Source organism: Oncorhynchus kisutch, linkage group LG21, assembly GCF_002021735.2.
Source record: "Oncorhynchus kisutch isolate 150728-3 linkage group LG21, Okis_V2, whole genome shotgun sequence".
Classification (NCBI taxonomy): Eukaryota; Metazoa; Chordata; class Actinopteri; order Salmoniformes; family Salmonidae; genus Oncorhynchus; species Oncorhynchus kisutch.
Genome location: NC_034194.2, coordinates 771,960 through 916,138, shown reverse-complemented (window position 1 = coordinate 916,138; position 144,179 = coordinate 771,960). Strand labels below are relative to the sequence as shown.

The following is a 144,179-nucleotide window of genomic DNA, read 5'->3' as shown; positions in this document are numbered from 1 at the left end:
TTCCAGATCAGATATTGAACACAGGGGAGTAGTTGGAAGACTTCCTAAACACACATAACTTCTAGTCTGGGGTCAGATTGAAACCACAGGGGGTAGATCGACAGCATTTCTAAACTAATATCAAACTGGTATTGGGTTAGATATTAAACACTGGGGAGAAGACCTGGGAAACATTACTGAGCAACTTTTCAGTATGATGGTTCACTAGTGTTTCGCACACCGTCTTGTCTTTACCTACAGTTCAGCGAAGTGTCTCACACACACACACACACACACACACACACACACACACACGCTGGTAATAGCCAGCTTTTGTCCAATAAAGAAAATAGAAAAGGCAATGAATACAATTGGAGGCAGCCAAGGGTCCAGGAGAAGAAGAAGAAACAATCCCATTGTGAAATCCTGTTTTTAGCCTATTTATTGATGGAAATACCATTAATACATTTGACTGGTTATGCTTATCAGTCTAATTCATTAGCACGTGTGAACAGTATATTTGTTATGTATCTTATTTATCACGCGCGTACATCATACAGATACAGAGCCTTTGAGTGGAACATCTGTCAGACAAGAGCTGCTGCTGCAGCTTGCACCTACTCTCTCTCTCACTCCATCTACTCTCCCACCTCCTTCTCTCTCCTCTCTCTCTCTTTGGCCATCTGGCTGGACAAATGGACGGTGGTCGGTAAAGGTCAGGACAGTGTTGGCCCATAATGACCTCATCAATATCAGGGCAGCTCTTATCTGACAGACGAGACACTGTGTGTGTGTGATAGTTGGCTGGGGGATCGTGTGTGTGTGTGTGTGTGTGTGTGTGTGTGTGTGTGTGTGTGTGTGTGTGTGTGTGTGTGTGTGGCTGAGATAAATGTACGTTGGTCTGGGGTTTCTTTGTGAGCGTGCATGTATGGCATGACTCATAAACCAAAGCTGGGTTCAATGGGCGTCATAGCCAGGATCTGCCTTCTGACTCACATACCAGATCACCAGACATGTTTGTGTGTGGCTATGGCAAGGGAGGAAACAGTGTGTGTTTGTGTTACAGCCACAGAAGTGGCAAGTGGGTGTATGTAGGCTATTTTCCGTAGCATCTGGTTCTTGACATACTGGGTGAAAATATCAGCAAACCACAACTGGAGACCCAAAAGAGACAGCGCCAAGTCAGCAGCTCGCAGTGCTTCCTCCCGCTGCCGTCGTTCAGATGTCGGGTCTGTGTGTTGTCTCGATGTTTATTTATAGCGTAGGTAGTACCAGGTTATATAGGTGTTCACGGTCCTTGCAGGCCGTGTAGTAGCCCATGTAGCCATGGAACGTGACATGTGATAGCCAGCTAATTTGGTCAGCTTGATAAATAACCATGGATCATGATGATGGATAACCTATAGCTAGCTACGGCACTAGCAAGTTAGCTTTTGCAAGTAGACAAGTAGGGTCATTATCTTTGCTAATGTTAACGTTAACCACATTTCTACAGTGCCTTCAGAAAGTATTCACACCCCTTGACTTTTACCACACTTTTCCCACTATTATTGCACACAGAGTGAGTCCATGCAACTAATTATGTGACTTGTTAAGGAAATGTTTACTCCTGAACTTATTTAGGCTTGCTATATCAAAGGGGTTGAATACATTTTGATATTTCAGCTTTCATTTTTAATACAATATGTAAAAATGTCTAAAATCATAATACCACTTTGACATTAGTATTAGTAGTAAACATTTCCTTAACAAGTCACATAATAAGTTGCATGGAATCACTCTGTGTGCAATAATAGTGTTTAACATGATTTTTGAATGACTGCCTTATCTCTGTACCCCACACATACAATTATCTGTAAGGGCCCTCAGTCGAGCAGTGAATTTCAAACACAGATTCAACCACAAAGACCAGGTAGGTTATCCAGTGTCTCATAAAGAAGGGCACCTATTGGTAGATGGGTAAAAAACAGCTGACATTGAATAACCCTTTGAGCCTGGTGAAGTTATTAATTACACTTTGGATGGTGTATCAATACACCCAGTCAGTACAAAGAGTATCCTGCCTTGGCAAATCGCGCTGTTAAGACACTGATGCCCTTTGCAAAAGCACAGCCCCCACACCACTAGAGGGATATCTTCAACCACCAACTTACCATCCTGAGACAAGGCCGAGTATAGCCCACAAAGATCTCCGCCACGGCACAACCCAAGGGGGGGCGCCAACCCAGACAGGAAGATCACGTCAGTGACTCAACCCACTCAAGTGACGCACCCCTCCTAGGGACGGCATGGAAGAGCACCAGTAAGCCAGCCCCTGACTCAGCCCCTGTAAAAGGGTTAGAGGCAGAGAATCTCAGTGGAGAGAGGGGAACCGCCCAGGCAGAGACAGCAAGGGCGGTTCGTTGCTCCAGAGCCTTTCCGTTCACCTTCACACTCCTGGGCCAGACTACACTCAATCATATGACCTACTGAAGAGATGAGTCCTCAGTAAAGACTTAAAGGTTGAGACCGAGTCTGCATATCTCACATGGGTAGGCAAATCATTCCATAAAAATGGAGCTCTATTGGAGAAAGCCCTGCCTTCAGCTGTTTGCTTAGACATTCTAGGGACAGTTAGGAGGCCTGCGTCTTGTGACCGAAGCGTACATGTAGGTACGGTATGTACGGCAGGACCAAATCGGAGAGATAGGTAGGAGCAAGCCCGTGTAATGCTTTGTAGGTTAGCAGTAAAACCTTGAAATCAGCGCTTGCCTTAACTGGAAGCCAGTGTAGGGAGGCTAGCACTGGAGTAATATGATTTTAAAAAATGGTTCTAGTCAGGATTCTAGCAGCCGTATTTAGCACTAACTGAAGTTAATTTTGTGCTTTACCCGGGAAGCCGGAAAGTAGAGCATTGCAGTAGTCTAACCTAGAAGTAACAAAAGCATGAATTAATTTTTGGACAGAAAGTTTCTGATTTTTGCAATGTTACGTAGATGGAAAAAAGCTATCGTTGAAACAGTCTTGATATGTTCGTCAAAAGATGGATCAGGGTCCAGAGTAACGCCGAGGTCCTTCACAGTTTTATTTGAGATGACTGTACAACCATCAAGATTAAATGTCAGATTCAACAGAATAACTCTTTGTTTTGTAGGACCTAGAACAAGCATCTCTGTTTTGTCCGAGTTTAAAAGTAGAACGTTTGCAGCCATGCACTTCCTTATGTCTGAAACACAAGCTTCTAGCGAGGGCAATTTTGGGGCTTCACCATGTTTCATTGAAATGTACAGCTGTGTGTCATCCGCAAAGCAGTGAAAGTTAACATTATGTTTCGAATGACATCCCCAAGAGGTAAAATATATAGTGAAAACAATAGTGGTCCTAAAACGGAACATTGAGGAACACCGAAATTTACAGTTGATTTGTCAGAGGACAAACCATCCACGGAGACAAACTGATATCTTTCCGACAGATAAGATCTAAACCTGGCCAGAACTTGTCCGTGTAGACCAATTTGGGTTTCCAATCTCTCCAAAAGAATGTGGTGAACGATGGTATCAAAAGCAGCACTAAGGTCTAGGAGCATGAGGACAGATGCAGAGCCTCGGTCTGACGCCATTAAAAGGTCATTTACCACCTTCACAAGTGCTGACTCAGTGCTATGATGGGGTCTAAAACCAGACTGAAGCATTTCATATACGTTGTTTGTCTTCAGGTAGGCAGTGAGTTGCTGCGCAACAGCCTTTTCGAAAGTTTTGAGAGGAATGGAAGATTTGATATAGGCCGATCGTTTTTTATATTTTCTGGGTCAAGGTTTGGCTTTTTCAACAGTGGCTTTATTACTGCCACTTTTAGTTAGTTTGGTACACATCTGGTGGATAGAGAGCCATTTATTATGTTCAACATAGGAGGGCCAAGCACAGGAAGCAGGTCTTTCAGTAGTTTAGCTGGAATAGGGTCCAGTATGCAGCTTGAAGGTGTAGAGGCCATGATTATTTTCATCATTGTGTCAAGAGATATAGTACTAAAACACTTGAGTGTCTCCATTGATCCTAGGTCCTGGCAGTTCTGTGCAGACTCAGGACAACTGAGCTTTGGAAAAATAAGCAGATACAAAGAGGAGTCCGTAATTTGCTTTCTAATGATTGTGATCTTTTCCTCAATGAAGTTCATGAATTACTGCTTATTATTACTGCTGAAATGAAAGCCATCCTCACATGGGGAATGCTGCTTTTTAGTTAGCTTTGCGACAGTATCAAATATAAATTTTGGGTTGTTCTTATTTTCCTCAATTAAGTTGGAAAAATAGGATGATCGAGCAGCAGTAAGGGCTCTTCGATACTGCACGGTACTGTCTTTCCAAGCTAGTCCGAAGACTTCCAGTTTGGTGTGGCGCCATTTCAGTTCCAATTTTCTGGAAGCTTCCTTCAGAGGGTATTTTCTGTGTACCCGGGAGCTAGTTTCTTATTGCAAATGTTTTTAGTTTTTAGGGGTGCAACTGGAAGGGCATAAATGAATCTTTGTGTTGTCTAAGAATTTAGACTTGTGATGCTCCTTGGTTGGGGTCTGAGCAGATTATTCGTTGCGATTGGAAACGTAATAAAATGGTGGTCCGATAGTCTAGGATTATGAGGAAAAACATTCAGATCCACAACATTTATTCCATGGGACAAAACTAGGTCCAGAGTATGACTGTGACAGTGAGTAGGTCCAGAGTATGACTGTGACAGTGAGTAGGTCCAGAGACATGTTGGACAAAACCCACTGAGTCGATGCTGGCTCTGAAAGCCTTTTGGAGTGGGTCTGTGTACTTTTCCAAGTGAATATTAAAATCACAAAAAATTTGAATATTTTCTGCTATGACTACAAGGTCCGATAGGAATTCAGGGAACTCAGTGAGGAACGCTGCATATGGCCCAGGAGGCCTGTAAACAGTAGCTATAAAAAGTGATTGAGTAGGCTGCATAGATTTCACGACTAGAAGTTCAAAAGACCAAAACGTCTTTTTTTTGTGTAAATTGAAATTTGCTATCGTAAATGTTAGCAACACCTTCGCCTTTGCGGGATGCACGGGGGATATGGTCATGAAAACGAAATACAGGCACAGACTGTGTATGGGAAATTATTTAAGACTGTGACTCTCCAATACAACCCAACATTGCAGAGTTTTGTGCAAACACACCCTTCTCATTAACCTGGTGAGTTAATCACTATTTTTGATGAACAAATAATGTTTTAAGATGTATTATTATTATATTATTATTTGTGTCCTATAAGAGTCTTTGTCAATTCCCAGGTTGTGACAAAAACTCACTCATTCTTATATTTAATAAATGTATCGTATAGGATTATTTGACTCTTTGCAAACTGGAATCCATTTATCCGGAGGCTGCATTCATTGTAGCTGGGGATTTTAACAAGGCTAATCTGAAAACAAGACTCCCTAAATTTGATCAGCATATCGATTGCGCAACCAGGGGTGGAAAAACCTTGGATCATTGTTACTCTAACTTCCGTGACGCATATAAGGCCCTGCCCCGCCCTCCTTTCGGAAAAGCTGACCACGACTCCATTTTGTTGATCCCTGCCTACAGACAGAAACTAAAACAAGAGGCTCCCATGCTGAGGTCTGTCCAACGCTGGTCTAACCAAGCTGACTCCACACTCCAAGACTGCTTCCATCATGTGGACTGGGAGATGTTTCGTATTGCATCAGATAACAACATTGACGAATACGCTGATTCGGTGTGCGATTTCATTAGAACGTGCGTTGAAGATGTCGTTCCCATAGCAACGATTAAAACATTCCCTAACCAGAAACCGTGGATTGATGGCAGCATTCGCGTGAAACTGAAAGCCCGAACCACTGCTTTTAATCAGGGCAAGGTGACTGGTAACATGACCGAATACAAACAGTGCAGCTATTCCCTCCGCAAGGCTATCAAACAAGCTAAGCGCCAGTACAGAGACAAAGTAGAATCTCAATTCAACGGCTCAGACACAAGAGGTATGTGGCAGGGTCTACAGTCAATCACGGACTACAAGAAGAAAACCAGCCCAGTCACGGACCAGGATGTCTTGCTCCCAGGCAGACTAAATAACTTTTTTGCCCGCTTTGAGGACAATACAGTGCCACTGACACGGCCTGCAACGAAAACATGCGGACTCTCCTTCACTGCAGCCGAGGTGAGTAAGACATTTAAACGTGTTAACCCTCGCAAGGCTGCAGGCCCAGACGGCATCCCCAGCCGCGCCCTTAGAGCATGCGCAGACCAGCTGGCTGGTGTGTTTACGGACATATTCAATCAATCCCTATACCAGTCTGCTGTTCCCACATGCTTCAAGAGGGCCACCATTGTTCCTGTTCCCAAGAAAGCTATGGTAACTGAGCTAAACGACTACCGCCCCGTAGCACTCACTTCCGTCATCATGAAGTGCTTTCAGAGACTATTCAAGGACCATATCACCTCCACCCTACCTGACACCCTAGACCCACTCCAATTTGCTTACCGCCCAAATAGGTCCCCAGACGATGCAATCTCAACCACACTGCCCTAACCCATCTGGACAAGAGGAATACCTATGTCAGAATGCTGTTCATCGACTACAGCTCGTTATTCAACACCATAGTACCCTCGACCCCGCCCTGTGCAACTGGGTACTGGACTTCCTGACGGGCCGCCCCCAGGTGGTGAGGGTAGGCAACAACATCTCCACCCCGCTGATCCTCAACACTGGGGCCCCACAAGGGTGCGTTCTGAGCCCTCTCCTGTACTCCCTGTTCACCCACGACTACGTGGCCACGCACGCCTCCAACTCAATCATCAAGTTTGCGGACGACACAACAGTGGTAGGCTTGATTACCAACAACGACGAGACGGCCTACAGGGAGGAGGTGAGGGCCCTCGGAGTGTGGTGTCAGGAAAATAACCTCACACTCAACGTCAACAAAACTAAGGAGATGATTGTGGACTTCAGGAAACAGCAGAGGGAACACCCCCCTATCCACATCGATGGAACAGTAGTGGAGAGGGTAGCAAGTTTTAAGTTCCTCGGCATCACAGACAAACTGAATTGGTCCACTCACACAGACAGCATCGTGAAGAAGGCGCAGCAGCGCCTCTTCAACCTCAGGAGGCTGAAGAAATTCGGCTTGTCACCAAAAGCACTCACAAACTTCTACAGATGCACAATCGAGAGCATCCTGGCGGGCTGCATCACCGCCTGGTAACGGAACCGTAAGGCTCTCCAGAGGGTAGTGAGGTCTGCACAACACATCACCGGGGGCAAACTACCTGCCCTCCAGGACACCTACACCACCCGATGTTACAGGAAGGCCATAAAGATCATAAAGATCATCAAGGACAACAACCACCCGAGCCACTGCCTGTTCACCCCGCTATCATCCAGAAGACAAGGTCAGTACAGGTGCATCAAAGCTGGGACCGAGAGACTGAAAAACAGCTTCTATCTCAAGGCCATCAGACTATTAAACAGCCACCACTAACATTGAGTGGTGACACTGACTCAACTCCAGCCACTTTAATAATGGGAATTGATGGGAAATGATGTAAAATATATCACTAGCCACTTTAAACAATGCTACCTAATATAATGTTACATACCCTACATTATTCATCTCATATGTATACGTATATACTGTACTCTATATCATCTACTGCATCCTTATGTAATACATGTATCACTAGCCACTTCAACTATGCCACTTTGTTTACATACTCATCTCATATGTATATACTGTACTCGATACCATCTACTGTATCTTGCCTATGCTGCTCTGTACCATCACTCATTCATATATCTTTATGTACATATTCTTTATCCCCTTACACTCTGTATAAGACAGTAGTTTTGAAATTGTTAGTTAGATTACTTGTTGGTTATTACTGCATTGTCGGAACTAGAAGCACAAGCATTTCGCTACACTCGCATTAACATCTGCTAACCATGTGGATGTGACAAATAAAATTTGATTTGATTTGGATTAAAATGAGGGCAAAGAATCTACATTTGAGAGTGCGCTGACTCTGGTGCGCAGCTGGAGGCTGAATGTTTGAAGGGGTACGGGAATATAAAAAGGTTGGGAACCACTGTTATAGTGGATTTAACCATTTCTAATAAAAAACGAATTTACTATAATAAAAATAATAATCTATAATCTCCATATTTACACCATCAGAATAAATTATCCTCCATTTTAGTATCAAAAGATATCAAATGAACCTGAAAAATGACTCAATGTCACTCTTGTGGTGAAGAAATATAATACACCTAGAACATACCACATATTTTCCTGTCAAAACCAGGCTACTACGCTGCTAGCTGGTGCTCATAAATGTATAAAACATATACTTCTGTTTACCTGCAATCATGGGACACAGTATGAATGATGTGTAGTAGACAGGATATAAAACAGCACTCCTAAAGAAGATGCATTCTCGAGTTAGCTACTAACTTCAAAGAGGGAATTTTAGCTAGCATAAAACCCACATGGCAAAATGAACTTTGGCTAATAACATAAGGAGTGGCTTATTTGACGCCCAACCAACATGGGTATGTTTGTAATAGTTAAGGACTGGGGAGTTTTTCAGGATAAAAAATTTACTGAATGTAACTAAGCACAGGCAAAATCCTAGAGGAAAACCTGGTTCAGTCTGCTTTCCACCAGACACTGGGAGATTAATGCACCTTTCAGCAGGATAAAACGCAAGGCCAAATCTAGACTGGAGTTGTTTACCAAGAAGACAGTGAACGAGTGGCTGAGTTACAGTTTTGACTTAAATCTACTTTAATTTATGGCAAGACTAGAAAATGTTTGTCTAGCAATAATCAACATCCAATTTGACAGAGCATGAAGAAGTTATGAAAATAATAATGGGCAAATGTTGCACAATCGTGTGTGTGTGTGTGTGTGTCTGTGTCTGAGAGAGAGAGCCAGTGGAGGCAATCGTTAGCTGCTATTCTTAGCCCTCTTTTCCACACACACACACACACACACAAACACACACAAACACACACCTTGGCACTGAGTCTGAACTGTAACCTAACTGGCCTGCCAAAGAAACCAAGGCAATCAGGAAATCAAAGCGCCCCCAGTGTGTGTGTGGGCAGGGAAAGGAGGCTGGTGGAAATCACTCGCCCAGAAAGAGGGGTGTGTGCCTCTGCCCTCTGATGTATAGCGGACGTCCCGAGTGAGTGAGCGAGGAAGAATACTTATTTTCATTCAGATGTGTCTCGTTCTCTCATCCCTTTGTCTTCCCCCCCTCTCTATCCTGGAGAGCATTTGAAGTCCATTCTCTTCATCACACACAAGTACAGTACAGTATATAAAATCTCTCTCCGACAGACAGACCAAGAAAATGCTGCTCTTTGTTCTTGCAATTGTGCCCAAACAAATGAGAGAGGGAGGAGAGAAGAGGGGTTAGGTCAGGAAGGCGATAAGTGGGGAAAGGAAGGTCGAGAGAGAGAAGGTAGGAAGAGAGGAAATGGTGGGGAAATGAAAGGGAGAGAGGAGAGGGTTGGGAGTGGGGTGGAGAAGTGAGAGAGGAGTCCAAACAGGAGAGCTGAAAGGAAGAAATTAAAGATGGGTTTGTTCACAACCACCGGCTGACACACTTCTCTTATCTCTTGCCCAAGTAAATCACATGCCCCTAGGCCACAGAGAGGGTGGGAGGGAGCGGTGTGTGTGTGTGGCATGTGTGTGTGCATGTGTACGAGAGCGGGCACATGCCAGATGGACAGGGAAAAGAGAGTAGGAGCGGTCGAATAGGATGAATGGAGAAAGTGAGAGAATGAGAGAGAAAATATAGCAATGGCGAGGAATGGAGAGAGATTGATAGTGCGAGAGAAAAAAAAGAGAGCGAGCAACAGACAGACAGATGGGGAAAGGATGAGTTAAGCTAGCAGGGGCTTGGCTTTGACCTGGTTCTATTCTCTCCCCCATGGCCACCCAGTTCCCCGATGACCACAGACACAGCAGGCCAGGCGCAGTGCAACTGGCAGGGTACAGACGCCATCGCCCCATGACAAAGAGCCGCCGCCACAATCCTCCAGACACCTCAGCGGGCCACCATGTTGGCTTGATGGCCCTGATTCGACATCTTTGGAGCTGATAGTCCGCCGTATCCAAAAAAATGACCATTCTGTCTGTGGAAAATTTGGAAGGGAAGTGTGAATGTCAAACAATGTTTTGACCACTACTGTGTGTATAACACAAGTTATATTTGGTTCATTTTATATTACAAGCAAAACCTGGCAGGTGCCAAGAAATGAACATAGCGGCTACCGTTTTTTGATTTGTTGAGTTACATGTTGAGTTAAATGTGAGTCGAACATACACAGACTATCACAGTGTAAATCCTGTTACCGGTGACTCGCTCCCCATGTTCAAACTCCAGTTGAACGTTGAGGGCCTTGACGTCTAATTCCCCTGTTTATTTAGTCGGCTTGAAACACTAAGTGAATGAAGTGAATTCAATAGCTGCATCACGGTTGGTTGTTGGCCATTCACTTCTATGCCCCGAGGGATTTTACATGGCTGTGAATGAGGTTAGCTTGGCCCCTGGTCGCATTCATTAGGTACCAAACGGGAGAAAACGGAACTACATTGAACTTCCCAATGCGAAACGCTCATGTTCATATCCCGTTGCAATACATTTTTCTACGGCATGCCCTAATGAATACAACCCCTGTCAGGATGTCTGTCTCTCCCTGCCTTTGGCCTGCATTCAGAAGAGCCGTTGTGTTCCTGAACGTTCCCCAGTGCGGTCTCATTCCTCAATAACACCTCCTGAATAGTCTGCTATACTATGAAAGCCTTGGGGGCTGTTTTAACTCTGCGTTCCATTCAGTGTGTTTTATATGTCTTAATGGGGGGAGGAATTGGAGGTGGAGGTTTTATCTATAGTCAATGTGTGACTTCAAATAGTAACAGCGGTGAAAAACAGAATCCTTAGAGATTGTTGTATTACTGCGAATGAGACCTGCGGTCACAGTAAAATAAAGAGAGAGATTGTGTGTGTGTAAGCCATAGAGGTTTATTTTGGACTGATCGTCTGCTCATGATGAGCCCCCCCGAGTGTACACTTCCTACTCACACATGATCCCTCCCTCTCTTTCTCTCTCTCACACACACACACACACACACACACACATTCCCGGTGCAGAGGTGCACTCTTTGTCACTGTGACAGTTTGATTTATAAGCAAATCAGTCAATTGAAAGTAATTCAGTAGGCCATAATCTATGGATTTCACATGACTGAGAATGCAGATATGCATCTGTTGGTCAAAGATACCTGTGGAACAGAACACCAGTCAGTATTTGGTGAGACCACCATTTGCCTCATACAGTGCAGCATCTCCTTTGCATAGAGTTAATCAGGCTGTTGATTGTGGCCGGGGGAATGTTGTCCCACTCCTCTTCAATGTATGTGCGAAGTTGATGGATATTTGCAGGAACTGGAACAGGCTGTCGTACACGTCGATCCAGAGCATCCCAAACATGCGCAACGGGTGACATGTCTGGTGAGTATGCAGGCCATGGAAGAACTGGGACATTCTCAGCTTTCAGGACTTGTGTATGACATGTGGCATGTGCATTATCATGCTGAAACATGAGGTGATGGCAGCAGATGAATGGCACAACAACGGGCCCCAGGATCTCGTCACGGTATCTCTGTGCATTGAAATTGCCATCGCTAAAATGCGTTCATTGTCCGTAGCTTATGCCTGGCCACACCATAACCCCACCGCCACTAGGGGGCACTCTGTTCACAACGCTCACCTACATGATGTCATACATGCTGTCTGCTATCTGCCTGGTACAGTTGAAACCAGAATTCATCTGTGAAGAGCACACTTTTCCAGCGAGCCATGTAACGCCGAACTGTAGTCATAGCAAGACCCTGGTGAGGACGACGAGATTCCCTGAGACTGTTTCTGACAGTTTGTGCAGAAATTCTTCAGTTGTGCAAACCCACAGTTTCATCTGCTGTCCGGGTGGCTGGTCTCAGACAATCCCACAGGTGAAGAAGTTGGATGTGGAGGTCCTGGGCTGGCGTGGTTACACGTGGTCTGTAGTTGTGAGGCCGGTTGAACTTATTGCCAAATTATCTAGAACAACATTGGATGCGGCTTATGGCTGAGAAATGAACATTCAATTCTCTTGCAACAGCTCTGGTGGACAATCCTGCAGTCAGCATCTGTGGCATTGTGTACTGTGACAAAAACTGCACATTTTAGAGTGGCCTTTTATTGTCCCCAGGACAAGGTGCACCTGTGTAATGATCAGGGCGTTTAATCAACTTCTTGATATGCCACACCTATCAGGTGGATAGATTATTTTTGGCAAAGGAGAAATGCTCACTAAGAGGGATTTTTTATATTTGGGCCTTTTGTAAGTATGGAACATTTCTGGGATGTTTTATTTAAGCTCATGAAACTTAGGACCAACACTTTACATGTTGCGTTTTTATTTTTGTTCAGTGTACTAGTGTCTGGTCATCTGGGATCATAAAGTTTTAGACTGATCCAATGAACCATTGCATAGCTGTTCAAAATGTTGCATCAAGTCTGCCCAAATGTACCTAATTGGTTTATTAAATACATTTTAAGTTCATAATTGTGCACTCTCCTCAAACAATAGCATGGTATTCTTTCACTGTAGTAGCTACTGAAAATTGGACAGTGCGGATAGATTAATAAGAATTTAAGCTTTCTGCCCATATCAGATATGTCTATGTTCTGGGAAATGTTTTTGTTACTTACAACTTCATGCTAATCATATGAGCCTACGTTAGCTCAACCGTCTCGGGACACACACACACACACACACACACACACACACACACACACACACACTGATCCCGTAGAAGTTAAGTAGTGTTGCACATGAAATCACAGATGCAAAACACATGGACAATTGTTTTACAGTGGATGAGATAAGGGTTAAAAGTGATATGAGCATGCATGCAGGCAGGCAAGTGAGCAACACACGCATGTGCACACGCACACATATGCACACTGTAGGCCTACATAATGGATAATGCTTGGCACAATTCAAAATACAGAGTAGGCTACTGCAAAGGGTAAAACTACACATTTTATATGCAATAACAAGGGGAATTCATCCAGTAGGTCTATATCTGACCTTTACAGTGTGTGTGAACCAAGTTATCACGAGGGAGTCTGTAACGTGTCTAAAAACTAAAAATCAAACTCTAAGGCTGGCAGAAACCCAGCAGTGCTACGATGAGGCCTCTCCTCTCCCGGCCGCAGCATTAATCTAAAACACATGGTCAAAACGGATGACTTTTCTCCTGGTCTTGAAGAATGCATGCGGACTGAGTTGCTGTGTCCTCGCACATGGTTCTAACAGCGTCTCAAAGCGACCGGCGGTCCCTGACTGTTCGGAGCCCCGCGCCACTCTCACACCCCTGTAGGACACACAGCACACCAGACCTGGCTGTTTTTGATGAATCATACCCGCCTGGACATGCTGTGCCGAGTGGCCAAATCACATCTATTAGAGCCGGGGAGCCACCACAGACACAGAGGGAGAGAGGACACTTTGTGCACGAGTACACAGGTCATTGTCCGTCTGTAGCGGCCACGACGCCTGGCTCTATTTTGCGGACATTAAAGTGCACATTGTGAGGGGCTTGTTACGACAACCTCTCCTTTGCAAGGCCATGGATTTTCCTCCCCGTAGAGGCTACGTTTCCTATTTTGCAGCTAGATATGGGGAGCAAGAAGGGTGGCCCTTAGTACTCAAAACAGATCATCAAAAAGGCAGTTGTTTCAAAACTCTAAGCACATTTTCAATTGACTAAGTACAACACACAAAATCAGTCACTTTCTCACCAAACTTAATCAGTGTTTCATCTAGAAATGCGTTTCACATGGCAATACATGTTCATATAAAGTAATTGCCTTTCACAATGCAGTGCTTTTGATATGATTCTCTTCTCTTTTGTTATGAGACATTTTATTATTACTTAATCCGACCGCTCTTAATTGATGATGATAACTTAAACATTTGGTAAACCTATGGATTTGACATGTAAACTGTTGTGTCTAGTACACACTTTGAGAAGTACATCATGAAAATGTATGTCTGTAAAGTAGAAACATATAAAGTATGATATATACTTCATTATAAATGCTGATTGGCTGACAACCGCGGTATATCAGACCTTATACCCCGGGTAAGGCAAAATACTTATTTTTACTGCTCTAATTAAGTTGGTAATCAGTTCATAATAGCAATAAAGCACCTCTGGGTTTTGTGGTATACAGCCAATATACCATGGCTAAGGGCTATATCCAGGCACTCCGCATGGCGTTGTGCATAAGAACAACCCTTAGGCGTGGTATATTGGCCATATACAACACCTCCTCCGGCCGTATTGCTTAAATATACTACTATGATGATGACTTATGATATTAGTAAGTTTACACCAAATCTGATATTCACAGGATCAGAGATGTACTGTATGTAACAAATCAAATCAAAGTGTATTGTACACAGACTAGCAGATGTTACAGCAGTGGCAATACAGTACTATAATACCAGAACATATGCTATTTACGTAGCAGACACTTATCCAAAATGACAACAATGCTGCCACCACCACCATGCTTCACTGTGGGGATGTTGTTCTCGGGGGTGATGAGAGGTGTTGGGTTTGCACCAGACATAGAGTTTTCCTTGATGGCCAAAAAGCTCAATTTTTAGTCTCATCTGACCAGAGCACCTTCTTCCATGTGTTTGGGGAGTCTCCCACATGCCTTTTTGTCGAACACCAAATGTGTTTGCTTATTTTTTTCTTTAAGCAATGGCTTTTTCTGGACACTCTTCCATAAAGTCCAGCTCTGAAAATGTATGTGTGTACATTTGTACGGCTTAAAGTGGTCCTATGGACAGATACTCCAATCTCCTCTGTGGAGCTTCGCAGCTCCTTCAGGGTTATCTCTTTGTTGCTTCTCTGATTAATGCCCTCCTTGCCTGTTTTTTTTGTTGTGGTGCCATATTCTTTACATTTTTTAATAATGTATTTAATGGTGCTCCGTGGTATAGTCAAAGTTTCACATATTTTTATAACCCAACCACAACTTTGTCCCTGACCTGTTTGGAGAGATCCTTGTTATTCATGGTGCTGCTTGCGTAATGGTGTTGCAGATTCTGGGGCCTTTCAGAATAGGTGTATATATACTGAGATCATGTGACACTTAAATAATGTCCACCTGTGTGCAATCTAACCAATTATGTGACTTCTGAAGGTAATTGGTTGCACCAGATCTTATTTAGGGGCTTCATAGCAAAGGGGTGAATACATATACACACCACTTTTTTTCATAATTTTTTGAAACAAGTTACTTTCTTCATGTCACTTCACCAATTTGGACTATTTTGTGCATGTTCATTACATGAAATCCAAATAAAAACCAATTTAAATTAGAAGTTGTATTGCAACAAACCAGGAAAAACACCAAGGGGGATGAAACATTTCAATGCCTTGAAATGACCTAGTCAAAGCCCAGATCTCAATTCAATTGAGAATCTGTGGTATGACTTAAAATTGCTGTACATCAGCAGAACCCATCCAACTTGAAGGAGCTGGAGCAGTTTTGCCTTGAAGAATTGGCAAAAATCCCACTGGCAAGATGTGCCAAGCTTATAGAGACTATAACCTTGGCACATTTCTGCAGCTGTAATTGCTGCAAAAGGTGGCTCTACAAAGTATTGACTTTGGGGGGGGGGGGGGGGGGGTGAATAGTTATGCACGCTGAAGTTTTCCATTTTCTAAACAATATTTAGCATTTAAGGTGGTAGGCATGTTGTGTAAATCAAATGATACAACCCACCCAAAAAATCCATTTTAATTCCAGGTTGTAAGGAAACAAAATAGAATGTAATACTTTCGCAAGCCGCTGTACGTGTCCATTTAGATCCTCTCCAAAATGGCATATCAACTTGAAACTTTTTTGGGGACATAAAAAATATCACCATGTGGAACCATGTTAAGTTTGGAATTGATGTCTTAAATAAGGAAATGATTAGCAATTCACTTTAAGTAATGACTTTAAGACTGGTTAACTGCTGCATTCAAAGACATCCAACCTACAGCACTAGCCTGAACTTCACTTGCATCATCCTTCCAGAATTGAGATATAAACATGGCAAGGGTTTCATTCGCGGTTAATTTTGTCCTATAAAAAAATAGAAAAGCAGATGAATAAAATTGGCACCCTCCAATTGTCTTTGAGAAGAAAAGAAAATTCTGAAATAATGCTTTTAGCTAAGCTTTCCCTAAGTAAATTTAATTTAATTGCTGAAAATTATATAGCCTAATTACGCTTCTCCTGTCTATACATAAATAGGTAAAGTAATTCAAAATGGGCTACTAAAGCATGATTTGGCAACAAAGAATCATTAGCCTCCCCTAGCCTTAAAAGTATAATTGTTGATTGTTTTAAATCGCATTGCCTTCAGTCGGAAGGAAAAGGAGCAAGCAGAATTTGGGAAGCACGCACGTGGACATTTCCCAAATAGATGATTGTTAAGTTCCAACGGTCAGTGAAAAGATGCATATTGCAATATTAAAACATTTGATCACAGGAAAACATTGTTTGGAAAGCAAATGGCTATTGCTGTAAAGAGAAGACAATGAAAATACTAATACATTTTTGTTATAAAAACTCTGTTTAATTGAGGCAACAACAGTAGGCCTATAGCCTATTTAATTTGCACCAGCAGAGACCATTGGCCATATCCCCGGTGAGTGCGCACTGCGCATATCCACTTTGTCATTCTTGGGTCAGTGCCACTTAAAAGTTTGTTTTTGGACAATAATGTACTCCAGTTTAGATGGGCATCATATTATCTTTGTCGCTCTCCTTCTCGTAGGCTTACTATATGGACAACATTGTTTTTATTGATCTATTTGTCAGTGTCGGCAGAGCATGCTACCATGTAATTTGTTGTACAGAAAAAATGGTCTGCTAATGTCTGCATGTAGTAGAATTGAATATAATATGTTCATTAAAGGCATCATCTTTCCCTTGCAAAGAAAGAAGTGTATCTGATATAGCCTATAGCCCAGGCCTCAACGCTATAAGCACTCAGCCATGCATTGAGCAGTCAATTTTGCGATCAGTGATTGAGTTATATTATTAGCCTATACAATCAATCTTCTCAAAGCAATACAAATAGTAGTAGCAAATGTGATGAATGCTTTATTAGAACGGTGTATTTTATGGTAAAATAGGCTTGTGATTTTGCACTTGTTACTCAAAATCAAATGTATTTATATTGTCCTTCTTACATCAGCTGATATATCAAAGTGCTGTACAGAAACACAGGCTAAAACCCCAAACAGCAAGCAATGCAGGTGTAGAAGCATGGTGGCTAGGAAAAACTCCCTAGAAAGGCAAAAACCTAAGAACAAACCTAGAGAGGAACCAGGCTATGAGGGGTGGCCAGTCCTCTTCTGGCTGTGCTGGGTGGAGATTATAACAGAACATGGCCAAGATGTTCAAATGTTCACAAATGACCAGCAGGGTCAAATAATAGTAATCACAGTGAACAGGTTCCATAGCCGCAGGCAGAACAGTTGAAACTGAAGCAGCAGCATGGTTAGGTGGACTGACCACAACAAGGAGTTATCATGCCAGGTAGTCCTGAGGCATGAGAAAAAAAAGAGATAAAATTAGAGAGCGAATTAGAGCGCATACTTAAATTCACACAGGACACAGGATAAGACAGGAGAAATACTCCAGATATAGCACTCCGACACAAACGACTGCAGCATAAATACTCTAGGCTGAGACAGGAGGGGTCAGGAGACACTGTGGCCCCGTCCGATGATACCCCAGACAGGGCCAAACAGGCAGGATATAAGCCCACCCACTTTGCCAAAGCACAGCTCCCACACCACTAGAGGGATATCTTCAACCACCAACTAACCATCCTGACACAAGACCGAGTATAGCCCACAAAGATCTCCGCCAGGGCACAACCCAAGGGGGGCGCCAACCCAGACAGGAAGACCACGTCAGCGACTCAACCCACTCAAGTGACGCACCCCTGCTAGGGACAGCATGGAAGAGCACCAGTAAGTCAGTGACTCAGCCCCTGTAAAAGGGTTAGAGGCAGAGAATCTCAGTGGAGAGAGGGGAACCGGCCAGGCAGAGACAGCAAGGGCGGTTTGTTGCTCCAGTGCCTTTCCGTTCACCTTCACACCCCTGGGCCAGACTACACTCAATCATATGACCCACTGAAGAGATGAGTCTTCAGTAAAGACTTAAAGGTTGAGACCGAGTCTGCGTCTCTCACATGGGTAGGCAGACCATTCCATAAAAAATGTTGCTCTATAGGAGAAAGCCCTGCCTCCAGCTGTTTGCTTAGAAATTCTAGGGACAATTAGGAGGCCTGCGTCTTGTGACCGCAGCGTACTTGTAGGTATGTACGCAGGACCAAATCGGAAAGATAGGTAGGAGCAAGCCCATGTAATGCTTTGTAGGTTAGCAGTAAAACCTTGAAATCAGCCCTTGCCTTAACAGGAAGCCAGTGTTGAGAGGCTAGCACTGAAGTAATATGATCAAATTGTGGGGTTCTAGTTAGGATTCTAGCAGCCGTATTTAGCACTAACTGAAGTTTATTTAGTGCTTTAGCCTGAAAGTAGAGCATTGCAGTAGTCTAACCTAGAAGTAACAAAAGCATGGATTCATTTTTCTGCATCATTTTTGGACAGAAAGTTTATGATTTTTGCAATGTTACGTAGATGGAAAAAAAGCTGTCCTTGAAATGGTCTTGATATGTTCTTCAAAAGAGAGATCAGGGTCCAGAGTAAAACAGAGGTCCTTCACAGTTTTATTTGAGACGACTGTACAACCATCAAGATAAAATTGTCAGATTCAACAGAAGATTGTGTCTTCTTTGTGTCTTGGGACCTAGAACAAGCATCTCTGTTTTGTCCGAGTTTAAAAGTAGAACGTTTGCAGCCATCCACTTCCTTATGCCTGAAACACAGGCTTCAAGTGAGGGCAATTTTGGGGCTTCATTGAAATGTTCAACTGTGTGTCATCCGCATAGCATTGAAAGTTAACAATTATGTTTTCGAATGACATCCCCAAGAGGTAAAATATATAGTGAAAACAATAGTGGTACTAAAACGGAACCTTGAGGAACACCTAAATTTACAGTTGATTTGTCAGAGGACAAACCATCCACAGAGACAAACTGATATCTTTCCGACAGATAAGATCTAAACCAGGCCAGAACTTGCAGACCAATATGGGTTTCCAATCTCTCCAAAAGAATGTGGTGATCGACGGTATCAAAAACAGCACTAAGGTCTAGGAGCACGAGGACAGATGCAGAGCCTCGGTCTGACGCCATTAAAAGGTCATTTACCACCTTCACAAGTACAGTCTAAGTGCTATGATGGGGTCTAAAACCAGACTGAAGCATTTCTTATACATTGTTTGTCTTCAGGAAGGCAGTGAGTTGCTGCACAACAGCTTGTTCTAAAATTTTTGAGAGGAATTGGAGATTCGATATATGCAGATAGTTTTTTATATTTTCTGGGTCAAGGTTTGACTTTTTCTAGAGAGGCTTTATTACTGCCACTTTTAGTGAGTTTGGTACACATCCGGTGGATAGAGAGACGTTTATTATGTTCAACATAGGTGGGCCAAGCACAGGAAGCAGCTATTTCAGTAGTTTAGTTGGAATAGGATCCAGTATGCAGCTTGAAGGTGTAGAGGCCATAATTATTGTGTCAAGAGATATAGTACTAAAACACTTGAGTGTCTCCCTTGATCCTTGGTCCTGGCAGAGTTGTGCAGACTCAGGACAACTGAGCTTTGGAGGAATACGCAGATACATAGAGTCCGTAATTTGCTTTTTAATAAACATGACCTTTTCCTCAAAGTTGTTCATGAATTTATTACTGCTGAAGTGAAAGCCATCCTCTCTTGGGGAATGCTGCCTTTTAGTTAGCTTTGCAGCAGTGAGGGCTCTTCGATCCTGCAAGACTTCCACAGTTTGGTGCCATTTACGTTCCTTTTTTCTGGAACTTCAGAGCTCGGGTATTTTCTGTAAACCAGGGAGCTAGTTTCTTATGACAAATGTTTTCAGTTTTTAGGAGTGCAACTGCATCTAGGGTATTGCGCAAGGTTAAATGGAGTTCTTCAGTTAGGCGGTTAACTGATTTTTGTCCTCTGACATCCTTTGGTAGGCTGAGGGATTCTGGAAGGGCATCAAGGAATCTTTGTGTTGTCTACAAGGTCCGATAGGAATTCAGGGAACTCAGTGAGGAACGCTGTATATGGCCCAGGAGGCCTGTAAACAGTAGCTATAAAAAGTGATTGAGTAGGCTGCATAGATTTCATGACTAGAAGCTCAAAAGACAACATTTTCTTTGTAAATTGAAATTTGCTATCGTAAATGTTAGCAACACCTCCGCCTTTGCGGGATGCATCTAACATCTCCAAGTGCTCTTTAACTTCATGACGCTACCCATCCCTTAAGCGGGATAATTTTCATCAGCAACCGCTGAATAGCATAGCGCCACAGTCAAATAATATTTCAAAAAAATATTCATATTCATGAAATCACAAGTGCAATATTAAAAAACACAGCTTAGCCTTTTGTTAATCCACCTGTCGTCTCAGATTTTGAAATTATGCTTTACAGCGAAAGAAATCCAAGCGTTTAAGTTTATCGATACCACAACAAAACATTATGTACACTAAGCATTAAGTAGCTAGGTCACGAAAATCAGAAAAGCAATCAAATTAATCAATTACCTTTGATGATCTTCGGATGTTTTCACTCACGAGACTCCCAGTTACACAACAAATATTCCTTTTGTTCCATAAAGATTATTTTTTATATCCAAATACCTCTGTTTGTCACGTTATGTTCAGAAATTCACAGGAAAGAGCGGTCATGATCTTTCTCGCTAATTCGTCAAAATAAAAGCCTGAAACTATGTCTAAGGCCTGTTGACACCTTAGGGAAGCCATAGAAAAAGGAATCTGGTTGATATCCCTTTAAATGGAGGATAGGCATGCATAGCAACAGAGAGGTTTCAAAATAAGAGGCACTTCCTGATTGGATTTTCCTCAGGTTTTCGCTTGCAATATCAGTTCTGAAATACTCAGACAATATTTTGACAGTTTTGGAAACTTGAGTGCTTTCTAACCTAATCGGACAATTATATGCATATTCTAGTTTCTGGGGCTGAGAAATAGGCCGTTTCAAATGGGTACGTTTTTTTGCCAAAAATGAAAATACTGCCCTCTACACGCAAAAGGTTAAGAAGGACACACACGTCATTAAATCCTCAACTTGCATGTTCTGTTACTCCTTACGATCACATATTTGTGATCATTGTGGAGTGCTCCCTGCAGCATACCATCGCAAGTATGTGATTGGAACAGTAGCAACAGAACGTACGATGCAACAAACATGTCTAAACCGCGTTGTCTGAAAAGCATCTAAACAATGTTTTGTACTGATGGGTATTGAAGGTCTTCACAACTTTATTCCTCAAGTTCACCTTTTATTGTAAAAGACAAATGTGTCCTTTATCATCCAAACATGCCACGGAACACAACCAGTCAAACACTTTTCCATAAACCAGTCTAAATAACAGAATGCACTGACAGGTCACTAACTTATGTTTAGTTTTTCTAACAGCTAGACTTGTTTACAATGTTTGTTTACGTTTGAAAAGTGAAAACTCCCTAATCCCAGAATGCCTTTTACTATAAAACGTAAATAAACAAAATCAAAATGAAAGTTGGCTGTGCCCATCGCCTGAAAAATAAGAACTTATTCTGAAAAGTGGCCAAACTATTACAAATCTTTGATGTACTTGTTACAGTGTATACAACATTTACATTTTAGTCATTTAGCAGATAATCTTATCCAGAGGGATTTACAGTAGTGAGTGCATACATTTTCCTTATTTATTTTCTCCCCCCTTGGGAATCGAACCTACAACCCTGCCGTTGCAAGCGCCATGCTCTACCAACTGAGCAACACAGGACTTGACCAGAGCGAGCACATGACTTGTCAAAAATGACAAAATAAAATGCTTTCACCTCAAAGATCATCACCATAGCGCGAAAGCTAAACAGGGATGACACCATTTTAGGAGGGTTTGTGGAGCGTTTAATTTCATTTCTGGAAAGGGGGGTCTGAGCTTGCAACCCTCGGGGTATCATAGTTACAATCTGACGCCACATTAAAACAACTGGAACGCAGAAAGAAATGAGCTCTGACTTGAGAAAAATAGTTTTGAATCGCCATCCAACTCGGGAACTCGGGTCACTTTCTAGAGCGCCGACCTTCCCACCAGAAAGATCACTAAGGTCATGATTTGACATAATATTTATCAGAAAAAGGCACATGACAGCCTGCTTGGAGTTTGCCAAAAGGCAACTAAAGACTCTGAAACCATGAGAAACAAGATTCTCTGGTCTGATATTACCAAGATTGGTCCCACAATTGACAGTGCATGTCAGAGCAACAAACCAAGCCATGAGGTAGAAGGAATTGGCCTTAGAGCTCTGAGAGAGCATTATGTTGAGGCACAGATCTAGGGAAGGGTAATACTGTTGGGATATTTTTCAACAGCAGGGATTGGGAGACTAGTCAAGATCGAGGGAAAGATGAATGGAGCAAAGTACAGAGAGATCCTAATTGAAAACCTGCTCCAGAGAGCTCAGGACCTCAAACTGGGCCAAAGGTTCACCATCCAACAGAACAATGACCCTAAGCACACAGCCAAGACAATGCAGGAGTGGCTTTGGGACAAGTCTCTGAATGTCATTGAGCGGCCCAGCCAGAGCCCGGACTTGAACCCAATCGAACATCCCTAGATGGACCTGAAAATAGTTGTGTAGCAACGCTCCCCATCCAACCCGACAGAGCTTGAGAAGATCTGCAGAGAAGATTGAGAGAACTCCCCAAATAAGTGGGTCAAGCTTGTAGCGTCGTACCCAATAAGTCTCGAGGCTGTAATCACTGCCAAAGGTATTCCAACAAATTACTGAATAAACGGTCTGAATACTTACAGTATGTAAATGTGATTTACAAACATTTCTAAAAAACAGTTTTTGCTGTGTCATTATGGGGTATTATGCCTAGATTGATGAGGGGGAAAAAACATTTTAATCAACTTTAGAATAAGGCTGTAATGTAACAAAGTCTGAAAAAGTCAAGGGGTCTGAATACCTTCTGAATGCACTGCAAGTCAGTCGAGTGAACTATATCTTGTTACAACGTCTGACAGAAACTTACGTGACAACCAGAATGCTTTGTATGATGTCAACAAACATCATACAAATTTACAGCTGGCAAATAGCTTAGAATTAGCTCATCATAATCAGTCTTCAAAAGAGTATTTTACACACATGTACATTACAGTCTATGAAATAATCAGAATGCATGATTTGTCACCAGAACTTGAAACGTGAATGAAACAGTAAATACATTATGCTCCATTCATACAGTGTGCTAATGTAGAACGCACACGTTTTACACACACTCTCTAATCAGGTTACAGATTCAATTCATAAGCCAACCAAAAGTTTCTCGCCAAACCAATTACCGGCATTCGACCAAACTTTAATATGTTTCCCTCTCTCTCACAGGTGAACAACAAAACGTACAATCACTTGAGAACAAACTGGACAAGCTCCATTCAAGACTATCCTATCAACGGGACATGAAGGACTGTAATATCTTATGTTTCTTGGAGTCGTGGCTGAACAAGGACAATATTCAACAAGCTGTTTTTTCTATGCATCAGCAGGACAGAATGGCCTATTCGGGTAAGCTCAAGGGGGGAGTGTATTTTTGTCAACTGGTGCACAATCTCTAATATTAAAGAAGTCTCAAGGTTCTGCTCGACTGAGTTAAAATACTTCATGATAAGTTGTAGACCATACTAGTTATCAAGAGATTATATTTTTCATAGCTGTCCATTTACCACCACAAACCAATGCTGGCACTAAGACCACACTCAACCAGCTGAATAAGGCCATAAATGAGAAAATGCTCATCCAGAAGGTGCACTCCTAGTGGCCAGTGATTTTAATGCAGGAAAACTGAAATCTGTCTTACTAGCATGTCACCTGTGCAACTAGAGGCGGGGAAGAAAAAAAAGCAACCAAAAAAAAAACTCTAGATGTCATTTACTCACACAGAAACACATACAAAGCTCTCCCTCACACTCCATTTGGCAAATCTGACCATAACTTTATCCTCCTGATTACTGCTTACAAGCAAAAAGTCAAGTTTTGCTAGCATGGACTGGAATATGTTCTGGGATTCATCCGGTGCCATTGAGGACTATACCACATCAGCCACCGGCTTCATCAATAAGTGCTTTGACGACATCGTGACCATACCAGAACCACATCAGACAATGTGTTAAAAATATGCACATTTTATTTATTGTGTTTGTGTGGCTATCAATGTTATCCTGTTGTATCCCAACCAAAAGCCATGGATTATAGGCAACATCCGCACTGATCTAAAGGCTAGAGCTGCCGTTTTCAAGGTGAGGGACACTAATCCAGGTGCTTATAAGTAATTCCACTACGCCCTCCAAAAAACAGGCAAAGCTTCAACACAGGACTAAGATCCAATCCTACTACACTGGCTCTGATGCTTGTCGGATGTGGCAGGACTTGCAAACGAAGACAGATTGTAAAGTGAAACCCAGTCGCAAGCTGTCCAGTGAAGCAAACCTACCAGACTAGCTAAATGCCTTCTATAATCACTGAGTGAAACACTGAACCATACATGAGAGCACTAACTGTTCCGGACTACTATGTGATCACTCTCCCCGAAGCCGATATGAGTAAGACCTTTAAAATAGGTCAAGATTCAGAAGGCCGCGGGGCCAGGTGGATTACCAGGCCATGTACTCCAACTCCAACGACCAACTGGCAATTGTCCTCAATACATGTAATACCTACATGTTTCAAGCAAACCACCATAGTCCCTGTGCCCAAGAAAGCAAAGGTAACCAGCCTAAATGACTCGATAGCCATGAAGTGCTTTGAAAGGCTGATCATGGGTCACAACACTATCATCCCGGAAACCCTAGACCCACTCCAATTCACATACCACTCCAACAGATCCACAGATGATGCAATCTCAACCGCACTCCACACTGTCCTTTCCCACCTGGGCAAAAGGAACATCTACGTGAGAATACTGTTCATTGACTACACCATTCAACACCATAGTGATGAGCTTTGTAGGCACTAAGCTAAGGACCCTGGGATTAAACACTTCCCTCTGCAACTGGATCCTGGACTTCCTGACGGGCTACCTCCAGGTGGTAAGGGTAGCCAATAACACATCTGCTATGCTGATCCTCATGACGGGGGCCCCTCACGTGTGCATTCTTAGTCCCCTCCTGTACTCAGTCTGCCCATGACTGCGTGTCCAAGCACAACTCCAACACCATCAATAACTTTGAAGACAACAAAAGTAGTGGGCCTGATCACTGAGAACGAGGAGACCACCTCTCTATAGGTCGTTCTCAACCTATAGAGAGGTCGTTCTCAGAGTCCTGGCAGTGTGGTGCCAGGATAACAACCTCTTCCTCAAAGTGAGCAAGACAAAGGAGCTGATCGTGGACTACAGGAAAAAGGCGGCCAAACACGCCCCCATTCACATCGACAGGGCTGTAGTAGAGCGGGTCGACAGTGTCCACATCACTAACAAACTACAATGGTCCAAACACACCAAGACAGCCATGAAGAGGACAGGACAACACCTTTTCCCCCTCAGCAGACTGAATAGATTTGGCATGGGTCTCCAGATCCTCAAAAAGTTCTACTGCTGCACCATCGAGTACATCCTGACCGGTTGCATCACTGCCTTGTATGGCAACTGCCCATCCATAACATCTGGGGCTCTCATGCATGCATTAGTGTTGCTTACTTCGAAGCAAGCATAAGAAGCATTTAGCCTGTCTGGTAGGCTCGAGTCACTGGACAACTTCTGGCTCTGACAAGCGTCAGAGCCAGTGTAGTAAAATTCAGTCTTAATCCTGTATTGACGCCTTGCCTTTTTGCTGGTTCATCTGAAGGGATAGCGGGATTTCATATAAACTTCGGGATTAGTGTTCTACTTCTTGAAAGCGGCAGCTCTAGCCTTTAAGCTCAGTGCGGATGTTTCCTGTAATCCATGGCTTCTGGTTGGGATATGTACGTACAGTCACTGTGGGGATAACATAGTCAATGAACTTATTGATGAAGGCGGGGACTGAGGTGGTATACTCCTCAACGACATTGGATGAATCCCAGAACATATCTGTATTGAGCAAGTCACTGGTACTTCCTGCTGGACTTTTTGCTTGTAAGCAGGAATCAGGAGGATAAAATTATGGTCAGATTTGCCAAATGGAGGGCGAGGGAGAGCTTTGTAAAGGTGGTCCAGAGGTTTTTTTCCCCCATGTGACATGCTGGAATAAATGAGGTAATACGGATTTAAGTTTGCCTGCATCAAAGTCCCCGGCCACTAGGAGTGCCGCTTCTGGATGAGCATTTTTCTTGTTTGCTTAAGGCCTTATACAGCTCCTTGAGTGCAGTCACTGCCAGCATCGGTTTGTGGTGGTAAATAGCCGGCTACGAAAAGTATAGATAAACTCTCCTGGTAGTGTGGTCTACAGCTTGTCATGAGGTACTCTACCTCAGGCGAGCAATACCTAGAGACTTCCTTAATATTAGGCATCGCGCACCAACTGTTATTGACGAAGACACACACACCCCCGCCCCTCGTCTTACCTTGTTATGACCAAGTACTAGGGAGTTTATGATAAAAAATAAAACAGAATAGAGCTAAGCACAGGCTAAATCCGAGAGGAAAACCTGGTTCAGTCTGCTTTCCAACAGACACTGGGAGATTAATTCAGGACAATAATCTAAAACACAAGACCAAATATACACTGGAGTTGCTTACCAAGACAATTTTGAATGTTCCTGAGTGGACTAACAGCTTTTACTTAAATCTGCTTGAAAATGGCTGTCTAGCAATGATCAACAACCACATTGACAGACCTTGAAGAAATGTACCCAGAAAGACTCAGTAATCGCTGCCAAAGGTATTATGTATTGACTCGGATTTCACTGTTAGTCTACACCGGTTGTTTACAAAGCATGTGACTAATATTTTACATTTATATTTGAATGTCTGGTTATTCAGTCTTTAGATTAAGTGAAGGGGGGCATAGGGCACACGCCCTCTGCAGGCATACATGATTATAAAGAAGACCAGGCCTATAGGTTTATGCTAAAACAGATTAAGATTAACAACTCAATTACCTGAGCAGCAGAAATGGCATTTGGTGTGGCCTCCGCAGCAATAATTGGTGCGTAATAGTTGTTTTGCACATTGATACTGTAAACCTAACTTCTTGACTTAATTATCCATCACCTTCTCTGAACGGCTCATGGGTTTGATGATAAAAGTTGGGTTACAATGAAGGTCATTTCTTTAGGCCAGGTTTAATCCAAGTAGCAGCAGCAAACTTTAGTGGCACAACTCTAAATCACTCTGTCACACACATCTCTCACGTAAATATCCTCATGCACAGGTGAACACGTATTGCCAAAATAAAAGTTCCTAACAAAAAGTCTCAATGGCAATGCCATAATAAAAGTCTCACATGAAATATTTCTGACTCAAAAAAAAATGTCTCCTTCCACAATCATGGCTACTTTCTTCTTGTGTGTCTCTGCTTCCAACACCACGTTAGAGGACTAGGTAGGCCTACCTCAGCGTTTCCCAAACTCCGTCCTTGTAACCCCAAGGGGTTTTTGGTTTTGCCCTAACACTACAGTTTGATGATTAGTTGACTATTTGAATCAGCTGAAGTGTCCAATTCAGGACCGTATGTAGGCATCCAGGCTGTCATCCAGAAAGGAAAAGTCCTTGGGATATCCAACTCTGATGTCAACCCATTGAAGTTGAAAATAGTTAAGGTAGGGGTTATGGTTAAGTTTAGGGTAAGGGTTAAGTTCAGGGTTAGCGTTTAGGGTAGGGTCATCTTAAGGAGCATCTACCCATACAAAAGGGCCAGCTCATCCTCCACCTCCTGAGAAGGGGCCACAAGGTTTGAGTTCATAACCTACCAGAGGTCATCTCAGTGTTCATAATAAATAAATATACACACACACACACACACACACACACACACACACACACACAGTTGAAGTCAGAAGTTACTCTTAGGTTGGAGTCATTTAAAATAATTTTTCAACCACAAATTTCTTGTTAACAACCTATAGCTTTGGCAAGTCGGTTAGGACATCTAACAAATTGTTTACAGACAGATTATTTCACTTCACAATTTACTGTATCACAATTCCAGTTGACCGTGCATTTAAACAGCTTGGAAAATTTAAAAAAAATTATGTCATGGCTTTAGAAGCTCCTGGTAGGCTAAATGACATAATTTGAGTCAATTGGAGGTGTACCTGTGGATGTATTTCAAGGCCTACCTTCAAACTCTGCTTGACATCATTGGAAAATCAAAATTGTAGACCTCCACAAGTCTGGTTCATTCTTGGGAGAAATTTACAAACACAAGAAGGTACCACGTTCATTTGTACAAACAATAATACGCAAGTATAAATTCCATGGGACCATGCAGCCGTCATACCGCTCAGGAGGAGACGCGTTCTGTCTCCAAGAGGTGAACGTACTTTGGTGTGAGAAGTGCAAATCAATCCCAGAACAACAGCAAAGGACCTTGTGAAGATGTTGGAGGAAACAGGTACAAAAGTATCTATATCCACAGTAGAACGAGTCCTATATCGTCATGACCTGAAAGGCCGCTCAGCAAGGAAGTAGCCACTGCTCCAAAACCGCCATAAAAAAATCCAGACTACGGTTTGCAACTGCACATGAGGACAAAGATCGTACTTTTTGGAGAAATGTCCTCTGGTCTGAGGAAACAAAAATAGAACTGTTTGGCCATAATGACCATCGTTATGTTTGGAGGAAAAAGGGTGAGGCTTGCAAGCCAAAGACCACCATCCCAACCGTGAAGCACGGGGTGGCAGCATCATGTTGTGGGGGTGCTTTGCTGCAGGAGTGACTGATGCGCTTCACATAATAGATGGCTTCACGAGAAAGGAAAATTATGTGGATATATTGAAGCAACATCAAGACATCAGTCAGGAAGTTAAAGATTATTCGCAAATGGGTCTTCCAAATGGACAATGACCCCAAGCATACTTACAAAGTTGTGGCAAAATGGCTTAAGGACAACAAAGTCAAGGTAATGGTGTGGCCATCACAAAGCTCTGACCTCAATCCCATAGAAAATTTGTGGGCAGAACTGAAAAAGCATGTGCGAGCAAGGAAGCCTACAAACCTGACTCAGTTACAGCTCTGTCAGGAGGAATGCTCCAAAATTCACCCAACTTATTGTGGAAAGCTTGTGGAAGGCTGCCTGAAACGTTTGACCCAAGTTAAACAATTTAAAAGGCAATGCTACCAAATACTAATTGAATGTATGAAAACTGCTGACCCACTGGGAATGTGATGAAAGAAATAAAAGCTGAAATAAATCACTCTATTATTCTGACATTTCACATTCTTAAAATAAAGTAGAGATCCTAACTGACCTAATACAGGGAATTTTTAAGAGGATTAAATGTCAGGAATTGTGAAAAACTGAGTTTAAATGTATTTGGCTAAGGTGTATGTAAACGTCAACTGTATGCATGTTATTTATTTAACCAGGTAGGCCAGTTGAGAACAAGTTCTCATTTACAACTGCGACCTGGCCAAGATAAAGCAAAGCAGTGCGACAAAAACAGAGTTACACAAACAAACTTACTGTCAATGACACAATAGAAAGTCTATATACAGTGTGTGCAAATGTAGAAGAGCAGGGAGGTAAGGCAATAAATAGGCCATAGTGGCGAAAATTACAATTTAGAATGAACACTGGCGTGTGCAGATGTGCAGATGATGGTGTGCAAGTAGAGATACTGGTGTGCAAAGGAGCAAGATAAATAGATAAATACTGTATGGGGATGAGGTATGTAGATAGATGGGCTGTTATTGATGGGCTATGTACAGGTGCAGTGATCTGTGAGCTGCTCTGACAGCTGGTGCTTAAAGCTAGTGAGGGAGATTTTTGCAGTTCGTTCCAGTCATTGGCAGCAGAGAACTGGAAGGAAAGACAACCAAAGGAGGAATTGGCTTTGGGGGTGACCAGTGAGATATACCTGCTGCGTGCTACGAGTGGGTGCTGCTATGGTGACCAGTGAGCTGAGATAAGGCGGGGCTTTACCTAGCAGAGACTTGTAGATAACCTGTAGCCAGTGGGTTTGGCGACGAATATGTAGCGAGGGCCAGCCAACGAGAGCATACAGGTCGCAGTGGTGGGTAGAATATGGGGTTTTGGTGACGAAACGGATGGCACTGTGATAGACTACATCCAGTCTGCTGAGTAGAGTGTTGGAGGCTATTTTGTAAACGACATCGCCGAAGTCAAGGATCGGTAGGATAGTCAATTTTATTAGGGTATGTTTGGTAGCATGAGTGAAGGAGGCTTTGTTGCGAAATAGGAAGACTTAACTTTGGATTGGAGAAGCTTAATGTGAGTCTGGATGGGAAGTTCACAGTCTAACCAGACACCTAGGTATTTGTAGTTGTCCACATATTCTAGGTCAGAACCGTCCAGAGTAGTGATGATAGTCCGGCGGGAGGGTGCGGGCAGCAAGAGTTGAAGAGCATTTAGTTTTACTAACATTTAAAAGTAGTTGGAGGCCACAGAAGGAGAGTTGTATGGCATTGAAGCTCATTTGGAGGTTTGTTAACAGTCCAAAGGGCCATATGTATACAAAATGGTGTCAACTGCATGGAGGTGGATCAGAGAATCACCAGCAGCAAGAGTGACATCATTGATATATAGAGAGAAAAGAGTCAGCCTGAGAATTGAACCCTGTGGCACCCCCATAGAGACTGCCAGAGGTCCGGACAACAGGCCCTCCGATTTGACACACTGAACTCTATCCGAGAAGTGAACCATGCGAGGCAGTAATTTGAGAAACCAAGGCTATTGAGTCTGCCGATAAGAATTCAGTGAATTCAGTCAAAAGCCTTGGCCAGGTCGATGAAGACGGCGCACATTACTGTCTTTTATCGATGGCGGTTATGATATCGTTTAGGACCTTGAGCGTGGCTGAGGTGCACCCATAACCAGCTCGGAAACCAGATTGCATAGTGGAGAAGGTACGGTGGGATTCAAAATGGTTGGTGATCTGTTAACTTGGCTTTTGATGACTTTCGAAAAGCAGGGCAGGATGGATATAGGTCTATAACGGTTTGGGTCTAGTGTCGCCCCCTTTGAATCTTTGGGGATCTCAGACTATATGAAAGAGGTTGAACAGTCTAGTAATAGGGGTTGCAACAATTTTGGCAGATCATTTTTAGAAAGAGAGGGTCCAGATTGTCAAGCCCAGCTGATTTGTAGGGATCCAGATTTTGCAGCTCTTTCAGAACATCAGCTATCTGGATTTGGGTGAAGGAGAAGCAGGGGGGGCTTGGGCAAGTTGCTGCAGTGGGTGCAGAGCTGTTGGCCGGGATTGGGGTAGCCAGGTGGAAAGCATGGCCAGTCGTAGAAAAATGCTTATTGAAATTATCGATTATCGTAGATTTATCAGTGGTGACAGTTTTGTAGCCTCAGTGCAGTGGGCAGCTGGGAGGTGCTGATCTTATTCTCCATGGACTTTACAGTGTCACAAAACATTTTGGAATTAGTGCTCCAGGATGCAAATTTCCATTTGAAAAAGCTAGCCTTAGCTTTCCTAACTGACTGTGTATATTGGTTCCTGACTTCCCTGAAAAGTTGCATATCGCGGGGGCTATTCGATGCTAACGCACAACGACACAGGACGTTTTTGTGCTGGTCAAGGTCAGTCAGGTCTGAAGAGAACCAAGGGCTATATCTGTTCTTAGTTCAATTTTTTTTTGAATGGGGCATGCTTATTTAAGATGGTGAGGAAAGCACTTTTAAAGAGCAACCATGCATCCTCTACTGACAGAATGAGGTCAATATCCTTCCAGGATACCCGGGCCAGGTCGATTAGAAAGGCCTGCTCGCTGAAGTGTTTTAGGGAGCGTTTGACTGTGGTGAGGGGTGGTCGTTTAACCGTGGACCCATTACGCACAAATGCTACGATCGCTGAGATCCTGGTTGAAGACAGCAGAGGTGTATTTAGAGGGCAAGGGGGTCAGGATGATATCTAAGAGGGTAGTTACAGATTTAGGGTTGTACCTGGTAGGTTCCTTGATCATTTGTGTGAGATTGAGGGCATCTAGCTTAGATTGAAGCAAGGCCAGGGTGTTAAGCATATCCCAGTTTAGGTCACCTAACAGTAAGAATTCTGAAGATAGATGGGGAGGTTAATCAATTCACATATGGTGTCCAGGGCACAGCTGGGGGCTGGGGGTGGGTCTATAACAAGTGGCAACGTTGAGACTTGTTTCTGGAAAGGTGGATTTAAAAAAAGAAGAAGCTCAAATCATTTGGGCACAGACCCCGATTGCATGACAGAACTCTGCAGGCTCTCGCTGTAGTAGAATGCCAGTCCGCCCCCTTTGGCAGTTCCATCTTGTCGGTAAGCCAGGATTCAGACATGGCGAGTTGGAGACACGGCGATTCAGACAGCTAGCGGGCCGGGGCTAGCAGATGTGCCTTCGGCGACGTCACAACGGAAGAGCCTGTTGAAACCCCCTCGGATGATTACGTCAACAAACCAGTCATGATTGATCGGCAGTAAAGGGTCCAGGCCAATAGGCAAAAGAGGTATTGTAGCCCAAGAATTAGCTGGTGGACCTCTTCGGCTAGCTGGGAGATAGGCCTAGCTCGAGGCTAGCTGGTTCTTGCTTTGGGACAGAGACGTCAGTAGCCACTCGGATTGCAGCTAGCTAGCTGCAATGATCCAGTGTAAAGGTTCATAATAACATTTTGTATGTTCATCTAGTTTCACCTCAACCAAATGACAGTAACATTTGCTTACATTTCCCTCAGCAGGAACCCTTGAGACCACGTTTTCAAACCTATTGGCAAGGGAATGATGAGGATACGCTACATTACCAAAAATGTATGGACCCCTGCTCGGGTAGTTTGGATACAGGATGATGATCTGACAATAAGTGTACACCGGTTTTCCCCTGCCTGAAAGACGTCTGGCATCACAATTATCAATTGTAGCCAACGAGGGCCTGGATGTTGCTTTGGGGGCCCACCTGGAAATGAGAGGAAAAGCACTGGTCTAAAGGGCCTAGGAGACAGTGTACAAGTGAACCAGGTATGTTGTGTTGTGGGTTACATGCATTCCTGTTCTTGTTCATCCTTGACACGTCAAACTATCGAACAGCTCCTGATCAGTCAGATTATCCCAGTCTGCGAAACTGGAGGCAGGAGAAGATGGGTGTCGTGCCAATCAAAAGAGCTGTCAAAGAGGGTATTCAGTGCCACGCCAGGAAGTCCACGGCACGCTAGCAGTTCCGCCAGTGGGGATGCCTTCAGGCTGGCAGACACACAGGCGGGCAACGCAAGGTTTTTGCCAAGACTCTTGCCCCCTTGCGTTGCCCGCCTGTGTGTCTGCCAGCCTGAAGGCATCCCCACTGGGATGGCATGCCTTTCGGACGAGTAGACCTGGCATCTCCTGGCTACTACCAGACTGCCCCTCTCGCTCCAGTCCGGTAGGGAGTTGAGGGAGAACACACAGTCACTCACAAACACTGACACCATCATGCTGGGGAATAGACATAGCATTGGTGGTGGGGGTGGGGGGTAATTTTGAAAAGTCCATTCACTCCAAAGTCTGTAAAAGGCTTTGTAGTGAATGGAGTTTTAAATAGGCAGCGTGAATAAGTGAATAGGGGCCCACTGAGCCTCTGGGGATCAGATGGGTTTAAATCAGATGGTTTTAATTAATAGCAGAGGTTTGATAGCCGACTGCTAAAGAAGTGATGAGGTGGGATAATACGACCTGCGCTAAGGTGACCCCATGTCGCTGTTTGCTTTTGAGAATTCTTCCAGCACCTGCCGAGGCACAGATAGAAATGGGGAAGGAGACATGACTAGTCGATGTTTAGCATAAATATAAATGGTCAGTCACACGTCTATCCTTGGTTTTACCATTTAAATAAAAACATTTAAAAAAAGTGTAGATACCATCAATTATTTCCCCTTGGGGATGAATAGAATTTATAGCATTAAACTCACCCATAGACTCCCTGCAAAATTATTTCCCCTTGGGGATGAATAGAATTTATAGCATTAAACTCACCGATAGACTCCCTGCAAAATTGAAAATATAAAAAATGTTGAGCTTTGGTATAACTTTAGTGATGACAAACTTTGGTAGAATTCTGAACCTTAAGATAAATTATAAAGAAAGAAAACCGGTGCAGAAAGAAAACGGAACGGACAAAACGGTGCACCTCAAGTTGACCTTACAGGACTATATAGCCACATTTCTTCTCTTTTCCATGTATTGTGATACGAGAGCACCACCTGGTGGAGACAGTGCAGACATACAACAACTGAGGTTCACCCTTGTAAAAAGATAACTGACCTCATTATCAAGTCAAACCATTACAAAATTGCTAAAAATGGGTTTATGAATTATAAAAACTTCACATTCACAATAAAATATTCTACTACACCTTTCAACATCCCAAAAAATTAAAAGTGTAAAGTGAAAAGTCTTGCCGATTCTGATGGTCATGGTCACGCCACCATAGGAGTTGACAAGACAACACAAACAGATCTGGGACTAGGCTACTGCAACATAGCAATGCAGAGAACACAATCTCAGTCTCACAAAAGGTAGTTGGATATCATACAGCAAAGATCATTTTTAATGGTCCCAAATATTTCTGAACAATGGAAAACAAAACTTTAAAAAAAAAGTGAAGATATGATAAAATTGATCACATCTAATTCCACTCAATCTTTAATCAAGATAGGATTACAAATGATTTTGTCCAAAAAAATCTGCAGTTTCAAAAGGGCAAAAAAAGGGTCAAACTAGCTCAACCTACTGCGGTCTTTAAAAACCTGTTCAAGTGAGACAGAAGTTCCTGAACATGTAAAAGGCAGGTCTCTTTGTTGTCATTTACAAAAACAGAAGAGAGAGAGAGTGATTAAAAAGGAGAAAAGAAATTAACAGCTGGCTTCTCCCTACTGAGAGGAAGAGCTTCCGCTGAGCAACGACGACAGCACTGATGACATCATCAAAAGGAAAAACAACGACAGCGATTTCGCCGTTGGTCTGCAGTCGCCTGTCTGGTCCTAGAAACTAACATCTTTTAAAAAAAAACAACTTAAAAACAAACCAAAAAATGAGAAGGGGGGAGTAGTGGAGGGAGAAGAGAGAAATGAACAGAAGTGGGTGGAGAAGTCAGCGTAGGGGGTGAGTGGTTCTGCATCTTGATTGGTCGGCCCCATTGGGGGAGGGGGGGGGGGGGGGGGGGGTCGCTGTGATGTCCTTCCCTGAGTGGGGGGGGGGGGGTTTGGGGGTCATGGTCCGAGCAAGCAAGCTCTTTGGGGTTTAAGTCTGTGTGTGTTTATGTGGTCATTTCCTGCTGTATTTTAGCTGTTGGATTACAAATCGTCAGTCTGCCCCTTTTATCTGACGCCGTTATCGGTAATAGTCGTCCATCTCCGCCTTTCTCTTTTCCGTTCATTCGTTCCTAGCTCTGCGGCCTCCCGATTGGCACTTGTATATTGGGATTAGTTGGAGGAGACGCGTTTCCATCCATAGTCCGCTCCTTAACAGAAGCACCCATTGAAAACCAAGGGGGTGGGGGGTTTGTGTATTCGTTTTAACAGTTTGAGCAGAGTTTGTTCCATCCTGTGTTGGGTCTATCGTGGGATCGGTGGAAAGCAGTCATTAACAATGTATTTTTATTAGGAGCTAAGCTTGGACTTCTTGGACAAGGGCGGAGTCTCTTCTTTACTCTCGCCACCCACCTCCTCTTCGTCTTCTTCGTCGTCATCGGGGTAGTCCACCAGCCCCACCTGAGAAAGAGCAAGAGAAATTGGGGGCGGGGTCATTCGTGTATTCAGATCTGATCTTGATTATATTTCTTACAGAAAATAACTACTTAACTCTTTACCATAACAGAGGTCTAAAACTTAAGGCCTGAAAGCTACTATCTTGGAGCCTCCAAACTGATGTCTGATTCCCAACAGAATCAGCCCCTTAAGAGGACTTCAAGGACTTTTCAGCTATTGAAATCCTTGAGTGAAAAACCTATACACACACACACGTTCTGAAGTTTGGGTTCACTTAGAAATGTCCTTGTACGCTAAAGTAAAGCAATTTTTTTGTCCATTAAAATAATGTCAAATTGATCAGAATAGTAATTTATAACATTAACAATGTCTACACTGTATTTATGATCAATGTTGTTTTTAATTGACTTTTTTGTTCTTTGAAAGAAAAGCACACAAAGGCATTTCTAGGTGACCCAAAACGTTGTACGGTAGTGTAACACACACCCACCCACATACATATAACTCAGCAAACAAAGAAACGTCCTCTCACTGTCAACTGCATTTATTTTCAGCAAACTTAACATGTGTAAATATTTGTATGAACATAACAAGATTCAACAACAGACAAACTGAATACGTTCCACAGACATGTGACTAACAGAAATGGAATAATGTGTCCCTGAACAAAGGGGGGGTCTAAATCAAAGGTAACAGTCAGTATCTGGTGTGGCCACCAGCTGCATTAAGTACTGCAGTGCATCTCCTCCTCATGGACTACATAAGATATGTCAGTTCTTGCTGTGAGATGTTACCCCACTCTTCTACCGAGACACCTGCAAGTTCACGGACATTTCTGGGGGGAATGGCCTTAGCCCTCGCCTTCCGATCCAACAGGTCCCAGACGTGCTCAATGGGATTGAGATCAGGGCTACTCGCTGGCCATGGCAGAACACTGACATTCCATTGCAGAAAATGACGCACAGAACGAGCAGTATGGCTGGTGGCATTGTCGTGCTAGAGGGTCATGTCAGGATGAGCCTACAGGAAGGGTACGACATGAGGGAGGAGATTTCTTCCCTTTAACGCACAGCGTTGAGATTGCCTGAAATGACAACAAGCTTAGTCCAATGATGCTGTGACACACCGCCCCAGACCATGACAGACCCTTCACCTCCAAAATCGATGCCGCTCCAGAGTACAGGCCTTGGTGTAACGCTCATTCCTTCGACGATAAACGCTGGTGAGACAAAACCGCGACTCGTCAGTGAAGACCACCTTCTGCCAGTCCTGTCTGGTCCAGCGATGGTGGGTTTGTGCCCATAGGCAACATTGTTGCCGGTGATGTCTGGTGAGGACCTGCCTTACAACAAGTCTACAAGCCCTCAGTCCAGCCCCTCTCAGCCTATTGAGGACAGTCTGAGCACTGATGGAGGGATTGTGTGTTCCTGGTGTAACTCGGGCAGTTGTTGCCATCCTGTACCTGTACCTCAGGTGTGATGTTCGGATGTACCGATCCTTTGCAGGTGTTGTTACATGTGGTCTGCCACTGCGAGGGCGATCAGCTGTCCATCCTGTCTCCCTGTAGCACTGTCTTAGGCGTCTCAGTACAGACATTACAATTTATTGCCCTGGCCACATCTGCAGTTCTCATGCCTCCTTGCAGCATGCCTAAGGCACGTTCACGCAGATGAGCAGGAACCCTGGGCATCTTCTTTTGGTGTTTTTCAGTCAGTAGAAAGGCCTCTTTAGTGTCCTAAGTTTTAATAAATGTGACCTTAATTGCCTACCGTCTGCAAGCTGTTAGTCTCTTGACAACCGTTCCACAGGTGCATGTTGATTAATTGTTTATGGTTCATTGAACAAGCAGCATGGGAAACAGTGTTTAAACCCCTTAACAATGAAGATCTTTAAAGTTATTTGACATTTTTACAAATTATCTTTGATTGACAGGGTCCTGAAAAGGGGACATTTCTATTTTTGCTGAGTTAAAATATACACACACACACACACAGTATATACACACAGGGCCTTCAGAAAGTATTCATACCCATTTACTTATTCCACATTTTTTTGTGTTACTGCCTGAATTGAAATTGTTGAAGTCTTAAATCGTCTTGAAAAGTCAAAACTGTAACTAGGCCACTAGGAACATTTGATGTCATCTTGGTAAGCAACTCGTGTATATTTGGCCTTGTGTTTTAGGTTATTGTCCTGCTGAAAGGTGAATTTGTCTTCCAGTGTCTGTTGGAAAGCAGACAACCAGGTGTTCTTGAGTACGACGCTACAATATTGGCACACTTGTATTTGGGGAGTTTCTTCCATTCTTCTCTGCAGATCCTCTCAAGCTCTGTCGGGTTGGATGGGGAGCGTCGCTGCACAGCTATTTTCAGGTCTCTCGAAATATCTTCAATTGGATTCAAGTCCGGGCTCTGGCTGGGCCACTCAACGATATTCAGAGATTTTTCCCAAAGTCTCTCCAGAGATGTTCGGTCAGGTTCAAGTCCGGGCCATTCAAGAGCGTTCAGAGACTTGCCCCGAAGCCGGTCATGAGTTATCTTGGCTGTGTGCTTAGGGTTGTTGTCCTGTTGGAAGGTGAACCTTCGCCCCAGTCGGAGGTCCTGAGTGCTCAGGAGCAGGTTTCCATCAAGGATCTCTATTCTTCACTCTGTATTTTTCTCCGTTCATCTATCCCTCGATCCTAACTACTCTCCCAGTCCCTGCCGCTGAAAAACATCCCCACAGCATGATCCTGCCACCACCATGCTTCACCGTAGAGATGGTGCCAGGTTTCCTCCAGTCGTGACGCTTGGCATTCAGACCAAAGAGTTCAATCTTGGTTTCATCAGACTAGAGAATCTAATTTCTCATTGTCTTAGAGTCTTTAGTTGCCTTTTGGCAAACTCCAAGCGGGCTGTCATGTGCCTTTTACTGACTGGCTTCCGTCTGGCCACTCTACCATAAAGGCCTGATTGGTGGAGTGCTGCAGTGCTTTGACATGGACTGTCAACAGGGGGACCTTATATAGGCAGGTGTGTGCCTTTCCAAATCATGTCCAATCAATTGATCATCTCAAGGATGATCAATGGAAACAGGATTCACCTGAGCTCAATTTTAAGTCTGAATTTTAAGGGTCTGAATAATTATGTAAATACATTTTTTTTTAAAGCAAAACTGTTTTTGCTTTGTCATTATGGGGTAGTAGGTAAATTGATGATACATTTGTTTTAATCCATTTTAGAATAAGGCTGTAACGTAACAAAATGTTTAAAAGTCAAGGGGTCTGAATACTTTCCGAATGCACTGTCCACATACATGTGGACATCCCTTCAAATTAGCAGATTTGGCTATTTCAGCCACAACTGTTGCTGGCAGATGTATAAAATCGAGCACACAGCCATGCAATCTCCATAGACAAACATTGGCAGTAGAATTGTTACATAACACAATGTCACAGATGTCTCAAGTTCAGAGGGAGCGTGCGATTGGGGTAAATTGACTTCTAATGGTTTTTCATTTGCAGATGTTAAAAGTGAATTGTTGTTAGCAGTGGTTCGGCAAACAAACCCGAAGTGTGGATTGCAGTCTGTCCTTCTCCGGACTGATTTCAAGGTAAGGAAACAAAATGTGTCAATTTTATACTTTGGGTAAACGATCCCTGTGTTTTTGTAAGAACTAAACTCCGACCCCCAAACAATCATTCCATTCTTAGGCACAGAATGAAGAAAACAGACAAACTTGAACTGTCCAATAACTATTTTACATTTGAAATGTTTTCTGTTGTGCCCTAATGAACACAACCCAGGTCCCCGTGGAGACTAGTCTGGTGATTCTACCCACCTTTGTGGTGACTGTGGCTGCTGTTGGGGGCGAGCCCTTGGCCCCTGACCCAGGTGAGCCGGGGCGCAGCGAAGCGGGCGGGCTGGACAGGCTGGTCTTGGTGGTGGAGCCGGAGAAGGAGAGTTTGAAGCTGGGGCTCTGGCGGCCTGACAGACTACTGGACTTGCCCAGGACTTCCTTGTCATCGGAGTCTTTCACTGTTCGACAGAAAGACAAAAATCCAGACAGTTGTGGACTGTCAGTTTTACTTTTTTCTAAAGACACAAGACAACTTATTTTCTTCTCAGTACAGAGTATATCAGCAACCTTCAAATGCACTTCATTTCATTTCCCCAGAGCACCGAAAAAAAAGTACAAATTCCAAACCAAAACAAGTGCATCTAAACTCCCCTTAAAAAACAGCACTTCATATATGCATTTGACCCAGTTCTGTCAGTAATTCATGCATTCTTTCCCTGCGACCTACGTTTCTTCCTTTCCATGAATTTGCTGATGGGGTCCATGAGGTCTTCATTCTCGCCGGCGCCACCGCACGCTTTGGTGATCTTGTTGTCCGAGGGGGGCACCACCGCCTCGCAGTCCTCAAGCTCTTCCTCGTCCGCGTTGAACCACATCTCCTCATCGTCGTCCAGCGTTCGCGCATCACGCCGGAACCGGTGGTTCCTCAGGATCGACCGCATGCTGTGTAAGGAGAGGTGGCAAACAGTTCAACTTGAGCATGACTGCAGAGTTGAGTTACAGACAAATGAGGGATAGCAAATTGATAGAAACCCGTGGATTCCAAAGGTAAAAAATGGACAATCATTCATAAAGCCAATCAGCTTGAGTCGAGCCAAAAGACCGTATCACTAGCCAATTGGAATCGTTTAGAGCCAAAGACAACAACCCACTCATTCTGTAGCTAATGGCAGCTATTTCAAAACTACAGCTAGAACACCCACTACCAAGCCCAAACATAACTAGCAGAATATGCATTTCATCTATCCATCCAGCCATCTCCTGACCCCTCCTGTCTCAGCCTCCAGTATTTATGCTGCAGTAGTTTATGGGTCGGGGGGCTGGGGTCAGTTTGTTATATCTGGAGTACTTCTCCTGTCCTATCCGGTGTCCTGTGTGAATTTAAGTATGCTCTCTCTAATTCTCTCTTTCTCTCTCTCGGAGGACCTGAGCCCTAGGACCATGCCTCAGGACTACCTGACATGATGACTCCTTGCTGTCCCCAGTCCACCTGGCCGTGCTGCTGCTCCAGTTTCAACTGTTCTGCCTTATTATTATACGACCATGCCTGTCATTTATGAACATTTGAACATCTTGGCCATGTTGTTATAATCTCCACCCAGCACAGCCAGAAGAGGACTGGCCACCCCACATAGCCTGGTTCCTCTCTAGGTTTAGGCCTTTCTAGGGAGTTTTTCCTAGCCACCGTGCTTCTACACCTGCATTGCTTGCTGTTTTAGGCTGGGTTTCTGTACAGCACTTTGAGATATCTGCTGATGTATGAAGGGCTATATAAATACATTGCTTGCTGTTTTAGGCTGGGTTTCTGTACAGCACTTTGAGGGGGGCTGGGGTCAGTTTGTTATATCTGGAGTACTTCTCCTGTCCTATTCGGTGTCCTGTGTGAATCTAAGTGTGCGTTCTCTAATTCTCTCCTTCTCTCTTTCTTTCTCTCTCTCGGAGGACCTGAGCCCTAGGACCATGCCTCAGGACTACCTGACATGATGACTCCTTGCTGTCCCCAGTCCACCTGGCCGTGCTGCTGCTCCAGTTTCAACTGTTCTGCCTGTGATTATTATTATTGGGAATCTGTACAGCACTTTGAGATATCTGCTGATGTACGAAGGGCTATATAAATAAATGTGATTTGATCCCATCACCCTTCCCCCTCAGTCTTAGAGTGGTCTTTCTTATCCTAGAGGTGCAATTCATTTTGCAGCACATAGTAAAAACAATGGACACGTGACAATAAATAAACACAAAAACAATATATGAACCTGTCCAGTTTGGGGTTGTCCTGCCTCTCCCTCTGCTGTTCATAGCGCAGCTTCAGTCCTTTAAAGGTCTGCACGTAGTCCACATCCTCCAGGGACTTCCAGTAGTTCTCCACTATGTGGGCCGTCAGGGACTTCACATCCTCCTGGGGAGAACGGTAGCGTATAGAGGAGGAAAGAGAAGAGAGAGAAAGACCATACCGTTCTTGCTCAGCTTAGGTTTTGTTCTGTCTAAGCAGAGGTGATATTGTCAAAAGTAAGGCCGCTAGGAGTAAGTTACCATTTATACTTTCTTTCGTGATATAATTTTTTTTTACAATAAAAGTTCAAACACAAACACAGGAGACATTGGAAGCGAAGAAATGCTCACCACGCGGACATATTCAAACATCTCGATGATGGCTGAATTCATGAGATTGTAGCGGGCACCATTGTTGAGGAAGGCCTTGACCACCGGCTCAAACAGGAAGTTCTTCATGATGTAGCGGTTGTAGAACTCGTCCTTCAGCCCGATGATCCGCCTCATGAAGCGCAGCGCGCCTGGAGGAGTTTGACACACAGTCACCTTTTCACTGTGATCAAGTTGATACAGAAACAATGTTCCAACCAACTCGTACAGTGTGCAGACGTTACAGTTCTCTCCGGAGTGTCAGCACAGAGAGACTCAGCAAGTGTGTGAGAGATATTGGAATAGAAAGAGAAAAGGACAGGTGTTGTAAAGGTCTAGAGTGTGGTAGTGATGCAGAAAGATACAACACAGGCTTGGTGAGGATATAGCGACGGGTTATTGGCGAGCTGAACATTATGTTGTGTGTGTGTATAGAGGACTCACAGAGGGCCAGGAAGGCGTGCTGTGAGGCAGTGAGCACCAGGACCCTACGGAGGATGTCCTTGTTGATGATGTAGTTCTTGATGTGGTAGGTGTGGTGCTCCACGCAGAACGTCAGCAGCTCCAGGATCAGCGCCAGCAGCTGAGACGTCTGGAAGTCATCTGGAGGGGATACAGGGAGGTGGTTAACGGTGTGGGTGTTCATAACAAACATGAAGCACTCACACAGACATACAGTGGCTCATCTCGGGTGTGCATGCATGAGCGTACGTGTGACAGAATGCTAAATTGTACCTGGTCGCATCAGATACTGTATATACAACTTTAAGGGAGTGTGCCAGTCATCCGGACAATAAGAGGGCACTCACACCTTATAGTGTATTTCTGGTTCATTTGGATGCAGGTAAAACATTGTTTCTCTGCACACACACAGGGGACACACCTCTACTGGGCTTGTCATCCGTGGTGTTGGCCAGTAGAGGAGCAGAGAGGACATGCATGCAGTGCTTGTAGAAGAAGCTCAGGAACTCTGTCTTCTCCGTTTTCTGCAGGAGGAGGAGAGTCAAACCATGAGATGCAAACACTCCAAGTGAAAAGGGTTTCACCAAAACACACATGACCTGAAGGAAGTGCCTAGAGAGTAAGTTGGGTTTGGTTTACACCCTACCAAGTGATCCCCTTAATTTCAAATGATGGAATGCAGCGACATCTGTGCGAAGCCCTAGGTGTGGTGCCAAGTGAAGTCACAAAACGGTAGCGGAGCCTCTAGGAAGTATGCCTAGTGGGATTTAGATCCTGCCCAAGGACTAGGAGCTAAGGGTCGATTCGAATTCCAGCCACTCTCTCAGGGGGGGTGGGCTTACATTGGCCATGACCAGCATGTTATCAGGGTGAAAGGGGTAAGGAAAAAGGTCAGAAGCGAGCCGCTCTACTCACATTGGCGGTGGCCATCATGTTTTCAGGATCCACCAGGGTGCGTAGCAGACCCATCAGCTGTACGGCGCCGCCCAGCTCCGGGTCCGAGTCACAGATCATGTGCTCGATGATCAGGTTGATCAGCAAGATGTCCTGGGAGACACCAAGGGACCATTGGTGGGGGAAATGTAATCAGAGTCTAGAAGCAAATTCGCCACTAGCATTCAAAACACATAGGCGACTCGTAGGAAGATGCGCCGGATGCCATGAATTATTGTGGACTACCCTTTGTTGCTTGGTAGTTTACCTGGCTGGCTGGTTTGAAGAGCATGCTAGCTTATGTCCAGAATTTCAAACTGAATGAATATGGTACTTTAAAACCTCAAAACCTCTTAGCTAGACTCTAGGTGAAGACTGTTCATGAGGCCTAACATCTGTGTGAGACGTCAAAAAGGTAAAAATACAAAATTGCCATCAGTCTCATTAAAAATCAGATATAATTAAATGGAATAATCCCCATAAAACATACATGCGGAACAAACCCCTAGAATGGCATGGCTCCCAAAGTTAATACTTATTTTCAGTAGTACCAATTACCCACCGAAAACATTCTTTCAAAAAATATACTCTGCCATGAGAGAATCCATAAAACTCAGAATAAATAGTAAAGTTTTCCCTAAATGTAAAGGTGGTTTTAACCTTCCAGATTTGGAATTGTATCTTTCACCAAGCAAGGCTTCTTTTTATTACTTGTGTTATATAGTTAAATGCACTAAAGAGGAACAATGGGTACATATTGAAGATACGCATGCTCATCCCCAGAATCTTTTCACGTGTCTGATGGTTTCATCATAGCCAGTTCCATCATAGTGCTTGATGGTTTCATCATAGCCAGTTCCATCATAGTGCTTGATGGTTTCATCATAGCCAGTTCCATCATAGTGCTTGATGGTTTCATCATAGCCAGTTCCATCATAGTGCTTGATGGTTTCATCATAGCCAGTTCCATCATAGTGCTTGATGGTTTCATCATAGCCAGTTCCATCATAGTGCTTGATTGTTTCATCATAGCCAGTTCCATCATAGTGCTTGATGGATTTTGCGAGTATGCTTGACATTTTCAGGATTGACTGTCCTTCATGTCTTTAAAAAAAATATTTGTTGCCCTTTTTCTTCCCAATTTCATGGTATCCAATTGATAGTAGCTACTATCTTGTCTCATCACTACAACTCCCGTACGGGCTCGGGAGAGACGAAGGTTGAAAGTCATGCGTCCTCCGATACACAACCCAACCAAGCCGCACTGCTTCTTAACACAGCGCGCATCCAACCCGGAAGCCAGCCGCACCAATGTGTCGGAAGAAACACTGTGCACCTGGCAACCTTGGTTAGCGCGCACTGCACCCGGCCCGCCACGGGAGTCGCTGGTGCGCGATGAGACAAGGATATCCCGGACGACGCTAGGCCAACGGTCGTGGCCGGTTACGACAGAGCCTGGGCGTGAACCGAGAGTCTCTGGTGGCACAGCTGGCGCTACCACTGCGACCTTACAGGAGGCCCTGTCCTTCATGTCTTAAAGCAAAGTTTCGCTTTGCTTATTTGAGCTGTTCTTGCCATAATATGGACTTGGTCTTTTACCAAATAGGGCTGTCTTCTGTATACCTTGTCACAACAACTGATCGGCTCAAACGATTAAGGAAATAAATTCCACAAATGTACTTTTAACCAGGCACACTTGTTAACTGAAATGCTAAGATGGCCCTCCCAAAGATTTCAATGGCAGAAATATTCCTGACACCTTTGTGACAATTGTGCACTAAGATCTGAATGAAACATTGATAAAAGAATACAATGAAGCCACAAAACACTAACGTTCCAAGGTTGGGGTTAAGTTAAGGACTGAGCCCAGGTCCTTTCGTGTTTATAAAATATTAAAAAAGAAGTTATTTTCTCAGATGGTCATGTGAATGTTCTGTCAATCACTCAGAGCCCCACTGTTCTAGGACCTGGTACCAGTTTGCGATACTCAAAAAGGTTTCTTGGCAAGGAAACAAAACATGAAGCAGACAATATTTCAGAGGAAAACAATCCTAATGTTGGAAATAAGAAGCCTTAGGTTGTCACCCAGAATCACATTTGTTTATTTTCCAAGCTATAGGTACATTACATTTGAATTCAAGCAGTTATATATCTATATTTTCTTAGTCTGCTTTGTGTTTTCCTATGGAAAAATAAAGTATTGTGGCACCTACATTAAGCCCTGTCACTCTCCGCTCCTCATGACACAGGCTTGGCGACATACAGTCAGACTGCAACGCCTCAAAGGGCAGAAGCAAGATGTTCGTTAGAAACTGCTTAAATTACCATACGGTAGGACCTAAGAGATATGAACACGTCAGGAATGGAGGTAGATCGCTGATCAGATCACTGAAATATTAACTTAAATTCACTTAACTTTATAATAAATACTGATTGCATGTTTACATACATTTGAATTTAGGCCTAGATGAATACTGTAAATGTCTGATGTGCTTTAGCACACACAAGCAGCATTTACATTCAGGGCCTAAAATTTACTTTTTGTTTCGTTAGCCACTGTGGCAGGTAGAAATAAAAATCTACCAGACACTCAGATTTTTTTTACCAGCTAAAATGTGAAAATATCGCACTATAACTAAACCAACAAAACTGATGAGCATGCTCTGTAATGTATCAAAAACAATAACATGAATTTCAAGTAATAAGTAAATGTGGTATAATATTTAGTTACATTTTTTGTTCCTTTGAACCAAAATATCAAAGACGAGACAAAAATGTTCACCTTGCCCTTTAAGTGCGCGAGGTTACCATGGTAAAAGACTCGTTTGTGCCTGTGAGATTGCAGTGTGAGATGGGACAGGCTATATAGGATTCGTAGTTCTTTGACAGAGATTAATTTACCAGCTATGAAACAAAAAACTGCATCCACCATCAAAATACTTGACTGTGAAATGCTCAGGATCACCAACCATCTCACCTGCCAAAATGCTCACACTGTGGAGCCAGGATCACCAACCATCTCACCTGCCAAAATGCTCACACTGTGGAGCCAGGATCACCCACCATCTCACCTGCCAAAATGCTCACACTGTGGAGCCAGGATCACCCACCATCTCACCTGCCAAAATGCTCACACTGTGGAGCCAGGATCACCCACCATCTCACCTGCCAAAATGCTCACACTGTGGAGCCAGGATCACCCACCATCTCACCTGCCAAAATGCTCACACTGTGGAGCCAGGATCACCCACCATCTCACCTGCCAAAATGCTCACACTGTGGAGCCAGGATCACCCACCATCTCACCTGCCAAAATGCTCACACTGTGGAGCCAGGATCACCCACCATCTCACCTGCCAAAATGCTCACACTGTGGAGCCAGGATCACCCACCATCTCACCTGCCAAAATGCTCACACTGTGGAGCCAGGATCACCCACCATCTCACCTGCCAAAATGCTCACACTGTGGAGCCAGGATCACCCACCATCTCACCTGCCAAAATGCTCACACTGTGGAGCCAGGATCACCCACCATCTCACCTGCCAAAATGCTCACACTGTGGAGCCAGGATCACCCACCATCTCACCTGCCAAAATGCTCACACTGTGGAGCCAGGATCACCCACCATCTCACCTGCCAAAATGCTCACACTGTGGAGCCAGGATCACCCACCATCTCACCTGCCAAAATGCTCACACTGTGGAGCCAGGATCACCCACCATCTCACCTGCCAAAATGCTCACACTGTGGAGCCAGGATCACCCACCATCTCACCTGCCAAAATGCTCACACTGTGGAGCCAGGATCACCCACCATCTCACCTGCCAAAATGCTCACACTGTGGAGCCAGGATCACCCACCATCTCACCTGCCAAAATGCTCACACTGTGGAGCCAGGATCACCCACCATCTCACCTGCCAAAATGCTCACACTGTGGAGCCAGGATCACCCACCATCTCACCTGCCAAAATGCTCACACTGTGGAGCCAGGATCACCCACCATCTCACCTGCCAAAATGCTCACACTGTGGAGCCAGGATCACCCACCATCTCACCTGCCAAAATGCTCACACTGTGGAGCCAGGATCACCCACCATCTCACCTGCCAAAATGCTCACACTGTGGAGCCAGGATCACCCACCATCTCACCTGCCAAAATGCTCACACTGTGGAGCCAGGATCACCCACCATCTCACCTGCCAAAATGCTCACACTGTGGAGCCAGGATCACCCACCATCTCACCTGCCAAAATGCTCACACTGTGGAGCCAGGATCACCCACCATCTCACCTGCCAAAATGCTCACACTGTGGAGCCAGGATCACCCACCATCTCACCTGCCAAAATGCTCACACTGTGGAGCCAGGATCACCCACCATCTCACCTGCCAAAATGCTCACACTGTGGAGCCAGGATCACCCACCATCTCACCTGCCAAAATGCTCACACTGTGGAGCCAGGATCACCCACCATCTCACCTGCCAAAATGCTCACACTGTGGAGCCAGGATCACCCACCATCTCACCTGCCAAAATGCTCACACTGTGGAGCCAGGATCACCCACCATCTCACCTGCCAAAATGCTCACACTGTGGAGCCAGGATCACCCACCATCTCACCTGCCAAAATGCTCACACTGTGGAGCCAGGATCACCCACCATCTCACCTGCCAAAATGCTCACACTGTGGAGCCAGGATCACCCACCATCTCACCTGCCAAAATGCTCACACTGTGGAGCCAGGATCACCCACCATCTCACCTGCCAAAATGCTCACACTGTGGAGCCAGGATCACCCACCATCTCACCTGCCAAAATGCTCACACTGTGGAGCCAGGATCACCCACCATCTCACCTGCCAAAATGCTCACACTGTGGAGCCAGGATCACCCACCATCTCACCTGCCAAAATGCTCACACTGTGGAGCCAGGATCACCCACCATCTCACCTGCCAAAATGCTCACACTGTGGAGCCAGGATCACCCACCATCTCACCTGCCAAAATGCTCACACTGTGGAGCCAGGATCACCCACCATCTCACCTGCCAAAATGCTCACACTGTGGAGCCAGGATCACCCACCATCTCACCTGCCAAAATGCTCACACTGTGGAGCCAGGATCACCCACCATCTCACCTGCCAAAATGCTCACACTGTGGAGCCAGGATCACCCACCATCTCACCTGCCAAAATGCTCACACTGTGGAGCCAGGATCACCCACCATCTCACCTGCCAAAATGCTCACACTGTGGAGCCAGGATCACCCACCATCTCACCTGCCAAAATGCTCACACTGTGGAGCCAGGATCACCCACCATCTCACCTGCCAAAATGCTCACACTGTGGAGCCAGGATCACCCACCATCTCACCTGCCAAAATGCTCACACTGTGGAGCCAGGATCACCCACCATCTCACCTGCCAAAATGCTCACACTGTGGAGCCAGGATCACCCACCATCTCACCTGCCAAAATGCTCACACTGTGGAGCCAGGATCACCCACCATCTCACCTGCCAAAATGCTCACACTGTGGAGCCAGGATCACCCACCATCTCACCTGCCAAAATGCTCACACTGTGGAGCCAGGATCACCCACCATCTCACCTGCCAAAATGCTCACACTGTGGAGCCAGGATCACCCACCATCTCACCTGCCAAAATGCTCACACTGTGGAGCCAGGATCACCCACCATCTCACCTGCCAAAATGCTCACACTGTGGAGCCAGGATCACCCACCATCTCACCTGCCAAAATGCTCACACTGTGGAGCCAGGATCACCCACCATCTCACCTGCCAAAATGCTCACACTGTGGAGCCAGGATCACCCACCATCTCACCTGCCAAAATGCTCACACTGTGGAGCCAGGATCACCCACCATCTCACCTGCCAAAATGCTCACACTGTGGAGCCAGGATCACCCACCATCTCACCTGCCAAAATGCTCACACTGTGGAGCCAGGATCACCCACCATCTCACCTGCCAAAATGCTCACACTGTGGAGCCAGGATCACCCACCATCTCACCTGCCAAAATGCTCACACTGTGGAGCCAGGATCACCCACCATCTCACCTGCCAAAATGCTCACACTGTGGAGCCAGGATCACCCACCATCTCACCTGCCAAAATGCTCACACTGTGGAGCCAGGATCACCACCATCTCACCTGCCAAAATGCTCACACTGTGGAGCCAGGATCACCCACCATCTCACCTGCCAAAATGCTCACACTGTGGAGCCAGGATCACCCACCATCTCACCTGCCAAAATGCTCACACTGTGGAGCCAGGATCACCCACCATCTCACCTGCCAAAATGCTCACACTGTGGAGCCAGGATCACCCACCATCTCACCTGCCAAAATGCTCACACTGTGGAGCCAGGATCACCCACCATCTCACCTGCCAAAATGCTCACACTGTGGAGCCAGGATCACCCACCATCTCACCTGCCAAAATGCTCACACTGTGGAGCCAGGATCACCCACCATCTCACCTGCCAAAATGCTCACACTGTGGAGCCAGGATCACCCACCATCTCACCTGCCAAAATGCTCACACTGTGGAGCCAGGATCACCCACCATCTCACCTGCCAAAATGCTCACACTGTGGAGCCAGGATCACCCACCATCTCACCTGCCAAAATGCTCACACTGTGGAGCCAGGATCACCCACCATCTCACCTGCCAAAATGCTCACACTGTGGAGCCAGGATCACCCACCATCTCACCTGCCAAAATGCTCACACTGTGGAGCCAGGATCACCCACCATCTCACCTGCCAAAATGCTCACACTGTGGAGCCAGGATCACCCACCATCTCACCTGCCAAAATGCTCACACTGTGGAGCCAGGATCACCCACCATCTCACCTGCCAAAATGCTCACACTGTGGAGCCAGGATCACCCACCATCTCACCTGCCAAAATGCTCACACTGTGGAGCCAGGATCACCCACCATCTCACCTGCCAAAATGCTCACACTGTGGAGCCAGGATCACCCACCATCTCACCTGCCAAAATGCTCACACTGTGGAGCCAGGATCACCAACCATCTCACCTGCCAAAATGCTCACACTGTGGAGCCAGGATCACCAACCATCTCACCTGCCAAAATGCTCACACTGTGGAGCCAGGATCACCACCATCTCACCTGCCAAAATGCTCACACTGTGGAGCCAGGATCACCAACCATCTCACCTGCCAAAATGCTCACACTGTGGAGCCAGGATCACCCACCATCTCACCTGCCAAAATGCTCACACTGTGGAGCCAGGATCACCACCATCTCACCTGCCAAAATGCTCACACTGTGGAGCCAGGATCACCACCATCTCACTGCCAAATGCTCACACTGTGGAGCCAGGATCACCAACCATCTCACCTGCCAAAATGCTCACACTGTGGAGCCAGGATCACCAACCATCTCACCTGCCAAAATGCTCACACTGTGGAGCCAGGATCACCAACCATCTCACCTGCCAAAATGCTCACACTGTGGAGCCAGGATCACCAACCATCTCACCTGCCAAAATGCTCACACTGTGGAGCCAGGATCACCAACCATCTCACCTGCCAAAATGCTCACACTGTGGAGCCAGGATCACCAACCATCTCACCTGCCAAAATGCTCACACTGTGGAGCCAGGATCACCAACCATCTCACCTGCCAAAATGCTCACACTGTGGAGCCAGGATCACCAACCATCTCACCTGCCAAAATGCTCACACTGTGGAGCCAGGATCACCAACCATCTCACCTGCCAAAATGCTCACACTGTGGAGCCAGGATCACCAACCATCTCACCTGCCAAAATGCTCACACTGTGGAGCCAGGATCACCAACCATCTCACCTGCCAAAATGCTCACACTGTGGAGCCAGGATCACCAACCATCTCACCTGCCAAAATGCTCACACTGTGGAGCCAGGATCACCAACCATCTCACCTGCCAAAATGCTCACACTGTGGAGCCAGGATCACCAACCATCTCACCTGCCAAAATGCTCACACTGTGGAGCCAGGATCACCAACCATCTCACCTGCCAAAATGCTCACACTGTGGAGCCAGGATCACCAACCATCTCACCTGCCAAAATGCTCACACTGTGGAGCCAGGATCACCAACCATCTCACCTGCCAAAATGCTCACACTGTGGAGCCAGGATCACCAACCATCTCACCTGCCAAAATGCTCACACTGTGGAGCCAGGATCACCAACCATCTCACCTGCCAAAATGCTCACACTGTGGAGCCAGGATCACCAACCATCTCACCTGCCAAAATGCTCACACTGTGGAGCCAGGATCACCAACCATCTCACCTGCCAAAATGCTCACACTGTGGAGCCAGGATCACCAACCATCTCACCTGCCAAAATGCTCACACTGTGGAGCCAGGATCACCAACCATCTCACCTGCCAAAATGCTCACACTGTGGAGCCAGGATCACCAACCATCTCACCTGCCAAAATGCTCACACTGTGGAGCCAGGATCACCAACCATCTCACCTGCCAAAATGCTCACACTGTGGAGCCAGGATCACCAACCATCTCACCTGCCAAAATGCTCACACTGTGGAGCCAGGATCACCAACCATCTCACCTGCCAAAATGCTCACACTGTGGAGCCAGGATCACCAACCATCTCACCTGCCAAAATGCTCACACTGTGGAGCCAGGATCACCAACCATCTCACCTGCCAAAATGCTCACACTGTGGAGCCAGGATCACCAACCATCTCACCTGCCAAAATGCTCACACTGTGGAGCCAGGATCACCAACCATCTCACCTGCCAAAATGCTCACACTGTGGAGCCAGGATCACCAACCATCTCACCTGCCAAAATGCTCACACTGTGGAGCCAGGATCACCAACCATCTCACCTGCAAAATGCTCACACTGTGGAGCCAGGATCACCAACCATCTCACCTGCCAAAATGCTCACACTGTGGAGCCAGGATCACCAACCATCTCACCTGCCAAAATGCTCACACTGTGGAGCCAGGATCACCAACCATCTCACCTGCCAAAATGCTCACACTGTGGAGCCAGGATCACCAACCATCTCACCTGCCAAATGCTCACACTGTGGAGCCAGGATCACCAACCATCTCACCTGCCAAAATGCTCACACTGTGGAGCCAGGATCACCACCATCTCACCTGCCAAATGCTCACACTGTGGAGCCAGGATCCACCAACCATTCACCTGCCAAAATGCTCACACTGTGGAGCCAGGATCACCAACCATCTCACCTGCCAAAATGCTCACACTGTGGAGCCAGGATCACCAACCATCTCACCTGCCAAAATGCTCACACTGTGGAGCCAGGATCACCAACCATCTCACCTGCCAAAATGCTCACACTGTGGAGCCAGGATCACCAACCATCTCACCTGCCAAAATGCTCACACTGTGGAGCCAGGATCACCAACCATCTCACCTGCCAAAATGCTCACACTGTGGAGCCAGGATCACCAACCATCTCACCTGCCAAAATGCTCACACTGTGGAGCCAGGATCACCAACCATCTCACCTGCCAAAATGCTCACACTGTGGAGCCAGGATCACCAACCATCTCACCTGCCAAAATGCTCACACTGTGGAGCCAGGATCACCAACCATCTCACCTGCCAAAATGCTCACACTGTGGAGCCAGGATCACCAACCATCTCACCTGCCAAAATGCTCACACTGTGGAGCCAGGATCACCAACCATCTCACCTGCCAAAATGCTCACACTGTGGAGCCAGGATCACCAACCATCTCACCTGCCAAAATGCTCACACTGTGGAGCCAGGATCACCAACCATCTCACCTGCCAAAATGCTCACACTGTGGAGCCAGGATCACCAACCATCTCACCTGCCAAAATGCTCACACTGTGGAGCCAGGATCACCAACCATCTCACCTGCCAAAATGCTCACACTGTGGAGCCAGGATCACCAACCATCTCACCTGCCAAAATGCTCACACTGTGGAGCCAGGATCACCAACCATCTCACCTGCCAAAATGCTCACACTGTGGAGCCAGGATCACCAACCATCTCACCTGCCAAAATGCTCACACTGTGGAGCCAGGATCACCAACCATCTCACCTGCCAAATGCTCACACTGTGGAGCCAGGATCACCAACCATCTCACCTGCCAAAATGCTCACACTGTGGAGCCAGGATCACCAACCATCTCACCTGCCAAAATGCTCACACTGTGGAGCCAGGATCACCAACCATCTCACCTGCCAAAATGCTCACACTGTGGAGCCAGGATCACCAACCATCTCACCTGCCAAAATGCTCACACTGTGGAGCCAGGATCACCAACCATCTCACCTGCCAAAATGCTCACACTGTGGAGCCAGGATCACCAACCATCTCACCTGCCAAAATGCTCACACTGTGGAGCCAGGATCACCAACCATCTCACCTGCCAAAATGCTCACACTGTGGAGCCAGGATCACCAACCATCTCACCTGCCAAAATGCTCACACTGTGGAGCCAGGATCACCAACCATCTCACCTGCCAAAATGCTCACACTGTGGAGCCAGGATCACCAACCATCTCACCTGCCAAAATGCTCACACTGTGGAGCCAGGATCACCAACCATCTCACCTGCCAAAATGCTCACACTGTGGAGCCAGGATCACCAACCATCTCACCTGCCAAAATGCTCACACTGTGGAGCCAGGATCACCAACCATCTCACCTGCCAAAATGCTCACACTGTGGAGCCAGGATCACCAACCATCTCACCTGCCAAAATGCTCACACTGTGGAGCCAGGATCACCAACCATCTCACCTGCCAAAATGCTCACACTGTGGAGCCAGGATCACCAACCATCTCACCTGCCAAAATGCTCACACTGTGGAGCCAGGATCACCAACCATCTCACCTGCCAAAATGCTCACACTGTGGAGCCAGGATCACCAACCATCTCACCTGCCAAAATGCTCACACTGTGGAGCCAGGATCACCAACCATCTCACCTGCCAAAATGCTCACACTGTGGAGCCAGGATCACCAACCATCTCACCTGCCAAAATGCTCACACTGTGGAGCCAGGATCACCAACCATCTCACCTGCCAAAATGCTCACACTGTGGAGCCAGGATCACCAACCATCTCACCTGCCAAAATGCTCACACTGTGGAGCCAGGATCACCAACCATCTCACCTGCCAAAATGCTCACACTGTGGAGCCAGGATCACCAACCATCTCACCTGCCAAAATGCTCACACTGTGGAGCCAGGATCACCAACCATCTCACCTGCCAAAATGCTCACACTGTGGAGCCAGGATCACCAACCATCTCACCTGCCAAAATGCTCACACTGTGGAGCCAGGATCACCAACCATCTCACCTGCCAAAATGCTCACACTGTGGAGCCAGGATCACCAACCATCTCACCTGCCAAAATGCTCACACTGTGGAGCCAGGATCACCAACCATCTCACCTGCCAAAATGCTCACACTGTGGAGCCAGGATCACCAACCATCTCACCTGCCAAAATGCTCACACTGTGGAGCCAGGATCACCAACCATCTCACCTGCCAAAATGCTCACACTGTGGAGCCAGGATCACCAACCATCTCACCTGCCAAAATGCTCACACTGTGGAGCCAGGATCACCAACCATCTCACCTGCCAAAATGCTCACACTGTGGAGCCAGGATCACCAACCATCTCACCTGCCAAAATGCTCACACTGTGGAGCCAGGATCACCAACCATCTCACCTGCCAAAATGCTCACACTGTGGAGCCAGGATCACCAACCATCTCACCTGCCAAAATGCTCACACTGTGGAGCCAGGATCACCAACCATCTCACCTGCCAAAATGCTCACACTGTGGAGCCAGGATCACCAACCATCTCACCTGCCAAAATGCTCACACTGTGGAGCCAGGATCACCAACCATCTCACCTGCCAAAATGCTCACACTGTGGAGCCAGGATCACCAACCATCTCACCTGCCAAAATGCTCACACTGTGGAGCCAGGATCACCAACCATCTCACCTGCCAAAATGCTCACACTGTGGAGCCAGGATCACCAACCATCTCACCTGCCAAAATGCTCACACTGTGGAGCCAGGATCACCAACCATCTCACCTGCCAAAATGCTCACACTGTGGAGCCAGGATCACCAACCATCTCACCTGCCAAAATGCTCACACTGTGGAGCCAGGATCACCAACCATCTCACCTGCCAAAATGCTCACACTGTGGAGCCAGGATCACCAACCATCTCACCTGCCAAAATGCTCACACTGTGGAGCCAGGATCACCAACCATCTCACCTGCCAAAATGCTCACACTGTGGAGCCAGGATCACCAACCATCTCACCTGCCAAAATGCTCACACTGTGGAGCCAGGATCACCAACCATCTCACCTGCCAAAATGCTCACACTGTGGAGCCAGGATCACCAACCATCTCACCTGCCAAAATGCTCACACTGTGGAGCCAGGATCACCAACCATCTCACCTGCCAAAATGCTCACACTGTGGAGCCAGGATCACCAACCATCTCACCTGCCAAAATGCTCACACTGTGGAGCCAGGATCACCAACCATCTCACCTGCCAAAATGCTCACACTGTGGAGCCAGGATCACCAACCATCTCACCTGCCAAAATGCTCACACTGTGGAGCCAGGATCACCAACCATCTCACCTGCCAAAATGCTCACACTGTGGAGCCAGGATCACCAACCATCTCACCTGCCAAAATGCTCACACTGTGGAGCCAGGATCACCAACCATCTCACCTGCCAAAATGCTCACACTGTGGAGCCAGGATCACCAACCATCTCACCTGCCAAAATGCTCACACTGTGGAGCCAGGATCACCAACCATCTCACCTGCCAAAATGCTCACACTGTGGAGCCAGGATCACCAACCATCTCACCTGCCAAAATGCTCACACTGTGGAGCCAGGATCACCAACCATCTCACCTGCCAAAATGCTCACACTGTGGAGCCAGGATCACCCAACCATCTCACCTGCCAAAATGCTCACACTGTGGAGCCAGGATCACCAACCATCTCACCTGCCAAAATGCTCACACTGTGGAGCCAGGATCACCAACCATCTCACCTGCCAAAATGCTCACACTGTGGAGCCAGGATCACCAACCATTCTCACCTGCCAAAATGCTCACACTGTGGAGCCAGGATCACCAACCATCTCACCTGCCAAAATGCTCACACTGTGGAGCCAGGATCACCAACCATCTCACCTGCCAAAATGCTCACACTGTGGAGCCAGGATCACCAACCATCTCACCTGCCAAAATGCTCACACTGTGGAGCCAGGATCACCAACCATCTCACCTGCCAAAATGCTCACACTGTGGAGCCAGGATCACCAACCATCTCACCTGCCAAAATGCTCACACTGTGGAGCCAGGATCACCAACCATCTCACCTGCCAAAATGCTCACACTGTGGAGCCAGGATCACCAACCATCTCACCTGCCAAAATGCTCACACTGTGGAGCCAGGATCACCAACCATCTCACCTGCCAAAATGCTCACACTGTGGAGCCAGGATCACCAACCATCTCACCTGCCAAAATGCTCACACTGTGGAGCCAGGATCACCAACCATCTCACCTGCCAAAATGCTCACACTGTGGAGCCAGGATCACCAACCATCTCACCTGCCAAAATGCTCACACTGTGGAGCCAGGATCACCAACCATCTCACCTGCCAAAATGCTCACACTGTGGAGCCAGGATCACCAACCATCTCACCTGCCAAAATGCTCACACTGTGGAGCCAGGATCACCAACCATCTCACCTGCCAAAATGCTCACACTGTGGAGCCAGGATCACCAACCATCTCACCTGCCAAAATGCTCACACTGTGGAGCCAGGATCACCAACCATCTCACCTGCCAAAATGCTCACACTGTGGAGCCAGGATCACCAACCATCTCACCTGCCAAAATGCTCACACTGTGGAGCCAGGATCACCAACCATCTCACCTGCCAAAATGCTCACACTGTGGAGCCAGGATCACCAACCATCTCACCTGCCAAAATGCTCACACTGTGGAGCCAGGATCACCAACCATCTCACCTGCCAAAATGCTCACACTGTGGAGCCAGGATCACCAACCATCTCACCTGCCAAAATGCTCACACTGTGGAGCCAGGATCACCAACCATCTCACCTGCCAAAATGCTCACACTGTGGAGCCAGGATCACCAACCATCTCACCTGCCAAAATGCTCACACTGTGGAGCCAGGATCACCAACCATCTCACCTGCCAAAATGCTCACACTGTGGAGCCAGGATCACCAACCATCTCACCTGCCAAAATGCTCACACTGTGGAGCCAGGATCACCAACCATCTCACCTGCCAAAATGCTCACACTGTGGAGCCAGGATCACCAACCATCTCACCTGCCAAAATGCTCACACTGTGGAGCCAGGATCACCAACCATCTCACCTGCCAAAATGCTCACACTGTGGAGCCAGGATCACCAACCAACGTTGAATCTCACCTGCCAAAATGCTCACACTGTGGAGCCAGGATCACCAACCAACGTTGCTGGTGAAAAAGACCTGCCAAATGCTCACACTGTGGAGCCAGGATCACCAACCAACGTTGACATCTCACCTGCCAAAATGCTCACACTGTGGAGCCAGGATCACCAACCAACGTTGACATCTCACCTGCCAAAATGCTCACACTGTGGAGCCAGGATCACCAACCAACGTTGACATCTCACCTGCCAAAATGCTCACACTGTGGAGCCAGGATCACCACAACGTTGACATCTCACCTGCCAAAATGCTCACACTGTGGAGCCAGGATCACCAACCATCTCACCTGCCAAAATGCTCACACTGTGGAGCCAGGATCACCAACCATCTCACCTGCCAAAATGCTCACACTGTGGAGCCAGGATCACCAACCATCTCACCTGCCAAAATGCTCACACTGTGGAGCCAGGATCACCAACCATCTCACCTGCCAAAATGCTCACACTGTGGAGCCAGGATCACCAACCATCTCACCTGCCAAAATGCTCACACTGTGGAGCCAGGATCACCAACCATCTCACCTGCCAAAATGCTCACACTGTGGAGCCAGGATCACCAACCATCTCACCTGCCAAAATGCTCACACTGTGGAGCCAGGATCACCAACCATCTCACCTGCCAAAATGCTCACACTGTGGAGCCAGGATCACCAACCATCTCACCTGCCAAAATGCTCACACTGTGGAGCCAGGATCACCAACCATCTCACCTGCCAAAATGCTCACACTGTGGAGCCAGGATCACCAACCATCTCACCTGCCAAAATGCTCACACTGTGGAGCCAGGATCACCAACCATCTCACCTGCCAAAATGCTCACACTGTGGAGCCAGGATCACCAACCATCTCACCTGCCAAAATGCTCACACTGTGGAGCCAGGATCACCAACCATCTCACCTGCCAAAATGCTCACACTGTGGAGCCAGGATCACCAACCATCTCACCTGCCAAAATGCTCACACTGTGGAGCCAGGATCACCAACCATCTCACCTGCCAAAATGCTCACACTGTGGAGCCAGGATCACCAACCATCTCACCTGCCAAAATGCTCACACTGTGGAGCCAGGATCACCAACCATCTCACCTGCCAAAATGCTCACACTGTGGAGCCAGGATCACCAACCATCTCACCTGCCAAAATGCTCACACTGTGGAGCCAGGATCACCAACCATCTCACCTGCCAAAATGCTCACACTGTGGAGCCAGGATCACCAACCATCTCACCTGCCAAAATGCTCACACTGTGGAGCCAGGATCACCAACCATCTCACCTGCCAAAATGCTCACACTGTGGAGCCAGGATCACCAACCATCTCACCTGCCAAAATGCTCACACTGTGGAGCCAGGATCACCAACCATCTCACCTGCCAAAATGCTCACACTGTGGAGCCAGGATCACCAACCATCTCACCTGCCAAAATGCTCACACTGTGGAGCCAGGATCACCAACCATCTCACCTGCCAAAATGCTCACACTGTGGAGCCAGGATCACCAACCATCTCACCTGCCAAAATGCTCACACTGTGGAGCCAGGATCACCAACCATCTCACCTGCCAAAATGCTCACACTGTGGAGCCAGGATCACCAACCATCTCACCTGCCAAAATGCTCACACTGTGGAGCCAGGATCACCAACCATCTCACCTGCCAAAATGCTCACACTGTGGAGCCAGGATCACCAACCAACGTTGACATCTCACCTGCCAAAATGCTCACACTGTGGAGCCAGGATCACCAACCAACGTTGACATCTCACCTGCCAAAATGCTCACACTGTGGAGCCAGGATCACCAACCAACGTTGCTGGTGAAAAAGACCTGCCAGAATGCTCACACTGTGGAGCCAGGATCACCAACCAACGTTGACATCTCACCTGCCAAAATGCTCACACTGTGGAGCCAGGATCACCAACCAACGTTGACATCTCACCTGCCAAATGCTCACACTGTGGAGCCAGGATCACCAACCAACGTTGACATCTCACCTGCCAAAATGCTCACACTGTGGAGCCAGGATCACCAACCATCTCACCTGCCAAAATGCTCACACTGTGGAGCCAGGATCACCAACCATCTCACCTGCCAAAATGCTCACACTGTGGAGCCAGGATCACCAACCAACTCACCTGCCAAAATGCTCACACTGTGGAGCCAGGATCACCAACCATCTCACCTGCCAAAATGCTCACACTGTGGAGCCAGGATCACCAACCATCTCACCTGCCAAAATGCTCACACTGTGGAGCCAGGATCACCAACCATCTCACCTGCCAAAATGCTCACACTGTGGAGCCAGGATCACCAACCATCTCACCTGCCAAAATGCTCACACTGTGGAGCCAGGATCACCAACCATCTCACCTGCCAAAATGCTCACACTGTGGAGCCAGGATCACCAACCATCTCACCTGCCAAAATGCTCACACTGTGGAGCCAGGATCACCAACCATCTCACCTGCCAAAATGCTCACACTGTGGAGCCAGGATCACCAACCATCTCACCTGCCAAAATGCTCACACTGTGGAGCCAGGATCACCAACCATCTCACCTGCCAAAATGCTCACACTGTGGAGCCAGGATCACCAACCATCTCACCTGCCAAAATGCTCACACTGTGGAGCCAGGATCACCAACCATCTCACCTGCCAAAATGCTCACACTGTGGAGCCAGGATCACCAACCATCTCACCTGCCAAAATGCTCACACTGTGGAGCCAGGATCACCAACCATCTCACCTGCCAAAATGCTCACACTGTGGAGCCAGGATCACCAACCATCTCACCTGCCAAAATGCTCACACTGTGGAGCCAGGATCACCAACCATCTCACCTGCCAAAATGCTCACACTGTGGAGACAGGATCACCAACCATCTCACCTGCCAAAATGCTCACACTGTGGAGCCAGGATCACCAACCATCTCACCTGCCAAAATGCTCACACTGTGGAGCCAGGATCACCAACCATCTCACCTGCCAAAATGCTCACACTGTGGAGCCAGGATCACCAACCATCTCACCTGCCAAAATGCTCACACTGTGGAGCCAGGATCACCAACCATCTCACCTGCCAAAATGCTCACACTGTGGAGCCAGGATCACCAACCATCTCACCTGCCAAAATGCTCACACTGTGGAGCCAGGATCACCAACCATCTCACCTGCCAAAATGCTCACACTGTGGAGCCAGGATCACCAACCATCTCACCTGCCAAAATGCTCACACTGTGGAGCCAGGATCACCAACCATCTCACCTGCCAAAATGCTCACACTGTGGAGCCAGGATCACCAACCATCTCACCTGCCAAAATGCTCACACTGTGGAGCCAGGATCACCAACCATCTCACCTGCCAAAATGCTCACACTGTGGAGCCAGGATCACCAACCATCTCACCTGCCAAAATGCTCACACTGTGGAGCCAGGATCACCAACCATCTCACCTGCCAAAATGCTCACACTGTGGAGCCAGGATCACCAACCAACGTTGACATCTCACCTGCCAAAATGCTCACACTGTGGAGCCAGGATCACCAACCAACTCACCTGCCAAAATGCTCACACTGTGGAGCCAGGATCACCAACCATCTCACCTGCCAAAATGCTCACACTGTGGAGCCAGGATCACCAACCAACTCACCTGCCAAAATGCTCACACTGTGGAGCCAGGATCACCAACCATCTCACCTGCCAAAATGCTCACACTGTGGAGCCAGGATCACCAACCATCTCACCTGCCAAAATGCTCACACTGTGGAGCCAGGATCACCAACCAACGTTGACATCTCACCTGCCAAAATGCTCACACTGTGGAGCCAGGATCACCAACCAACGTTGACATCTCACCTGCCAAAATGCTCACACTGTGGAGCCAGGATCACCAACCAACGTTGACATCTCACCTGCCAAAATGCTCACACTGTGGAGCCAGGATCACCAACCAACGTTGACATCTCACCTGCCAAAATGCTCACACTGTGGAGCCAGGATCACCAACCAACGTTGCTGGTGAAAAAGACCTGCCAAAATGCTCACACTGTGGAGCCAGGATCACCAACCAACGTTGACATCTCACCTGCCAAAATGCTCACACTGTGGAGCCAGGATCACCAACCAACGTTGACATCTCACCTGCCAAAATGCTCACACTGTGGAGCCAGGATCACCAACCAACGTTGACATCTCACCTGCCAAAATGCTCACACTGTGGAGCCAGGATCACCAACCAACGTTGACATCTCACCTGCCAAAATGCTCACACTGTGGAGCCAGGATCACCAACCAACGTTGCTGGTGAAAAAGACCTGCCAAAATGCTCACACTGTGGAGCCAGGATCACCAACCAACGTTGACATCTCACCTGCCAAAATGCTCACACTGTGGAGCCAGGATCACCAACCAACGTTGACATCTCACCTGCCAAAATGCTCACACTGTGGAGCCAGGATCACCAACCAACGTTGACATCTCATCTGCCAAAATGCTCACACTGTGGAGCCAGGATCACCAACCAACGTTGACATCTCACCTGCCAAAATGCTCACACTGTGGAGCCAGGATCACCAACCAACGTTGACATCTCACCTGCCAAAATGCTCACACTGTGGAGCCAGGATCACCAACCAACGTTGACATCTCACCTGCCAAAATGCTCACACTGTGGAGCCAGGATCACCAACCAACGTTGACATCTCACCTGCCAAAATGCTCACACTGTGGAGCCAGGATCACCAACCAACGTTGACATCTCACCTGCCAAAATGCTCACACTGTGGAGCCAGGATCACCAACCAACGTTGACATCTCACCTGCCAAAATGCTCACACTGTGGAGCCAGGATCACCAACCAACGTTGACATCTCACCTGCCAAAATGCTCACACTGTGGAGCCAGGATCACCAACCAACGTTGACATCTCACCTGCCAAAATGCTCACACTGTGGAGCCAGGATCACCAACCAACGTTGACATCTCACCTGCCAAAATGCTCACACTGTGGAGCCAGGATCACCAACCAACGTTGACATCTCACCTGCCAAAATGCTCACACTGTGGAGCCAGGATCACCAACCAACGTTGACATCTCACCTGCCAAAATGCTCACACTGTGGAGCCAGGATCACCAACCAACGTTGACATCTCACCTGCCAAAATGCTCACACTGTGGAGCCAGGATCACCAACCATCTCACCTGCCAAAATGCTCACACTGTGGAGCCAGGATCACCAACCATCTCACCTGCCAAAATGCTCACACTGTGGAGCCAGGATCACCAACCATCTCACCTGCCAAAATGCTCACACTGTGGAGCCAGGATCACCAACCATCTCACCTGCCAAAATGCTCACACTGTGGAGCCAGGATCACCAACCATCTCACCTGCCAAAATGCTCACACTGTGGAGCCAGGATCACCAACCATCTCACCTGCCAAAATGCTCACACTGTGGAGCCAGGATCACCAACCATCTCACCTGCCAAAATGCTCACACTGTGGAGCCAGGATCACCAACCATCTCACCTGCCAAAATGCTCACACTGTGGAGCCAGGATCACCAACCATCTCACCTGCCAAAATGCTCACACTGTGGAGCCAGGATCACCAACCATCTCACCTGCCAAAATGCTCACACTGTGGAGCCAGGATCACCAACCATCTCACCTGCCAAAATGCTCACACTGTGGAGCCAGGATCACCAACCATCTCACCTGCCAAAATGCTCACACTGTGGAGCCAGGATCACCAACCATCTCACCTGCCAAAATGCTCACACTGTGGAGCCAGGATCACCAACCATCTCACCTGCCAAAATGCTCACACTGTGGAGCCAGGATCACCAACCATCTCACCTGCCAAAATGCTCACACTGTGGAGCCAGGATCACCAACCATCTCACCTGCCAAAATGCTCACACTGTGGAGCCAGGATCACCAACCATCTCACCTGCCAAAATGCTCACACTGTGGAGCCAGGATCACCAACCATCTCACCTGCCAAAATGCTCACACTGTGGAGCCAGGATCACCAACCATCTCACCTGCCAAAATGCTCACACTGTGGAGCCAGGATCACCAACCATCTCACCTGCCAAATGCTCACACTGTGGAGCCAGGATCACCAACCATCTCACCTGCCAAAATGCTCACACTGTGGAGCCAGGATCACCAACCATCTCACCTGCCAAAATGCTCACACTGTGGAGCCAGGATCACCAACCATCTCACCTGCCAAAATGCTCACACTGTGGAGCCAGGATCACCAACCATCTCACCTGCCAAAATGCTCACACTGTGGAGCCAGGATCACCAACCAACGTTGACATCTCACCTGCCAAAATGCTCACACTGTGGAGCCAGGATCACCAACCAACGTTGCTGGTGAAAAAGACCTGCCAAAATGCTCACACTGTGGAGCCAGGATCACCAACCAACGTTGACATCTCACCTGCCAAAATGCTCACACTGTGGAGCCAGGATCACCAACCAACGTTGACATCTCACCTGCCAAAATGCTCACACTGTGGAGCCAGGATCACCAACCAACGTTGACATCTCACCTGCCAAAATGCTCACACTGTGGAGCCAGGATCACCAACCAACGTTGACATCTCACCTGCCAAAATGCTCACACTGTGGAGCCAGGATCACCAACCAACGTTGCTGGTGAAAAAGACCTGCCAAAATGCTCACACTGTGGAGCCAGGATCACCAACCAACGTTGACATCTCACCTGCCAAAATGCTCACACTGTGGAGCCAGGATCACCAACCATCTCACCTGCCAAAATGCTCACACTGTGGAGCCAGGATCACCAACCATCTCACCTGCCAAAATGCTCACACTGTGGAGCCAGGATCACCAACCAACTCACCTGCCAAAATGCTCACACTGTGGAGCCAGGATCACCAACCATCTCACCTGCCAAAATGCTCACACTGTGGAGCCAGGATCACCAACCATCTCACCTGCCAAAATGCTCACACTGTGGAGCCAGGATCACCAACCATCTCACCTGCCAAAATGCTCACACTGTAGAGCCAGGATCACCAACCATCTCACCTGCCAAAATGCTCACACTGTGGAGCCAGGATCACCAACCATCTCACCTGCCAAAATGCTCACACTGTGGAGCCAGGATCACCAACCATCTCACCTGCCAAAATGCTCACACTGTGGAGCCAGGATCACCAACCATCTCACCTGCCAAAATGCTCACACTGTGGAGCCAGGATCACCAACCATCTCACCTGCCAAAATGCTCACACTGTGGAGCCAGGATCACCAACCATCTCACCTGCCAAAATGCTCACACTGTGGAGCCAGGATCACCAACCATCTCACCTGCCAAAATGCTCACACTGTGGAGCCAGGATCACCAACCATCTCACCTGCCAAAATGCTCACACTGTGGAGCCAGGATCACCAACCATCTCACCTGCCAAAATGCTCACACTGTGGAGCCAGGATCACCAACCATCTCACCTGCCAAAATGCTCACACTGTGGAGCCAGGATCACCAACCATCTCACCTGCCAAAATGCTCACACTGTGGAGCCAGGATCACCAACCATCTCACCTGCCAAAATGCTCACACTGTGGAGCCAGGATCACCAACCATCTCACCTGCCAAAATGCTCACACTGTGGAGCCAGGATCACCAACCATCTCACCTGCCAAAATGCTCACACTGTGGAGCCAGGATCACCAACCATCTCACCTGCCAAAATGCTCACACTGTGGAGCCAGGATCACCAACCATCTCACCTGCCAAAATGCTCACACTGTGGAGCCAGGATCACCAACCATCTCACCTGCCAAAATGCTCACACTGTGGAGCCAGGATCACCAACCATCTCACCTGCCAAAATGCTCACACTGTGGAGCCAGGATCACCAACCATCTCACCTGCCAAAATGCTCACACTGTGGAGCCAGGATCACCAACCATCTCACCTGCCAAAATGCTCACACTGTGGAGCCAGGATCACCAACCATCTCACCTGCCAAAATGCTCACACTGTGGAGCCAGGATCACCAACCAACGTTGACATCTCACCTGCCAAAATGCTCACACTGTGGAGCCAGGATCACCAACCAACGTTGACATCTCACCTGCCAAAATGCTCACACTGTGGAGCCAGGATCACCAACCAACGTTGCTGGTGAAAAAGACCTGCCAGAATGCTCACACTGTGGAGCCAGGATCACCAACCAACGTTGACATCTCACCTGCCAAAATGCTCACACTGTGGAGCCAGGATCACCAACCAACGTTGACATCTCACCTGCCAAAATGCTCACACTGTGGAGCCAGGATCACCAACCATCTCACCTGCCAAAATGCTCACACTGTGGAGCCAGGATCACCAACCATCTCACCTGCCAAAATGCTCACACTGTGGAGCCAGGATCACCAACCAACTCACCTGCCAAAATGCTCACACTGTGGAGCCAGGATCACCAACCATCTCACCTGCCAAAATGCTCACACTGTGGAGCCAGGATCACCAACCATCTCACCTGCCAAAATGCTCACACTGTGGAGCCAGGATCACCAACCATCTCACCTGCCAAAATGCTCACACTGTGGAGCCAGGATCACCAACCATCTCACCTGCCAAAATGCTCACACTGTGGAGCCAGGATCACCAACCATCTCACCTGCCAAAATGCTCACACTGTGGAGCCAGGATCACCAACCATCTCACCTGCCAAAATGCTCACACTGTGGAGCCAGGATCACCAACCATCTCACCTGCCAAAATGCTCACACTGTGGAGCCAGGATCACCAACCATCTCACCTGCCAAAATGCTCACACTGTGGAGCCAGGATCACCAACCATCTCACCTGCCAAAATGCTCACACTGTGGAGCCAGGATCACCAACCATCTCACCTGCCAAAATGCTCACACTGTGGAGCCAGGATCACCAACCATCTCACCTGCCAAAATGCTCACACTGTGGAGCCAGGATCACCAACCATCTCACCTGCCAAAATGCTCACACTGTGGAGCCAGGATCACCAACCATCTCACCTGCCAAAATGCTCACACTGTGGAGCCAGGATCACCAACCATCTCACCTGCCAAAATGCTCACACTGTGGAGCCAGGATCACCAACCATCTCACCTGCCAAAATGCTCACACTGTGGAGCCAGGATCACCAACCATCTCACCTGCCAAAATGCTCACACTGTGGAGCCAGGATCACCAACCATCTCACCTGCCAAAATGCTCACACTGTGGAGCCAGGATCACCAACCATCTCACCTGCCAAAATGCTCACACTGTGGAGCCAGGATCACCAACCATCTCACCTGCCAAAATGCTCACACTGTGGAGCCAGGATCACCAACCATCTCACCTGCCAAAATGCTCACACTGTGGAGCCAGGATCACCAACCATCTCACCTGCCAAAATGCTCACACTGTGGAGCCAGGATCACCAACCATCTCACCTGCCAAAATGCTCACACTGTGGAGCCAGGATCACCAACCATCTCACCTGCCAAAATGCTCACACTGTGGAGCCAGGATCACCAACCATCTCACCTGCCAAAATGCTCACACTGTGGAGCCAGGATCACCAACCATCTCACCTGCCAAAATGCTCACACTGTGGAGCCAGGATCACCAACCATCTCACCTGCCAAAATGCTCACACTGTGGAGCCAGGATCACCAACCATCTCACCTGCCAAAATGCTCACACTGTGGAGCCAGGATCACCAACCATCTCACCTGCCAAAATGCTCACACTGTGGAGCCAGGATCACCAACCATCTCACCTGCCAAAATGCTCACACTGTGGAGCCAGGATCACCAACCATCTCACCTGCCAAAATGCTCACACTGTGGAGCCAGGATCACCAACCATCTCACCTGCCAAAATGCTCACACTGTGGAGCCAGGATCACCAACCAACGTTGACATCTCACCTGCCAAAATGCTCACACTGTGGAGCCAGGATCACCAACCAACTCACCTGCCAAAATGCTCACACTGTGGAGCCAGGATCACCAACCATCTCACCTGCCAAAATGCTCACACTGTGGAGCCAGGATCACCAACCAACTCACCTGCCAAAATGCTCACACTGTGGAGCCAGGATCACCAACCATCTCACCTGCCAAAATGCTCACACTGTGGAGCCAGGATCACCAACCATCTCACCTGCCAAAATGCTCACACTGTGGAGCCAGGATCACCAACCAACGTTGACATCTCACCTGCCAAAATGCTCACACTGTGGAGCCAGGATCACCAACCAACGTTGACATCTCACCTGCCAAAATGCTCACACTGTGGAGCCAGGATCACCAACCAACGTTGACATCTCACCTGCCAAAATGCTCACACTGTGGAGCCAGGATCACCAACCAACGTTGACATCTCACCTGCCAAAATGCTCACACTGTGGAGCCAGGATCACCAACCAACGTTGCTGGTGAAAAAGACCTGCCAAAATGCTCACACTGTGGAGCCAGGATCACCAACCAACGTTGACATCTCACCTGCCAAAATGCTCACACTGTGGAGCCAGGATCACCAACCAACGTTGACATCTCACCTGCCAAAATGCTCACACTGTGGAGCCAGGATCACCAACCAACGTTGACATCTCACCTGCCAAAATGCTCACACTGTGGAGCCAGGATCACCAACCAACGTTGACATCTCACCTGCCAAAATGCTCACACTGTGGAGCCAGGATCACCAACCAACGTTGCTGGTGAAAAAGACCTGCCAAAATGCTCACACTGTGGAGCCAGGATCACCAACCAACGTTGACATCTCACCTGCCAAAATGCTCACACTGTGGAGCCAGGATCACCAACCAACGTTGACATCTCACCTGCCAAAATGCTCACACTGTGGAGCCAGGATCACCAACCAACGTTGACATCTCATCTGCCAAAATGCTCACACTGTGGAGCCAGGATCACCAACCAACGTTGACATCTCACCTGCCAAAATGCTCACACTGTGGAGCCAGGATCACCAACCAACGTTGACATCTCACCTGCCAAAATGCTCACACTGTGGAGCCAGGATCACCAACCAACGTTGACATCTCACCTGCCAAAATGCTCACACTGTGGAGCCAGGATCACCAACCAACGTTGACATCTCACCTGCCAAAATGCTCACACTGTGGAGCCAGGATCACCAACCAACGTTGACATCTCACCTGCCAAAATGCTCACACTGTGGAGCCAGGATCACCAACCAACGTTGACATCTCACCTGCCAAAATGCTCACACTGTGGAGCCAGGATCACCAACCAACGTTGACATCTCACCTGCCAAAATGCTCACACTGTGGAGCCAGGATCACCAACCAACGTTGACATCTCACCTGCCAAAATGCTCACACTGTGGAGCCAGGATCACCAACCAACGTTGACATCTCACCTGCCAAAATGCTCACACTGTGGAGCCAGGATCACCAACCAACGTTGACATCTCACCTGCCAAAATGCTCACACTGTGGAGCCAGGATCACCAACCAACGTTGACATCTCACCTGCCAAAATGCTCACACTGTGGAGCCAGGATCACCAACCAACGTTGACATCTCATCTGCCAAAATGCTCACACTGTGGAGCCAGGATCACCAACCAACGTTGACATCTCACCTGCCAAAATGCTCACACTGTGGAGCCAGGATCACCAACCAACGTTGACATCTCACCTGCCAAAATGCTCACACTGTGGAGCCAGGATCACCAACCAACGTTGACATCTCACCTGCCAAAATGCTCACACTGTGGAGCCAGGATCACCAACCAACGTTGACATCTCATCTGCCAAAATGCTCACACTGTGGAGCCAGGATCACCAACCAACGTTGACATCTCACCTGCCAAAATGCTCACACTGTGGAGCCAGGATCACCAACCAACGTTGACATCTCACCTGCCAAAATGCTCACACTGTGGAGCCAGGATCACCAACCAACGTTGACATCTCACCTGCCAAAATGCTCACACTGTGGAGCCAGGATCACCAACCAACGTTGACATCTCACCTGCCAAAATGCTCACACTGTGGAGCCAGGATCACCAACCAACGTTGCTGGTGAAAAAGACCTGCCAAAATGCTCACACTGTGGAGCCAGGATCACCAACCAACGTTGACATCTCACCTGCCAAAATGCTCACACTGTGGAGCCAGGATCACCAACCAACGTTGACATCTCACCTGCCAAAATGCTCACACTGTGGAGCCAGGATCACCAACCAACGTTGACATCTCACCTGCCAAAATGCTCACACTGTGGAGCCAGGATCACCAACCAACGTTGACATCTCACCTGCCAAAATGCTCACACTGTGGAGCCAGGATCACCAACCAACGTTGACATCTCACCTGCCAAAATGCTCACACTGTGGAGCCAGGATCACCAACCAACGTTGACATCTCACCTGCCAAAATGCTCACACTGTGGAGCCAGGATCACCAACCAACGTTGCTGGTGAAAAAGACCTGCCAAAATGCTCACACAGTGGAGCCAGGATCACCAACCAACGTTGACATCTCACCTGCCAAAATGCTCACACTGTGGAGCCAGGATCACCAACCAACGTTGACATCTCACCTGCCAAAATGCTCACACTGTGGAGCCAGGATCACCAACCAACGTTGACATCTCACCTGCCAAAATGCTCACACTGTGGAGCCAGGATCACCAACCAACGTTGACATCTCACCTGCCAAAATGCTCACACTGTGGAGCCAGGATCACCAACCAACGTTGACATCTCACCTGCCAAAATGCTCACACTGTGGAGCCAGGATCACCAACCAACGTTGACATCTCACCTGCCAAAATGCTCACACTGTGGAGCCAGGATCACCAACCAACGTTGACATCTCACCTGCCAAAATGCTCACACTGTGGAGCCAGGATCACCAACCAACGTTGACATCTCACCTGCCAAAATGCTCACACTGTGGAGCCAGGATCACCAACCAACGTTGACATCTCACCTGCCAAAATGCTCACACTGGAGCCAGGATCACCAACCAACGTCCATAGTCTAAAACTCAGATTCCTATCTCTGTTGTCCTACTGAGGTGTGCAGGTAAAAGAGCTGTACTCACATCGTCGTTCTGCTGGGACTCCTGCATGATAAACTCTCGTACCATAGAGGGGTTGTACTCCACCAGATAGGAGAAGATATCGGTGGCTGCGCCGCGCACCTGCACATCATCCATCCCCTGACGGCACACACAATAATCACAACGGAATCCAATATGAACAATCAGAACAGAGGAGAATAACATCGGAAAAGACAGCTAAGGAATACAAAGCAGTGAGTTTGAGTACAATATTCCATCCATGTAGACCTTAAATAAACTGTGTAGGTAATTGGTATAAGCAATAAGGTCCACCTTGCCCTCAAAATAGGCTAGGTGGAATTTACACAGGTTGGGGCTTGTGCTTGTGGGCTAGGGTTTGTGTGTGTGTGTGTGGGCACTCACCAGTATAACCTCTAGTGCAGGGAGAATTCCCATGTTTGACAGTGTCTTGAAGAAGGTGTCTCTGTTTTGAGGTTGTAACGTTTGTGAGAAGGCGCAGAACTCCTTTAGAAAGTTTACCTGCGGGGAAAACAATGCTTTGTGTTAGTCATTGGCTAACTAACTGGGCTCCCGAGTGGTGCAGCGGTCTATGGCACTGCATCTCAGTGCTAGAGACGTCACTACAGACACCCTGGTTCCAATCCAGGCTGTATCACAACCGGCCGTGATTGGGAGTCCCAAAGGGCGGTGCACAATTGGCCCAGTGTCGTCCGGGTTTGGCCATTGTAAATAAGAATTCCTTAACTGACTTGCCTAGTTAAATAAAAAGGTTAAATAAAATAAAATAGGACTATCCTAAGTAAGACTTTTTGGCATCATCCTCAATTATTTCATTTGCATGTCTCATTTGCTATGTGCGTTTCATTCCATGGACGTCCGAGTGGCTGCTGGTTTTTGTTATTTCCTTTCAATTCGTGCCCAATTAAGACCTAGACAGCCAGGTGACGGGGAGTTCCTAACAAATCAATCACCTTAAATGATTGATCAAGTACAAGGGAAAACCTGTAAACATTCCATGGAATGCGTTTGACACCCCTTCACTAAAGGCTTAATGATGAGTTGATCATTTGAACGAAGTGTGTGCGTGGAAGGGGAAAAAACAAACACGTGCTGCATCCCCTTTGGATTCCCAGGACCAGGAAGCATAAGGATGTGCAACTCTCATGAACGATTCGATACGCATCTAGATGCAGACGGGGGTGATTCTTCACTTAGTCGTGAGGACCACCACACTGTCTCACGAACACAATGACATGTGATTAGATTTGTAGTTACGTTAACGAGTGCTGGCTCAAAGCAGCCTCTAAAGTTTGTAGCCAACATTTTGAATTGAATAACACTGCAATTGTCATACTTGGGTAAAAGTATAGATACCTTCATAGAAAATGACTCAAATAAAAAGTCACATAGTAATATTCTACTTGAATAAAAGTATTTGGTTTAAAGTATACTTAAGTATCAAAAGTAAGTGTAATTGCGAAAATATACTTAAGTATTAAGTATAAATAATTAAAATTCCTTATATTAAGAAAACTAGAAGACACAAGTGTCTTGTTTTTAAAAATAGCCAGGGGCACACTCCAGTATTCAGACATAATTTACAAACAATCCATGTGTGTTTAGTGAGTCCACCAGATCACAAGTGTCTTGTTTTTAAAAATAGCCAGGGGCACACTCCAGTATTCAGACATAATTTACAAACAGTGAGTCCACCAGCGCAGAGGCAGTAGTGATGACCGGGGATGTTCAGTTGATAAGTGTGAATTGGACCATTTTCCTGTCCTGCTAAGCATTCAAAATGTAACAAGTACTTTTGGGTGTCAAGGAAAATGTTTGTAGTAAAAAGTACAATATATTTTTTAAAGAATGTAGTGAAGTAAAAGTTGTCAAAAATATAAATAGTAATGTACAGATACCCCAAAAATCTACTTTAGTACTTTAAAGCATTTTTTACTTAAGTACTTTACATTACTGACAAAGGCATACTTGGTGTCATGCTTGAGTAAACACATTCTGGGTGAAGCGAAACATCTCCCCACTGGCTCCTTCTCTGGTGAGCTCTAAGTGGCTATTGCTGATCACCACTGCCAAAAACCCAAGAGTATTGCAGATTGTGCCGATAAAATCAAATCAAATTTATTCATAAAGCCCTTCTTCCATCAGCTGATATCGCAAAGTGCTGTACAGAAACCCAGCCTAAAACCCCCAAACAGCAAGCAATACAGGTTTGAAGACAAACAGGTTTGAAAACATCGGGACGTCTGGGACTGCTCAAAGACAGGATTGGTAGCCCTCAGATTGCGTCTCTGACCCGATCACATTAAATAAGTGTCAGTGACGACCGAGAGTCTCAAGTTGGCAACAACATGGGTAATTTGTCTCCGATCGCAAAAACTTGTCTGGGACAGCTAAATCGGGGACAAAAGTCTGTAGTGTACTTTCAGCTTAAGCTGCGTGGCCCTCAGTGTCTGTGTGTGTAGGCACCTGAGCTGAGCCATAGGGCAGGCTGAGCATCTACCACCCCTGGGGTGGGGGCAATTTAGGCTTTGGTCCCCCCATAGTTTTTTTCTGAAATCATCATCACCCACTTGATTAGCTTGACATTCCTACAGATGAGACATTTTTAGAGCTAGTACTATGTCCATATTTATCTTCAGAAATGTAACTAATTAATAAAATGCAACTTTGGATTTTACCCTGTCTTTTATCCCACTCTGACCAATGAATGTGACCATGCACAGCTAACAAAAATCATTGATGTCCTTTATGAAATTACCCTGTTCGGGTAAAAAGGACCAAATACACTGTTTAAAGCAAATCAACATCTTATGGCGAACCTGAACATTCTAAATACAATCTTAATTATTGAAAACCCCAATCAGCAGTTGGATGTGAGTTGTAACCACTCCGGTAGGCTACACAACCCTGGTAAAAAACTATTTTCTACAGCGCATTTGGCAAAGATAACAATGACTCGGCAAATTACGTTGGTTGTCACTCAAATAATAAAACCTATGATTTGACAATGCAAAAGCCATTTTACAAGCAGCAATTCTGAAGGTGCCCCACAGATGTACAAATAGCCTAGAACAGGGATAGGTAGCTGTCTCTCGCGCACTCTGCGGGGTGCGCATTCTTAATGTTTGAATGGGTTTTCTGACCGATGCATGCTTCACATTTGGATGGGATTGGGCATTGGATCTTAAACATTGGAACTGAGGACCGAGGGAATCGTTACATCCCTAGAACCATAGGTCTAATAAACACTTCTAGGCCTTAGGAAACTTTGCACTATGTTGTATTATTTCTTACCATTGTTAGCCCAGAAAATCAGCCGGGGAGAAAGACTACAGTGTGTAAGGAAGGTGGGGATATTTGTCAGGTGTAAAAAAAAAACATTTGTGCCTGTGCTGCGTACCAGTTCGTGTCTCTTGTCATCGTCGGTAGCCTCATCTGTGAGCTGTGCAAAGAGGTCTGTCAGGAACTTCTCGTCGTCCTGAGCGAGGGAGGGGAAAGGAAAAAAAGAAGAGAACATGAAAGATGGACACTGATATACTGCCAATTCTTTGTTTTGACTCCCAAATGGTTATGGTTGGAAACGGGTAAGCTGATCCTAGAGCTGTGCCTATGAAGGCAACTTCTAGCTGTCGCTTGCATCACTGCACTATAGTGTTTAATTTCAGACATTTTGGCAGTTGGTCTGCCGTTTAGCTGTCCCACCAGGCCCGACTCCCAGGGGTTGTTTCAGTAGGCACAAAACAGGAGAAAATATTTTGAAAAACAGGATGCACTATCTGTCCCTGTCCAACACATTGTAGTTTTTTGCACCTTCTGAACACAACCCTGACTTGCAGGTGACAGACTGGCCAGGTTAGAGCCATGAGAGGACATTCAAAAAAACAGAAGCCTCTAGATAAAGGACCTTTGAGAAGTCTTTATGACAGTTTGACCATTTTTCGTTTCAGTCAGACCTTCACATAGAGTGTGTAGCTGTATCGTGTTAACCAGAGTCTTGTTGTTTAGGGCGCACAGACATTTCTTTTTTGTTTGTTTACAAAAATATAAACAATATGCAACAATTTCAACGTTTTTACTTAGTTACAGTTCATATGGAAAATCCGTCAATTTAGATGAATTCATTAGGCTCTAATCTATGGATTTCACATGACTGGGAATACAGATATGCATCTGTTGGTGACAGATACCCAGCAGTAGATGAAGTACCCACTTGACCTATGTCAGTATTTTTACACCACTGCAGATACCTTCAAAAAACAAGTCAGAATTTGGTGTGACCACCATTTGCCTCATGCAGCACGATCTCCTTCACATGGAGTTGATCAGGCTGTTGGTTGTGGCCTGTGAAATGTTGTCCCACTCCTCTTCAATTGCTGTGCAAAGTTGCTGACATTGGCAGGAACTGGAATACATGTTGATCCAGAGCATCCCAAACCTGCTCAATACCTGTTGACTATGCATTCCATGGAAGAACTGGGACATTTTCAGCTTGCAGGAATTGTGTACAAATCCTTGCGACATGGGGCCATGCATTATCATGCTGAAACATGAGGTGATTGTGGTGTATGAATGGCGCGACAATGGGCCTCAGGATCTCGTCACGGTATCTCTGTGCATTCAAATTGACATTGATAAAATGCAATGGTCCGTAACCTATGCCTGCTCATACAATAACCCCACCGCCACCATGGGGAACTCTGTTCACAACGTTGACATCAGCAAACCGCTCACTCACACAACGCCATACATATGATCTGCGGCTGTGAGGCCGGTTGGACATACTGCCAAATTCTCTGAAACGATGTTGGGGGTGGCTTATGGTAGAAAAATTAACATTCAATTATCTTGCAACAGCTCTGGCTGGTATTCCTGCAGTCAGCATGCCAAATGCACGCTCCCTCAGAACTTAAGACATCTGTTGCATTGTGTGACAAATTGGCACATTAAAAGCGGCCTTACTTTCCCAGCACAAGGTGCACCTGTGTAATGATCATGCTGTTTAATCAGCTTGTTGATATGCCACACCTGTCAAGTGTATGTATTATCTAGGCAAAGGAGAAATGCTCACTAACAGGGATGTAAACAAAAGTTGAACAGAAAATGAGAGAAAAGCCATTTGTGCATATGGAACATTTCTGGGATCACTGTTGACAACATGTAAACCAATCGAAACCAACCCAGTCTGTTTTACCCCATTGTTGCGCACACATCAGTTTTGTTGCAAAACAACCAACCTGTCTATGTATCCATCAAGCAACGTAACCAAAGATTTTTTTAAATAAGTAACCCAAGACAGACCACGTCTGTTGTTTCCAATGGGAGCAAATTAATCAGTGGGAAGAACAAGAAAGGTGGTGGGCAGAGCAAAGATCCTATTGGTGCATTCTTGCATGTATTTGTACATTTCCGTTAGGGAACGCCTACTCTGAAGTGTGCAAGTGCAATAACTCAATTGACCGTTGCACTCCTAAACAATGCAAAAAAAATGTAACTTTAAAAGTCTACAAAAAAACTTAGTCCACTCTGTTAATAACTAACAAATTCTAGTTTTGGGAACACAAAACTGTATTGAGAAAATGAGCAGAAAGTCGAACAAAATAAATCTTCTCCCACTTCCGGCCACTTGGCTTCCTCTCATCGCCATATTTGGTGGCGAGTGGAAATGCCAACCCAATGCTTCAGATTTATACATCCGGTGAAACATCTGGCTCATTGTGCCATCTGTGTCTTAACTCACTTACCAAACACTCTTGCGTTTCCATAGAGATGGCTATGCACAAACACTTTTGGAAAGAAATAGCGCCCCTTGTGTACACTGACGGTAATCCCATATATCCCAGTATGGTAACGGAACAGTATGAAAATCTGGATACCTCCCAACTTTACTTGCATGTGTATTCTACTATGCTCCCTACGCCCCGACCTCACCTGCAGCATACCCACAATCTCCACCTTGTTGAAGAAGATGAACGAGTGCAATGTAGAGAGCATGTTCTCCTCGAACACCGATGGCGTGGGCAGCACCATGTCCTGGATGTACTGCACGCGGTACGTCTGGTGGATCTTGGCCCGCAGCTCGGGGTCACCGATAGGGATGACCTCCTTGAAGCGCGCCGTCTTGGTGAGGAAGTCGCGGTGGCGCCGCGGCAACCCATCCAGCGCAGGGTCATGCTCCAGGCAGCCAATCACATCCATGATGCACTCCTCAGAGAACATGACCTCGAAGAGGGCCGTGCGGTTTAGCAGGAAGATGCCCTTGACGATCTCGTATAGGTGGTGGAGGCCGTCTGTGTTTTCCAGGTCCTCGCACTGGCGGAAGAGCTCCAGGAGTTTGCGGATGTAGCCCTCGTTCTCCACAGCCAGGGCTAGTTTCTCGCGGCGTAAGGGGGAGGGGAGGGATGAGGCCACGAGCTCGGCGAGCTCCTCAAGGTGGCCCAGCTCGCAGGGAGGGAGTTCGAGGCCTGGGGAGGACATGTCATCAAAGCGCTCCTCCTCCGACTCGTCCACCAGCTCTTGTGTGATGTCCACTGACGGGTCCTTGCCCTGGACCTGTTGGAGATCGGAGTTATAACAACACAACATGAGGGACAGAACAGAGAGACAAGTCAAAACACAATGCATGAAGAAATTTGTTAAACAAGAATGATCCTACTTTTAAACCATACTTTGATTTTTGAAATCTGCTGTCACTTTGTCAAGTGAGTGCTAACCCATTTTCCTTCATTATTAGGGGATTTTGGGATTCTGGCCACAAAACAGAGTTGAGCATGATTCACCTTCAACTTATACATACACACAGGAATATAAGGTTACCAACCTGACAGATTTTCTCCCAGATCTCATCGCAGCCGGCCTTCTCCTGGAAGCTGAGGGCCAGGTCATAGTTCTCAGCCTCCGACCACACTATCAATGTGTCCTGAAAGGACAAGAGAAGAAAAAAAAAGAGCTAGCAACATGTTCATTAGGGCATGCAGTGTCTGAAAACACAGATGTTTCTTATGTGACCAGCTCCAGGAATTTCCTCCCAGTTTCTTCCATTTGGTGCCTAATGAACATGGACCAGGTCATAGACCACATAATGCTCATATTCAAGTGTCTTCATCAAGCAAGTGACTGACCTGTTGTTTCTGGTAGGCTGTGTTTGGGTTGATTTTCGACTCGAGCAGTAGGGAACCTGAGGGATGAGAAAAAACACAGTATGTTATTACACTAACAACAAACGTGCAGTTTCGCAGTTTGCACAAAGACTTTGAAAGGGGAGGCAGGTTACTGCTATAAACGGGACAGTAGAGGTGCTAAATTGGGAGTTGTGTATCTCAAAACCCTCTTTGGGAGGCTGTGAGGACAGTGTGGTTATGTAATGCCACATTCAAAACAACTGGGACCTCGGAAATCTCAGAGTTCTGCGCGTTCAAAACAATTGGGAACTCTGAAAAAATGTAGTTCCCGCTGTGAAAACTTGATTTGAATGGTCATCCAACTTGGAATCCCAACTCGGGAACTCTGGCCTTTTTCTAGAGTTCCCACTTTCCACCCCGAAGATCACTATTTTTTTAGACTTCAGTTGTTTCGAACAAGGCATAAGTGCAAGGCGATGACAGACTTCTTGGACTGAGAAAGTTTACAACAGCGTGAAGGCTCAATACAACTGGAGGAAAGAGATGGGGGACATTCCATGATCCAGTCCAGCTATGTTTTTTCGTCTTTCAGTGCACAATATGGGGATTTAGGGTTAGTGCCTTGTTTATGATGTCAAGGGCTTAAATGGACCACCCACTCACTAGATATCAAGGCTCATTTTTTGACAGTCTAAATAAAGAGTACACAAAAACTACCATAATAGTTCACACAAACGATATAGTTTGTTTACTGCTAACAAGGTAGGTGTTATCAACAACATGATTCATGAAATGATCAGAACAAAGAGTTAAACCAATGGTTGAGGGTATTAGAGTAGTAACAATACTTATACCTGACTCACCATCGCTCTCCGCTCGCACCAGCAGAGACATGCCTTTCAGCCTCTCCACATAACCGGAGGAGACGTGTCCCGTACCACGGTCATCCCATTGTCTGTCCTCGTTGAGAGTATAAACTTTGACTCGGCGGCGGGTATCCGTCATCTTGGCAGGTGGTCGTGGCCGCTTCCCCCGCCGATGTATTTACCTTGCGCCGCAACTCTACCGACTTCCTTGTATGAGGATAACTAGATCCACTTTCGCTTTCAAAAACAGTAGCTAGATTACTTGGGTTTGGCTGTTTGCTAATTGTAACTTCCTACAGATAACTAACCTTAGCTGGCTTCCGCAAAACATGTCTTTCGCAGACTAGAAATGCACGACGCATGATCAAGTCGCGCTGTTTAACATAACCGACTTGCTAGTTAGGTTCGCATTCTCCTCCAGAAACAGCACAGACTAACTAATAAGTATGACGAGTATGTTTCAAAGGTAAACATTCAGGTAAAATCACCTGGCTATATCCTCAGACTTCAGCTACAGTGAGATGATTGTTGTATGCCAGCTACTGTAACTACCGTAGTGGGCTAGATCGCAGGCTAGCAAGTTAGCTAGTCAGCCAACTGCCTAGCTACATTAAACATCGTATGAAAAATACGATAAATACTATGCACCGGTTATATTATTGCCCGTTTACAACCAGTGTTGTCCAATGTAGCCCCCGACGTTTCGGATCGGCTAGCTAGGTGTCTCTTGATAATACCGTTGGCTGCTAGCTATTTCTTTCCCAAGTGTTCCGCCATGTTCTGGCTCTGGGCCGCAGAGAGACCAGTCTCTCTCCTTACGAGGTATTCTTGCACTCAAAAATTAGGCAGATCAACCAGCTGTAATCGTATAACTCCATCAATGTTACGTTTCACATACTAACGTTATTTAACATTAATGTCCATCATATTGCACAGATAATTGCTAACTACCCCCCCTGTGTGCGTTCAGCCATCTTGGGTCCCGTCAGAAAGTACGGGGTTTCCAGCACAGCAACAACAGGGCAGCCTGACACATTTTAAAGCAACAGTACAGTTTTCAAAAGATGAGACGAGCCTGAACATTGTTTTATTTAGCTAGACAAGTCAGTTAAAGAGCAAATTATTATTTTAACATGACCACCCTGGGCCAATTGTAAGCGGCCCTGCACTTGGTGCAAAAGACAGAATATGAAGAAATATCCAGCTAATGGTAAGGACTCATAACTACTACATAAACCTTGCAAGTAATAGGAAAATATTAAACATTATTTGTAAGAAACTATTTTCAGATTCAGGCTTCCCTGGAGAATGCCATTTTTCATCCTCTGGTAGTTTACCAGTTCAAATATGTTCCTCCATCTCTTAATTCATTTGTGAGTCTTAAATGCACTTCAAATGCACTTCAAATCTAATTGTGTTTGTCACATGCACCGAACACATCAGGTGTAGACACTTCAGTGAAATCCTTACTTGCAAGCCCTTAACCAACCACACAGTTATGAAAATATGTGAGTTGATTGCCCCCATCCATCTTCAGAGTTTGTACTGTTAGGTGACCTAAACTGGGACATGCTTAACACCCAACACGTATGCCCTCAATCTCACACAAATTATCAAGGAACCTACTAGGTACAACCCTAAATCCGCAACCAATGGGAGCCCTTTTAGATATCATCCTGACCAATTTGCCCTCTAAATACTCCTCTGCTGTCTACACCCAGGATCATTGCATGCGTGCGTAATGGTTCCGCGGTCAAACGACCACCCCTCATCACTGTCAAACACTCCCTAAAACACTTCAGCGAGCAGGCCTTTCTAATTGACCTGGCCCGGGTATCCTGGAAGGATATTGACCTCATCCCATCAGTAGAGGATGCCTGGTTGCTCTTTAAAAGTGCTTTCCTCAGTCTTAAATAAGCATGCCCCATTAAAACAAATGTAGAACTAAGAACAGATATAGCTCTTGGTTCAACACAGACTTGACTGCCCTTGACAGCACAAAAACATCCTGTGGCATTGTGCATTAGCATCGAATAACCCCTGTGAAATGCAACTTTTCAGGGAAGTCAGGAACCAATATACTCAGTCAGTCTAAGGATAGCTTTTTTAAACATAAATTTGCATCCTGTAGCACTAAGTCCAAAAAGTTTGGGATACTAAAGCCCATGGAGAATAAGAGCACCCCAGCTGACCACTGCACTGAGGATAGGAAACACTGTCACCACCGATAAATCTACTATAATCGATCATTTCATTTAGCATTTTTCTACAGCTGGCCATGCTTTCCACCTGGCTCCCCCTACCCCGGCCAACATCTTAGCACCTCCTGCAGCAACTTGGCCAAGCCCCCTCGCTTCTCCACCAAAATCCAGACACCTGATGTTCTGAAAGAGCTGCAAAATCTGGATCCCTACAAATCAGCTGGGCTAGGCAATCTGGACCCTCTTTCTAAAATTATCTTCCGAAATTGTTGCAACCCCTATTACTAGCCTATTCCACCTCTCGTATTGTCTGAGATCCTCAAAGATTGGAAGTTTGCCGCAGTCATCCCCCTCTTCAAAGGGGGAGTCACTCTAAACCAAAACTGTTATAGACCTATATACATCCTGCCCCGCCTTTCTAAAATTTTCGATAGCCAAGTTAACAAACAGATCACCGACCATTTCGAATCCCACCATACCTTCTCCACTATGCAATCTGGTTTCCGAGCTGGTCATGGGTGCATCTCAGCCATGCTCAAGGTCCTAAACGATATAACCGTCATCGATAAGACATTACTGTGCAGCCGTCTTCATTGATCTGGCCAAGGCTTGACTGTGAATCACTGCATTCATATCGGCTTCTCAAATGACTGCCTCACCTGGTTCACCAACTACTTCTCAGAGTTCAGTGTGTCAAATTGGAGGGCTTGTTGTCCGGACGTCTGGCAGTCTCTATGGGGGTGCCACAGGGTTCAAATCTCAGGCCAACTCTTTTCTATGTATATGTCAATGATGTCACTCTGGCTGCTGGTGATTCTCTGATCCACCTCCATGCAGTTAACACCATTCTGTATACATCTGGAACTTCTTTCGACACTAACTAACCTCCAAATGAGCTTCAATGCCATACAACACTCCTTGCGAGGCCTCCAACTTCTTTTAAATGGAAGTAAAACTAAGTGCATGCTCTTCAATCGATTGCTGCCCGCACCCTCCCGCCCGACTAGCATCACCACTCTGGATGATTCTGACTTAGAATATGTGGACAACTATAAATACCTAGGTGTCTGGTTAGACAGACACGTGATCACAGTCATCAGAACAGCTGATGCTCTCACGCATGGTTCAGTGTTACTTGCCTTGAAGCGAGAATCAAAGTTATTTAGCTCGTCTGGTAGGCTCGTGTCACTGGACAGCTCTTGGCTGTGCTTCCCTTTGTAGTCTAATAGTTTGCAAGCCCTGCCACAGCCGACGAGCGTCAGAGCCGGTGTAGTAGAACTTGTTCACATTTTCTCAGTAAATAAACAGATGCAGTAGTGTGTTGATATGCTTCCAGTAAAACACACCAAATAAAATCTGAAAAGTTTATTTCCTGTATTCAGAAAAAAAAATGACCAGAGAAAACATGAAATTAGATGTCAGAAATTCCAAATATCAAGTTTACAAACACAGGATTTCACAGGTCTAAAATAAAAATGGTAGTAAGCGGTGCAAATATGGAAAATAAAGCTGACATAATTCACCCTAAATTAATAATCAGCATTTAAGGTAAATCACATTCGTCAATGTTACAAAATTACACCTTTAACGGACACCATCAGTGGCATGTTTCAATTCAACTCTCCCATAATTTTCATAAAAAACAAAGCAAAGTCACTCCTCATAACCCTCTTCCTTGAACAGAAATGGACATTTAATGAAAGAAACAAAAATAGTTGTCCTGTTTTTAGTTCATGTAACCTTGTCTAGTTTATTTTGTTCAAAAGACCCATCTTTACCAATACATTTGTCCTTCAAATCAACTAGCCACTTCCACAAAGAATAGACCCAAACAAATTATAAGCTTGTCTCCCGCCCATAGATCACTGTCGCGGTTCGAATACTTTCCTCCCTTCCTTGGCGTAATCAATGATCAGATTCAGTTGAATTGGTGAAAACAATAGGTTGATAACCTTGTTCTCATCTATCCAATCACTTCTCGATCTGTGATTATCTCAAGGGAGGGTGAATGCACATTGTGTATTCGAAAAGGGCCACTGTCCCACTCCCTCTTTACAACCTCTACCAAAAAGCCAAGGATGAAGTTGCCCCTATGTTTATTTTTCCTTTATTTTACTAGGCAAGTCAGTTAAGAACAAATTCTTATTTTCAATGACGGCCTAGGAACAGTGGGTTAACTGCCTGTTCAGGGCAGAACGACAGATTTTGTACCTTGTCAGCTCGGGGATCTGAACTTGCAACCTTTCAGTTACTAGTCCAATGCTCTAACCACTAGGCTACCCTGCCGGACCCTGTACTGGTCCCGAATCAGTTTGGGCTTTTCATTTCCTAGTGATTTTCATTTCAGGGTGGAGCAAACTGATCCTAGAGCTGTGCAAAGGGGGCAACCTCTCAGCTTCTTCCCTGTCTTTACTTCCCTGCTTGTTGGGCTTGACGCCGCAGCAGCACGTAGATCTTCTCCTTGATCCAGTCTTTGTTGTATGGCTGGTATGTCTGAGTGTCCGCCCGGTATCTGGATGGAGAGGTGGTGGTTCGTATTCATTAGACAACAAATGCAAGAAAAAATAAGACATTTGAGAGGAAATACCTGGGGTGTATTCACTTTTTTTTATTTTACCTTTATTTAACTAGGCAAGTCAGTTAAGAACAAATTCTTATTTTCAATGACTGCCTAGGAACAGTGGGTTAACTGCCTGTTCAAGGGCAGAACGACAGATTTGTACCTTGTCAGCTCGGGGATTTGAACTTGCAACCTTCCGGTTACTAGTCCAGCATTAGAAATTGGTGAAGTTAATGCTAAACCATTAGGTGTAGCATGCTAGCTGTTCCTGTAGACTTCGTCATTACACAAATGCTAATTAGCAATGGCCCCAGAAACGACCTTCCTTCAAACTGCAGGCAGACATAAATTGTACTGCACTATCCCTTTAACAGTGAGGTTGTACAGTACTACTTACACTAAACAGCTGAGGTCCGCCAAATCGTCAATGAAGTCAAACAGCTGGCTGATATCATAGGTGATGGAGGGACTGTTGGGGTTCATCCTCTTCAGGTGCTCCTCGTACATTTTACACACACCTGGATCAAGAGGGACACAGGGTGAGACATAGAACTACACGGGAAAATACTTAAGTTACAGACAAAACACCTCGCCAACACACCATTAAAAGATTTATTTTTTTACACTAGGGTCATGTTCAAAAGGGCACACTGTAGCATAATGGCAACGTTAGCTAGCTAAGCTCATGTGCAGAAACATAATCTGATCTAACAGTTGTGTCGCGCACGTGCAGGTCGTCAAATCAAAGGCATTCCTTTGCTATAATGTCGTTTTTGATGAAAGTGTCAGTTTGTCATTTTCACAAGGTTGTAGTAATGACATGCTCAGCTACATTAGAAATGGGCTTAAATCTAAGTTGTGCCTTTAGATTGAAAAAAAATTAACAAATAAGGACAAATGTAACTTCTACCATCCACTTCCCAAACCACGGTCTGGTCTGTGGGGTCTGCTTCTCAAGGCATTCCCGGAAGTATTAGCCAGTTGGAACTTTTGATTTAAAAACTGTTGCACTCTGTCTGTAGATTGACTCTCACCCTCCATGCATTCGTTGACTGACTCGTAGTCGGCATATGTCCTCCCCTCTGGTCTCTTTGTTGGCTGGACAAGCAGAATTGTGTGTGACTGCAAAGCAGAGAAGCAAGAAGAGTTATCACAGACTACGGCTGACCCCAACTGGTCGATAGTTTGGTCGACCGAGATTGTTGACTCGAGCATAACACAGTCGCGCCCATCTCAGTGAACTAATCCATTGGAGGCCTTGACTAAAAGCCCATTTTAGCTGGATTCAAAAATGTGGTTGGAGGCTTCATATGGAGGATGTGACGCAACTGCAGAGCCTACAGAGACATGCAGAGGCCAGATCAAGCTCTGTACCACATCGTACAACAATACATTTGTTACAGAATTCACAACACGCTTCGTGTATGCCCTCACGACACCTACAATACAAAATCCATGTGTACATGTGTGTATAGTGCGTATGTTATCATGTGTGTGTATGCATGTGTCTGTCCCCATGTTTGTGTTGCTTCACACTCCCCGCTGTTCCATAAGGTGTATTTTTACCTGCTTTTAAAATCTGATTCTACTGCTTGCATCAGTTACTTAATATGGTAGAGAGTTCCATGTAGTCATGGCTCTATGTAGTACTGTGTGCCTCCCATAGTCTGTTCTGGACTTGGACTGTGAAGAGACCTCTGGTGGCATGTCTTGTGGGGTATGAATGGGTGTCCGAGCTGTGTGCAAGTATTTTAAACAGACAGCTCGGTACTTTCAGCTTGTCAACACCTCTTACAAAAACAACTAATGAAGAAGTCAATCTCTCTTCTACTTTGAGCCATACATATCATTAATGTTAGCTCTCCGTGTACTTTTAATGCCCAGCCACGCGCACACTGTTCTGAGCCAACTGCAATTTTCCCAAGTCCCTCTTCGTGGCACCTGACCACACGACTGAACAGTAGTCCAGGTGCGACAAAACCAGGGCCTGTTGGACCTGCCTTGTTAAGTGTTAAGGCAGCGCAGCTCTAAGTGTTTGTAGTTTCAGTCACTGTAGTAGCTGACGTGTATAGTGTTGAGTCATCCGCATACATAGACCAACTGCCTTTACTCAGTCAGTGGCATGTCTTAGTAAACATTGACAGTAGCTCTGTCTGACCGCAGCGACCGTGCAAATAACAGGCCCGGAATGAAGCATGACTAGTAGTGATTTAATGACGCTTTGTACATATTGTGGCCTCTGGGTCACAGAGACCAGCCGTTTTCGAGGGGCCTAAACGGCTATCCTGGAAAATTCCTTCTACCTGGATTATGTTTGAGAGGATTCCATTAAAGAACACCCTCTGTGTTCTGTTAGACAGGTAACTCTTTATCCACATTATAGCAGGGGGTGTAAAGCCATAACACATACGATTTTCCAGCAGCAGACTGATCGATTATGTCAAAAGCAGTACTGAAGACATGATTGGTTGACGGTAGGTGGGAGCGGTACATCCTGTATAGACAAACTCACTTCCTTGACAACAGCGCTGCACTGCTCTGCGAAATGCAATAATTGTGAATGCCCTGACTTTAGCTGAGGCCACATCACTGTAAATGCTGCATGGCCACTGCAGATGTCGGATTGACCATGTGCCCAGATGCACTTTCTCTCCAGAATGCACTCTCCTGCAAAATTGGTGTTGGTCCTTAAGATGGTTGAAATTGAGACAATATCAACAGGAATGTATTTATGACTTTTTAGAGTGCTGGTCCTGAAGTAGACATTTCTATCACCAGGCACACGCGCAACACAATATAAATACCTGCTGACTTCAGTTAGTATGCATGCACACGTTTGCTCATGACCGAAGGCACGTACACAAGACTTAAGTACATGCATGCATGGATTTTTTTTGTACCAAATTTTGACCATCGGAAGGACCAACACCACAGCAGGTAAAGTACGTTCAAATGTAATTGTATTAAACATTCTTCCTCGAAAGGAACATTTAAGATTTTGCAGTCATTAGTTTAATGCTGTATATGCCAAGTCAGACTAGGACTGTATCAACCGTGAAAAACAAAAGATCATTTGAGTGGCTTTTCCCTTTTAACATGACCTACCTAATAATGCACAGGCTAACATTAGTAGCTACATTTAGCTCATAACATTTAGACAAATTAGCAACTATAGTAGTTGCTAGTAAATTCGCGAGCTCGGGCTAGTGCTAGCCACAGTAAGCTATCTTAGCAAAAGCCAAATGATTGAAACCAATCACTCTTACCATGTTTGTTCTGGTGTCCAAGCTAGACTTGCAGATTCAGTGTTTAATTTGCTGTTATACTGCTTTGCTAACCCCGTGCAATGCAGCTGTTAAGGAAAGAAAGGAAGTAGAGGTAGATTCTTTTCCGGTAGAAAAAGGTCAATGTCTACTTCAAAGTAAAAGCACCAATTTGTAAAAAAGTGTTTTGTACGTTTTTATTTAACAAATAGACTGGGGTCAGTCTCAATGTAAAAAGGCAGTGGTGTAAAAATACTTTAAAGTACTACTTAAGTCGTTTTTGGGGGTATCTGTACTTGACTATTTATCTTTTTGACAACTTTTACTTCACTAGATTCCTAAAGACAATAATGTACATTTTACTCTATACATTTTCCCTGACAACCAAAAGTACTCCTTACATTTTGAATGCTTAGCAGGACAGGACAATGGTCCAATTCACACACTTATCAAGAGAATATACCTGGTCATCCCTACTGCCCCGCGGACTCACTAAACACATGCTTTGTTTGTACATTTATTTAACTAGGCAAGTCAGTTAAGAACAAATTCTTATTTTCAATGACAGCCTAGGAACAGTAGGTTAACTGCCTGTTCAGGGGCAGAATGACAGATTTGTACCTTGTCAGCTCGGGGATTCGAACTTGCAACCTTTCAGTTACTAGTCCAACGCTCTAACCACTAGACCACCCCGTGATAAGTGGCTATCTGTAAATACAATTTAAAAAACAAGAATAGCGTCATCTGGTTTTCTTAAAGGAAATGTAAATACTTTTAATTTTGATACTTAATTATGTTTTAGTAGTTACATTTAGTTTTGATACTTAAGTATATTTAAAACCAAATGCGTTGTCTTTTACTCAAGTAGTATTTTACTGGGTGACTTACTTTAGTCATTTTCTATTAAGGTATCTTTACTTTTACTAAAGTATGAAAATTGGGTACTTTTTCCACCCCTGTAAAAAGGAAATAAAAAGTATGATACAAGAAGGACACCATGATTCAACAGATTTGCTCAGTTTATTGATATCAACAATGACAGAAAGAATAGAAATGGTGCAGGTCAAATTTTGGAAGACATTCATAGATTAAAACAGGTAAATCATATTGCTTCATATTTTTCCTTTTCCCTGTAAGGATAATGTGTGTCACTGAAACACATTCTTCTTGTGTCTCTTAAGACCGGACACGGCTCACCCTCACGGACCGTGTCACGACGGCACCGCCACACTTCCTTTGGCAATGGTCCCTGGAGACAAAGTTGTTGGCATTGCCCTGGCATCCGCCGAACCAGAACTGGGTACAACTGCCAGTGGCTGAGTTGTAGTAGAAGCGGGAAGTCCAAATGGCACAGGGTCCAGCGTCATGTGACAGGGAACACATAGGGCCAGACTGAGCAGGAGCGGAGAGGTCCTAGAAAGTGAAAGAGAGTGAGAGAGAGCTGTGAAAGATCTGAGAGACAAGGCAAGAAGGTCCTTCTATGCCATCAAAATGAACATAAAATTTGACATACCAATTAGGATTTGGCTAAAATACTAAAATCAGTTGTAGAACCCATTGCACAACCAACCAAGAATTCACAAAATGGGACAAACACCAAATTGAGACTGCATACAGAATTCTGCAAAAATATATTTTGTGTACAACGTAAAACCAAATCATGCATGCAGAGCAGAATAAGGCCGATACCCGCTAATTATCAAAATCCAGAAAAGAGACGTTAAATTCTACAACCACCTAAAAGGATGCAATTCATGCATCACCTACAGAGAAGTACACCTGGAGAGGAACCCCCTAAGCAAGCTGGTCCTGAAGCTCTGTTCATAAACACAAACAGACCTCACAGAGACACTGGACAGCAACACAATTAGACATAACCAAATCATGAGATAACGAAAAGATAATTACTTGACACATTGGAAAGAATTTACCAAAAACAGAGCAAACTGGAATGCTCTTTGGCCCTAAACAGAGAGTACACACTGGAAGAATAACTGAAATCTTTGACTATGTACAGGCTCAGTGACCATTGCCTTGCTATTGAGAAAGGCCGCCGAAGGCAGACCTGGCTCTCAAGAGAAGACAGGCTATGTGCACACTGCCCACAAAATGAGGTGGAAACTGAGCTACACTTCCTAACCTCCTGCCAATTGTATGACCATATTAGAGAGACATACACTGCTCAAAAAAATAAAGGGAACACTAAAATAACACATCCTAGATCTGAATGAATGAAATATTCTTGTTAAATACTTTTTTCTTTACATAGTTGAATGTGCTGACAACAAAATCACACAAATTATCAATGGAAATCAAATGTATCAACCCATGGAGGTCTAGATTTGGAGTCTCACTCAAAATTAAAGTGGAAAACCACACTACAGGCTGATCCAACTTTGATGTAATGTTCTTAAAACAAGTCAAAATGATGCTCAGTAATGTTTGTGGCCTCCACGTGCCTGTATGACCTCCCTACAACGTCTGGGCATGCTCCTGATGAAGTGGCGGATGGTCTCCTGAGGGATCTCCTCCCAGACCTGGACTAAAGCATCTCCAACTCCTGGACAGTCTGTGGTGCAACGTGGCGTCTGTGGATGGAGCGAGACATGATGTCCCAGATGTGCTCAATTGGATTCAGGTCTGGGGAACGGGCGGGCCAGTCCATAGCATCAATGCCTTCCTCTTGCAGGAACTGCTGACACACTCCAGCCACATGAGGTCTAGCATTGTCTTGCATTAGGAAGAACCCAGGGCCAACCGCACCAGCATATGGTCTCACAAGGGGTCTGAGGATCTCATCTCGGTACCTAATGGCAGTCAGGCTACCTCTGGCGAGCACACGGAGGGCTGTGCTGCCCCCCAAAGAAATGCCACCCCACACCATGACTGACCCACCGCGAAACCGGTCATGCTGGAGGATGTTGCAGGCAGCAGAACATTCTCCACAGCGTCTCCAGACTCTGTCACATGTGCTCAGTGTGAACCTGCTTTCATCTGTGAAGAGCACATGGCGCCAGTGGCAAATTTGCCAATCTTGGTGTTCTCTGTCAAATGCCAAACGTCCTGCACGGTGTTGGGCTGTAAGCACAACCCCCACCTGTGGACGTCGGGCCCTCATACCACCCTCATGGAGTCTATTTCTGACCGTTTGAACAGACATGCACATTTGTGGCCTGCTGGAGGTAATTTTGCAGGGCTCTGGCAGCGCTCCTCCTGCTCCTCCTTGCACAAAGGCGGAGGTAGCGGTCCTGCTGCTGGGTTGTTGCTCTCCTACGGCCTCCTCCACGTCTCCTGATGTACTGGCCTGTCTCCTGGTAGCGCCTCCATGCTCTGGACACTACGCTGACAGACACAGCAAACCTTCTTGCCACAGCCCGCATTGATGCACTACCTGAGCCACTTGTGTGGGTTGTAGACTCAGTCTCATGCTACCACTAGAGTGAAAGCACCGCCAGCATTCAAAAGTGACCAAAACATCAGCCAGGAAGCATAGGAACTGAGAAGTGGTCTGGTCACCACCTGCAGAACCACTCCTTTATTGGGGGTGTCTTGCTAATTGCCTATAATTTCCACCTGTTGTCTATTCCATTTGCACAACAGCATGTGCAATTTATTGTCAATCAAGTGTTGCTTCCTAAGTGGACAGTTTGAGTTCACAGAAGTGTGATTGACTTGGAGTTACATTGTGTTGCTTAAGTGTTCCCTTTATTTTTTTGAGCAGTGTATTTCCCCTCAGGTTACACAGACCCACAAAGAATTTGAAAACATATCCAATTTTGATAAACTCCCATATCTATTGGGTGAAATACCACAGTGTGCAGTCACAGCAGCAAGATATGTGGCCTGTTGCCACAAGAAAAAGGCAACCAGTGAAGAACAAACATTGTTAATGCTACCTATATTTATGTTTATTTATTTTCCCTTTCGTACTTTAACTATTTGCATCATTACTGTATATATAAATAATAGTTTGACATTTGAAATATATTTTCTTTTGTAAGTGTAATGTTTACTGTAAAATGTTTTTGTTTATCCATTTCACTTGCTTTGGCAATGTAAACATATGTTTCCCATGCTTTTGATTGTGAAAGAAAAAGAGTGGTCTTGACACAATGGGTAGTGGGCAGCTCTTACCGCAAGTGGGTGGGAATCAGGACATCCTGCCCTTCTATGACCCTGAGCAGGAGTCACCCCATCCAGACAGCAGCCGTACCTGACAACCGGAGACAAACACAGGTAAGGTATAGGGTAGACAAAAAAACGATAGCTGTTATGGAAAGGCACAAAGGTAGGTGAGACAGAAACATGGACTCAGACAGCATCCATGAATGTGAATGTCACTAGTTGTACTGTCAAAGTTAATCTACCTCTGCATGCCATGTCTGTTTTACACAATGTTATCTCTATCTTAAAGTTATGTAAAGTTGCACCCAACTGAACAGATGCCACCTAGGTCTTACCGGGTGCGTACGCAGTCATCTGCAGGACATTCCTCTCCTCTATGCCCACCGGAGGAAGTGTGGCCATCGGGGCAGCAGCCGTAGTATGACTGGGAGCAGTGAGGACCAACCACAGTGGTGGAATAGGGGTCGTACACTGTGTTAGTGGCTAGAGAGAACAAACACAGACATATGGCTAAATCTTTAGGTAATATATATAAATAGCCCATATACTTAACGTCAACAGTGAAGAGGTGACTCCAGGATGCTGGCCTTCTAGGCAGAGTTCCTCTGTCCAGTCTCAACATCAACAGTGAAGAGGAGACTCCAGGATGCTGGCCTTCTAGGCAGAGTTCCTCTGTCCAGTCTCAACATCAACAGTGAAGAGGAGACTCCAGGATGCTGGCCTTCTAGGCAGAGTTCCTCTGTCCAGTCTCAACATCAACAGTGAAGAGGAGACTCCAGGATGCTGTCCTTCTAGGCAGAGTTCCTCTGTCCAGTCTCAACATCAACAGTGAAGAGGAGACTCCAGGATGCTGGCTTTTGCCTTAGCCGGGTTGCAAAGAAAAAGCCATATCTCAGACTGGCCAATAAAAAGAAAAGATTAAGATGGACAAAAGAACACAGACACTGAACAGAGGAACTCTGCCTAGAAGGCCAGCATCCCGGAGTCACCTCTTCACTGACATTGAGGCTGGTGTTTTGCGGGTACTATTTAATGAAGCTGCCAGTTGAGGACTTGTGAGGCGTCTGTTTCTCAAACTAGACACTAATGTACTTGTCCTCTTGCTCAGTTGTGCACTGGGGCTTCCCACTCCTCTTTCTATTCTGGTTGGAGACAGTTTACGCTGTTTTTGAAAGGAGTAGTACACAGCATTGTACCAGATCTTCAGTTTCTTGGTGATTTCTCACATTAAATAGCCTTAATTTCTCAAAACAAGAATAGATTGACGAGTTCTTTGTTTCTGGCCATTTTGAGCCTGTAAACGAACCCACAAATGCTGATGCTCCAAATACTCAACTAGTCTAAAGATGGACCGTTTTATTGCTTCTTTAAATCAGGACAGCAGTTTTCAGCTGTGCTAACATAATTGCAAAATGGTTTTCTAATGATCAATTAGCCTTTTAAAATTACAAACTTGGATTAGCGAACACAACGTGCCATTGGAACACAGGAGTGATGGTTGCTGATAATGGGCCTCTGTACGCCTATGTAGATATTCCATTTTAAAAAATCACCCGTTTCCAGCTACAATAGTAGCAACATTAACAATGTCTACGCTGTATTTCTGATCAATTTGATGTTATTTTAATTGCCCAAAAATGTGCTTTTCTTTAAAAAAACAAGGACATTTCTAAGTGACCCCAAGCTTTTGAACAGTAGTGTAGATGTGTTTTGAAGGTGTTTATTTTTGCTATTGTATATTTAGGAATTCCATAGTTATGTTTAGCCAGAGAGTATATTTTCAGATGTTGATATACCACTTTGACTAGTGGATCCTGTCTTGTCGATATGTAGTTATAATATTTGGATGGATTACAACACTGCCTAGACAGAGAATGGAACATACTATAAGAGAGGTGTTTTAGCGTAAGGAGAGATAGAAAAGTTCACTTGTTTTGTTAAGCTATTTCTGTCTCTACCTTAAAGCCAGGGTATGCATATAATTGGTACCATTGGAAAGAAAACACTTTGAAGTTTGTAGAAATGTTAAAATAATGTTTGAGAATATAACACTATATGGTAGGAGAAAATTCAAAGAAAAACCAACCAGCATTTTTTTGGGGAGAGACCATCCTCTTACAATGGCAAGTGTAAGAGCATACTAAAATTAACTCCCAAGATGCAATTCCTATGTCTTCCACAGGGTGTCAGTCTATGTTCAATGTTTCAGGCTTGTAACTTCCAAAACGAATAAGAAATATCAATTTTAGTACATGGACACATTCTTGGAAATGTGTGTTTGCATGCGCCATGAAGACAGGACACAGCTGCTAAAATCGGTATCCTATTGAACATACTTATTTCCGTTAAATATTATAATTACATTTTAGGGTATCTGAGGAGTAAATAGAAATGTATTTTGACTTGTTGACACAAATTAGGGGTAGATTTTCGGATTCCTTTCTCTGCAAGTTGAACGAGTGGATTACTCAAATCGATGGCGCCAACTAAACAGACTTTTTGGGATATAAAGAAGGATTTTATCCAACAAAACGACACTACATGTTATAGCTGGGACCCTTTGGATGACAAATCATGGGAAGATTTTCAAAAAGTAAGTGAATATTTAATGGCTATTTGTGAATTTATGAAACCTGTGCTGGAGGAAAAATATTTTGACATGAGGCGCCGTCCTCAAACAATCGCATGGCATGTTTTCGCTGTAATAGCTACTGTAAATCGGACAATGCAGTTAGATTAACAAGAATTTAAGCTTTCAACCGAAAGACACTTATATTTACCTAAAATGTTTAATAACAATAATTTGTATGATTATTTATTTGAAATGCTCTCCCTCCAGTTTCACAGGAAGTTGTCCCGCTAGTGGGACGCATTGCCCTAAGAAGTCTTTTAATTATCCCCAAGTCAATCTCCACACATATGATTATAATTACGCACACAAATTGATACACATGCCCATGCATGCATAGACACAAAAACATCCCTAACGCACACTCGTACCTGAAGAGTCATACGGCACATATCCTCTCAGAGTGCTGTCATGTCCAGTTGGGTCATGGATACTTGGTACACCTAAACAGAGAGAGACAATGATACATGAATAGAACCCCCCCACCCCCACATACATACACATATACTGAACAAAAAATATCTAAGCAACGTGCAACAATTTCAAAAGGTTTTACTGAGTTACAGTTCAAAGTAGGAAATCAGTCAATTGAAATGTATTAATTTGGCCTTATTCTATGGATTTCACATGATAGGACAGGGGCGCAGCCACGGGTGGGCCTGGGAGGGCACAGGCCCACCCACTGGGGAGCCAGACGCAGCCAATCAGAATAAATTTTTCCTCACAAAAGGGCTTTATTACATACAGAAATACTCCTCATGGATGATCTTGGCAAAGGAGAAATTCTCACTAACAGGGATGTAAACAAATTTGTGCACAATTTGAGAGAAATAAGATTTTGGTCATTAAAAACACTTTACAAGTTGTTTATTTGTTTTCAGTATGTATGTATGTATGTATATACAGTACCAAGCAAAAGTTTGGACACACCCACTCATACAAAGATTTTACTATTTTCTACATTGTAGAATAATAGTGAAGACATCAAAGCTATGAAATAGCACATGCCTTTTCAATGTTGATGTTGAGACTGGTGTTTTGCGGGTAATATTTAATGAAGCTGCCAGTTGAGGACTTGTGAGGCGTCTGTTTCTCAAACTAGACACTCTAATGTACTTGTCCTCTTGCTCAGTTGTGCACCGGGGCCTCCCACTCTTCTTTCTATTCTGGTTAGAGACAGTTTGCGCTGTTCTGTGAAGGGAGTAGTACACCGCGTTGTATGAGATCTTCAGTTTCTTGGCAATTTCTCACATGGCATAGCCTTCATTTTTCAGAACATGAATAGACTGACGAGTTTCAGAAGAAAGGTCTTTGTTTCTGGCCATTTTGAGCCTGTAATCAAACCCACAAATGCTGATGCTGCAGATACTCAACTAGTCTAAAGAAGGCCAGTTGTATTGCTTCTTTAAACAGAACAGCAGTTTTCAGCTGTACTAACAATTGCAAAAGGGTTTTCTAATGATCAATTAGCTTTTTAAAATGATCAACTTTGATTAGCTAACACAACGTGCCACTGGAACATAGGAGTGGCCTGTGTTCCAGGTCCCTACACCTATGTAGATATTCTATATCTACCCCCAGCTACAATAGTCATTTATAACATTAATAATGTCTACACAGTATTTCTGGTCAATTTTATGTTATTTTAATTGACTTTTTTTGCTTTACTTTAAAAAACAAAGACATTTGTAAGTGACACAACTTTTGAATGGTAGTGTATATAGACACACACACACACACTGGAATTTGACTCACTTTGGGCTTCATGGCAGGCCTGGGTGTTACAGTGCTCCACGGTAGCAGGTTTAGGGTGGGGGGTGCACCTGTCTTCCTCATATGGGTTCTGGTCTGTGTCCATACACATTACCCTCCTCTCCCGCACCCCTCCACCACAATTCCTAGAGCACTATAGGGAGGAAGAGAGAGAGCAGAGAAAGAGAGGACAGAGAGCATGATAGATATATTTACACAGAAGTAGAAAGGATAAGAGAAAATTGTAGGACATCGCCTGTCTACTAACCACCTGTCCTGGCAAACCATCATTACGAACATCTGGCAACAATCATTACGCACACCTGTGCCCCATCATGAAGCACACCTGGAATTCATCACTACCCTGATTACTTCCCCTTCATCTAGCACTCCGTTGTGTCACCCATTAGGTAGTATTGTTTCTTGTTTTCATGTTTAGACGCTATTCCTGTTTTTTGTATTCACTCCATGGTCTTTCCTATTAAAACCTCTTTGGGATAGGGGGCAGCATTTTCAACTTTTGGATAAATAGCGTGCCCAATTTCAACTTCCTGCTACTCATGCCAATAATATAAGATATGCATATTATTAGTGGATTTGGATAGAAAACACTGAAGTTTCTAAAACTGTTTGAATCATGTCTGTGAGTATAACAGAACTTATGTAGCAGGCAAAACCCTGAGGACTAACCATTTTTTTAGGTCTCTGTCTGTTCAGTGAGTTATCATGGGGAAACAATATTTCTTAGGGATTTGTTTGCATTTCCTACCGCTTCCAATGGATGTCACCAGTCTTTGGAATTTGGTTGAGGTTATTACTTTGTGCAATGAAGAAGTACGGCCATCTTGGAACTGGGTAACGCTGTTGAGAGTTGACCAAGACTTGAAAAGTAGCGTTAGTTTCCCCTCGTCCTCTATTGAAAACAGATAGACCTGTCTTCAATTTGATCGATTATTATTGTTTAAAAATACCTAAAGTTGTATAACAAAAGTAGTCTGAAATGTTTTGGCAAAGTTTACAGGTAACTTTTGGGATATTTTGTAGTAACTTTGCGCAAATTGGAAGCGTTTTCTTTCTGGATCAAACACGCCAAATAAATTGACATTTCGGATAAATATGGATGGAATTAATCGAACAAAAGGACCATTTGTGATGTTTATGGGACATTGGAGTGCCAACAAAAGAAGCCCGTCAAAGGTAAGGCATGTTTTATATTTGATTTCTGCGTTTTGTGTAGCGCCTGCAGGGTTGAAATATGCTACTCTCTTTGTTTACTGCTGTGCTATCATCAGATAATAGCTTTTTATGCTTTCGCCGAAAAGTATTTTTGAAATCGGACTTGTTGGCTGGATTCACAATGAGTGTAGCTTTAATTTGCTATCCTGCATGTGCGATTTAATGGAAGTTTGAATATTATAGTATTGTATTTGAATCTGGCGCTCTGCATTTTCCCTGGCAATTGGCCAAGTGGGACATTTGCATCCCCCTATCCCAGAGAGGTATAACTTCTTATGGCTAGGTTCCACTCGCGGAACCCCTCGACAACATTCAGCTGAAAAGGCAGTGCGCTAAAATCAAAAACATTTTTTTTGAAATATGTAACTTTCATACATTTAGAAGTGCAATACACCAAATTAAAGCTTAACTTCTAGTTAATCTACCCATCGTGTACGATTTCAAAAATACTTTACAGCGAAAGCACACCATATGATTATGTTAGGTCAGAGCCTAGTCACAAAAACACACAGCCATTTTCCAGCCAAAGAGAGGAGTCACAAATCTTTTTATTAAAAATCCTACAATGTGATTTTTCTGGATTTTCTTTCTAATTTTGTCTGTCATAGTTGAAGTGTACCTATGATGAAAATTACAGGCCTCTCATCTTTTTAAGTGGGAGAACTTGCACAATTGGTGGCTGACTAAATACTTATTTGCCCCACTGTATGAGATGAGTAATGTAGGGTATGTAAACATTTATATTAAGTAGCATCGTTTAAAGTGGATAGTGATATATTTTTACATCAATTTCCATTATTAAAGTGGCTGTGTGCATGCATGATCAGCTCATGGCTGATTCAGCTCTCATTCTCCCCCACTTCACAGTAGAAGCCTCAAACAAGGTTCTAAAGTCTGACATCTCGTGGAAGCCTTAGGAAGTGCAATATGACCCCATAGACACTGTATATTCAATAGGCAATGAGTTGAAAAACTACAAACCTCAGATTTCCCACTTCCTGGTTGGATTTTTCTCAGGTTTTCACCTGCTATATGAATTCTGTTATACTCAGACATCATTCAAACAATTTTAGAAATGTCAAATGTTTTCTATCCAATACTAGTAATAATATGCATATATTAGCTGCTGGGACAGAGTAGCAGGAAGTTTACTCTGGGCACGCTTTTCATCCGAATGTGAAAATGCTGCCCCCTATGCCAAACAGGATAACTGACCACTGGGATCTTGGACACATATCACAGGACCACTCACCATCACCCTTTGGACCCCTGTACCAAGAAAACCTTCCCTTCCTCATCATCCAGGCACCCGTACACAAAGTCATCCTCAGAATCTTGTGGCTCCAACGCCACGACCCCACCATCTCCTGGTTGAGAATGGCGATCACGGCCTGGGTCGTGACCCTGGTGGTTGCTCTTCAGGCCGACATGGGACTGTGCCATCGACCTGCTAACAGACTATGCGCCTTTGCGCAGCCGCATCTACCCCCCATCAGTGGTTGAAATCAAGGCTATGGAGGAAAACAACATCCAGGAGGCTCTCCAACAGTGTTTCATCTGCCCATCCATTTCCCCTGCGTCAGCAGGTGTCTTCTTCGTGGCCAATAAGGAGGGGGGTCTTCGTCCATGTATTGACTACAGAGGTCTCAATGCCATCACCACCAAGAACAGCTACCCCCTCCCGTTGGTGTCGGCCACCATTAAACAGCTCTGTGGGGCCTGTTTTTTATTATTTTTTTACCAAGCTGGACCTGCAGAATGCCTACAATTTGATCCGCATCCGGGAGGGGGATGAATGGAAGACTGCTTTCAGCATGATATCTGGGCACTATGAGTACTTAGATGCCTTATGGATAAGCAAATGCTCCGTCAGTGTTCCAGGCATTAGTGAATGAGGTGTTTTGAGAAATGCTTGGGCGTTAGGTGGTTGTGTATATCAGTGATATCCTGATCTACTTTGCCACCTTGGAGGAGCATATCGTCCGGGTAGTCCTGAAACGCCTCCTGGAGAACCAACTGTATGTCAAAGCGGAGAAATGTCAGCTTCCTCAAGCTGCCGTCTCCATCTTGGGATATAGGATCAGCCTGCAGAGAGTGGTTTTGGAGGAGAGGAAGGTAGCTGCAGTGAGGTCATGGCCAGTCCCAACCACCATAAAGGGACTACAACGGTTTTTGGAGTCCCCTCAAAGGTTGTACCCGTAAGTTGGTGTGGGATTCTGCAGCCGATGAGGCCTTCCGTCTAGTGAAGGGGCGTTTCACCTCTGCACCGTTTCACCACCCAGATCCTACGCTTCCATTCAGTGGAGGTGGACGCCCCAGAAGTGGGTGTGGGGGCCGTCCTGTCACAACTTCAATGTAATCCACAAAAATTGTATCCATGTGCATACTACTCTAAAGTGTTTATTGCAGAAAGGAACCATGGTCCGTGATCAGGAGCTCCTTGCGGTGAAGTTGGCATTAGAGGAGAGGAAATACTGGTTGAAGGGCGCCACGGACACATTTCTCATCCTCCCCGACCATCGGAACCTGGAGTTCATATGGAAAGCGAGGCGGCTGAACCCGCGCCAAGCAAGAAGGACCCCTTTCTTTACCAGGTTCAACTTCACCCCGCTGCCCACATGAGGCTCCAATGCGCCGTCCTCCGCTGGAAGGAGCAGGTGGATCGTCACCGCATTGAGGCACCTGTGTTCCATCCTGGTGATCACATCTGGCTCCACCAGGAACCTCCTGCTCTTCCTGCCCTGCCGGAAGCTGAGCCCTCGGTTTGTGGGGCCATTCAAAGTTCTCCGGAGGGTCAATGAGGTAACATACAGATTACAGCTTCCCACTAACTATTGGATCTCACCCACTTTTCACGTTTCCCTCCTCAGGCCGGTGGTTCCTGGCTCCCTGGCTGATTCCGTCCCCCACGACTCACTTCCCCTGGAAGCCCCGCTTATGCTGTCAGATCCCTCCTGGACTCCTGACATCGTGAGGGTAGGCTCCAGTACCTGGTAGACTGGGAGGGGTACAATCCAGAGGAGTGGTGTTGGGTTCCGGGGGACGACATTCTAGATCCCAACATCTCAGATTTCCACCTTCACTGACCAGACCAGCCCACTCCTTGCCCTCGGGGCAGTCCCCATGGCTGGCATCATCCTGCGACTGGAGCCGTACGTGGGGGTGGGGGGGGGGTGGGGGTACTGTCACGTCTACTCCCGCTTTGGTATTTGACGTCGCCTGTCTACTTACCACCTGTCCTGGCAACCCCATCATTAAACACGCCTGGCAACCACAATTACGCACACCTGCACCCAATCATGAGGCACACCTGGACCTTATCACTCCCTGATTACTTCCACTTTATCTAGCACTCCGTTTTATCACCCATTAGGTGGTATGGTTTCATGTTTAGACTACTCCTGTTTTGTATTCCTGTGTCTCTGTTACAGAGATGCTACATAAGTGTTTAGTACAGAGGAGGCTGGTGGGAGGAGCTATAGGAGGACAGGCTCATTGTAATGGCCGGAATGGAGTAAGTGGAATGGTATCAAACATATGGAAACCACGTTTGACGCTGTTCCATTGATTCCAGCCATTACAATGAGTCTGTCCTCCTATAGCTCCTCTCACCAGCCTCCTCTGGTATAGTATGAGGTCGAACATCCCTCTCCAATTCAAAATGCTTTGTTGACATGACAAAATTAATTGTATGTATTGCCAAAGCAACAATGTGGAACAATTTAACAAACAACTAAATGTATCTCTCTGTTACCAGTCCGAAGTCATGGACGTGCCAGCTGATGTGGATGTGGCAGGCTGGCTTGCGGCAGGCCTGGACTGCAGGTGGGCGTACCAGACCACTGCAGGCTTGGTCCCCAAAGCGCTCCCCTCCTGCCCCCACGCAAACCACCTCCCTGGTCTGCTGGCCGTCCCCACAGGTCACCGAACACTGGGAATGGGAAATATATAATAGGGAAACTTGGCATCAAAACAAGATCAATGGCTCAATCTTACATTTGACATTTTAATAATTTAGCAGACGCTCTTATCTAGAGCAACTTACATTGGAGAAATTAGAGTTATGAGCCTTGCTTAAGGGCACATTGACAGATTTTGCACCTTGTCGGCTCAGGGATTCAAATGAGCAGTGGCGTGTATTCATGGTTGCCATGGAAAGCCAGGCTTCCCCAAATATTTCATCAATGAAAATGTATTTTTTATCTCTGTGTTTTCAAAGTCTCTCAATCTCACCGGAGAAATCATCCGAACAAGGGAAACAGTGCCCCTCTGTTTCAGTATCTGATGCTGTCTGGATCAAAAGAGTATGACGTTGTCGCCGTACCTTTTGATTGATACCAGCAAGCATTTAGCCAATCAGCGTTGAGCTGAGCTCAACTGTGGGCTGTCCTGATGCAGCAAAACACCCCAAGAGAGGCCAGTTTGGATTTGGTTTCACACCAATCAAATCACATCCAAAGCAAAACGTAATTGTCAGAAACGTGTTTCTGATCAGCTTGTGTTGTCCTGCAGAAGCTAGCTTACTAAATCAGCCTTTTCTTAAATCATGGATGGAGATGGGGATTTGGACTTGTGGTTTTGACTTAACACTCTGTACAGGCCAATGATTTTGACGGCGAATCTAATCATGAATTCATATATTGTGCCACTGAGACGATTGAAATGTAATATGTAGGCTCATGTTATCTAGCTAACTTAGCTGATTCATTGTTGCCCATGCGAGGAACTTAGGCTAGCAAGCCTAAGTATGACAAAAAAGCGTACTGTATGACAGACCCATGAACATCGGCTTTCATCTAGTCTATGCACACTCTCACACACACGGAGAGAGAGACAGAAATCAGTACCGCTGACAGCCACATTGATTGGACCAATCAAATTATTATTTTTGGAAATAAAGACTACGCTGTATCAACTAACAAATTGTTGCAACTTGCAAAACATGCGGGAAGAAAATGACAGACGGAGGTGCAACAACTTCCAACTTTGTTTGACATTTGAAGCTGCACAAAGAATGGTAATTCATGGCTAATATAGCCGACAGCTAACGTTATATAATTTATAATTTTGCTAGTGTAACATGTAGGTTAACGTAACGTTAAATCGTTGAGAATCCACAGTCAGCCAGGCCGGGAACGTGATCATTGCACCCAAGCTTGAGCTACGACTGGCTAGGCAGTTGGTAGCCTAAATCCTGCCTGATGTTACTGCTGTTCCAAAAACCATTAACATACGTTTGCCTACTGTAACCACACACAAAGAGGGGGTTTGTGTTAAGGTTGGTCGATTGTGTACAAGCCTACATCGCCCGATTGCGCCCCAAAGCGATAGTCGATCGCTATGAGGGGGGTCTTTCTCATGGCTACCCATGTATTTCCATGGAAATATAACATTTTATTTGGAAAGTAATAAATATCTATATTCTTAAAAGCATTCATAATTGCAAAAGGGTTTTCTAATGATCAATTAGCCTTTTAAAATGCTAAACTTGGATTAGCTAATACAATGTGCCATTGGAACACAGGAGTGATGGTTGCTGATAATGAGCCTCTGTATGTCTATGTAGATATTCCATAAACAAATCAGTCGTTTCCAGCTACAACAGTCATTTACAACATTAACAATGTCTACACTGTATTTCTGATCAATTTGATGTTATTTTAATGGGAAAAAAACTGTTTTCTGTCAAAACAAGGACATTTCTAAGTGACTCAACTTTTGTACAGTAGTGTATATTTTAACTATAGTATTTGTAGTATTATTTGTTCTGTCTTTTCTGGTGGATTAAACTGAAATTGCAACCAACTTTTTATTGCTGTAATCTGAATATGGGGTGAGATTGAAGCCTTTAGTGAGAGGACTAATGCTTTAATGTTGAATCATTTCTGCCCTCCGAATTAATATTCATTATATAAATACATTCAATTTTGTCTGGCTTGACATTCCAAATTAAAATGTCATATTTTTTGCTAGGTGTAGGCAAGGCCATAAATAAATAGGTAAACTGGGATATGGCTAAAGAGTTAATCAGGGCGATTTTTTTTTCCTATAAAAATGTATTGTAGTGTGATCATATTCAGGATATGAATACCGAGTGTGTCCGCATCACCTTCAGACCATTTTATTGGTAAACTACATGGTAATGTAAAAGTAACTTTTTTTGTGATCCAAAACATAACATAGTACACGTATCATGATTTAGTTGTATTCCAGAGAGGTTCGGAAAAAATATCAAGATCTTCGATGAGGCTGTGAAAGGATCCATATTGTGGATTTAAAAGAAAACAACATGAATCCTCAGCATACAATGACACCTTTTAAACCCTGGATTTCTAGCCGCTTGATATTATTGTTGATATTATAGCTAACATTTCGATGGCCATTATGAATAAATATACTGATAGGGGACAGCCTTGTTTTACTCCTCTTGACAGTTTAATACTTTCTGAGAAGTAGCCATTATTTACTATTTTACACCTAAGATTACTATACATAACTTTAACACATTGTATAAGAGATTCTCTCAAATTTAAATATTCCAGGTATTTATATATAAATTCCAGTCATACTTTATCAAAAGTCTTTTCAAAGTCAGCTTTGAATACCAGGCCAGGTTTCCCTGATTTTTTTCATAGTGTTTTATTGTTTCCAGTATAGTTTGTTGATTGGACTAAATCGTTTTTGGTATATTTAAGTTTGTTTTCACTGTATTAAACTAAGCATACATTGCATACAACCTTGTTGATTTGACGATGTTTCAATGTTTAAGAGGAAATGGTGCTGGAATAGCAGAGGCAATGCTCCTGTTTCCTTTGTGCTGACTTGCTTAACTCCATGGTTCTAAAAAAGGAAGTTGTTTAGTAAAATGGCAGAAACATGAACTTGCTTGACCATGCTGTAGGCCATGTAACTGTTTGTTACATGCAATATTTATTTGCTTTGTTGACTTCACAGGACAGATTTTGCCCTTCCGGTTTTGTTATGAAACAAATGTATGTCTAGTTGAATTCATTCCACCACTGTGTGACTGATGTCTTTTTCTTGTCTTTGCCTCATTGTAGATCAAGGTGGCGTATGAACGAATGGGTTATAGTGCAAACAAGACAATTATCACAACAGGGTGTAATATGCCTTTTTTTACTGGCTTGGTGGGACAATACCATTATTGCGATACTTGGTAGTATCGTGGTAAGGAAACAAAACACGAAGCGGATTGATATTCTTTAGGAAAACAGCCCTAATGTTGGAAGCAAACATCATCATGTTGTCATCCAGAGTCACATTTTGATATATTTTCCAATCTGTAGCATACAATATTTTCCGTGGTTCTGGTACCGGTTCCGACTGACATTCTGGCGTATAAATAGATGTGTGGACACTGTAGATGGAAATGGCCTGCATTGAGCAATAGCCCTGATTGCAACAGCCACAGTAATATATTTTGTTCGTCTGTGTGATGTAGGATGTGAAATCTGAAACTACTTGAGGCTGTGAAACTACTTGAGACTGTCCATCAACTCCTGATTGAACCCCATGTCACAGCCACAGACAAATCCTTACATCTTAACAGAGCAGGAGAGAGTGGGTTGATCATTATAGCATATTCAGAGATCGATTTATAGCCATAAATAAAATAAATATTATTAGATTTTAAACAAAAAAAAATCTTTGTCATTGATGGATGAGTATAATATGAAATGAAAGATGTGTTCCTAGCGAGTTCAGGAAGCCAAACTAGACCTCCGTGTAGCGTTCACAGCGGTGGGATCAGATGTTTTGATCAAGAGGGACCTTAAGAAAATATGTACATTTTCTCTAACACTAAACATGCAAATATGTATTTTTCAGTTATAAGGAAGGTGAAATCTTATAGTTAGTGGATTTATAATTTGATTATACTATATTTAGAAAGCATATATGTCATTTCAGGCCCCTCTATTGACCATACTGGGACCAGACCTGTGTCAAATACATGAAAGTATTTGAGACTAGATGTCCTTGAATTAGTTTGGAGTATGTACTTTTGGGACTATTCCATTGGTACCGGCTAAACTAAATCCATTGCAACTGAAAGTATTTGAAAGTATTTGACATACATTATGTATTCGACCCAGGTCTGACTGGTAACCCACCACACTTCCACAGCCACCCTTTCGTCTTATAATCATACTAGTAATAATATCGGTAACAGTCTCACTATACCGACCATACTGGTCCCCCCAGGTACCCACCACACTGAAGCTGGACACGCTGTACTCGGCACATCCCTGCTGGTTGCAGGCCTGCTGGCTTTCCGGCCTGGGCAGTTGCTGGGAGACGCAGTAAGAGTCATCCACTACATGGGGTGCCATCGAGTCCTGCACCATGCACTGCACGCTGCGGTGCTGGGTGCCACCGTTGCAGGGGGCCGAGCACTCGGACCAGGCGCTGTATGTGTAGGCATACGTGAGGGGTTCGCGGTAGCGGAGGTTGGCAGCGGGAGCAGGAGTGGCAGGCGCCACATCGCGGTCCATGCCAATGATTTCTCCATTTCTCACAGCCTAGAGAAGGAAAATATAGGAGGATTACATGGTCAAACAACATCCCTGAACAGATGACACAGTTATATGCCCCCCTACAACCTCCCTCCCATGCTAGTTTTGGTTATCCTCCCTACTCCCATCCCCAGGACAGGCCCGGGACACTCCTGCCCCCGATGGCAGCCCCAACCCTGCACCAGGAGCCACTCCAAGTCCTCCTGTACACACCCAGAATGGGGCTTTGGCAGCCACTCCACACTAACTTTAGCTATTATTATTTTTGCTTAATCACACTAGACCTGAATCAAACGATGAAACCAGCTGCCAAACGCTTTCTCAACGCAACGTTTGTTTTTAGTCAGTATAGTAATGTTATTGATCTGACAGTTTCCCTATCTAATTCCCTACTTTCACACTGACATAGTATAAACAGCTCTACACTGTCATGGTGAAAAGTCAGTAAACAACACTATGCTCATAATGTCTTAGTAGGATCAGGTTAATGTGTAGGCTACAATCTGGGATCTGGGAATAATGGTCATTTCAATTGTTGAACCATTGATTCTATTCTTGGATAATATTACGTATAAATGTACACAAGTATTCCTTTGTCATGCCTCATCTGAACAGGATCAGATGGTGACAGGGATCACAGCAGGGTCGGAGAACCAGGGAAGACCAGTCTCTGAAGGCGCAGAAGTGAACTTTTGCAAATACAACACTTTATTCTCTCTGTGCAGTAAACACTGGACAAGCAAGAAGCTTCAAAGACTGAAACTAATTTAAGGCAGTGTGACAAACTTCTAAAGTTGATTTCAAAACTGTATCAAGGGTTGATAGAGGCTTTTCTCAGTGACACAAAACATGTAAAACAAAAATGTGAGGAAGACCTGAAAGACGCTAATGATGATGAATGGATACAGATATGTTAGAATGCCCAGTCATGTTCATATCTCAGACATAAATTACTGCAGTTTAAGACCATCCATAGAACGTACTATATGCCAGTGAAACTGAATATCATGCACTCTGAAATGTACTTCCTCTGCTGGAGGTGTTAAACACAGAAGGGAACATGTTTCAAAATGCTATTTTATTTATCTGTTATTTTACCAGGTAAGTTGACTGGGAACACGTTCTCATTTGCAGCAACGAACTGGGGAATAGTTACAGGGGAGAGGAGTGGGATGAATGAGCCAATTGTAAACTGGGGATTATTAGGCTATGGTCTTGGAAAGGCTGGCTGAATTCTGGCAAAGAGTCTGTTCTTTTATCTCAATATATCTACAGATTCTCCCTTTAACCCGTTTTTGTTTGGTTGGAAATGTTGATACTGGCGACTTATCAGAAGAAATTGTGTAACCTAGCATTTATTACAAGATTTAGAGTGTATTTAGGCAATCCCTAGCTGCTGGGCTGCTCAGTCCTGGCCCTGGAGGTCTGCTGTACTGTTGTCACTCTGGCCTTGGCCTAACACACCCAAAACCAATAAAGAATGTTTCACTAAGATCCTAAAGCTGAGTGGGGTGTGTTGGGGCGCTGCAGGGCCGTGGACCCTTAGGGACAAGACAGGGTAACCCAGCTATATTGTGTGCAAGTCAAAAGAGCTCTACTGTACTATTAGGCCATTGACATGAATTGCAGTGCATTCAGAAAGTATTCAGACCACTTGTCTTTTTCCACATTTTGTTACATTACAGCCTTATTCTAAAATGTATTACATTGTTTTTCCCCCTCATCAATCTACGCACAATACCTCATAATGACAAAGCAAAAACAGGGATTTTTAGATTTTTCTTTGCAAATTCATGAAAAATAAAAAACTTAAATGTCACATTTACATAAGTATTCAGACCCTTTACTCAGTACTTTGTTGAAGCACCTTTGGCAGCAATTACAGCCTCAAGTCTTCTTGGGTATGACACTATGAGCTTGGCACACCTGTATTTAGGGAGTTTCTCCCATTATTCTCTGCAGATCCTCTCAAGCTCTGTCAGGTTGGATGGGGAGCGTCGATGCACAGCTATTTTCAGGTCTCTCTAGAGATGTTCGATTGGGTTCAAGTCCGGGCTCTGGCAGGGCCACTCAAGGACATTCTGAGACTTGTCCCATAGCCACTCCAGCGTTGTCTTGGCTGTGTGTTTAGGGTCATTGTTCTGTTGGAAGGTGAAACCTCGCCCCAGTCTGAGGTCCTGGGTGCTCTGGAGCAGGTTGTCATCAGGAATCTCTCTGTACTTTGCTTTAGATGGCCTGTGAGAGGGTCTGCAGAGAAAAATGGGAGAAGCTCCCCAAATACAGGTGTGCCAAGCTTGTCGCGTCATACCCAAGAAGACTCGAGGCTGTAATTGCAGCCAAAGGTGCTTCAACAAAGTACTGAGTAAAGGGTCTGCATACTTATGTAAATGTGATATTTCCATTATGGAGTATTGTGTGTAGATTGATGAGGGGGAAAAAAACAATGTAATACATTTGAGAATAAGATTTTAACGTAACAAAATGTGGAAAAAGTCAAGGGGTCTGAATACTTTCCGTATGCACTGTATACACGTACTTCCATTCATTTTTTCAACTGGTACCGGGGGAACTTCAGACGAGTGAGGCCTGTGGGCTCCTAGAGAAAAACAACCAACATGTTCGTGAGAGTCTCACCTTTCTACAGAGAGGTCATATTAGTGTGTAGCCCAAACTGTTCGGACACTTACTGACAGCAGTTGGCAGATCGGCTGAACCGACTTCAGACAAGTCCCAAGATGCATAGTCCCAAGATGCATAGTGCAAAACAGAGAACACCATCATGTTCGTGAGAGTCTCATCTTTCCATAGAGGGATGTAATAGTTTGCCAACCGTTTGGATGCAACATATGATTTTGTGAGAAGCCCTATTTTCGGGATGCCTCATGGTTTGACACCTTTCACCAAAGATACATCAGTCCGATGGATTGAGATACATCCAATGCAAAAATGATATCTCTAGCTTAAAATGACAGGTTTTTAATGGGGATTTTTTATTATTACGCTAATTCGATTTCTACAGGGAACGGACGTCAACTCTAGGGGGTACAATTGTATGTTTTAGTGCATCTAGGGTAATTAGGAAAGCTGATTGTATAAGGGCACAAGGCAAGACCCAAATGCAGACACAGGAGGCAGGTGGTTGAGCTCCGATATTTATTAAAAACAAAAGGGGTAGGCAAATGGTAGGTCGGGGACAGGTGAGCGTTCATAAACCAGGTCAGAGTCCAAACAGTACCAGGCGATAGGCAGGCTTGAGGTCAGGACACGCAGGGGTTCAGTGGTCAGGTCTGAGTCCAAACAGTACAAGGGAATAGGCAGGCTCGAGATCTGAACAGGCATAGTGATCAGGCAGGCGGGTTCATAGTCAGGACAGGCAAGGGTCAAACCCAGGAGGGCTGGGAAAAAACAGAGACTGGGAAAAATAGGAGCTAGGAAAACGCTGGTTGAACGAACTGGCACAGAGACAGGAAACAGGGATAAATACACTGGAGATAATAAGCGACACCTGGACGGGGTGGAGACAAGCACAAGGACAGGTGAAACAGATCAGGGCGTGACAGTTCCGCCACCTGGCGTCCTACCTGGGCGCATACCTGGTTGACCAGGGTGTCAGCAGTGGAAGTCGGTGATGAGTGCTGGATCCAGGATGTCTCTCGCAGGAACCCAGCACCTCTCCTCTGGGCCGTAACCCTCCCAGTCAACCAGGTACTGGAAACCCCTGCCCTGTGGCTGAACACCCAGGAGGCGTTTCACCATGTAGGCCGGATGGCCATCGATGACATGGGAGGAGGGGTGGGCCTGGAGACAGAAGACAAAGGGCTGTGAGTCACGGGCTTAAGACACATGGAAAGTAGGGTGAATACGGAGGGTACGGGGTAACAAAAGATGGACAGTAGTGGAACTGAGGACTCAAGAGATGGGAAAAGGGCCAATGAAACGGGGGGACAATTTGCGGGACTCCACCCGAAGGGGCAGGTCCCGTGTGGAGAGCCATACCCTTTGCCCAATGCGGTAGCGGGGAGCTGGAGTCCGGCGACAGTCCACCTGTTGATGATACCTGGAGTTGGTCTTGAGACGTGCCGCCCGAGCCCTTCTCCAGGTACGTCGACAGCGGCGGACAAACATCTGGGCCGAGGGTACATTGACCTCCTGCTCTTGTTCCGGGAAGAGTGCAGGCTGATACCCCATAGAGCACTCAAAAGGGGAGAGTCCCGTGGTTGAACAGGGAAGGGTGTTCCGGGCATGCTCCACCCAGACCAGTTGTTGGCTCCTATTAGTGTGGTTGGTTGAGACCAGGCATCTTAGGGTGGTTTCCAGGTCCTGGTCAGCTCGCTCCAACTGGCCGTTAGATTGGATAGAATCCGGAGGACAGGCTGGCCGACGACCCAATAAGGGTGCAGAACGCCTTCCAGAACTGACGAGAACTGAGGATCCCGGTAGGAGACCATGTCTACAGAGAGTCCATGGATCCGGAAGACGTGCTGCACCATAAACCGGGCTGTCTCCTTGGCAGAGGGTAGTGTGGGGAGAGGGATGAAATGGGTGGCTTTGCAGAACCGATCCACTACCGTCAGAATGACAGTGTTGCCATCAGACGGAGGGAGCCCAGTGACAAAGTCCAGAGAGATATGGGACCAGGGACGATGAGGGACTAGTAGTGGCTGAAGGAGGCCAGAAGGAGCTTACTGTGGAGTCTTGTTCTGAGCACACACAGTGCACGAGGTGACGAAGGCAGAGACGTCAGGAACCATTGTGGGCCACCCAAAATGTTGTCGGAGGAAGGCTAGGGTACGACGGCAACCTGGATGACAGGTCAGCCTGGAGGAATGAGCCAATTCAAGGACCCGGGACCAGTGTGAGATAGGGACAAACAACCGGTTAGCTTGGCCCTCTCCAGGTTCAGGCTGGGAACGTTGTGCCTTGCGGACCAAGGCTACAATACCTCAACCCACTGAAGCGACAAGGCACGGAGAAGGGTTTAGAAGACAATGGTGTGGCAGAGGAAATGTACAGGCGGGAGAGGGCATCAGGCTTCACATTTTTGTGAAAATGGTGAAGTTGAATCTTGTAAACAATAAGGCCCACTGGGCCTGCCTGGTGTTAAGGCTCTTGGCTGTAAGTAGATATTCCAAACTCTTAAGGTCAGTCCAAACCAAGAAAGGCTGTTCGGCTCCTTCCAGTCAGTGCCTCCACTCTTCCAGTGCTAACTTGACCGCCAGGAGTTCTCAGTTGGCTACTTCGTAGTTCCTCTTTTCAGGATTGAGACGATTGGACAGGAAGCACAGGGATGGAGCTTTTGGTCCTGGGCAGATCGCTTGGACAGGATGGACACCACTCCAACATCAGAAGCTTCGACCTCTACCACAAATTGACGGTGGTGGAGGTGAACCGCTGCTTCAGGTCCACGAAGGCTCAGTCGACAGCTGGAGACCAAGTGAACGGTACATTGGGAGACGTGAGTGCAGAGAGGGGGACTGCTAGGGTGCTGTAGCCTCGAATGAAACGGCGGTAGAAGTTAGCGAATCCCTGCAAACGTTGTAACTGCACCCTGGACTTAGGTTGAGGCCAATCTACCACTGCTTTCACTTTTCAGGATCCATTTGGACATTTCCATCAGCGATGACATATCCCAGAAAGGAGATTGTAGAGCGGTGGAACTCACTTCTCGGCTTTCACAAACAATTTGTTCTCCAGGAGGCTCTGAAGGACTTGTCTGACATGAAGAACATGTTCTTGGGCAGGAAAAAACAGGATGTCGTCAAGGTAAACAAAAACAAAACGGTTTAGCATGTCCCGGAGCACATCGTTTACCAGGGCCTGGAAGACAGCGATTCTTGGTGAGTTCAAACGGCATGACCTGGTACTCATAATGTCCTTTGGCTGTGCTAAATGCTGTCTTCCACTCATCTCCTTCGCGTATCCGAACTAGGTGCTAGCCATTCCGAAAGTCCAGCTTGGAAAAAATGGTGGCCACCTGGCGAGGTTTGAAAGGAGAGGAGTGGTAGGGGGTAAAGATTCTTGATTGTTATATCATTCAGACCCTGGTAGTCAATGCACGGATGCAGGGTCTTGTCCTTCTCCACAAAGAGAAGAATGACCGGCACTGGCAGGAGATGCAGATGGACGGATGCCTCCAGTAGCTAGAGAATCCTCAATGTACTCATCCACGGACTTGGTCTCCAGGCCGGATAGGGAGGAGATCAATGGCACAATCATAAGGACGGTGTGGGGGAAGAGAAGTAGGCATGTGCCTTACTGAAGACCTCCAGGTCATGGAACTCAGTGGGAATGGCAGAGACATCTGAGGCTTTGCTAACATCCCAAGGGTGACGTCTCAAGGACGGCTGTGCCTCTTTAAGGCACTGAGAATGACAAAACGGGCTCCAACACAGGATGGAGCTCGTGGTCCAGTCATTAACAGAATCCCAAAACCACAGGAAAAAAATAAAAAATAAATATTTTTAAATTGATGAGGAGGAACTGTATGGTCTCATTGTGGTTTCCTGATATCCGTATATGAACGGGCACTGTGCTATGGGTGACTCTTCCAATATAGCGGCCATCCAGTGCCCTTGCATCCATGGGGACAAAGAGAAGTTGAGTGGGAATACCTCATTCCGAAACCATGCTAGCATCCATAAGTCTGTGTTGCCCAGCAACATCCCCAAAACATCACTGCTCTAGAGGTGATCTGCATGGAGGAATGGGCCAAAATACCAGCAACAGTGTGTGAAAACTTTGTGAAGACTTACAGAAAACGTTTGACCCCCGTCATTGCCAACAAAGGGTATATAACAAAGTATTGAGATAAACTTTTGTTATTGACCAAATACTTATTTTCCACCATAATTTGCAAATAAATTCATTAAAAATCCTACAATGTGATTTTCTGGATTTCTTTTCCCTCATTTTGTCTGTCATAGTTGAAGTGTACCTATAATGAAAATTATAGGCCTCTCATCTTTTTAAGTGGGAGAATATGCACAATTGGTGTCTGACTAAATACTTTTTTGCCCCACTGTACATCAGCCCCAGAGTCAATGAGCACCCAGAGAGCCTTAGACTGGTCTCCCCACAGCAGAATCACAAAAAAAGGTGGGCGGGTGATGGAAGTTAGGGGACTCCCAGTCTGGCTCACCAGAGTACTTGTACCCACTAAATAAAATGGTTTCTTAACAGGGCAAGTGGCTATATAATGTCCCACCCCTCCACAGTATAGACAACAGTTCGAATTCAGCCTATGTGAGCGTTCCCCCACCGATAACCTAGCTCTTCCCAGTTGCATGGGCTCAGAGTATCCAACTCTTCCCAGTTGCATGAGTATCCAACTCACTCGTCGCCGATGATTCTCGGGGAACCTCGGGTGTTTTTGAGCTCTACCCTGAAATACACACGTCGGGGATTTACGGTTTCCTTAGGACGTGTGCCAGCATCAGCAGACGAACCCAACGTCCTTTCACACCGGCATTCTCGTAGGCACCCATCAATCCTAATCACCAGGACGATGAGGGAATCGAGGGCCCGTGGTGTTTCCTGAGCTGCGACCTCATCCTTTATCCCATCCAACAGTCCATGGAGGAAGGTGTGAGCCTCTAGATTCCAGGAACTCTTGGCGGCCAATGTGCAAAAATCTACTGCGTAGTCTGCCACACTACGGGAGTTCTGATGTACCAGCAGTAGTTTGAGCCGCCTCCCACCCGGGCACCGGAGAATCGAAAACCTTCCTCACTTCTGCCATGAATTCCTCCAAGCTATGGCACACAGCGGATTGCTGCTCCCACACAGCCGTTGCCCAGGAAAGCGCCCTTCCAGACATTAGCGTGATTAAAACCGCTATCTTCGATCGGTCCGACAGGAACGAAGAGGGCTGGAGTTAAAAAATGAGGGAGCATTGGGGATGGAATACCCAGCATCTACCAGGATTGCTTACATAGAGCTCCGGAGGAGGTAAGTGTGGTTCTCGGGGAGCCAGGGTAGGTTGAACAAAACCACTAGTAGTAGAAAGATTACTGGGTGGTTGGGAGGTCTCAGATGTAGTATGCTGCCTATGAGCTAATTCACAGATTTGCTCCATAATAGCCTTGAACCCTTGGTCGTGGCATTCCGTCAGGGAATGAAGCCATTCCAAAAGGTCCCTCAGTAGCTCTTCATGCCTCCCAATGGTGGCTCCCTGCTGGGAGACAACGTGACAGAGCTGGTCCAAGTCTGCTGGGTCAGTCATGGCCAGTTCGTACTATCATGACACAAGGCGAAACCCATATGCAGACACAGGAGGCAGATGGTTGAGCTCCGATATTCATTATAACAAAAGGGGTAGGCAAAAGGCAGGTAGGAGTTCAAAAACCAGATCAGTCCAAACAGTACCAGGAGATAGGCAGGCTCGAGGTCAGGACAGGCAGGGGTTCAGTGGTCAGATCAGAGTCCAAACAGTACAAGAGGATAGGCAGGCTCGAGGTTAGAACATGCATAGAGGTCAGGCAGGCCGGTTCGGCGTCAGGACAGGGAAGGGTCAAAAGCAGGAGAGCTAGGAAAAAACAGAGACTGGGAAAAACAGGAGCTAGGAAAACGCTGGTTGACTTGGTAAAACAAGACGAACTGGCACAGAGAGACAGGAAACACAGGGATAAATACACCGGGGATAATAAGCGACACCTGGAGGGGGTGGAGACAAGCAGGTTTTTTCTTTCTGCTTGCATTTATGTTGATGTATTTTAGGTAATTTATGTAATTCATGGCTCATCTGTAAAAGAAACCTAAACATTTAAAATTATACATTTCAGTGAAAGGGGATAGACAGATACAAAGACATGTATTGCATTTGTGTTTAAGGTGCTGGCACTTTACCCACTAAAACAGCCCCATCTATTTTGGTGTGTTGCCGTCATCAGAAAGATAACATTTCTAATGTATTTTCCAATTCAACAAGCAAGTTGAAGTAAGTACTTACCCGGTGGGCACAGATGTCGATTCAACGTCCATTCCACGCTGGTTCAACGTAATTGAATTGAAATGACGTTCAAACAACGTTGATTCAACCAAAGTGTGCCCAGTGGGAAAGTACTAACTACTAACCCTGCAGATGCCGTTGATACAGATGTCACTGCGCCCCACATAGCAGGGTGTCCCGTCCACCACGGAAGGCCTGTGTCTGTAGAAGAAGTTCTCTCCACGGGGGACGCAGTTCAGCTCACATGGGTTGGACGCTTCACAGGTAAACAACAAGGACATTAGTATTTCTTTGTGTATGGGTAATGTGGTTATGGGTAATAATCCATAGTGAAATGTTAAACTATTATTTGCATCAATATTACAGTTTTATTCAATAGCTTTTCACAAGTATGAGGCACATTTTGACAACACTTAGTACAAAAGTCAAAACAGATCATCAAAAAGGCAGTTGTTTCAAAATTCTAAGCACATTTTCAATTGACTAAGTACAACACACAAAATCATAGTCACTTTTACACCTAGAAATACAGGTTTCGCATTGGAATATGTGTTCATATAGAGTAACTGCTTATCACAATGCAATGCTCACATTACTTTTGATATGATTGTCTATATAATTTTACTGTGAAATACCACGACATCATTGATTTAATCACCGAAACACAACAATGATTTTTTCACATTTTAGTTGTTTTAACAACCAGTTAATCCAATAGCAGAAAATACAAGACACACGTTTCAAAATTGCCCTTTGAATATAATATACTACAGTACTGTAAATTACAGTGCATTACACTGTTTTAACATTAGGCAATACACTTGCAACACCTACATAAATTGACCCTTCAAAAGGTGTGATCAAAGGTGTACTGTTACCTAGCTAGCTAATATTAGCTGGCTGGCTCCGTAGTTTCCGTTATTATTCATATTCATATCCCAGAGCCGTTTGTTTTTCTATTTAGAGCCTATTGTTAGCTAGCTAACATTGAACCTGGTTGGTTAGCTCCGAGCATTTTCATGCAGGGTAGTAATGAATTGAATTGTCACTGTGCTCATTGTTGTTTAACTAGCTAACGTTGGCTGGCTGGCTCATTAGCTAAAGTTACGTGACATGTGTGATCTTACACGTTGTTTACTAGGTTCATTGTTTACCTAGCTAGCTGCATGTCTTAAGCTAAAGTGTACAACACCCATTGAATATGGCCGGTGTCGGTAAACATTGGCACTTTACAGTACTGTAGCATAATCCATTCAAAGGGCAATTTTTAAACATGTATCTTGCATTTTTTTGCTATTGGATTGACTGGTTGTTAAAACAACAAAATGGAGAATATAGCATTATGTCATTATGTTGTGTTTTGGTGATTAAATCAATGTGCTCGTATTTCACAGTAAACATATTTTGGATCAAAGGTTGAGCAGTGGTAAAAGCAGTGGTGTAAAGTACTTCAGTAAAAATACTTTAAAGTACTACTTAACTAGTTTTTCTGGGTATCTGTACTTTACTATTTATATATTTGACTACTTTTACTTCACTACATAACTTAAGAAAATATTGTACTTTTTACTCCATACATTTTCCTTGACATCCAAAAGTACTCATTACATTTTGAATGCTTAGCAGGACAGGAAATTAGTCCAATCAACCGAACATCCCTGGTCATCCCTGGTCATCCATGCTGCCTCTAATCTGGCAGACTCACTAAACACATGCTTTGTTTGTAAATTATGTCTGAATGTTGGCCTGTGCCCGTGGCTTTCCGTAAATAAAGAAAAACAAGAAAATGGTGCCATCTGGATTGCTTAATAAAAGGAATTTGAAATTATTTATACTTGAACTTTTAGACTTTTACTCAAGTCGAATTTTACTGGGTGACTTAAACTTTTACTTGAGTCATTTTCTATTACGCTATCTTTACTTTTACTCAAGTATGACAGATGGGTACTTTTTCCCCCACCCTATGTTAAAGTATGACAGATGGGTACTTTTTCCCCCACCCTATGTTAAAGTATGACAGATGGGTACTTTTTCCCCCACCCTATGTTAAAGTATGACAGATGGGTACTTTTTCCCCCACCCTATGTTAAAGTATGACAGATGGGTACTTTTTCCCCCACCCTATGTTAAAGTATGACAGATGGGTACTTTTTCCCCCACCCTATGTTAAAGTATGACAGATGGGTACTTTTTCCCCCACCCTATGTTAAAGTATGACAGATGGGTACTTTTTCCCCCACCCTATGTTAAAGTATGACAGATGGGTACTTTTTCCCCCACCCTATGTTAAAGTATGACAGATGGGTACTTTTTCCCCCACCCTATGTTAAAGTATGACAGATGGGTACTTTTTCCCCCACCCTATGTTAAAGTATGACAGATGGGTACTTTTTCCCCCACCCTATGTTAAAGTATGACAGATGGGTACTTTTTCCCCCACCCTATGTTAAAGTATGACAGATGGGTACTTTTTCCCCCACCCTATGTTAAAGTATGACAGATGGGTACTTTTTCCCCCACCCTATGTTAAAGTATGACAGATGGGTACTTTTTCCCCCACCCTATGTTAAAGTATGACAGATGGGTACTTTTTCCCCCACCCTATGTTAAAGTATGACAGATGGGTACTTTTTCCCCCACCCTATGTTAAAGTATGACAGATGGGTACTTTTTCCCCCACCCTATGTTAAAGTATGACAGATGGGTACTTTTTCCCCCACCCTATGTTAAAGTATGACAGATGGGTACTTTTTCCCCCACCCTATGTTAAAGTATGACAGATGGGTACTTTTTCCCCCACCCTATGTTAAAGTATGACAGATGGGTACTTTTTCCCCCACCCTATGTTAAAGTATGACAGATGGGTACTTTTTCCCCCACCCTATGTTAAAGTATGACAGATGGGTACTTTTTCCCCCACCCTATGTTAAAGTATGACAGATGGGTACTTTTTCCCCCACCCTATGTTACAGTTGTATCCAAAACAAAATAAATGAAAAATAAAAGGTTTTGAATATGAGACTTGCTTCGTTACAAAGTGTTACCAGTTTGGAGTTTTGTACTAAGAGTGTAGAAAATTCCCCCACATACTTGTGAAAATAGCATCAAAGTGCTAAAAAAAGACTATATAGCAATACAGTATATAATCCGTATTGCACCTCCATGGTAAGGCAGCCAGGTGTAACGTTTGCCCTGGAAGTCCATCCTACTAAACTGGGCACACTGCTCCTCACGGAAATCCCTGGATCCCGCTGGACATGCCTGCATGGAGCAATTACAGACAATGTCCATCTGTTAGTGTTTACATCGGAAACAGAGAGAGGTGTGTGTGTGTGTGTGTGTGTGTGTGTGTGTGTGTGTGTGCCTGCATATTACAGACAATGTCCGTCTGTTAGTGTTTACATCGGAAACAGAGAGAGAGGTGTGTGTGTGTGTGTGTGTGTGTGTGTGTGTGTGCCTGCATATTACAGACAATGTCCGTCTGTTAGTGTTTACATCGGAAACAGAGAGAGAGATTGTGTGTGTGTGTGTGTGTGTGTGTGTGTGTGTGTGTGTGTGTGTGTGTGTGTGTGTGTGTGCCTGCATATTACAGACAATGTCCGTCTGTTAGTGTTTACATCCGAAACAGAGAGAGAGATTGTGTGTGTGTGTGTGTGTGTGTGTGTGTGTGTGTGTGTGTGTGTGTGTGTGTGTGTGTGTGTGTGTGTGTGTGTGTGTGTGTGTGTGTGTGTGTGTGTGTGTGTGTGTGTGTGTGCCTGCATATTACAGACAATGTCCGTCTGTTAGTGTTTACATCGGAAACAGAGAGAGAGATTGTGTGTGTGTGCGTGTGCCTGTGTGCACCTGCATATTACAGATGCGGTAAGATTTTGAAGATCCCACGCAGTTGTTTCCTCCATCTGTCCTGCAAGTCAAAGAGAAGTAGTCAGAAAGACACACAATCATCATATGCACTCTCTCTCTCACTTGCATGCTGTCTCTCTCTCTCTCTCTCTCTCTTTTACCTTGCAGTGATACATTGCCTGATCCTCATGGCTACTCCAGTGCCACAGGGGCGACTGCACGTCCCATAAGCCCCATACTCCCCCCAGTAGTCATTGCTGGGCGATGTTAGCTGGAACACAACAGCAGCCACCACATCAAGCACTGAGACACCACTGTGCACTAGTACACACAGTACTCTACATCAGAATAGCAACTGGAAAACATCCTATCACCACAAACCATTCCATATCATTACACAAACCCTTATTATACACCAGTACGGTAAAGATAGAAAATCCCCACATTCCAGCTGTTTTTGTAAACAGAATCATACTATGTGTTTGTGTACATTCACAATGTAAACTTGAACTGTACTGTATGCTATTGAGTTGTGTTTTTTCTATTGTATGTGTATGTTGTGTATGTGTCATATGTACTGTATTTCCAGTTTGTACTTGTTTTTACACTGCAGAATGATACAATCAAATAAGTATCACTTACAGAGAATGATGGTACAGCCAGTAACTGCAGGAGAACCAGGACCAGTAGGATGCCCATGTTTACTAGGGAGTAAGTGCAATGATAGTACTGCATTGAAGAAAGCTACAGATTGTGAAGACCTTACAGCAATGTCCTTTTAAAGGGACATTTCTAAAATGTTCAACTTCATCTCCAGCATCAGCATGTGTACATGACGCAATTTTTATGTTTTCTAGTAAAAAGAAATATAAAGGAAGAGAATGTGTTTCCAATGATATCATCAACTAATTAGAAGAACATTTGTAGGCAATTAGTATGTAATTCCTACTCATAATTGGTTAAAATCACATGATGTACACTGGTGTTGTCAATAGAAACACTTAGCTTCTTCTGTCTATTTGACTAGAAAACATAGAAACAGTCCATTTTCACAAATGTTTATGTGCTGGAGATGATGAATATGAAGGAAAACATTTGTGAAATGTCTCTTTAACGCGTTTCATTTAACATCAACTTTCGGATTAATACAATTATATACAGTACCAGTCAAACGTTTTGGACACACCTACTCATTCCAGGCTTCATTTTTTTATGATTATTTTCTACATTGTAGAATAATAGTGAGGACATCAAAACTATGAAATAACACATGGAATCATGTAGTAACCCAAAAAATTGTTAAACAAATTAAAATATACTTGATGTTTGAGATTCTTCAAAGTAGCCACCCTTTTCCTTGATGACAGCTATGCACACTCTTGGTATTTTCTAAACCAACTTGTTAAAAGTATATTTGTGGAATTTCTTTCATTCTTAATGTGTTTGAGCCAATCAGTTGTGTTGTGACAAGGTAGGGTTGGTATAGAGAAGATAGCCCTATTTGGTAAAATACCAAGTCCGAGTGGCACTGCATCTCAGTGCTAGAGGCATCACTACAGACCCTGGTTCGATTCCAAGCTGTATCACATCCGGCTGTGATTGGGAGTCCCATAGGGGGCCTAGTGTCGTCCGGGTTAGGCCGTCATTGTAAATAAGAATTTGTTCTTAATTGATTTGCCTAGTTAAATAAAGGATAAATAAATTTATGGCAAGAACAGCTCAAATAAGCAAAGAGAAATGACAGTCCATCATTATTTTAAGACATTAAGGTCAGTCAATCTTTGAAAGTTTCTTCACGTGCAGTCGCAAAAACCATCAAGCGCTATGAGGAAACTGGCTCTCATGAGGACCGCCACAGGAAAGGAAGACCCAGAGTTGCCTCTGCTGCAGAGAATAAGTTCTTTAGCATCAGAAATTGCAGCCCAAATAAATGCTTCACAGAGTTCAACTAACAGACACATCTCAACATCAACTGTTCAGAGGAGACTACGTGAATCAGGCTTTCATGGTCGAATTGCTGCAAAGAAACCACTACTAAAGGACACCAATAATAAGAAGAGACTTGCTTGGGCCAAGAAACACGAACAATGGACATTAGACCGGTGGAAATCTGTCTTTTGGTCTGATGAGTCCAAATTTGTGATTTTTGGTTCCAACCGCCTTGTCTTTGTGAGACGCAGAGTAGGTGAATGGATGATCTCCACGTGTAGATCCCACAGTGAAGCATGGAGGAGGTGTGATGGTGTGGGGTTACTTTGCTGGTGACACTGTCTGTGATTTATTTTTGAATTCAAGGCACACTTAACCAGCATGGCTACCACAGCATTCTGTAGCAATACACCATCTCATCTGGTTTGTGCTTAGTGGGACTATCCTTTGTTTTTCAACAGGACAATCAATCAAATTCAATCAAATGTATTTATAAAGCCCTTCTTACATCAGCTGATGTCACAAAGTGCTGTACAGAAACCCAGCCTAAAACCCCAAACAGCAAGCAAGAAAGGTGTAGAAGCACAATGACCCAAAACACACCTCCAGGCTGTGTAAGGGTTATTTGACTAAGAAGGAGAGTGAAGGAGTGCTGCATCAGATGACCTGGCCTCCACAATCCCCCCGACCTCAACCCAATTGGACCGCAGAGTGAAGGAAAAGCAGCCAACAAGTTCTCAGCATAAGTGGGAACTCCTTCAAGACTGTTGGAAAATCATTCCAGGTGAAGCTGGTTGAGAGAATGCCAAGAGTGTGCAAAGCTGTCATCAAGGAAAAGGGTGGCTACTTTGAAGAATCTGACATATTATATATATTTTCATTTTCACAAAAAAAAATGTGTTACTACATGACTCCATATCTGTTATTTCATAGCTTTCTGTCTTCACTGTTATTCTACAATGTAATGATAATATATAATGATAATATATAATAACAAGTGTCTAACTGAAAATAACAGTGAAAATTGACCAAGAAATCGCTCTAAGCTGAAATTGTAATTTGCCTTATTTAATTGTTCCAACGACTACATCCTATTGGTGCGTATCTTTTACATACAGGCCACACAGACAGCTTTAACATACACAGAGAATACAAAATAACCACTTGTCACCACAAAATACACATTCCCTAAAATGTTTCCAAAAATGTAACGAGTATGAGAATATGATAATAGAATATATGATCATCATTTAATAGTACCTTATCAATATTTCTGTAGTTTAAATCCAAGCCTCTTGCCCAGCATCCTAGAAGGAAGTGCACTCACCCAGAAGACACAGGACAGCGACTGACACTCAGTTATCTGTCCACTCCACCTCTCAGCTCTCAGAGCTGTTAGCTACAGGTGTCAGGTTACAATTAACTCCTTGCATGAAATTAACACCTTTTATATCCTGTTCACTTGATCCTTTCCACTTGGATTTGCCCCTTCGCTCACTTTGCCTTTCATATTTTATTTTATTTTTATCAGGAGATGACGATGCATGTATACACTACCTGTCAAACGTTTTAGAACACCTACTCATTCAAGGGTTTTCCTTTTTTTAAATTTACATTTTTACTATTTTCTACATTGTAGAATAGTGAAGACATCAAAATGATGAAATAACACATATGGAATCACGTAGTAACCAAAAAAATATATTTTAGATTTGTGATTCTTACAATGTTGCCACCCTTTGTCCTGAAGACATCTATGCACACTCTTGGCATTCTCTCAACCAGCTTCACGAGGTAGTCACCTGGAATGCATTTCAATTAACAGGCGTGCCTTCTTAAAAGTGAATTTGTGGAATTTCTTTCCTTCTTAATGCATAGACGTGTCCAAACATTTGACTGGTACTGTGCACACACATCAATAAAAGCATGTTTAACAGGTACAGAGAAAACAGCTTACAAGTGATGTCCTTTAATGGTTTGTATGTGGTTCATTCTGACCACTGAAAGTCCCTTTCGCACACCCCACAACCACAATCCCACTAAACACACACTGATAAATCACATGAGAAGAGCAGTTGGAGTCGCCGAGTCTGAAGAGGTTACTTATGAGTTATTTCAGTGTGAAAGCACAGAGGAAGACTCATTCCAGGGTGGTGAAGGAATCCTGTTTCTATATGTTAGAGAACCATTAGTAGCGGTTCCCATGCCACGTTTTCACCAGATGAAAGAGGAGACATTACTGCGTCTCTGCTGTTGAACAAACAGCCAAACGGAATGCTGGACTATATACTTTAATTTAATCAGTAGGCTATCTATTCTGGGGAGAGAATGGGGAGGGAGAGAGAAAGAAGGACAGAGGGAAAGGGGGCGGGTAGACAGAAAGGACAAGAGGGACCTCTCAACTGAGACACAATTTCTGATTTACCGTGGGTCCAGTTAACAAAAATGTTTTCCATTGAATGACGTGAAGTGTCCTCCGTTAACCTGAGAGAGCCCAAATCACACTAGGTACTGTATTTATTTTTGTAGAAGTGCCCCGAAGAACATTGGTGACTGCCGTTCAGGTGCTTGTGTGACCGACTGGGTTCAATCCCAGGGTCTCATGCATGTCACAAGACTGTTAGCCCGCAGAACTAAAGCCTAGGAATTAGTTCAGGGAGCTAACACGAGTCTTTAGGTTTCAAACAAGACTCTGTTAAACTTGCATAGGCTCAGATATCACTGTTTTCTCATTGATTGATTAATCTCTCAAAATCACAAACTGCAAAATAGAATAGCAATAAGTCAATTATGTGAGTTTGAACCTAGTTGGAGCTTCTTCAGATCAATGGACATTTTTCTCTCTACCTACTCGCTTATCATTAGCAAAAAACAAAAGACTCCATTGTTTATGCATTATCAAAAATAATCAAAAATAATCGTAGACATCAATGGCTCTATTGTCAACATTTTTGTTGGGCAAAAATAATTTTAAAAGTACAGAAAAAAGACCGGTCCGACGCTAGCCTGTTCGGCATGACGATTCCATGAGGAGAATAAGAGAGCAGAAACAGATGGCCACTAGGCGAATCAAACACTTCTTACACAGGGTTTTTGGGGCCTGTGCTGCCGTAACTACATAAACAAAGGAATTGAGAAAACTAAAACTATTCATGATATAGCATGCGTCTACTTCAATAATTACCTCAGCTTCTTCAGCATCATCAAAATGGAAAATGTTTATTATTTTGGGAAGATTTTGGGGGTGGGAACAGCTAACCTCCTGCAGATCTACACATATTGCCATCGGGCAGAGAGGAACATTTGCAGTTTTATAGCAAATCTCATGCTATTCTACACATGATTGAGATCATTCAGCATTTGTAAAGCTCATTTACTGCCAATTCCCACATATTGTCACGAGGCTGAGAGAAAATGTAAAAGTTTTACCGGTAAATTCCTGTAATTCTCTATATTTTTTGCCATGGCTTATACGTTTTCTATTCAAAACACTGTACACGAGATCAAGTCCGCTAACATGAAGAATATAGTTTTTTGAGTTGAATTGTTTGAAGAATATTTTTCTTCTTCTGGTAACTGTGTATCAGATTCATGTTAATTGTGGATCCTCTCACTCCTCTCATTCTCTACAACAGCATTAAACAGTCTGAGGAGCAAATGGTCCAATCACAATAGTATAAACAAAGGCGTAATACAGCTAATAACCCACAAGATGTCAGTCTTTACTCATTCATTTATTAAATGTCAATAAGAGTTAACATTTGTGACCCATTTCAGGAAACTACTTCACACAAGAACCATTTGAACGTAATATTTTTTTTACATCAAAATGCATTTTTTGGGGGGCAGAAATGCCTTCTGGAACATGTGAACTTTCATGTGCCTTAATAACGAACTTGTACACCATCTGTAAATACGAATAAACATTTTAAATTACGAGCCTAGTCAGCAGCCTTCCAGTTAGCCATGATTGGCTGAGATAAGTTCACATTGTCTGCCACAAAGCACACTCCTGTCCATTTGAGCTGGTTAGTATACAGTGGTTTTGAGTTTATGCTGCGACTGTTTGTGTTGGGTGATGGCACATTGCATTAAATTGCGTCATTCTGTCATTGCACCACACTATCACAAGGGGAGTTTGAATGCTGATCTATCGGTAGTCTAAACTCTGGAACAAAATAAAAAAAATCGTAAATTAATGGGGGTGTTTTCAGTCCGCGAGTCTTTCTTCTCTGGCACTAGAGTCCTGAATCAGGCAACAACAACAAAAATGAGCTGACGGTGGTCCTGGAGTTGAGAGAGAACTTGGGTAAATACAATGGGCGAATTATACTTGACATGTGGACTGATGATTTTCAAAAAATAGGCACGGTGGGCTGTTGGTTTCTCCTTCTCTAAAAACAGAAAGAAATAATTATAAATAACAAACTGGCTTTATTTACCACAGTGTGAAAGAGTGACAGCCCCTTTAAATAAAGTGCCTTTCTGAAACACGGAGTCCTTCTTTACTGATGTGAAGAAGTAACGGAATGAAAAAGTCCAGCGAGGATTTGTCAGCATAAAGCTGAGTGACTCATTCATTCATGGCTTTGGATCAAAATAAATAAGTACCAACATTCTTTCTGATAGTTTATAGATATGTTCTGGTTGTCCTGACCTGGACACCATGTACAGTATTATAACAGCCCATTATTCTTTCTGATAGTCTTTAATAAATACATTTTCTGGTTGTCCTGACCTGGACACCATGTACAGTATTATAACAGCCCATTATTCTTTCTGATAGTCTTTAATAAATAAACGTTCTGGTTGTCCTGACCTGAACACCATGTACAGTACTATAACAGCCCATTATTCTTTCTGATAGTTTATAGATATGTTCTGGTTGTCCTGACCTGGACACCATGTACAGTATTATAACAGCCCATTATTCTTTCTGATAGTCTTTAATAAATACATTTTCTGGTTGTCCTGACCTGGACACCATGTACAGTATTATAACAGCCCATTATTCTTTCTGATAGTCTTTAATAAATAAATGTTCTGGTTGTCCTGACCTGGACACCATGTACAGTACTATAACAGCCCATTATTCTTTCTGATAGTCTTTAATAAATACATTTTCTGGTTGTCCTGACCTGAACCCCATGTACAGTATTATAACAGCCCATTATTCTTTCTGATAGTCTTTAATAAATAAATGTTCTGGTTGTCCTGACCTGGACACCATGTACAGTACTATAACAGCCCATTATTCTTTCTGATAGTCTTTAATTAAGAAATGTTTTGACTGTTTTGTCCAAGTTAACCTGGATTATTCTAAATGAGTTCCGAGAGCCGATCGGTTACCCAACAACATAATATCATTTTATTTAGCAACATGTTTTTAAAACTACAGACAACAGGCTATTATTCCACTTCTCCTCCATGCATTAATTAATGTGTCTGCATGTCTGTTCAACATTTGGCGAAAAAGAAACAACGCCATAAATGAATAACAGACACATATTTTTCTCTGTAAGGTTTTACATTTCTAACTCAATACCACAGCTCAGATTTGCCCGAACGAAAAATAAATCAAGCCCTACAAATATATTCAATTATTATTAACCCTGCATTATATTTGCATAAAAGCACTTAGGTATTAATTTAGAAATCTCCGGTCCTCTATATTTAATTAGATCTACAGGGAAATGTTATTGATCTGCCAGTATTTTCATTTAGAAGCAGCCTCTTAATGAGTTCCAAGAGCCGTGTCATAATAATTATTATTGGATTATTCACCCAGGCAACCACTTGTTGGTGTAAAATTGTAGCACAGTGTGAACTCTACAAACAACGTTTCCATGATGGGTTATTAGCAGGACAATAGACTCTTCATACCTCCATTTATTTACAAAATGATAGTCTAATAGCTCAGCCAGGTGTGAAAAATCCTCCTCAATTTGCAATGTATTCGATGCTTAAGTACTCTAAAGTTGTACATTTCTAACTCTAAACCTCATGCAACCGCAAAATGTCGGGTGAAGCATATACTGTACAGTATTTATGCTTTCGTTACTAAAATAATGATAAAAATACTCTTTCAAAATGCAGATGTTTATTTCAAATACTGTACATCTCCGCTACATTTTAGTCGCACTTCCACCCAGCTCCACGACCACGGGTGAAACCTTGCTGAGATGATCAATGTATTTGTTGCATTGTTGTATCGTCAGTTTCTCAAGCCAAAACGTCTTGATTGCCTTTACCAGTTAATCTTTGCTTGTAGGCTTGGCAGAGTTACAGATGAATGTTTTCAGTTGATGCCAAACTAGTTCGATCAGGTTTAAATCAGGAGACCTAGATGATTTTTTTAAATGTATTTTTTAATATCCTGTAGGCCTACCGTAGGCAATGTGAGTCTCACTAGTGTTGAGTATTGTCCTGTTAAAAGTGGTGTAGGGCTACTTACTCTGCTGGCGTCTTGACCCAGTTTATGCCCTCATTTACAATGCAAACCTGGGCGGCAGTGTGTTTTGGGTCATTGTCTGCATTTGGAGAAAAAAAATGACAGCCAACATTAGGTAAAATAATCGAAATATACATGTAAATAGGCCTAAACATAACAAAAATATTGCTATAATCCTACCTTGAAAGAAATGATGTGGTCCCAAAATCACCTCTCTGACATAGGGTCGAGCATATATCTTGATGATGTCATTGAATGTCTTACCAGCTTTAATCCAAGCCTGGGCCTGCAGCACGCAACGTTATTTGTTTGTCAGATGAATCATTGTGTCAAAACTATAGAACAGTATAAAACAAGAGAACACGCATGGTTAATGTTCTGAAAAAAAATAAATGTATATATACTGTACATACATATATATATATATATATATATACATATTTAAATAAAATGTGTTACAGAGCCTTTCCATATGTCCACTCAAGTTTCTTCAACTGTCTCCTGACTGTGAATAGAGCAATGGTGATGTTGTGGGGTGATGCCAGCAGATTCCAGATTGCCTTTGCCAATCGCTCATCATCTTCAACCGTCAGTGAGTCGATGGCTTGAACAGTCTCGCTGGAAATGGAATACAAAGTAAAAATGTGCAGCATACAGTAAAGATCAGCAGTCGATTTATTTAAGCATTATTTATAGCATTATTATGCCTACTTTACAGGATTGTAGCCTCCTGTACCTGTTCCTTTTCCTGGGCTTTCGGGTAACACAGGCACCTGATGATAGTGTTTTCGAATAGCACTGACCGTGACCATAATCTCCAGATCTAACAGTATTTTACTGACATGTTTAATTATTCAAGGCTCCTTTCTCTTCTCTGTTTGGGAGTTCTGTTAAGAATACAAAAGAAAACATCCACCCTTGATGGGCTATCATCAGGACAACAGACTCTTACCGAGAGTAGGGACTTTAAATGCATTAATGGATGCTTGCAAGGCATGTCACTTCTCCCATCTCTTTTGCATAGCCTACCAAATGCATTGTTTTCTAACCACATCTGGTGGATTCATAACAAATTACTATGGGAATAAATATCACTGAATGACAGAAATATTGGATTAAATTAGGCGAATGAAGGCAACAAATTGTTGCTTACTGGAACACCCAAAGTAATCCAATTGTTATAACAGGATTTGGAGCAACTGTTTTAGCACCGTTTCGCACTGCTCTGAGACAAGCATGGGGACTGGACTTGATAAACAATGAGATTTTTATTTTCACTGAATATCTGTCTGGGTATTGGTTAGCTAACAATTAGGGTGTGGAAATTTTAGGATTATTTTGCTCTTCACTCGCTGTCACTTAGTAGCCTACTCCCGACCGGTCACTTGTACAGTGCCAAAAAACACAGCGGAAATATCACATTTACATAAGTAGTCAGACCCTTCACTCAGAACTTTGTTAAAGCACCTTTGGCAGCGATTACAGCCTTGAGTCTTCTTGGGTATGACGCTACCATTCTTCTCTGCAGATCCTCTCAAGTACTGTCAGGTTGGATTAAACCAGGTTGGTTTCATCAGACCAGGGAATCTTGTTTATCATGGTCTAAGAGTCTTTAGGTTAGTAGCTTAGGCCTACTCCCGACCGGACGTGTTGTACAGCACCATATTTTCTTAATAGAAAGACTGAGGCCTACTGTACATAGGCTACTGTAAAATGCAGTTTTGTTTTTCTTGGAATAAAAACACCATAATATTAATCAAATGAATTAAGCTACATTTCTAAAAATCAATCCCATACACAATGTTCTTACAAAAAAGGTTTAAAGTCTCTAGTACTGCCAATATTAAAAACAGTCAAATGCTTCTCCAAGATGCCCTCTGGTGGTCAAACTAGCACTAATTAGCATTAATGGCAACAATGACTGACAATTAAATACCGTGCCATAGAATTTTGCAGCAGCATGCAAGCTAAGCTGCAGTACGACACAAATGTGAAAGAAAGAACCACTGTATGTCGGTAATCCTGTCTAACACTGCTTTAAATATATATATATTGCTTAGTAGAACTGCATAAGTGTTGCTCTCCACTTTCTGGAGGTCTGAAATCAGGGGAATTCAAGTATAATAGCTAAGGATTCAAACTAAGGGCAACCATGGCCGTTACAGGGAGAAACAGCTAGCTACATTTTCAGATATTACACGTTTTTAATTTTGATAAACTAGTTTTCATTTAAAGTGTACTGTTAGCTAGCTAGCTTAAAGTTAGGTGTATGATCTTGTTATTCGTACCTCAGAGCCATTTGCTTAGGTAGTTATAGCCTAATGTTAGAAAGCTAACATTGAACCTAGTTGGTTACCTGCAGATTCATGCAGGGAAGTAATGTCATGAGTTGTGATTATGGTTCACTGTTTAGCTAGCTAGCTACATGTCTTAACAAAAGACTCCACTATGCTAGTATCCATTTCAATAGAATGTCACTGTGACACCTTTTGATAGACGTAGCTGTTAAATTCGCTCTGGCTATCTACTCCGATTTCTAACCACGGGTAAGATAGTCTAGCTAGCTACATTTTCAGATATTACACATGACTAATTTTGACATAAACTGTTTTCATTTCAAGTTAAAGTCTACTGCTAGCTAGCTAGCTACTGTTAGCTGGCTCGCTAGCTAACATTACATGTATGATCTTATTATTTGTATCTCAGAGCCATTAGCTCTGTTTGTTATAGCATAATGTTAGCTAGCTAACATTGAAGCTGGTTGGTTAGCTACCTGCAGATTCATGCAGGGTAGTAACGTCATGAGTTGTGATTATGGTTAATTGTTTAGCTAGCTAGCTAGCTACATGTCTTAACAAAAGACTCCACTATGCAAGTGCCCATTTCAATAGAATGTCACTGCGACAAATGTTAGTCAGTTAGCTTGGGTGCTTGACTGCTGTTGTTGGGACAGAATGCTCGGATCAACCCTTAAAGTGATTGGTTGATCTAAAGCTTAAGCGGGTGTGAACGATGCAGAACGGGTGTAGACAAAACACATTCAAATTTTCTCATAAGTAAGGTTACAAGTTTATCAACTTTCAAAGCAGAATTACTTTCCCATTGTTCCTCAAATGCAGTGTATAATATACCATTTTGTAGCTCTTTGTCTCTGATTTTATCCAATGTGAAAAACACTACTTCAAATTTTGCTACATAAGACCGAATCAAGGACGTCGGTCACATTTAGTCAAAGACAAATTCAATAAGTATGAAACCTAAATTGACTTTTGCTATGGCTTTACAGGCACCTGTTCTTCAATTGAAGCTTCTCTAACATCAGATATGTACAGCGCGATATCCCTCAGGCTGTTACTTTTCTCTATTTGTACATTTGATTTGCCACTGGTCTTACATGAAGCTATTATGACTATGTATGAAAAATAGAGGAGTTACAGTCACTATCAGATTGGGTGATTATTAATAAACTGGTCCTAAATACATCTAAACGAAAAGCATTGTATTTAGTTCAAAACATTCTCTAAGAACTAACCCTAAACTGGAGTTGTACATAAGGGGTGTGACCATTGAGCAAGTTGAGGAAAAACTCCTAGGTAGAACATTCAATGATCAATTATCATGGGCAAAGTTGTTGTGAAGAAGGGGAGGGGTATATCTGTCATACAAAAATATGTTCTGCGTTCTTGACACAAAAATCAACAGTACTAGTTGTTCAGGCTCTGGTCTTGTCCCATGTTGATTACTGTCCAGTAATAGGGTCAAGTGTAGCAAAGAAAGACCTAGCAAAGCTGCAGCTGGCTCAGAACAGAACAGGACACCTTGTCCTTAACTGCACATACAGAACTAACAACATGCATAGTCTTTCCTGGTTGAGGCTTGACGAGAGATGAACTGCTTCTCTTTGAGTTTTTATGAGAAATATTACTGTGATGAAAATGACAGATTGTCTGCATACTCAAATAACATGCAGCTCAGACACCCTTTCATACCCAAGCGTCTCTTCACAGTTTCCAAATCCAAAGCGAATTCATGGCAGTGCACGGTATTATACAGAGTTTTGATCGCATGGAACTCGCTTCCATCTTCAATTACTCAAGCAAACAGCAAAGTTACAGACTAAACTTCATATCATGGAACGGCAGGGACTGTGAGGGGACACACACACAAAAACACACTCACACACAATTTTTGTTGTTGTATTACATGCATATCGTTATTTGAAAAATGTCTGTGACTGTCCTTGTCTATCAGTGTATCAGTGTGTTGTTACTTGTAATGTTTTGTGTTTTGTGTTTCTTGTCGACTCCAAGAACAGTAGCTGCTGCTTCTGCAAAAGCTAATGGGGATCCAAATAAACCAATAGGCCAAGTACATGCAGGGGTCCTAGTACACCTGGTTGGGAACCACTGGTCTACATGCCTGGGTGTCACACAGGATATTTTAGTAATCCATCTCTCTTTTGTTTAGAGAGAAAACAATGTCTTGTTCGACTTGGATGTCATATTATGAAAATCTGCTTCCATTCCATCCCTCCAGTTACTGTATGAACAGAAGAAAAATAATCACAATTAAAGGCTGTTTTTATTTCGAGAATCCAGTGGATATACTACAACTTAAGAATCATAACAGCACATTATCCAGCACAAAACTATATACACATGAAGTTCTTTGCACATTATTCTTGTTCATCTGCAAGCACAGTGGTGCAGTTAGTTTTCAAGTAATTCTACCTAATAACAAGTGTATTTCTGTCAAATGCAGTCAAAGTAACACACTCTTGTCCACACGACGCCATACATGTGGTCGGCGGTTGAGCCTGGTTGGATGTACTGCCAACTTCTCTAAAACTACGTTGCGGCAGCTTATTGTAGAGAAATGAACATTCAATTCTCTGGCAACAGCTCTGGTGGACATTCCTGCAGTCAGCATGCCAATTGCACCCTCCCTCAAAACATCTGTGGCATTTTGTTGTGGGATAAAACTACACATTTTAGATTGGACTTTTATTGTACCCAGCACAAGGTGCACTTGTTTCATGATCATGCTGATTAATCAGCTTCTTGATATGCCAGGACTATCTTGGCAAAGGAGTAATGCTCACGAACAGGGAAGTAAACATTTATACACAACATTGTTGAGAAATAAGATATGTATTTTTTTGTGTGTATGGAACTTTTCCGGGATCTTTTATTTCTTGAAACATAAGACCAACACTTTACATGTTGCATTTATATTTTTGTTCTGTGTATGTATGGGGTTGTGACGTATCAAACTAAAACTTAGCCATGGTCACCTACAGTGGGTCTTCATTTAAAAGTTGCAAGGCCAAAATCCCTGTCATTCGCACGAAGAAGAGATGGACATCGGGGACATAGGTTGGGGTGCCCTGTAAGGATCCGATGGCTATTGGGTAATCTGCCTTTACCATCAGTCCTATTAGCCAACGTGCAATCATTGGATAACAAAATGGATGAGCTCCGATCAAGACTATACCTCCACCATGACATTAAAAACTGTAATATCTTATGTTTCACTGAGTCGTGGCTGAATGACAACATAGATAACATACAGCTGGCTGGGTTTTCCGTGCATCGGCAAGACAGAACAGCTGCCTCCAGGATGACAAGGGGTGGAGGTCTGTGTCTATTTGTAAATAACAGTTGGTGCACAAAATCTAATATTAAGGAAGTCTCAAGGTTTTGCTCACCTGAGGTAGAGTATCTCATGATAAGCTGTAGACCACACTATTTACCAGAGAGTTTTCATCTCTATTTTTCATAGCTGTCTATTTACCACCACAAACTGATGCTGGCACTAAGACGGCACTCAATGAGCTGTATAAGGCCATAAGCAAACAAGAAAATGCTCATCGAGTCGGTGCTCCTAGTGGCCGGGGAGTTTAATGCAGGGAAACTTAAATCTGTTTGACCTCATTTCTATCAGCACATTAAATGTGCAACCAGAGGGAAAAAAAACTCTAGACCACCTTTACTCCACTCACAGAAACACGTACAATGCTCTCCCTCGCCCTCCATTTGGCAAATCTGACCATAACTTTATCCTCCTGATTCTTGCTTACAAGCAAAAACTGAAGCAGGAAGTACCAGTGATTCACTCAATAAGGAAGCGGTCAGATGACGCAGATGCTAAGCTACAGGACTGTTTTGCTAGCACGGACTGGAATACGTTATGGGATTCCTCCGATGGCATTGAGGAGTACTCCACATCAGTCACTGGCTTCATCAATAAGTGCATCGATGACATCATCCCCACAGTGACCGTACATACATACCCCATGAATTACAGGCAGCATCTGCACTGACTAAAGTGTAGAGCTACCGCTGTCAAGGTGCAGGACTCTAACTCGGACGCTTATAAGAAATCCTGCTATGCCCTCCGACGAACCATCAAACAGGCAAAGTATCAATACAGGACTAAGATTGAATCATACTACACCGGCTCTGATGCTCGTCAGAGGTGGCAGGGCTTGCAAACTATTACGGACTACAAAAGGGAAGTACAGCTGCGAGTTGCCCAGTGACACGAGCCGAGCAGACGACCTAAATAACGTCTATGCTCAGTTCGAGGCAAGCAACACTGAAACATGCATGAGAGCATCAGCTCTTCCGGACGACTGTGTGATCAAGCTTTCCATAGCCGATGTGAGTAAGACCTTTAAACAGGTCAACATTCACAAGGCCGCAGGGCCAGATGGATTACCAGCACGTGAACTCCGAGCATGCGCTGACCATCTGGCAAGTGTCTTCACTGACATTTTCAACCTGTCACTGACCGTGTCTGTAATACCAACATGTTTCAAGCAGACCACCATAGTCCCTGTGCCCAAGAACACTAGGGTAACCTGCCTAAATTATTACCAACACATTGCACTCATGTCTGTAGCCATGAATTGCTTTGAAAGGCTGGTCTTGGCTCACATCAACACCATTATCCCAGAAACCCTAGACCCACTCCAATTTGCATACTGCCCAAACAGATCCACAGATGATTCAATCTCTGTTGCACCATAATGCCCTTTCCCACCTGAACAAAAGGAACAACTATGTGAGAATGCTATTCATTTACTACAGCTCAGCGTTCAACACCATCGTGCCCTCAAAGCTCATCACTAAGCTAAGGACCCTGGGACTAAACACCTTCTGCAACTGGAGCCTGGACTTCCTGATGGGCCGGACCCAGGTGGTAAGGGTAGTTTACAACCCATCTGCCATGCTGATCCTCAACACAGGGGCCCCTCAGGGGTGCGTGCTCAGTACTCCCTGTACTCCCTGTTCACCCCTGCATGGCCAAGCACAACTTCAACACCATTAATAAGTTTGCCGACAACACATCACCGACAGCGATGAGACAGCCTATAGCGAGGAGGTCAGAGACCTGGGACTGTTGTGCCAGATAACATCTCCATCCCGTGATCAAGACATAGGAGATGATTGTGGACTACAGGAAAAGGAGGACAGAGTACGCCCCCCATTCTCAACGGGCTGTAGTGGAGCAGGTTGAGAGCTTCTTGGTGTCCACATCACCAACATACTATCATGGTCCAAACACACCAAGACAGTCATGAAGAGGGAATGACAATGCCTATTCCCCCTCAGGAGACTGAAAAGTTACGGCAAGGGTCCTCAGATCCTCAAAAGGTTCTACAGCTGCACCATCAAGAGCATCCTGAGAGAGCATCTCCGCCTGGTATGGCAACTGCTCGGCCTCCGACCGCAAGCCACTACAGAGGGAAGTGCGTATGGCCCAGTACATCAATGGGGCCAAGCTTCCTGCCATCCAGGACCTCTATACTGTACCAGGCGGTGTCAGAGGAAGGCCCTAAAAATTGTCAAAGACTCCAGTCCCCCTAGTCATAGACTGTTTTCTTTGCTACCGCATGGCAAGTGGTACCGGAGCGCTAAGTCAAGGTCCAAAAAGGCTTCTTAATAGCTTCTACACCCAAGCCTTAAAACTCCTGAACATCAAATCAAATGGCCACCCGGACTGTTTGCATTGTCCCCCCCAGCCATGACATGATTGACACCAATGGTTTGTGGTCGGTTTCTACTTCGAAGTCTCGTCCGTAGACGTATTGGTGAAACCTTTAGCAAGCATATATGCTTGCCAGTAGTTCTTTCTCTATTTGTGCATACCTTGTCTCTGCGCCTGTCGAGGCTCTGGACTCATAAGCGACGGCTTGCCATGTGTCGTCATGCTGTTGCAGAAGAACTGCTCCCAGGCCAAACTGTGACGCGTCTGCAGAAATCCTTGTGCTTTTCTCTGGATTATAGAACCTGAGCACTGGCTCCTCTGTGATTGTCTTCTTTAGGTTTTTGAAGCAGTTTTCCTGTTCATGGGACCATTACCATTCATTTTTCTGTTCCAGAAGACATCTGAGTGGAGCGGACTGTGCTGACAGTTGAGGTATGAACTTTGCAAGGTAGGTGATCATGCCCATGAAGCGTCTCACATCGTCCTTGTTCTTCGGACGTTCCATGTCGTTGATGGCTGATGGTTTCCTCGGGTCTGGTTTGACTCCGTCCTCTGGAAGTACATCTCCCACGAAGGTAAGTGTTTTCACACCAAACTCGCATTTGTCCTTGTTTAGTTTTAGGTTGACTTTCCGTGTCAGGTCCCGCACTTGTCTCACTCTCGCATCGTGTTCTTCTTTTGTGGACCCCCAGACGATGATGTCACCATCATAGTCTCCACTCCTGGAATGTGCTCAAAGATCGTGTGGATTGTCTTGTGGTAGACGTCTGGAGCTGAGAGAATCCCATATGGTAGACGAAGAAATCTGTACCTGCCCTCAGGTGTGTTGAATGTGCATAGCCTTTAGCTTGTATCATCTAGCTTCATTTGCCAGAACCCTGATATGGCATCAAGCTTAATGAACCACTTTGCTCCAGCACACTCAGCATTTACTGCATTACATATTTCCACAGAATCAACAAAGATTTCTTCCATCTCCTTGACTGTGAACCTTTTTCTTTGTAGCCTCAGCATTGCAGCATTTTGAGAAATGATTATTTCCCCCACAGTTGTTACATGATTTGCCATATGCAGGGCATTTTTTTGGCTTGTGGCTAAATCCACATTTTCCACATGTAGTATTTTGATTTCTCTCTTTTGCTTGTTTTTGTTTTGTAAGGCGTTGTGTGTATTGCTCCTCTCTTTTTATTGTATACACTGACGTCTCTTCCCTGCACAGCTCTTTAGCTTGTGCTCTGGTGGTTTCAGCTGCTCGACACATATTCACTGCTTTATCCAAAGTTAAATCTTGCTCACGCAGCGATCTCTCCTTGAGTCCATTATCAAGTATGCCACAGACTATCCTGTCTTTCACCAGTGAGTCTTTCAGATATTCAAATTCACACGGTTTGCTCAGTGTGTTCTGCTCAGTCAAATACTGGTCAAAACTGACTCCTTGTTTCTGATCATGAGAGAAAAACTTGTATCTCTCAAACGTGACGTTCTGGCTTGGTACAAAGTACTCCTCAAATTTTGCCATTAGCACAGTCAATGTCAAGTTTGCCTCCTCTTGCTGAAAGCTATTGTAAATGTCCAATGCTTCCTCTCCAATAACATGCAGAAAAATAGAAGCTTTCAATTTGTCATCGTCTCCCCCTACACCACTAGCTGCTAGGTAGATATTGAATCTCTGCTTGAAACGTTTCCAATTGTCAGCTAAATTGCCTGTTAACTGCATAGGAGTAGGAGGACTAAGCCTATCCATGACGGAGAACAGGAACAGTGTCAATTTCTCTTACTTCAGTATGTTACTCATCAACTTCCTCATCAACAGATTCCAATGCAGCCTCGCTCTCCCTGCTGTCACTCTCTCTGCTGTCACTCTCTCTACTGTCACTCTCTGTGCTGTCACTCTCGCTGCTGTCACTCTCGCTGCTGTCACTCTCGCTGTTGTCACTCTCTCTGCGGTCACTCTCCCTGCTGTCACTCTCGCTGCTGTCACTCTCCCTGCTGTCACTCTCGCTGCTGCCACTCTCTCTGCTGTCACTCTCCCTGCTGTCACTCTCCCTGCTGTCACTCTCGCTGCTGTCACTCTCCCTGCTGTCACTCTCGCTGCTGTCACTCTCGCTGCTGTCACTCTCGCTGCTGTCACTCTCCCTGCTGTCACTCTCGCTGCTGTCACTCTCGCTGCTGTCACTCTCCCTGCTGCCACTCTCTCTGCTGTCACTCTCGCTGCTGTCACTCTCCCTGCTGCCACTCTCTCTGCTGTCACTCTCCCTGCTGTCACTCTCGCTGCTGTCACTCTCGCTGCTGTCACTCTCCCTGCTGCCACTCTCTCTGCTGTCACTCTCGCTGCTGTCACTCTCCCTGCTGCCACTCTCTCTGCTGTCACTCTCGCTGCTGCCACTCTCTCTGCTGTCACTCTCGCTGCTGCCACTCTCCCTGCTGTCACTCTCGCTGCTGCCACTCTCACTGCTGCCACTCTCCCTGCTGTCACTCTCTCTGCTGTCACTCTCCCTGCTGTCACTCTCCCTGCTGCCACTCTCTCTGCTGTCACTCTCGCTGCTGCCACTCTCTCTGCTGTCATTCTCTCTGCTGCCACTCTCGCTGCTGCGGCTCGTTGTCCTCGCTCTTGCAAGCTAGCATCTTCGACTACTCACGTCACTTGACTTGTGGTAGAATGTTCTATTTTCGTCGCGAAAATTTGCAGAGTTACTCCTTTTCTCTGTCTCGTCATAGCGACTACCAATCTGACACCATGCTATGTTTGTTCCTTATATAATGACAAACAGGGGCGTAGGTTTAACTACTTTTAATGAACATATACTTCAGCTAGAAAACTCCATGTTTAGCCATGCAAGGCATTCTTTAACCAACTCCCGCGCCTGCATAGCCTGCTGGGTAACGTAGTCTAAATGTTATTAACACATAACAACACACAACTGACATCGATGCCAACAAAAATGGCACTTCAGAGCTTTCTGTTCTCCATGTTAGGCTGCCAGTAACTCTTGAGTTACTAGCTGTGCTTCTCCACCTGCATTGCTTGCTGTTTGGGGTTTTAGGCTGGGTTTCTGTACAGCACTTTGAGATATCAGCTGATGTACGAAGGGCTATATAAATAAATTTGATTTGATTTGATTTGATTTGAGTGAGCCTCGGGCCTCAGAACAGCCCTTGCCAGGAGTTGTCACACAATAATTCCCAGGTTCTCAGGATTTACTGCATAATTGATGTTCTAGACACATTTCATGGGAACATTGCAAAAACATTCCTGTGTATCTGTCGTCAGGCTGATGTTCTAGACACATTTCATGGGAACATTGCAAAAACATTCCTGTGTATCTGTCGTCAGGCTGATGTTCTAGACACATTTCATGGGAACATTGCAAAAACATTCCTGTGTATCTGTCGTCAGGCTGATGTTCTAGACACATTTCATGGGAACATTGCAAAAACATTCCTGTGTATCTGTCGTCAGGCTGATGTTCTAGACACATTTCATGGGAACATTGCAAAAACATTCCTGTGTATCTGTCGTCAGGCTGATGTTCTAGACACATTTCATGGGAACATTGCAAAAACATTCCTGTGTATCTGTCGTCAGGCTGATGTTCTAGACACATTTCATGGGAACATTGCAAAAACATTCCTGTGTATCTGTCGTCAGGCTGATGTTCTAGACACATTTCATGGGAACATTGCAAAAACATTCCTGTGTATCTGTCGTCAGGCTGATGTTCTAGACACATTTCATGGGAACATTGCAAAAACATTCCTGTGTATCTGTCGTCAGGCTGATGTTCTAGACACATTTCATGGGAACATTGCAAAAACATTCCTGTGTATCTGTCGTCAGGCTGATGTTCTAGACACATTTCATGGGAACATTGCAAAAACATTCCTGTGTATCTGTCGTCAGGCTGATGTTCTAGACACATTTCATGGGAACATTGCAAAAACATTCCTGTGTATCTGTCGTCAGGCTGATGTTCTAGACACATTTCATGGGAACATTGCAAAAACATTCCTGTGTATCTGTCGTCAGGCTGATGTTCTAGACACATTTCATGGGAACATTGCAAAAACATTCCTGTGTATCTGTCGTCAGGCTGATGTTCTAGACACATTTCATGGGAACATTGCAAAAACATTCCTGTGTATCTGTCGTCAGGCTGATGTTCTAGACACATTTCATGGGAACATTGCAAAAACATTCCTGTGTATCTGTCGTCAGGCTGATGTTCTAGACACATTTCATGGGAACATTGCAAAAACATTCCTGTGTATCTGTCGTCAGGCTGATGTTCTAGACACATTTCATGGGAACATTGCAAAAACATTCCTGTGTATCTGTCGTCAGGCTGATGTTCTAGACACATTTCATGGGAACATTGCAAAAACATTCCTGTGTATCTGTCGTCAGGCTGATGTTCTAGACACATTTCATGGGAACATTGCAAAAACATTCCTGTGTATCTGTCGTCAGGCTGATGTTCTAGACACATTTCATGGGAACATTGCAAAAACATTCCTGTGTATCTGTCGTCAGGCTGATGTTCTAGACACATTTCATGGGAACATTGCAAAAACATTCCTGTGTATCTGTCGTCAGGCTGATGTTCTAGACACATTTCATGGGAACATTGCAAAAACATTCCTGTGTATCTGTCGTCAGGCTGATGTTCTAGACACATTTCATGGGAACATTGCAAAAACATTCCTGTGTATCTGTCGTCAGGCTGATGTTCTAGACACATTTCATGGGAACATTGCAAAAACATTCCTGTGTATCTGTCGTCAGGCTGATGTTCTAGACACATTTCATGGGAACATTGCAAAAACATTCCTGTGTATCTGTCGTCAGGCTGATGTTCTAGACACATTTCATGGGAACATTGCAAAAACATTCCTGTGTATCTGTCGTCAGGCTGATGTTCTAGACACATTTCATGGGAACATTGCAAAAACATTCCTGTGTATCTGTCGTCAGGCTGATGTTCTAGACACATTTCATGGGAACATTGCAAAAACATTCCTGTGTATCTGTCGTCAGGCTGATGTTCTAGACACATTTCATGGGAACATTGCAAAAACATTCCTGTGTATCTGTCGTCAGGCTGATGTTCTAGACACATTTCATGGGAACATTGCAAAAACATTCCTGTGTATCTGTCGTCAGGCTGATGTTCTAGACACATTTCATGGGAACATTGCAAAAACATTCCTGTGTATCTGTCGTCAGGCTGATGTTCTAGACACATTTCATGGGAACATTGCAAAAACATTCCTGTGTATCTGTCGTCAGGCTGATGTTCTAGACACATTGCATGGGAACATTGCAAAAACATTCCTGTGTATCTGTCGTCAGGCTGATGTTCTAGACACATTTCATGGGAACATTGCAAAAACATTCCTGTGTATCTGTCGTCAGGCTGATGTTCTAGACACATTTCATGGGAACATTGCAAAAACATTCCTGTGTATCTGTCGTCAGGCTGATGTTCTAGACACATTTCATGGGAACATTGCAAAAACATTCCTGTGTATCTGTCGTCAGGCTGATGTTCTAGACACATTTCATGGGAACATTGCAAAAACATTCCTGTGTATCTGTCGTCAGGCTGATGTTCTAGACACATTTCATGGGAACATTGCAAAAACATTCCTGTGTATCTGTCGTCAGGCTGATGTTCTAGACACATTTCATGGGAACATTGCAAAAACATTCCTGTGTATCTGTCGTCAGGCTGATGTTCCCAAAGAAACGTTCTCCAAACAAACAAAACAATTGGTTCATCATTACATCATTACACTACGCCCCTTGTTACTGTGGCCGAGCCCATCAAGGCTCTAATTGGTTCATCATTACACTACGCCCCTTGTTACTGTGGCCGAGCCCATCAAGGCTCTAAATTGGTTCATCATTACACTACGCCCCTTGTTACTGTGGCCGAGCCCATCAAGGCTCTAATTGGTTCATCATTACACTACGCCCCTTGTTACTGTGGCCGAGCCCATCAAGGCTCTAATTGGTTCATCATTACACTACGCCCCTTGTTACTGTGGCCGAGCCCATCAAGGCTCTAATTGGTTCATCATTACACTACGCCCCTTGTTACTGTGGCCGAGCCCATCAAGGCTCTAATTGGTTCATCATTACACTACGCCCCTTGTTACTGTGGCCGAGCCCATCAAGGCTCTAATTGGTTCATCATTACACTACGCCCCTTGTTACTGTGGCCGAGCCCATCAAGGCTCCAATTGTTTCATCATTACACTACGCCCCTTGTTACTGTGGCCGAGCCCATCAAGGCTCTAATTGGTTCATCATTACACTACGCCCCTTGTTACTGTGGCCGAGCCCATCAAGGCTCTAATTGGTTCATCATTACACTACGCCCCTTGTTACTGTGGCCGAGCCCATCAAGGCTCTAATTGGTTCATCATTACACTACGCCCCTTGTTACTGTGGCCGAGCCCATCAAGGCTCTAATTGGTTCATCATTACACTACGCCCCTTGTTACTGTGGCCGAGCCCATCAAGGCTCTAATTGGTGAACCACTGATCCATTCCAAGATTAGGGACACACCCAACAATGCATTGAACATAGTGTTTAAAACTTAACGTACATATTTGACACACTTTGACATAACATGCACAATGTAACCAGGTCATTTATACTTTCTATGTAGTTTTCGACTTTCAAGAGTGGCTTGTAGTGCTTTTTAACCCAAAATAATAATTCTGCCAAAATGTGTAACATTACAAAACTTTCTATCTTTAGAATTGTTATATTGCCCAGCTTCTGCTGCCGTTGGTGCCAGCAATGCCAGTTTATTACCTAACCCCGCTGCTCAAGGACCAACAGGGCTCACACACACACTTACTGTGTCACAAGATGGCAAAGATGTAAAAACTTAAAGACAGGAAATCATGGGGTATTGACATAGCTCTGAAGAGGACGTCATGATATGTCGTCATAGTGGCCATTTTTACGAGCAGATTTGGAGGCCACCTGCCTAGCACCAAAATGGCTACTTGTGATATAAGAGAGAGAAATGCAGTGACTGGTTAAATCTGTCGCTCACACACAGATCACTAGTTACACATGAATGAGCATAATCATAGATAAACGAGCAAACCTGCAAAAATTACACATAGGCCTAATATTTCACACACATGCAGAAATAAGCATGTAGTGTGTGTGTGTGTGTGGAACATACATACACTCAGATAAAAACTGACACACACACACACACACCATTTGGTAGAGGGTGAAATGCTGAAGAACACAGACGTGAGCCTGAGGCTGACGCCATTGGAGTGACAGTCACCAGGAGAAACTGACTGACTGCCTGGCTGTCAGTCAGCAACATTAACCCAGTGGCCCCTGCCTCCACCTCCCTGGAGATGACCTATCCATATAATACAATCCCAGAAGGAATATGGAAAAGGTTACTGAGCACAAAATATGTCCCTTTTCAAATATACAGCTACTCTCAAAGTCACAAACCTAAGCTGTGAGGTGGTTGGCACAAACAATAGTGCAGACATAGGCTACTCTAATGAATGTACTGCTATTTCATGAAGACATCTGATCATATACACATAGATGTGCAACAGACACAAGTGGAAGGTGTTGGGTTTGCATATGGTTGTGTGAAACTTTATTACATTTTTTTTTAATTTAACCTTTATTTGAACTGGGAGTCACATTGAGATTAGAAATCTATTTTACAAGAGATCCCTGTACACATTACAATAAAATGGAACAGATTGTTCCACAAATTCGGGGCAAAAAAAACTAAACGCAGATTTTTCCAAATCTGTGGAGACTGTAGGAATCTCTAGTGTTTTCCATTCCTATGAACGGGTTTGGTAACTTATGATTATTATCTTAATGAAGGATGTTACATATAGAGGGAGTTTCTGTCAGATTACTTAGTAAATAAATAAGAGAGAATGCAGCTCTCTTGTTACAGACAGAGAGGTCCATCCTACATTTTGTACAGACGACAATGATGAGTCTTAAAATTGTCCCCTGTGATAAAATTAATTGCTGAATGGTAGACTGTGTCCAAGTTTTTAAAACAGAGGTTGCCCCATGCATATAAACAATATCACCAAAATCCACCAAAGGGAGAATGTCACGGGTCCCTCTGGAACTTTCATCACATACACCTGGCCTCTGATTGTATAATACACTGCTCCAAAACATAAAGGGAACACTTAAACAACACAATGTAACTCCAAGTCGTCAAAGGAAATGAGTGTTACACAGAGGCCTGTACTCTGGAGTGGGATCTATTTGGAGGTGCAGGGTCCGTCATGGTCTGGGGCACAGCATCATCGGACTGAGCTTGTTGTCATTGCAGGCAATCTCAACGTTGTGAGCTACAGGGAAGACATCCTCCTCCCTCATGTATTCCAAGATGGCGTAGCAGTAAGACTTGTTTTTGTCCCATTTTTGTCCCGTGTAAATATTCAGTTTTTTGTATACATTTCAATATATTTAATATATTTTTAAGTTATATATACAGTGTTGTAATGATGCAAATAGTTAAAGTACGAAAGGGAAAATAAATAAACATAAATATAGGTAGTATTAACAATGTTTGTTCTTCACTGGTTGCCTTTTTCTTGTGGCAACAGGCCACATATCTTGCTGCTGTGACTGCACACTGTGGTATTTCACCCAATAGATATGGGAGTTTATCAAAATTGGATATGTTTTCAAATTCTTTGTGGGTCTGTGTAACCTGAGGGGAAATACACTGCTCAAAAAAATAAAGGGAACACTTAAACAACACAATGTAACTCCAAGTCAATCACACTTCTGTGAAATCAAACTGTCCACTTAGGAAGCAACACTGACTGACAATACATTTCACATGTTGTTGTGCAAATGGAATAGACAACAGGTGGAAATTATAGGCAATTAGCAAGACACCCCCAATAAAGGAGTGGTTCTGCAGGTGGTGACCAGACCACTTCTCAGTTCCTATGCTTCCTGGCTGATGTTTTGGTCACTTTTGAATGCTGTGGGTCAGTCATGGTGTGGGGTGGCATTTCTTTGGGGGGCCGCACAGCCCTCCATGTGCTCGCCAGAGGTAGCCTGACTGCCATTAGGTACCGAGATGAGATCCTCAGACCCCTTGTGAGACCATATGCTGGTGTGGTTGGCCCTGGGTTCCTCCTAATGCAAGACAATGCTAGACAATGTGGCTGGAGTGTGTCAGCAGTTCCTGCAAGAGGAAGGCATTGATGCTATGGACTGGCCCGCCCGTTCCCCAGACCTGAATCAAATTGAGCACATCTGGGACATCATGTCTCGCTCCATCCACCAACGCCACGTTGCACCACAGACTGTCCAGGAGTTGGCGGATGCTTTAGTCCAGGTCTG

At 44.8% G+C, this 144,179-nt stretch overlaps 3 protein-coding genes across 6 annotated transcripts; all 3 read right to left on the bottom strand.

The window, feature by feature from the left end:
- Positions 1 to 34,649: 34,649 nt before the first annotated feature.
- LOC109876147 (serine/threonine-protein phosphatase 4 regulatory subunit 3-like) lies at positions 34,650 to 80,326 on the bottom strand. Of its 4 annotated transcripts, XM_020468616.2 has the most exons (16): positions 79,320 to 80,326; positions 78,466 to 78,521; positions 78,165 to 78,263; positions 77,276 to 77,896; positions 74,748 to 74,825; positions 71,732 to 71,848; positions 71,351 to 71,467; positions 43,643 to 43,774; positions 43,149 to 43,251; positions 42,710 to 42,868; positions 42,248 to 42,417; positions 41,881 to 42,023; positions 40,353 to 40,567; positions 39,887 to 40,083; positions 39,614 to 39,647; positions 34,650 to 36,070 (listed from the first exon to the last, which is right to left on the bottom strand). In XM_020468616.2, the coding sequence occupies exons 1-16, from the start codon at positions 79,468 to 79,470 to the stop codon at positions 36,045 to 36,047; spliced, it is 2,418 nt and encodes an 805-aa protein (XP_020324205.1). In that variant the 5' UTR covers positions 79,471 to 80,326; the 3' UTR covers positions 34,650 to 36,044. The 4 variants fall into 4 exon arrangements, with proteins under 4 accessions (XP_020324205.1, XP_020324201.1, XP_020324202.1 ...); XM_020468612.2 differs by lacking the exon at positions 39,614 to 39,647; XM_020468613.2 differs by lacking the exon at positions 39,614 to 39,647 and having other exon boundaries at positions 41,881 to 42,020.
- A 2,556-nt stretch (positions 80,327 to 82,882) lies between these two features.
- Positions 82,883 to 87,489, bottom strand: LOC109876148 (enhancer of rudimentary homolog). The gene is made up of 4 exons (XM_020468617.2): positions 87,359 to 87,489; positions 85,127 to 85,214; positions 84,490 to 84,610; positions 82,883 to 84,044 (listed from the first exon to the last, which is right to left on the bottom strand). The coding sequence occupies exons 1-4, from the start codon at positions 87,359 to 87,361 to the stop codon at positions 83,942 to 83,944; spliced, it is 315 nt and encodes a 104-aa protein (XP_020324206.1). The 5' UTR covers positions 87,362 to 87,489; the 3' UTR covers positions 82,883 to 83,941.
- An 867-nt stretch (positions 87,490 to 88,356) lies between these two features.
- On the bottom strand, positions 88,357 to 121,697 carry LOC109876149 (papilin-like). Its single transcript, XM_031800091.1, has 13 exons — positions 121,611 to 121,697; positions 119,064 to 119,125; positions 118,583 to 118,692; positions 118,422 to 118,482; positions 117,737 to 117,839; positions 114,704 to 114,834; positions 105,329 to 105,637; positions 100,852 to 101,028; positions 95,865 to 96,015; positions 94,481 to 94,552; positions 91,816 to 91,963; positions 91,490 to 91,568; positions 88,357 to 88,768 (listed from the first exon to the last, which is right to left on the bottom strand). Exons 2-13 carry the CDS (start codon positions 119,118 to 119,120, stop codon positions 88,532 to 88,534), a joined length of 1,635 nt encoding a protein of 544 aa, XP_031655951.1. The 5' UTR covers positions 119,121 to 119,125; positions 121,611 to 121,697; the 3' UTR covers positions 88,357 to 88,531.
- Positions 121,698 to 144,179: the final 22,482 nt, after the last annotated feature.

Bases quoted from the DNA above. Each gene is read 5' to 3' on its own strand.
- LOC109876149 (XM_031800091.1), bottom strand. From the start codon at position 119,120: ATGGGCATCCTACTGGTCCTGGTTCTCCTGCAGTTACTGGCTGTACCA. The intron at 94,553-95,864 runs GTGAGTCAAATT...CTCTCTGTTTAG, and splicing joins GGCCTGCCATGAAGCCCAAA to GTGTACCAAGTATCCATGAC. The intron at 88,769-91,489 runs GTAAGAGCTGCC...TTCACTTTCTAG, and splicing joins CTGATTCCCACCCACTTGCG to GACCTCTCCGCTCCTGCTCA.
- LOC109876148 (XM_020468617.2), bottom strand. The intron at 84,611-85,126 runs GTGAGAGTCAAT...CTCTTGATCCAG, and splicing joins AGTCAACGAATGCATGGAGG to GTGTGTGTAAAATGTACGAG. The intron at 84,045-84,489 runs GTAAGTAGTACT...CTCTCCATCCAG, and splicing joins GCGGACCTCAGCTGTTTAGT to ATACCGGGCGGACACTCAGA.
- LOC109876147 (XM_020468612.2), bottom strand. From the start codon at position 79,470: ATGACGGATACCCGCCGCCGAGTCAAAGTTTATACTCTCAACGAGGAC. The intron at 74,826-77,275 runs GTGAGGTCGGGG...TCCCTCGCTCAG, and splicing joins AGATTGTGGGTATGCTGCAG to GACGACGAGAAGTTCCTGAC. The intron at 42,024-42,247 runs GTGAGCATTTCT...CGTTCTCCCCAG, and splicing joins TGTTTGAATATGTCCGCGTG to GAGGATGTGAAGTCCCTGAC.